Raw genomic sequence first — 144,179 nt, forward strand, 5'->3', positions numbered from 1 at the left:
ACATCGAGAGGAACTGCCGTAGGTTCCTCCGATCCTTACCTCTAACGGAAGCCGGAGCAGCAGAAGCCTTGGGGCAATCTACAGATTCGGGCAACTTAAGGGTTCAGCTGGTAGAAACCGTAGTGAAGAATAAGGTTTCAACCGGTACAGGCTCAGCAATCCCTTTAACATCTAATATACACAGCAGAATGCTCAGCGACAGGGATCAAATGACGCAAACCTCTCTGATTATGGTCTTAGATAGCGTCATTCACAAAGGTTGTACTCTTAAAGCCCCTCTGCGATTACATTTCCATCATTAATGGGGCTTCCTGCTCCTGGTAAGCAGGGGGCCTCTTTGCCACTTCAGAACAGGGGGGTTATGATATGATATGATATTATATTTTATTTCTATCGCGCTCGTACACAAGTGTTTCAGAGCGCGACAAGGCAACGGAGGGCAACAGGGGAGAACAAAACAACGATCTTACTAGGAAGGCCCAGTGACATTGAGAACGGCAAGAGCATGGAAGAGGGGGAGGGGAAAAGTGCATGGAAGGGGAAGGAGTGGAAAGTGCAGAGCAAAGGAGAAGGATAAATAGTAATAAATAATAGTAAATAAACAATAAAGGCAACAAACAATGGTAGTGCAGCCAGCAAGTGGCAAGTGCTGGGTTTAAGGCAACAGACAGGGTAGGCCTGAAAAGTGCAGGAAGAAAAAAGGGGGGTCTGTATGGGAACAGATGCAAACTCCAGTGCAAGGGGTGACCTGGAGGCAGTGCAGGAGGGTGGCAGGGTGAGCAGGTACTTGGGCCTGGAGGAACATAGGGTGGCCAGGTGCATGGTGCCAAGAGAGAACAGATCAGCAGGGGTGAAGGTGGGCAAATGCAGAAGCAAAGAGGAAGGTCTTGAGGTTCTTCCGGAACCAGAGATGGTTCTTCTCAAGTTTTAGAGTGGCAGGGAGGCTGTTCCAGAGGGAGGCCCCAGCTGAAGACAGAGATCTGTTGGCACAATATGGAAGAAACAAGAATAAGCCGGAATTTAGGAATCTGTGTGCTCCAAACCAAGTCTAATATATCAATCCAATGCTCCCAAGATTGAGAATCAGGGAATGGAGTTGGCTTACAGAGTTGTCCTGCTATACAATTGGTTGTTTCTCAGCAACAGACTAATTGTCCTTCCTCTGAGACCTCTGTACTTAATACACTGCAAGCCACAGTTTTAGCTGGTATCTCATCTAATTTAATTTGAGCATTTAAGTTGAGTGCAGACAACCAGCTCTTGTTAAATCGCTCAAACATTTTAGCATTGTTTAGCAAATGTCCACGACCAAGGCCAAGGCTCATTTCAACTCAGGACATTGAAGTTGTAGACAAAGTTGTAGACTTTGATGGATTTAGAACTGATATAAAGGTGCCATATAGAGCAGTAGGTGCTAAGAACTATGGGTTACGACCGGCGCCCTAGCCCTTTCCATTCTGGCCCACAACCCCTTGGTGGGAAACCAGCCCCTTTGTCATAGCCCTTATGTACGGATCCCTGAGCCGACTCATGGTCAGCGACATAATGCTTTCATGGACCCTGATGCAATGATGGAAATATCATGTACGGCTTCTGTGAGGTATTAAAGCCACATGCGGGAAGTGTAGAGGATTGGACTTGGTTGCTGCAGCTTGAACTGAAGGCGGAACAAATGCCCAATAAATAAATAAATAAATATGTGTGCCTTACCGCCCACCTCTATCATAGATCTACACAGTTGATATTTAGGGGCCATCCTTTCAGTGATCACTGCATGTTGGTGGCTACTGTTGGATTGTCTTTAGGATCTAATTGCTCTTAAGCCTGTAGAAATTTGGAGGTTAGCCAAAATGAGACTAGAATTACATGGATTCCCAGATGGGTTGATGTCTTCAATCCAAAAATGTGTAGATTTTGGGCTTCGTCTACGTTTAAGCAATAATCTACTGCTTTCCCCTCTGAGTTTCTTTCCACTTTTATCCTTCGTGCGGTGGTAAAATCCAATGGTCAAGGGCACCGTAATAGTGTAAGCTCTCGGGTGCATATACATGATGAGATTCTGCAGAGTCGAAAAAGGCAACTGAGACAGGAGTTAAGATAATTAAATAGTAGACATCTAGACCTTGGGTTGAAGAAGGGCCCTGCTAAGACATTGGGGGCCATTACGAGGTAAGGGGTAACCATGCCGCTATTAGCGGCATGGCTACCCCCTTACCGGGTACCGGGTCAGGGTTCCTCGAATGAGGAATTACCGTGCCATTCCAACCTTGGAGGACCCGGTAATTCCTCATTCAAGGAACCCAGACCCGGTACCTCCCCATTCCCATTCGAGCCCCCATAGGGCTCAACGGGAATGGGGAGCATGCTAACAACGGGCCCGTTAGTAACAGGCCCGTTGTTAGCATGGTGGAGTCCTCGCGGGACCTGCTACGGACGCCTGGTTTTACGCAAGGAGACCTCGTAATAGGGCGGTAAGGGGTTGATGGCATCAGCACCTTTACCGCCACCGTTAACCCCTTACCGCTTACCCCTTACCCTTACCTCACTCGTAATGACCCCCATTGAAACAGAGCTACACAAATTGGGTTAAGTCCCATAGATATCTCTTGATGCAGAAAGATGGAGAGTGTATGTTATAGGCAGTCTGAAATTGCAATGGGAAGAACTTCTGGACTTTTCTCAAGAATAAGAACAGGTTCCAAGCTGATTCGCAAACCAATCCGGTTGCACAGAAGCAATGGATAACGTTCTAAAGGGAGTATTCAATCCCAGCTGAAGGCCTTAATCAATGGGGATTGGATCTTGACTATGACAGAAGATTCGATCCTAAAACTAGTGCAGTCTGTCTCTAATTCACTGGCACTTGCCCCTAATGGGTTAAGTAATAGAGTGTTGAAGGCTGCCCCAGAATTCTGGGCATCAGCAATTATTTACGCTTCACAAATATCTTGGAGATCAAAGAAACCCCTAAAACAGCGAAAACCTCTAACATCTTTCCCATTTTTAAAAATGGAGACCGTACCAGTCCAGCAAGCTATCGTCCCATTGCCCTCTGAAATGTGGATGAACAATCTTTTCGTTGTCATACGTAAGGAAATTGAAGTTTGGCTGAGGGAGACGCACCACCTGTCAAAGTTCCCGACTGGCTTCAGGAGAGTCATGGGTACGGGAGTTAACGGTCTTATAACTAATGCGCTCATAGAAAATGCCTGTAAGAAGGGTGCTCCGCCTCTGTACCTAGCCTGTATAGACTTAAAGGATAGTTCCGGGACTTTTTTTTTATTGTCCCTAGGGGTCGGCCATGTGTTTGTAAGCATAAATCGGTAGATCGTAGAAAACTTTCCTATGGACCTTACCCGACTTTTCGCCCATTATCGCACTCGAAATCAGCCTCCATTTTGTGATAATCCTATCATTTCGCCCCATCGACCTGGCTCACCTGCCTTTTCGGCACTAAATCAAATCCCCTGCCCCTGAAACAGACTTCATCAAAACATTCATATTCCCCGCCTCTCCCCGTGACGTTACTGTGCTGCGTAGGCAAACGCGCCCAGGCGTCTTCTACGCGACTCCACACAGAACCCGGAAATCAACACAGATCAGCTCACAATACAGCGCGCCACAATTCGGAATATGAAACTGTACTTTGAAATCAAACCGCAAGATTGTAAATGTGGTAAAGTACATTTATTTGACATCAAATGTTTAGAGAATATTCAGCGATTTGCATTTTTATTTGCTCTCGATCCAAATTAGTTCGTCTTGAGGGAAGCAATGTCCGTGTGCAGTACACAGGGTCTTAGAGCATCTCACAATACAGCGCCACAATTCGGAATGTGAAACCGTGGTTTAAAAGCAAACGGCAAGATTGTACATTTGGCAAAGTACATTTATTGGACATCAAATGTTTAGAGAATATTCAGCGATTTGCATTTTTCTTTGCTCTCGATCCAAATTAGTTCGTCTTGAGGGAAGCAATGTCCGTGTGCAGTACACAGGGTGTTGGTTTACGATAACAATAAGCTCTTCGGTCGCACTGATAATCGCATGGCTGTTCCAACAACGAGGCACTAGGCCACCACAACGGTAGGTATGTTGCATCTAACCGTTAGTACCGCGTAAGGGCATACTTGTACTTGGCGATCGTCCCATAAAATGGTCAGGGTGGTAACGTTGTTCACGCGGAGAAGCAACTGGCGGCTAAAAAAGCCGTCCGCCGGTGTCTGGTATTCGTGGCATGGACAGTAGTGAATGACGTACCTAAAAACATAAAAAATGAAATTAGTCTCACCATCAGATCCTTATTAAAATTATTCATTTCATAGCTAGGACAGCGCTACTGGGTGTACACAAGTGTTTAAAGGCGTGGCGAGGCAGGGAGGGGGGGGAGGGGAGTACAAGGTAAGTAGCATAAAATAATAAATAAATAGGGCCAGCTGGTGGCAAGTGCAAGGTAAGTGCAGAACAAGTGCTGGGAAGGGGGGGGCTGTACGATACTGAGACAGTCCCCCAGTGCAGGGGTTGACAGGGAGGCAGTGCAGGTGGAGAGTGGAAGGGCCCAGGACCGAGGTCGCAGACAGTGGACCAGTTGTAGCAGAGGAGAGGGAGAGAGAAAGCAGAAGCAAAGTCGAAGGTTTTGAGGTGCTTCCGTAAAAGGAGATGGTTCTCAAGAAAGGGTAGAAAACAATATGCCACATAGAACGAACAAGTACAACTGAACCCGTCTATAAAGCCACTGTATAGTAATTAAATTGCGGTATAAACTCATCAAAAGTTACTTACATTATATTTGCATTTTCCATTTTGTCTCTGTGTAGGGCAGACCCGAAACACCACTCCTTCTTTGCCGACGTTACTTCTTCTAATGAACGTGGCTCATCGTTTCGTTTCTGAAATTTTATTCATTATCTTTTCTTAGTCTTTCGGGATGGTCCCGGCCTGTCAAGGTCAAATCACAATAGAACCTTATACTGGGTCGTGGGCCGTTCCGCCACCCGAGCAAAACATCAAAGCAGCTGACCTTCACTTTGAGCGAGCAGACATTTCTAGTTCGCTGCAGTTAGTGTAAGGGCATCTTGTCTGCGTGCCTTTTTTTTTTATTGTCCCTATGGGTCGGCCATGTGTTTGTAATACGGAAACATTCTATAATTTTTGTAAAAATGATTTATATTACTGTTTGGTTTAATTTAATGCGCAAATGAACAAGGTTCGAGAGACACATTGCATTTACACTGAGCAATCACTTTTATTTACACAATACATAGCTACACATATGCAATGGGCCTGCAACATGAGGAGACTCGAGAGCAAAGTCACAGGTGACACCCGGGTGGTTCGCACTACTGCACGGTGAAGGGAGGGGCAAGGGTGGAGAGACACATTGCATGTACACTGAGCAATCACTTTTATTTACACAATACATAGCTACACATATGCAATGGGCCTGCAACATGAGGAGACTCGAGAGAACAGACAATCAAATTACAATCATTTAAACCGTGATGTGTATTTCTCAATGAGCTCTGCTTTAGGTGGACATGGAACAGAGGCAATGTTGGGTGGCAATGCAGTTGTCCCCTGCATAGGTTCGTTCACCACTCCATGTATGTGCCTATCGAGGACATCTACGATAAGTCTCTCAATAAACTCATATTGCATATCCTCAAACACTGGTTTGATCACCCATTGTTTACTTCTTTTAGTGAAGGCCTTATTGTAGCGAAGCGTCCCTAAAGTCCTACTTTGTTGACGGCCAACATTATGGTTATGTGCCAAGACCGCTAGAAGAGTCCGATTTATCATGCCTTCCATGCCAAAATGCAATCTTTTGGGCCTGTACTTTAGGCACATATTGTGGAACACCTCCAAATCTCCTGTGTGGCAGAATTCCGTGAGTCCCCTCAAATCTCTTGTTATAGTTTTATCAAATACAATCTTTTCAATGGCCTTGTGAGTGGGTGATGAAGGAATCAACCACTTCTTCTTCCGTGCCTCCTCTGTGGACAAATGGCCATGTTCACATTTGTGGAAATGTTCATTTGTCGACCATCGATGTACGTTGCTGCAGTGCAACATTACTGACCGCCATTTTTCCAGTAGAATTTCCAACGACCCTTCACATGTTTTTGAGCTCCACCAAAGATGGTTGCTGATTGACTTGGACCACTGTGAAATACCTTGCATATCTTTTTTTTTTCCTGCAGCCGACAATTTTTTATTGATTGTTTTTGCAAGATGCCATACGTCAAATTGGTGATTTATATTTTTGTACTCTTCTCTCATTGGGCCTCATTACGAGTCCGGCGGTAACCGCAGCGGTAAAACCGCCTGGTTACCGCCGGACTCGTATTACCATTCCGCCTCCGTGATTCCCGGAATTACCGGGGCATTACAACCCCGGTTTTCCGGGAATCACGGAGGCGGAATGGTGTAAATCCCCATTCCCATTGAGTCCTATGGGACTCAATGGGAATCGGGATCATGGAAACACCGGCAGCATCTTGTAATGCTGCCGGTGTTTCCACGTCCGCCTGCATGCGGGAGGTGTTAAACCCGCCAGGTCAGACCTGGCGGGAACAGCACCTCCCGCCTGCAGGGGTCGGGATCAGGCGGTCCGGAAACAACGGTGGCGGCGGGTTTACCGCCACCGTTATTTCCGGACCGCCAGGGTCGTAATGAGGCCCATTGTCTTGGCAATTGAAACGTGTCTGTCCGTGGCTATCAGGTCGATCACCATTCCCCGCGATTGTAGTTCTTGCAATGATGCTACAAAGCCAACTTTCTCCATGGCCACTGAGGATGTACTTTGTGACACCTGCACGACCACCGAACTCACAATTTTCTTACTTTCCATGCCCTGAAAGTGGTAGGTGCAGTACTTGGCTGAAAATCCTGGGCTGTCGCACTGTCCATCACCGGCTAGCCTGAAGCGTTTGCCCGCGAATGTACTTTCCATTGACATTTTTTCCATTCTCCAAGCTTCGCTGATGGCTGGAAATAGATAATCGGTTTGGTATTTGTAGAACTGAGTTTTCGCAATGAAATGGATTCCCACAAACTGAAAGAAATACTGTAACTTTTTAAAACTTGAACCACTAAAAAGTGCGGCCGCTGCACAAAGTAGATTGCCTGCTGGCAGTTGCCCCAGCATGGGTTGTGCAGACCATGCGAACGGATGATATTGTGTACAGGTGGCATGTATTTTAAGGTTAGTGCCTCGAATTGCACGAGTCACATTAATCAATGGCTTCCCACATACTTCCCCACCAACCCAATGCCCACATTTCATCATCATAATAATATCCATCAAACAGCTATCGAATACAATGAATTTGGCCTCTTTCCGTATACTGTCACTCTGCATCCCAGCTGGTTCGGCCTGTAACGTTGAGGACATGTCACTCGCATGAAAGGTACAATCTCTGATATCGTCTTCCGCTATGCTGAGTGATACTGATGGTGTTTCATTGTCGTCCATGTCACTCTCTTCCACTGCAACAACTGTTCCTTGTCCGGAGATGGGAGAAAAAAACAATGTCTTCAACTTTCTCGCGCTCTTATTTTTTGCGGGTGTGGATTCTGTGAATTGATCTCCGACTGCATCCAAACTACCAGGAGGACATTCACTATCAATGGCTGGTGGTGGTATAGCTCCGTTGTCAATCACTTCATATTCTTCCCATTGGCACGATGCATCTCCAGTCTCAAGTCCCTGCCAAAAGGTTTGACAAGCAACATCTCTCGTTCGCTTCACTGTCTGTGTAGATCTAGTTCTTACACCCACTCGCAACTAGAGGACAGAATAGAAAAGGGATGTTCAGTTTAAACACAACTTACAGTATTGAACTATTGACAGTGAAAGACAACATAATATAGTGAACAGGACACTAACCTTCTTTTGCTTTCTTTTCTTTGAAACTTTCTTGCCTCGAACTTCAACATCTGGACGCTGTTGCTCCGACTCGTGTGTGCATGTCTCCACTTCCTCTCGCGCTGCAACGACTATATTTTCATGATAAGCACATCCATCACTCACTGACACTCCATCGACTCCCTGAAACATAGAACTTTCATTAGTATGTATAATAATATTGAAAACACAAAATGTACTTGGGGACCAATACCCATACGTACATCTCAATAGCAAAACACGAATGAACGCATTGTGTAGAACATTCAAACGACAATAGTTCACGCATTGTTGATCTAGTTAGATGGAACTGTCAAGATCCATACCTCGGGCTCCGCATAGACTTCCATTGATGATATTATTGAAGATGACGCTTCAGCAACTCCCTAAAACACAGTAATTGCATTAGTATGGTTTTCTATTTTGTTAAAAAGAACATAAACTTTGTGCAGGCGTCAACGGCTCATCTAAATAGACCTGCACAATCTTTGATGAGTTGTCTAAAATAAAGAATGGATATCTAAATATGATTCGATTTGCTCCATCGTTGGAAGTGTCACCACCCAGAGATCTGCATCAACTACTAGGGGTGATGTTCTTGTAGAAGAAGCTCTGTCAGCTCCCTGAAACATAGTACTTGCGTTAATAAATAAGGAAGTATAGCGGATGTAATCACGTCATTTGATCTCGCTTGATCGATCTGTCAGTATCCATACCTCGAAATGCATAAGAACATCAAGGGACGCTGTAACTGCGGTGCACACTTCTGCAAGCTGTTGCGCCGACCCGTAACTGCATGCTCCCCCTTCTTCTTGGACTAATGCTCCATCGACTCCCTGAAACATAGGACTTTCATTAGTAATGAACACAATATTGAAAAAAGAAGACACATAGGAGGGCGACGACAGAAGGACATACCAATGGCTAAAAACGAAAGAAACATTGGGCCTCATTACGACCCTGGCGGAAATGGAAAAACGATGGCGGAAATGCAATACCGCCATCGAATACCGCTCGTTGCGATTATGACCCGTCACCGTAAAGTACGATGCCATTAGCGACACCGCAGTGAACGGCAACGCTAACTGCACCAAGTACGCGCACGCGCGCCCTGCAAAACCGGAATGACCGCCATGGCGCAATGGTACGCGAATTCCGACCTTAGCGGACATGTACTGAACGCCATCAAGGACGGCGGAAAGTACCAATCCGCCATGGCGAGAAATACGGCATCGTGAACCAACCGTAAATGGCCCACTGAGTGCCTGTACTCCACTCCCTGGCCACATTGCACAACTCCTGGCAGGCGCAATGTACTCACACCATGCAACCAGTGAAAACTACAATTCACCCATGCATGCCAACGTAGAAATGCATGCAGGGGCTCAAAGCGCCCCGTGAGTGGCCATCCATGCACGGCATGCCACCATAGCCGTACTGAAGCAGCACAGGCATGTGAAGGTACAAGGACACCAAAATGAAAAGCAAGAATACATGACACACTACAACAGTAGTCCCCCATCGCTTGCCACCAGCGCAAGGCAACCCCCAAAGCAGTATCCTGACGGAGATTGCACCAGCCCTGTACTCTTGCCAGTTAAAAAACCAACCATCAGCAGAAGCACGTACCACACAAGTCGGCAGAGCAACTGAGCAGCCAGGCCATCACAAGAGGGTCCGACAGGAGCTGCAGGACACAGATGGCACGAATACAGATTCAATTCCAATGGACATGACCCCAGTCCCCTCCAACAAACGCACGCAAACACAGGCACCTGTGACCATCCATATACTGATAATCCCATCATCCCACCAATCCACCTGGCTGACAGGCACCAGTTGGCAAAAAGCTAATCCCCCTCCCATGAGCAGCACATCATGTAAACAGTCACAATCACGCCCAATCCGTCACCATACAGTGCTACGCAGGAAATCGCTGCCAGTACAGTACCACGCAACGCAACACAGAATGCGGAACACAATAAATGCAGATGAACCCACGAAACATAGCGCCACTAATAGGAAATAGATACATCACCTGCAATGAATTACGCAACACGTAGTAAAAGTGAAATGATATAATAAATGGACATCCAAATGACAAAGGCACAGCACAAAAATGCACAATAACACCAGAACATCCATCATCACCGAGGTCCGCATCCGCTACAATAGACCAGCTTCCACTTGTGTGACGCCCTGTCCCTTCATGTCACACAGGGCCTACATCGACGTCCCAAAAGGCAACATGGAAGGGCCAAGAACCGCAGGTCCGTCCCATGAGGCAGGCACTAGTCCAGCTGAAAGGCCGAAATGTCACACCTAGCCACCAGTACTGCGTAAGGGCATGTGGCCCATTGGCGATCGTCCCATAAGATCGTAATGGTGCTCCACTGATTCACCCGAAGCTGCAGGTGTCGAGGGTAAAATCCATCTGGAGGAGTGGCGTACAGATGGCATCTGCAAAAGGGCACCAGATACCTGACACCCAAAAGAAAGACAAATCAACCGAATGCATAACGGGACTCCTGATGCATCACACACCTCATGACACACACAGAATACACACCCATATGCATGCACGGCCACTCCAACGGAACATATACCCCCCTAAAGTAGCAGCGAAACATTATGTAGACAACAGGGGTAAATACACCATTGCCAACGTCTGTTTCCTTGCATCCATTCATCATTCCCTCATCCCGCCATGCAATCGCATGTATATTCACTCACATAATATTAGAAGCTTCCATTGCGTCTGTGCGTAATGCAGTCTGCAAAAATCACTGTGCACCTGGCAGGATCTTCAGTGTTGTGTGGCAACATGGATTATTAAACGTCCTGCCTTATCGGCCACTACGCTCTTGCGCATGCCATTCAATGAATATCATTCATTGCTTGCTCGTTATGGGCCCTGTCCCAAGGACATTCTACAATAGAACGTTACATTTCCAGCAAGACCTGTGGGCGTATCCCCGCCGCTACTACAAGACCACGAACGCTGACCTTCGAATTCCTAATTTGCAACATTACGCCCGAAAACGCGTCTGTGAATGCCTGCATCCACTAATATATCAATCTAGTGCGGCTGTGTGTGATAATGCTAACTGGCTGCTATCACGATTGGGAGGCCACGCCCGTCGGTGAAGTCCGTAGTTGTGCTGCATGAGGGTCCTCCGTTGATCGAGCCCTACATACCACTGAGTCCCCACAAGTATGCCTGCGATAGTAAATACAGCATGTGTAAAAATGTGAGCATAGCAAAATGATCTTACAACGTACATCACACTGTCATCGGGATTTGATACATGACTGCAATCCCAAGATGCCATGCGGCCATATGCAGCCTTACGGGCGGGACGTGCTCGCCCAGAATGGATTGCATCTGCCACAGAGTTAATTCAATCAGCACAGGTGGAAGCCATACAGGCCGACAGCACATATATAGCAGACCCAAGCACCTCCCACGACCACTACCACTCCAAAATGCGACCGGCAGCACTAGCGATGTTGGCCCTGGGGGAGCAGATAGCACTGCAAGTACTTCAACTGGAAGAAGACGACGAACTACAACAGGTACAACAACCGGCCGCACAGGGGAGACGGAGGAGAAGGAGGAGGAGGAGGATGGCAAGGCAGGTGCAGCAAGGGCCACCAGCACAGCCACTACCACGCACGGCCCAGGAGATCACCAACGCGGAAGTTGGATTCCATGCACTTGGCGGCATCCCGGGTTGCATCGGTGCCATCGATTGCACCCATGTTGAATTGGTTGTCCCACTTGCCATGGAGGCCCAGTACCGCAACCGGAAACAGTTCCATTCCATGAATGTGCAAATGGTGTGTGACGCGAACAAGATCTTCACGCATTGTTGTGCCAGATTTCCAGGATCCACCCATGATTCTATGGTCCTAAGGAACTCAAGAATACCCCGCTACATGGAGCGACACGCTGGGCACAGATCCTGGCTACTCGGTGAGTCTCATTCAATGCATGACATCGTGGCCCATTTGATGCGTCATTTATCTTGCAGGAAGGGGTGGGGGGGCCAATTAGCACTATCATTCCACTGACACCCCTTATCTGTCTCATATAGGTGATGCCGGGTATCCGCTGAGGAGATTGTTCCTGACACCAATCCGGAACCCACAGGACCAGCATGAGGAGGACTACAACCATGCCCACTCACGTACCCGTGTGGTCATTGAACAGGCATTCGGCCTACTGAAGGCTCGTTTCCGCTGCCTCAGCAGGTCTGGCGGGGCACTCATGTACAGCCATGAGAAGGATTCTAAGATGGTCATGGCATGTGTCATGCTGCACAACATGTGCGTACGTAGGAATGTGCCCATGCCCCCTGACGCTGAACTGCGTGCACCTGAAGATGAAGGCTCTCACTACTTTTCTCTATTTGTGCCTTGTGTGTCTCAGTGGATGTTTCCATGGCTGCCCTAGAACCCCCGCATTCATTTGCATGGTCCTTGAGTAGCGTGGCCACTTCCTGCTGTTGCTCGATCAGCTGGTCGAGGGACTGTTGCCTCTGCTGGGCCATGGACATTTGCGGTGGTGTGACAGAGGGGCTGCTCAACACATGTTGCCTGGCACTGGACTTGTGGGGGTTGGCCAGTCGTCGTCTTCAGGGTGCCCCTGCGTGGTTTCGTCATGGTGTAGGGGATGGAACATGCAGGGGGATTGGGAAAGGTCATGGATGGTACCTACGTCGCCAGCACTGTTTTCCGTATCGGAGCATGCTGGCATGACAGCTGTGTCACCTATGGTGCTGCTACCACCAGAAGCAGTGCCATCAGATACGTCCTTTGGGGGGACCTCTGGTGCTGGTGTTGTGGACTTGCTGGCTGCTGGGGTGCCTGTTGCAGTCCCCTCCAGTGTGCTGCCACTTGATTCCTGCTGCTGCCGTGTCTTGAACCTTGCACCTGAGGTGGAGTCTCTTGGGACGTTGGTCCTGGCCCTCTTTGCAGGCGTGCTGGTAGGGGTGTCCTGCAGCTCGTCGTTGGTATCAGACCCTGTGGTGGAGTAAAGAGGGGCGAGCGTTAGTTATGGGTCTGTGGGAATTGGAATGGCAACGTATCACATGCATTGGGGTGGTACATGAGGGTGATTTGGGACTGGGCCTTGGAGGTGGTCTCATTTTCGTGTGGATTGAGGATGCATTCATTTGGCTGCCTGCAGTTAGGGGGTGCATGCTGCACATGTAGGGGGTGTTTTTGGCTTTTTGATTGATTTGTTTATTTATTCAGACTTTTAGAGTGCGCTGTCAGGGCACAGTATGTATTGCACTATGGGGTCACATGGTACTGCACATGTTCGTGCTTTGTGGATTTCGCATTGTTTCTCTTGGCCAACCTACCTGATTCTCCGGTTGTCGGCACTCCTTTCTCCATCCCTCCGACTCCCTCTATGCTCTCCATTCCTATGGTGGAGGCGCAGATTCCCTCCCAGGGGGTCAACTTGATGGGCGATTCTGATCCCCCCCGGTAGCTGTGCCGATGTTCCTGCTTGCAGAAAGTATGCTGCGTACGCGGATCCGCAAGTCGTCCCACCGCTTGCGACATTGCTGTGGCGTGCGGGGTGTTGTCCCCACCGCACTTGCGCGCTGTGCCACCAGGGCCCATATGGCCTTCATGTTGGCAAGGGCTGTCCTGGTCATTTGACTGGAGAAGACGACGGCGGCATTCTCCTGTAGGGTCTCGGTGTGCACGGTCAGTTCCTCTCGGGAGAAGTGGACCTGCCGCTTGCGATCACACGCTTTCTTGGCTACCTTTCCCATATTTATTTTTTTAACTGGGGTTGCTAACGGGTTGGGGTGTGTGTCAGGGTCGGATTTTTAATGGTTGTGTTGGGATTCTCATTTTATAGGTGTGCGGCGTGCTGTTTCCCGTTCCGGCTACATGCTTTTACTTCCGTTTCCGTACTTTTACGGTGGCCGGAATTTGCGTTGTTCGCTCATTACGGTGACCGCTCATTACGGTGACCGCAAAGATGGGTGGCGGTATTGCACCTGGTGCAGCGTACGGCGGCGGTAAGGGGCGTTTTGGGGTCATTTCCGCCATCGCGGACTTTCCGATTCCGCCATGGCGTGAGGCTCGTGCCCGATGGGTCGTGATTAGCCGCACTTTGCTCCCTCGTGCAATGGCGGAAACGCTATGTACGCCATCGCGGTCCGGTCTGTGGATTTCCGCCAGGGTCGTAATGAGGCCCATTGTGTGTAACAATCACGCTACAAGAATGCAAGATCTGATGATCTCAATCGATGGAACTGTCCGGAAACGTACCTCGAGCATCTGAGTGACATCTACGGTTGTCGTCAATGCGTTGGACTCCTCAGCATCTCCCTGAAAGACAGTACTTGCATTATTTTGGATAACAATAATTATAACTGAAAACAAAGACTAGAGGACGAGTACTGTGGTGTACCATTAGGTAAAATAATTACACGATAAATTAAAACTATTGATTTACATGCCTAAAACAAGTCAGTGGCAGAATAGCTAAGTAAGATTACCCGATAGGCGCTTGAAGTGGCTGATGACTGCAATAACGACACGGATGGAGAATCTTCCGCCTTCATATTGAGTGGAGACATAAATGGGGAAATTATGGTTAGCTAATGCTACTCACACTACCGCAAGGCCGAGAGCTAAATCCGTAAACTTGACTCACCAGTGGAGGGATGTGGACGAATAGAGTGGGGATAGCGGTTGAGAGCAATTTTCGCCTCGCTCGCGGTGTTTTCTTCTTTATTAGCAATGATGTGGAGTACATGTCTGAGCTAAAGTGCCTGCTGCAGATGCGGTATCGATCACCCCTCTTGTCCGCAAAGACTTCTAGGACTCTACTTTCTAGCTCAGACGGTGGATATCCGCAATATCGAACCCATTCTCTTATCTGATCTATTGTCTTAGGGAAAACATGCATTATAGTACCTTCAGATTTATTATGGGTCTTCGAAGGGCAACCGCCAATGGAACAGGCAGGCATTGTGGAAAGTTCTGAAAAGTAAAGATCAACAATTCTCTATGAATACCAATGTGTTAAAAAATTAAATGACACATAAAAGGTTCGATGCAAGGTTCGTTTTGGTTCTTGGAACTATACACGTTATTCACATGCGGATAAGTATTTCAATAACTTTAAAAAAATAGAAAAATATAATTTGACTAAACTCAGAACATGTGACTAGTTCCTTGCATGTACTGTCGTGAACGAAAAGAAAACATGGATGCAATTTGATGACTACTAGCAAATAGATATAAATTAAAAAATTGGACGCAAAATGATTATGGTACATGGCCTTACCTTGACGAACAAACAGTTAGATGCAGGGATCAGAGTAGTTTCTTGTCGTAGAACAGGGAGCAGTTCACAGGTTGCAAACTGACGAGTTTGCTCAAAGTGGTCACGGAAGTTCACAGAGACGAAGAGCAGATAACCAGCACCTTCACGGGTTGACTAGCAAAGCGCAAAGAAGTTCTCATTAGAAATATGAAGTGGGTTATAAAGAATTCGAAACAGGGGTGTGTTTGTGAATGAATGACGTGTATATGTCGTGGCATTATGTGGATTGCAGGGGGGCGTCCAGCGTGAGGGGGGATGCTTGGCAGGAGACACGGGGTCTGGAGGTAGACATGGGAACAACAACCCATGCTCTATAGACCACTTTGAAGTGTACATGGTCTTTGGCACCTCTTGGCCTTTATCGCTCCCTGACAGCTCCACTTGCCAGCACAAGTACCCTGGTGCGAACTGCCTTTGATAGGGCGGGGGGTGGATTGGGGCGGTGGTCGTGCAGACAAGACACAGGAAGACTCGTGAATGGAGACACACTTATGTGGATTGCAGGGGGGCGTCCAGCGAGAGGGGGGATGCTTGGCAGGAGACACGGGGTCTGGAGGTAGACATGGGAACAACAACCCATGCTCTATAGACCACTTTGAAGTGTACATGGTCTTTGGCACCTCTTGGCCTTTATCGCTCCCTGACAGCTCCACTTGCCAGCACAAGTACCCTGGTGCGAACTGCCTTTGATAGGGCGGGGGGTGGATTGGGGCGGTGGTCGTGCAGACAAGACACAGGAAGACTCGTGAATGGAGACACACTTATGTGGATTGCAGGGGGGCGTCCAGCGAGGGGGGGGATGCTTGGCAGGAGACACGGGGTCTGGAGGTAGACATGGGAACAACAACCCATGCTCTATAGACCACTTTGAAGTGTACATGGTCTTTGGCACCTCTTGGCCTTTATCGCTCCCTGACAGCTCCACTTGCCAGCACAAGTACCCTGGTGCGAACTGCCTTTGATAGGGTGGGGGGTGGATTGGGGCGGTGGTCGTGCAGACAAGACACAGGAAGACTCGTGAATGGAGACACACTTATGTGGATTGCAGGGGGGCGTCCAGCGAGAGGGGGGATGCTTGGCAGGAGACACGGGGTCTGGAGGTAGACATGGGAACAACAACCCATGCTCTATAGACCACTTTGAAGTGTACATGGTCTTTGGCACCTCTTGGCCTTTATCGCTCCCTGACAGCTCCACTTGCCAGCACAAGTACCCTGGTGCGAACTGCCTTTGATAGGGCGGGGGGGTGGATTGGGGCGGTGGTCGTGCAGACAAGACCCGTTTGCCGCAGGGCCTCACCAAGGAGAGGCCATCTAACTGAATGTAAGAGGATGGCTGCAGGATCTACTACATGGAAGGCAGGGGGGTGAGTTTATAAATACCTCACCCTCCCAGGAGAATATATGGGGGTCATCTCTGTACCCGGTGCCCAAAAAGAGGATTTATTATGATCAACCATATTTATTATTTACCTATAACCATGTTTTGTATCAATATAATCCAACGGCATTTTATTGCCAACGCTTGATGCCAACCCACAAAATAATATATGTATGACTGCTGCATATATGGGTTCAACGGTTATGTGGATTGAAGGTGTGCGGCCAGCGTGAGGGAGGATGCTGGCCGGAGACATGTGGTGTGACAAGACAAGGCACTGGAAGGCTATTCAACAGAGACACACTAGATTCATTTAAAAAATCAAAACAACCATTGTTGAAATATATGTTGGCCTTTATTTTAGATTTTAATTAAACATAAATAATAAACATTACACATTGTAAAGTTGAGGTTGCAGCACATCGAGGGAAAATCCGCGGTATTGTCCACTGTCACTGGGGAAATTTTGTCTAATGGCAAGTACCGCACAGGCAGGTATTACTCTCCGAACGCGGTGTCCGAGCCTCCCGTGAAGCCACCAAGTGAAGCAACGATAGGCCACCAGCCTGTACCACCTGTGAAAAAGAAAGATGCAAACTGTATTAAACTGACAAAACTTTCTTATCAATGTCGATTCAGGTAAAACATGTCATTTTGCTTTGAAAAAAATTATATCTAGAAAATGCACAATATGGAACCAATTTACATGCGTTCGAATGATATGTAGATGTAATTTTATATGTGGGAGACGACCATGAAATAGTAGTGGCATCACTGACATCACAACCAGAGTATACTTACTCGTTACTCGGATTACGCGGACGAACAGTGCCGCGAAGTTCGTGCATAAGCACCATCATCATCCTCAACACGGTCCGTGAGAGGCAGGCTTCCCTGAACTCTGGCAGCTCGGTGATGCATTGCAGACTTTGCTCGCCTTCCTGCAGACTTTGCTCGCTTTCCGAAATGTAGGCCAAGCACCCGGAATTTTCACGGCAGCAGCAGTTCTCCTCCTCAGTGGGCATTAGCTCGCACCGATTGCACGTGCACCAGGTGGAGACGCCGTCCATGCGACATGGTCCAGGCTCTTCATCCGTTGACTGGTCCTCCCAACTGCCGTCCGAATCCCCATCGTTTTCGCATGCTTGCCTTTTCAGTAGTTCCTCCTCGGTGTACTCGGGCTCGTACATATATGGCATTATTGTAGCCATTGTGTGGTAAAGAAAGTAAAATAATTTACAGAGATGGTACAGGTGTTCACAAGGCCTAGAAGCGGCGAAGGTAGCTGAACAGAGCACAGAAACGAGTCACAGAATACTCAAAGTAACACACAGAGAGGAATGGAATCGAAAATCTGCTGCTGTGTGTTGTGAAACGGTCTGTTTATACTTATTGGGGAAAGAGGCGTCCTGCCATTTCCATGGCAACACGTCAATAGCTGAGGCGCAGCGATTGTTGACACGAGACGTGCTTTGGCGTTGGGAAATGGGCAGTACGCGTCTGCTGATGTCAGGCTCAGGGGAGGGGGATTTGATTTAGTGCCGCAAAGGCAGGTGAGCCAGGTCGATGGGGCGAAATGATAGGATTATCACAAAATGGAGGCTGATTTCGAGTGCGATAATGTGCGAAAAGTCGGGTAAGGTCCATAGGAAAGTTTTCTACGATCTACCGATTTATGCTTACAAACACATGGCCGACCCCTAGGGACAATAAAAAAAAAAGTCCCGGAACTATCCTTTAACACAGACCTTTGCTATGGTGTATAGATCCCTCCTATGGGATAAACTGAAAGAATTTGATTTTCCGGTTTAGTTATTGGCCATCCTGATTCAACTGCACGCTAACACATCTTTGAGGGTATGCTTGGACATGAATGGCAGTATGTCAGAGGAGATTCCAACTAGCAGATGGCTCCCGCAAGGTTGTGTGTTGGCCCCTTGTCTGTTTAATGTATACCTCTCTGACTTGGGAGAATACGTAAAGCGTGTTGCTTTCGTTCCTCCAAAAATTGCTGGGGAGCAGATTGCATGGTTGAGCTGTTCAGATGACATATTGCTATTAGATCGGACACAAATAGGGTTGCAGGCGTATTACTTGTTTTAATAACTATACAGCTTTGAAAGCCCTAAAGATTAATGCTACCAAGACAAATGGCATGTGTTTTAAGGGCCCTAGGGCCAAGTTGGCTAACTTCTCTTGGAAGCCAGCTGAGGTTAAATTGTAAATTGTCCAGACTGTGAGATATTTAGGTTTCATTTTGACAAATGTCTCCTAGCGTGTGGTCTTAAATGATAAGATTTATGAGAAAGGCATTCAGTTTGGTGTTCGAATGCAATTGATTCTTTGCAAGTCCTGCAGATTTACTCTAGTCCCGCTTGAGAAATTCTGTAAATTTAAAGTAATCCCTGCTGTCCTTTATGGTCTAGGGGTTAGTTCACTTTCGGAAGGCTTTGACTTCGCCAAACTGGAGGGGAAGATCTGGCGGAAGGCACTAAATCTTCTAAATTGTGCACCGGTGGCTCTGATAAGATATGAATTTGGATTGCTCTCCGTGCATACAGTGGTGCGTTGGAAGGCATTAGCATGTATCGGAAGATACTCAGTGGGACGGAAGATAGCATATCGCACACCTTGCTACTGCAATTGAGCAGATTGGATTCAGGTTGTCTCACAAATGTTAAAGACAAGTGTCTTAAAGCTCTGTCTGTTATAAATATTAGCAGCTATGAAGGTATGACAAATCCAGAACTAGTCAACAAGAAATGTTATGAGCACGCCTGTATCCATACACGCGACAGCAGGCGTTGCTATAAGTTATTCCAGGATTTAGCCCTGGACGACAAGAGCTGCAGAACTATGTCCTCTTATGTTAATAGATGCCCAGTTAGTCGGTACCTTAGAACCTTAAGGGACTTAGGTTTAACTGGATATACACAAGGAAAATCCTGTCCCATGGAAACATTAGTGAGAACGGCATTTGTAGGTTTAGTAATCTGGGCACTGAAACCTTGAAGCACATATTTGTTCAATGTCGGCTTTGCAATCTTTACAGTTAATGTTTTCTAGATTTTTACATGATGTGGATTGGTTCAAAAAGGATGAATTTTGGTCAAGGATTTTGATTGTGACGGTGAATGTTTTAGATAAGTGGAAATTAATTGATTGTTTATAATAACAAGAAATGTTGCACATGTTCTTAATCTATGATATTTTACTGCCTTGTGGTGTTTTATCTTGAATGTTTTACTGGATCTATTGATGTTATACTTGTGCATGTGTGTATATTAGTGAATGTTTTGTATAAGGTTTGCAATAAAGCAATACAATAATGTTAAAAAGAAATTGCATGGTCCTTGCACTGTGGGCCCTTGAAATTCCCTTGAAGGAGGAAACCATTTCAGAATAGTCCAGAACCCCTCTATCTCAGACACCAGGCCCTTCTTCAATAGTATGGAACCACCAATACCACTATGGAGGGGATGTCCATTATTTTTCTATATTGGATGTGACTGGGATGGGAGGAAATTACTATACCAAACCCAGGGGCCATTCCAGTGACATTGCATCCACCCACCATGGTCAATGAATCGGATACCTCGAGCAGAACTTGGTCGCCTATTCTTTTTCTTGGGAGGCAAAAAATCAATTAGAAGAGTCCCAAACCAGTGACACAACTCTTGAAAAATGCTTTGATATAGTTACATCACCTGGAAACATGGAAATACCCGGCTCTAAATGTCTGCTCTCACATTCTACTAACCTAGTGAAGTTCTAGTCTCTCGCCAGGCCCTCCAGTAGTCATGGTATTGTTCCCCCTCCCTTGCTGGCTTCTGACGGCTGAGGCTGTTCTTACCAACACTGTCTCAGTCGCTGACATCTCTGAGAAGACCTTCAGTGCCCTGCTTATTCCTGGGACCCTTTCGTCCAGTGTGATATCAAGGCCCTCAGATGGAGTCTAACCCACAGCAGCATGAGCAAACCTAAAGCCTTGTGCCCTTGTACATTCAATAGCTCTCTGATGCCACCTTCTTCTGTACAATCTTGGACAACTGTTCCTGTAGATAGAGCTCCCTGTCTATTGGCAAGAACAGCGTCCCCACTCTCATGCAGAACTGTCTTACAATAAATGTCACTTCCTTAGATGGGACTAGCTGAGATTTCCCCCAGTTCATTAGGAATTCCCATTCTGCCAGACACTGAGAAGTCCTGAATAGATGAGATGCTGTTGTCTCCTAGAGAGCTGCTCTGACCAGCCAGTGACCTAAGCACAAGAATATTTGGATTCTCTCCAGGTGAAGAGATACCAGGGGTGCTAAAAGCTTTGCAAAGGCGCTAGGTGAAGGGTGGCACCAGGATCTGTAAGTGTGTCCCTTCCACTATGAATCTGAGGAACCTGTTATGGTAATACGCGCCCTGGAGATCAACCACTTCCCTTTCCTAATAAACAGCATTATTCTCTGTGAGGTCCATACTACATCTCATCTGCACCACAAATTGATTCAATGCCTTCTGATACAGTAGCAGCCTTTAAATGGTTGTCCCGTCTGTGCCTGAAGATCCCTCGTGCTTGCTTTCTTCTTGAGTAACCTGCACAAAGTCCTTCTAATGGCTTTTTCTTGGACATTTTCCTCGGAATGAGAGTCATGATCGTCCCTGATTAGGAAAGAGGAACCTTGAACACTATCTAGTACCCCTCCCCCCGTCACCATCCTCTTGACCGAGGCGTTTGAGGACCATTTTTCCCATGCTCCGAAAAAGTGCCTGTGCCCGCCGCCCACCAGGAAACCTTTCTCAGGACGTCTGTGATTTTGGTGGAGACCTCATTTTTCCTTGGCTGCATTGAAATCCTCTTGATCGCTGGCCAAATCTGGAACTGGGTGAGAATTATGTCTTAGCATGACTCTGAATCACTGATGACTTGTGGTTGATGGAAGAGCTGTTCTTTCTCAGCTTGTCTGGGTGCTTATCTGGCAAAAACTCTTTATGGACTTTCTCATCCAAGGTAACTCTGAACAGTTTACTCCAGTCTAATGGAAGCTACCATGGAGTTGAATTCTGAGATCCTCCCAATTCGCCAGTCCCATATGTGGCACAGATTCCCCCATCACGATGGCTGCTTCTAGTCTTACAACAGCTGCACTTGCTTCTGCTAGGATTGATGTGCAGTCTGACCCATCCACAGTGGCTTTAATCAGCTTCTTAAAGTGAACTAGAATGGTTTCTGCCTTGTAGGGCCCACATGTGTTAGCCTTTGCAGCCAGATAGTCCTCCTGCATGGGACCTCTTGGGCGCTGTGGTCAAATTCTGTTCCTCTGAGCCTTGGACCGCTGCTTCTTCTAATGCCATTCGTGACCTCCTTACAAAGCTTCAGACAATGGGGTCTATTTCTACCGGTTCTGGCAGTGTATCTCCTTCCTCTTTTATGGGCCTAATAAGGACACAAAGCACGGCATGCAGATATGCTCAGGGTCCCTTCACTCTTTCAATATGTTGTCCTTAATATCAGAGATCAGAGGGAGGCGTGACTTGGGAGAATCTTTATAGTGTCTACTCTTTGGCTCTAAAGATGGCGTGGGGTGCCATGAACCACAAATCCCATAGCCTCTGTCAATTGACCCAGGGCATTCTCCACTGCCACATGGTCTAGAAACTTGCCTCTGGGGTGACTTTCTTTTGAGGTGTAAGATGACAACGATGAAGAGAAGGAAGAATAATCTGAAGATGACAATGTTGAGGATGAGCCTGCATCAAAATATCTCTCCCTTCCTTCTTGACCTTCTGATATTAATGATGGTGAGAGCGCTTCTTATTAGGGGCTTCAGTAAGCATTCGGACGAATTCCAGCTGACAAAGAGTGTAATGACCTTCGACACTGCCAGATACGTTTTGTATATTGCTTATTTACTGTCAATTCTCCATAATTGTTCCCCACCAGCTTCTCGCTCACTCTCTCCACCGCTCCACCTTGACTGACACTCACACTCCCCACATCTCTTTCCCATTCCAGTTCCAGAACCCATCTGATATTACACATCTCCCTTTCATCCATACACAACATAATCCATCAAACTCTCTTGACCCTCTCAGCTGTTATCATAGAAAATCCTTTTACCTTTAGGCTTAGAGCTCATCCGTGGCTTGCCGGCGGTCTTGCTGTTGGTGTCGTGCAAGTAAGGACGGTCCTCTCTGGCTGCAAGTTCTCCCTAAGGGGATACAGGGTGGACCGGCCACCAGAGAGGCCCAAGGAGATAAACCCCCCGAAGGGGTAAAGACCTTTTTCCAGAAGTGTTTGTGTATCTGAAGATCTCGAGAGGCAATGTTAGAAGCTGGGTTCTTGCAGATAAACTAGGCAGAAGTGCCAAGGCAGATAAGGGGTAAAAGAAGGCAGTATCCAGGCGTGGCAAAAATGAGAGGAAGGCAGATTCCCGAGGTAAATGCCACCTTGTGGAGTCATCAAGCAACAAGAGCAGAATAGAGCGGAGGATAGCAAGCGGAGCATACCGGAGCGAAGGTGCTCCGAGGAAATCAGAGTGGGCAAGGTAAAAACAGCTGAACGCGCAGAGAAAAACTGATGTTAAGCAGCAACAAAGTTGCAACACGAAGGTTCAGTGTTTCCTTCCGTATTTCTGTATTTCTCCTTCCAATCCGTGCAACGTATGCTACATGGTAGACATGTTGGGATTGGCTGATGCAGTTCTTAGAGGAGTGTAGGAGGCCATTGAAGGATTGGCAATGGTAATGCGTTGCTGAGTGTTTGGCAAGTGCTTACTGTTATTCCCACAGCAAAAGAAGGACCAGATGGGACGCCGAGATGCAACATTTACTTACCATCCTCCAACTCCAACATCCCAGCTGTATGTTTGCATTCTTCCTTCCACTCTTTCTTTGTTACTCTAGTCACGATGCACACTCTTCCATCCTCCATCCGAACCAAACCATATAGGGTCTGAACAACCTTTTTTGGGTGCGACCGCTTCATCCGCCCCTCATTGTGCAACTGGAAGCTTTATCCTCGCATACTCTTCCACACTCACTTCTTTTTCCTTGAAAGCTTTGCTTACGTCATACTTCCATCTATTGTGCTACTGCTTTCCCTTTATTCTGCTCCTACACCTTTTTATGTTCTCCTGTCCAAACAGCCTTCTTCATCCACAGGGCACATAGCTTGCTATTTGCTTTTCCCCCTCTACCCATCTCAAAGGGTAACTACCCTATTGTATAATGCTGGGGAAAATCTACAGCTAACACTATCCAAAACAGTATTTTTCCAATGAAGATGTCCATCTGATGTTCTCTTGTATAACTTCATTGAACCTTTGTAATGCCCCATTTGTTTGGGTATAATAGATTGTACTGAATGTATCTATAATGCCACATTCAAGATACTTCCTTATTTGAATACTGCACTCCATTGTCTGTTAAAATGTCATCTGTATACCCTTCTCTTTTAAAAAAAACATTATCCATGAACTGTATGGCCACTTGTGTAGCGGGTATCCTGGTGATCAGAACTTCCACCCATTTGGACAATAGGTATAGCAAAACCAATGTACACAGGTCCCACTATATCTAATAATAGCCTCTCCCAAAGCATGTGGAGTATGGTCATCTATGTCATGGGAACTTCCCTAGCTACTAAACCCTTCTCACTAATACCACACATCACACAATTCCTAACAACTCTCTCTACCGACAGATATCAAACCGGCCACCAGAAATCCACTCTGACACACTATTTTGTCTCTGAGCTGGGGGGAAATCCGCAGCAAATTTGCTGATTTTCGGTGCTATTACTGCCGGTGGGAAATCCGCTGGCGGTAATATTGTGATTTGTCCCCATTGGGCCTAATGGGGAATGAGGAATTCCCAAATGGGCCCAATGGGGAATGGGCACTAACCGTTCCACCAAACCCGCGATCCAGCGCTAATAGCGCGGGGGGGTTGGCGGTAGGGCTATTACCGCTGCCGTTACCGCCCAACTCGTGATGAGGACCACACTCTCTTCCTCTGCTTTCTCATCTTGTCCACTCATAGGATCTATCACCAACTGCAACAGACAGTCTGCTGGAATGTTCCTCTTCCCAGGCACACACTCCATGGCAAACATGTACTCTTGGAGCCACACAACCCACCTTCCGATTCATGAAGAAACTTTCTTCAGTCCCTTCAACAGCAAAGTCTCTTTTAGCGGCTTATGGTCTAGCAATTTTAAACCCCTCAAGAATGTTCTAGAATTTCTCTATATACCATTGAACTAGCAATAATTCCTTACCTATTGTTAAATGTACTCTTTCTGCCCCTTTAAGGAGACTTGATGCAAATGAGATCACCAGCTCTTCTCCATTCTCCATTTGTGCCAACACAGCACCCAATCCATCATTGCTGGATGATTTGTAGCTAATACTGTTTTCGCCCCCACCCTGAAGTTCTTTAATGAGAATGTTTGCTCCAGTGGATGATTTATCCCCTCGAATTCCTTCTTGCAGTCCTCATTCGATTCAGACTTAGATTTGCATTTCAGCAGGTATCTCACATGTATCATTTTGTCTGTAAAATTCAGGATAAACTTAGAGTAATACTCTGCCATAGTGAGAAATTAGCTTTGTCTCCCGCTTCCTGTGTCATCTGAAAAACATTTACTAAGTCCTTCCTTGGTTCAATTCCATCCACTGAAATCACATATTCCAGATATTGTATAGCACCTTGGTTCAATTTTCATTTGTCTTTACTCAACATTGGTGTCATGGACTTAATGGTCCGGACCATACACCAATATGTCATCTTGAAAGCATACTACTCCAGGCTCTGCTTTAAACAGCTCATGCATAATTCTCTGAAAAACAGATGCTGCTGATATTAATACAAAGAGCATGGGCACAAATTGAAATAAACCTTCTGGAGTGATAAACGCTGTTCATTTTTTAACTGGAGTTACAATCTTTTCTGTCGATATGCCGATGTACGATCTGAGGACGTAACTACTCGGGCCTCAACCGTTGTGGATAGAATCTCTGAAATGTTTGGCAGCGGATTATGATCAGACACTACACCTTTCTTAAGTACTCTCAGATTGACACATAGGGCCTCATTACGACCCAGGCGCTAATGGGTTAACGGCGCCGTAAAAGGCTGCGGCGCCGTGAACCTATTAGCGCCTAATTACGAGGTCCCTTTGCGGGACCCGACCTTAACGGCTGGTTTTACCAGCCGTTAAAGTAGGAACCCGCAAAGGGACCTTGGTGCTAAGTACGGTGCCACAATTTGCAGCACCATACTTAGCGCCTTCCCCATTCCCATTGAGCCCTATGGGGCAAAATTGGGAATGGGGAAGGGCCATGGAGGAAGGGGGAATTACCGCCCCACCAACATTGTAATGGGGTGGTAATTCCCCCTTTCTCCATGGCAGAGTCGGTAACTTACCGGCATGGACCATGGTGCTAATAACACCATGGTCTTCCGCCAGGGTCGTAATGAGGCCCAGTCTTAGTTTACCATTTGCCTTTGCAAATCACTACTAGTGGCGATAAACACTCTGCTGCTTCTATTGTTTCTATTATTCCATCCATTTAAAATTTAGCAAGCTCCTCCTCCACTTGTTCCCTGATTGTCAGAGGAACATTCCTTACTTTATGCACCACTAGTATTGAGTTGGGTCATAATCTTATCTGATGATCAAATCCCTTCAGACAACCAACCCCTTGATTAAATATTGTCACCTAGCTCGCTTCCCCACAGTACAACACAGATTACTCAGCATTAGGATTTAATTTGATGCCCAGATTCCTTTGTTGTGTCCAACTTAATAAGGGAGTCCTGTCTTTGTATGTGACATACACTTTACCTGTTATTTTCCTACCTTTGAATTCAAAATTGGTCGAAAACCACGTATTGTTGTACCACCATATTCTTCTGGTCTGATCTCTACCTCTTGTAGTCATTCCTTGCGGAAATTCCATCCGCCAAACATCAGCCTCAACAGAAGCGCATATTCCATTCCTGAGTATATCATCATCTTAATACGCCTTCCATTTATATGCATGACATACTTTGGACCATCCAAATAATCTTCATCTTGCTACAATTGTCTCAATTGTATCTTTATACATTCAATTTTCTAAGTTGATGTACTGGGTTCTACAACATCTCACTAGATGTCCTTCTCTTGCACTTCCTGTATGTTACACTAAGTGAAGGGGCATCAGAGCTACAGCATCTTTGTGGTGTTGGATTACCACTCTGTGTATCACTCCGTCTGGAAACTGGATTGATTTGTCAGGAGTTGTTTTTATTAGTACTATGTCCACCGTTCTCCATACATCATTGGCATCGGCCGGTTTGCCCTCCCTTCTTCCTATTATCAGCATTTCAGAACATTTGTACTGAAGAGGTTTGATATATGCTCCACTTCCTTTGCTATGCGAAGTACTTCCTCTAATTTGGGATCTACCATTGACCACAATTGAATCCTTATCTTTCTATCTCTGCACTCCAGCATAAATTGATACCTCAACCTTTCCTCCATTTGAGGACCAAAATGGCAAAACCTCTTAGAGTAGTTATGAACTGTTCTGCCATTTCCTCTTCTTCTTGCATTCGCTTGCCAAATTTGTACCGTCCAATATTACACTTATCTTTGTCTGAAAGTATTTGTCCATCTTTGCAATGCACTTCTCGCATCAGTTCCCAAGACCCCCAAACCCTCCATCAGTATAGTTAGCAACAGACCACTCGCCTCCAACATGTCATCAGGGAAAGGCCTCCCTCACCTACCACACCGTAATCAGGGGAAGACCTACTCACCTGCCACAGCGACATCCATTACAAACCCCCGATCTGCCCACTGTGTAATCGGGGTTAGACCCATCACCTCCCACAATGAAATCCAGTACAGACCCCTCACTGCAATCAGGGACAGGGCCCTCACCTCAGACAATAACATCCAGTACAGACCCATTCAATTCCTTTGGGAATAAATCAGGAAGTTCGTCAAACTTTCCACACACAGCTTGGCATAGTGTTCAAAGGACTTCTTCCATCTTTTCCATGGAACAGGTGGATCACCTGGAGAGGGGAAAAAATGTCATTGGAGGAGTAACGCTCTGTAACAGTGTCCGTGTAAGTGAGACTCTGTCTCCTCTGTCTCGAGATGATTCCTGCTCTGCTTTGGTTCTTAGTTTGTTTTATTTATACCAATATAACCCTCCTTTTCTGACATATACATGCCCCTTATTTCATTTTCCAGATTAGCCTCCTTTGCTTGAATTTTGTTTCTTCTCCCCCTTTTATTTTTACACGTGTACAGCGCTATGACTTAGCACCTCCTCCAGCACACATTGTTTCTCACTGGCAATACTATTAAGCCCATTACCCAGCGAATGCTTGGAACAACCCAGCAGGCACACATAGGGTCCTTTCTTCAGGCACAGATACCAACCATAATTAGCATGCCACAGTGCTGCAGCCTTTAATTCCATCAGCCATGCTTTGCTCCTAAAAAAGGGCTTAAAGAGACGGGCCTCATTACGACCCTTGCGCTCCCGGAATGAAGGGTACGGGGCCGCCCCCTTCATTCCGGGAGCACGTATTGCGAGGTTCCCTTTGCGGGACCCGGACCAGACGTCTGGTAAAACCAGACGTCTTTTCCGGGTCCCGCGAGGGGAAGAGGGAGGTAACAACGGGACACTTGTAATGTGCCCGTTGTTACCTCCCTTCCCATTCCATTGAGCCCTATGGGGGCTCAAATGGGAATGGGGAATGGTTCCTGCAAGGAGGACTTACCGGGTCCTCCTATGTCGGAATGACCCGGTAAGTCCCATTGCAGGAACCCGGTAAAGGAGCCCGGTTTGGAGGCAGCCGTGGCACTAATAGCTCCATGGCTGCCTCCAAACTCGTAATGAGGCCCATAGTTTCACATAGCATTGGGAAAGGGGGAGAGAGGATCAGCAGGGTAGACAGAGAAGATCAGGGAGTATGCCCCTATTTTAATGTAAAACAAATGAAATGCATGACAACATAGTGGGGACCATGAATAAGAAGATATGGGGAACAGGGGATAACAGATGGAAATGCAATTTAATCATATCATTATCAATGAAAGGCCTCAAGAAGATACATATTTTCAAACTAACATTTCCTAATCTTGAAATGCAAAGTGTTTAAAAAGATGCATTTTGGACCTTTAATTTCCCCTCTTCAGTCCAGTGCACCCTCCTTCATCTCTCTTGCACGCCATCCTTCTCTCTCCCACATCCGCGACAGCGACAGTTCTGAGCTCTTTCCTTTTTCTACCATAAACCTGTTCAGGAGCTCCACCTGTTTTTCTTTCATGTCCTGTGCTAACTGCTTCTCTGACTACCACTCTCTGTCATGATCTTTTCCCTTTGCTCCCATTCTCGCCACCTGGCAGCCTCATTTGGGGTCTGTTCCTTATTGGACTTACCTTCCGTACCTTAGAACACAGCGTTGTGGTGATTTGGGATCTCCAATACCATATTTTCAATTTCACTTCCATTCCAGATCCATTCCAGGTGTTTTGGTAGCCAGTGTGCTTCTTTATTCAATAGATTAGGCCAGGCCAACAGAAGGCTTCTCAGAATGTCTGGCCCACTGATTCATCTCCACCCAAGCAGCAAAAGGTTGGGTGGCTGGCCGGTGCAGGCTAGCAGCCACCCGAGGCATGTGATCGTTGGCCAGCTTTAAAACTTTGTTTTGCTTCGGTCCAGCACTGGTAATAGTTGCAGTGTGCTACTTTGTGGCCAGTCCTTTGTTTTGGTTCTTTAGTATCAATTTCTGGTTCTTACTTCCCTGTTTCTTGTTCCTGGACCCCTGTATTTCAAATGTATTTTGCGTATTGGTATGTTCTGCTTCCTGGCTTCCTCTGTTTTGGAGTCAGCACTTTCCAGTGCTTTTCTTTTCCTGTGAAGCTCAGTTTGTCTGTTTTCTATATTTCTTTGTCATTGCACTATTTTACAGTGTAACCTTGATCCTTGAGACACCCCTTGTGGAGAGAGATCCTAATTTTGCAACCATTTACTCTCCTTCCTTGAGTGGGGAAGTGTTGGCGTTGTAATTGTTTTTCCCCTGCTCCTGTTCCTTGAGTTCCTCTTGGAGCCTGCTCCTGGTTTTCCCTTGCACGTCTCTCTTGGTTGCATGTTGATTGTTAGGCGTGGGGTGCTGTGTTGTTGTGTCCAGCTCCTGTGTGAACACCTACGTCATCCTCACTATGCTGTCAGCACTTATCCTACTTGTCCCTTGTCAGGAGTCTGATGCATTAAGTTATCCTCTCTTTACCATTCCTGGTCCTTTTTTAATCAACAGGGTCGATGGGCCTTGCTGACATTAGAGGCCTGTTTCTCGGTTTTGTGAGTATTGTCATTGCAAGGGTGTCAGTTCAAAAACCCTGTAATCGCTTGTCTGAAATATGGGCTTAGCACTGACACAATTGCTGTTTAACCAGAGGACGTATTGTGTGATCCTGTAGAATAAATGTTACTATTTATTTTTGTCCATATATGTTAAAATAATTACGATGGTCCATCCAACAGCCTAAAAGTTACTTAGTTAGCAGTGTGCACTATACAAACACGCACTGGCACTGCCAATAGTAGTACCTCTTTTCTAGGTACTGTATAGGCATGCCAGGCACGGTTATCTGCCATGTTCCAGGCAATTCCACTGTCAGACACGTTGATTTGCCAGGCGCTGCCATAGAATGTGCACCATAAATATGGAATAGCCTTCTAAGTTCTGCCATTACATTGCAAGTGAGAGCCTGAATTGTCAGTCCAATGCCATCACATGCCTGGTACAGTCACCATATGTAAGGTACGGCCCCACATGTCCAGGTGCTGCTATCAAGTGCATCCTCAAAGGCTTCATTAATGACTGGTCGACTTACCGTAGGTAAGGCATGCCCTCACATGCCTAGGTGTTTCTATCATATCCCTGGTGCATGCACTATTTTCTATGCCTGTTAAACTAAGGAATAGAGTCCTTTTCTGTATCATGTGTTCTGTTGTTAGGCAATTGAAACAACTTTTCTTTTTAAATAAAAATCTTAATACTTGGAAATATAGACAGAAACGGGGTGCAATCATCTATTTTTGCAGCATTGAAGATAGTAACAGGGGTCCTTTAGATGAATTGTGTATTATCATTTTGTATTCAAAGTTCTGCAATACAAAGGCATGCAATGCCCTTTAAAAATGGTAACATAAATATGTGTCCAACAGTTTGTGGGGGAACACCAACACGAGGCCCATGTGCATACAGTGCAAACCCCCCCCCCCCTCCCAAGAAATCCTGGCTACACCACGGCTGGCACTCATAACATCACATGTGTTATTCCATACAAAAGGCGAACAACCGTTGAAAGAAGATACTGACATTGTCACGGTGTGATAAGAACATTGATAATGCAGCACTCGCCAAACACTGATTTTCCGTCTTGGGGATAAAATGATGTTTTAATGAACTCAGTGGTACTCATTTTATGAAGCTTGAAATGACAGGAGAGGGTGTTTTATTCTCAAGTCTTTGAACCCAGATCATGAATTAGTATCCTACACAGATGTCTACAGCAGGCACTAGGTTTGCTGAGCTACCAGTTTCCTATGCCAACATGCGCCATTTTGAGAGAGAAAGGGCATAAAGGCGCACACGTGATACACATTTCCAGGCACCAAAAGCACACTTTGCAAACAAATACATTAGGAAAGAAACGACTTTATTTTCTGGAAAGGAAAGGATGCTTTGTATTTAACTCCAAAGTGTTCAGGCTAATTTTACAAAGTTATTTACAATACATGAAATCATGTGCGTTTAACGTGTCCCTCAGAGATCTTCACTTCCTAGCTCTGCACAGACAAACTATGTTTTGATCAGAATAGTGCTTGTTTTTTTGTTGTTGTTGAAAGAGTGCAGGCAGTCCCTGCTTCCCAGGGACTGCTATCTTGGGAAAAGGTCAATCAGAGGGAAAGGCTCATTACCTTCCAAGAATCTCCAGAGCTCATAAACCCCACAAGAGCCTTCAAAGTAGGAGCAAGTGGCCAATACATGCCTATGTCCATTTCCTGCTATAAAGTGTCTGCTGGGTCGGACACTTTGAGGCATAGTGATGGGGAAATTGAAACTACAAGTACCAGAATGCAAAGTGCTGTTTTGTGAAAGTTATTTTGAAAAGATTTTATACTGTGCCCATCACCATCATAGTGGTTTTACGGCAGCAAGGCTTCTCCAAGTAGTGGCATGTTTTGCCCACAGCACAGATAATTGAGACCATGGTCTGTGGGGGGACAGGAAGAGGGGGAAAAGTGAAAGGATATGAGAAGCAGGAGTAGGGATGAACAGACAAAACAGCTGGAAAAGTACAAAGGAGATGAGGGGGAGGGTGTACGATTGTGGTAAAAAGGGTCCGTGTGTAATTATTCACAGTGGATCAAACACATGTTGATCGGGAAAAGAGGGAAAAGCACTAATGAAAACCAACAATTCTCTGTGCGGTCAGAGTATGTTGATTGCTTGCCACTAGAATTAGCGCATGGTTGTGTGGCGCACTGAGGTGTCCTCAAGCTTGCCCTTGAAATGTGTAGGATTCTGCACCAGATACGTGTTTTTAAAACGGCCCTAAAGGAAGGCCGTGTGACCTTGTAACTTGTATGTAAGCTTAAAGTATTCTTGTGTTCGCGCCCTGATACCTTCGGGTCTGGTGTGCGCTACAAATCAATAAACAAACAAGCAAACAAAACAAACCCCATCCGTGGATAGCTGCGGTGGCTTTTAGGAAACACAGAGTCAACGTAGGCAATTCAGCAACATTTGGGAAGACTCCAACGTGGCAATTTAGAGCCCTGAAAGGAGAATATGCGAGTCATAAACCCCGAAGATGGGGTATTACACTCCGAAATGCATTGGCTTGTAGCTACTGTTTGACTTGGGAGTCAGTTTTGCCACTTAGCCATTTTGGCTTTAAAAACTCAGAATAAAATTTCTTTTATAAAAATTGAGGAGAATTGAATTCATAACAACACGAAACATATGGATGCAACACAGTGAAATGCAAACAAACATAGATGGATATGACTAGAAGCATTTAAAGGAACGGTATATTTGATAACAATAAGAACTTTTTCTGCTCAAGAATATTGAGCTCAGTGAGAGTATCAGGCATTTCCAAGTGGTTACACCAGGTTTAATGTTTGTTATACGCGAATATATCGCTCACCTCCCACAATGAAATCCAGTACAGAACTCTCATTGCAAAGAGTGCAATCAGGGACACATTTGTCACTTTCACAAAATAATAAGGGGCATAACCCCTATCCCCCAAAGTGCAATAAAGAGCAAACCCCGTCACCAAAAAAGTGTGATCCAAGACAGTAATCTCCCCACTGCCCCCCACAGTGTAATTGGGGTCCTTTCACGACCTCCTTGAGTGCACCCATGCACAGAGCCCTCACCAGTGTAATAACGTGCAGAATCCTCACTACTAACAATGTAATATGAACACACCCTTCTGCACCCACAGTGTAATAAGGAGACCCACCCACCCCCCACGCTGTGCTCAGGCTGCTGACCCCTTGCTACCAGAAGTGTAATTAGAAGCAGACTTATTCACCACCAGTGGTACAATAAAAGAAAGACCCTCTCTTCACACACAATGTTCTCCACACTCCAGGGGCTTGTGACCTCTGCAAGGCTTTTCAATGGTTTACATCTAGGGGTGCAGTAAAAAGCCCGGAATTTCACTGCTGATCGCCCCTAATAGCCCCCTGTATTGGACCACGAGCTGGGATCCCACCATGCTTGCAATACCCCTGAGTATTTGCACGATATAAGAAACATTGGTGTAAACATATCACCATTACAGGGCTTCAGTAAGTGGCAAGGGGTGTGGGTGGTAACAGATCCTCATAGCCCAGAACCTCATGGAAATAAACAAAGGGGTGGGCATCTGTCCTGCAAAGTCTAGTAAGAAGACCACAATGCTTCCTGGAACCAAGCAACCACATGAGCCAGTTCTTTGCTTTTCATTACAAATTCCACAAATGGTCCTCTGGGTTTGTCAGGTCAAGAGGTCATCCGCCTTCTGAGGTTTGGCCTGCCCCACTGTGGTGGCAGGTTTGTGCGGAGGCCTGTGCCACACCCGGCAGCACCGGCCAAAAGTGTTCCTCCACAGCTCCGTGTACTGCTTGTGGCTCAACCCCAGCATCACGGGGATGACGGCCGTGCTGCCGCTGCCCAGACAGGTCAGGATGGCCAGCGTCAGCCAGCTAATGTCGTACTGCTCCATGGCCAGCACAGAGACATGCAGGCAGGCTATGTAGGGCACCCAGCACACCAGGAACGTCAGCGAGACGCTGGCAATGCATTTGGCGTATCTCAGGTCCATCTGTTGCTCTAGCTCGGAGCGTCCACCTCGCTGCACCGACCGGTGGAGCTTCTTGATGTCCATCTGGGTCCGCCGCGCCACCACAAGCACCTTGACGGTGATGAAGGCGATCGCCAAAATGGCCGGGATGAGGAACCCATAGATCTCCAAGTAGAGGTAGGCCTTTGGAAAGGTATACCGCGGACAGCACGTTGCGTTCTCGTTCCAGTTGTTCCACCCAACCATCGGCAAGGAGGCAAAGAGCAAAGGCAAGGCCCACACCAAGAGCAGTGCAAGAGGTACACACCGGTGGACCCAGAGGGTCCTGTAGTGTAAGGGGTGCACAATACACAAGTACTTCTCATAATGGACCATCAGGAGATTGGCCAGAAAAGTGAGGAAGAAAAAGTTGGGCATGATGTAGACCAATAGGCATCCGTGGTAGCCCAGGTCCTTATCGAACCTCATCCGGGGGATGCAGGGCAGAGCCACCCCAGTGAAGAAGTCGGCGGACAGCAGGCTGAGGAAGAAGTAGTTGGCGGTGTTGTAGCATTTCCGGTTGAAGACAATTCCGACAATGATGAAGAGGTTGGCTAGGATGATGAAGGCCGCCAGAGGCCCCGTGAACCAGAAAATAAGGGTGCGCTGAAAGGTCTCATCCGTGGAGGCTTTCACGCCGAAACCTTCTTTGGTCCACTCGGAGCCATCCTGGACTGTCGGGGACACCAGAGTCATCTTGTCGAAGGCTTTGAGCACTGGAGACTACGGCTTCCGACACACCTCAGCGACCAGTAAGCTCTCACTGAAGACTTCAGCAACCCTAAAACAGAAAACAGTGGCATGTTATTCTCCAGATGTTAATTCATTTTGTTTTTCAAATTATTATATGATCATTGTGCAACAGATACAAAGGTCATTATGTCTGGCCAAACAATGTATCCAGGTGAGCTCTTGGGATACCTACAGGAACAAACAGCTCGAATCCTAGTATGTACAAGAATAGTTTTAGTTCTACTATTTATCTTGTAGTAGTTACAAGGACCCCAGAAATTCAAACAAACCAAAGGTTCATCTCAATGGTCACACTCGCCTGTGCGTTGACGGAATCCATCTCTAACGCTGTAATTTCATTTCAAGTAATCATCTAAACCCTAGAGGTTTCGAAGCTTGCGCCTCTTCATCAGGTGCAAATCAGTAAAATGTGCTTCTGCTATTACTGGTAACAGAATCCATACCCTCCTACTGCCGTCTCTCCTACTCGTGGTGAAGCGCATCAGCTCTGGCGGAAACCAGAACCCCAGTGTAGTTTCCATACTTGCTCTAGAGTAGTTTAATCAGAGTAGGTTTCTGGTTCCCATTGGATCGCGTGTAACGTAAGAAGGAGTTGAGGTTGGGGGTGAGATTAGAAAATGTACTTTCTTTTGCCAATGATTTCACCAGCCATTAAACATGTGCTCCTGACGAACAGGGGAACCCTCGAAAGACAAGCAAGTTGGAACACTGCAGAGCATTCCTAACATGTGCAGGTTCGTTTTCTAATTTAGAAGAGAGTTTGTATGCTGAATGTCTTAGATAATACAACCACTACTCGTTTAGCAGAAGACGCAAATAATAAATTAATATTAAGAAGCATAAAATCACTGTAATATGAACGTGTTTGGATCGAAGGTAAGTGGGCATCTGGAACTGCGGGAGGACGTCTCTTGTGGTCATTGATTGCTGAATTTCTAAATGTATGTCCTTTTAGCATTGGATATTAGACGGCGCTTGAGTGTCCCCTATAAGCCAAACTATTGCATTAGAGAACAGCTAGTAGGGAGATTAATTGTGAGGAGGGACACGCAGCTTGTGGGTGCTGTCTGGTTATTTACCCACCCTTTGGCTGCCCCTGGCCATGCTAATCACTATGGCCATTCCCACCCACTGCTTCCCACATTCTCCTGGGCTAGTTCTATCAAGCCATAAGATCAAACTTTGGCCTGCCACTGTTCATTCCAAGCAGCCTGATAAGGGGAAATGGCTTATTTGCAGCTTTAAATGTGCTATCTGTGTAATGAAAAAAGCTTACCAAAGTGTGCCTCCAGCAACTTGATTTATATCCCCTGATCCAGCCCCTACTTCTTCTTGCTCTGATTCAACCTCTAGGGCCTGGGTTTTTGATCGAACCCCCACTTATTCCAGTTTTAATCCAACACCCTCTTATTCTAGTTCTGATCCAGCTTCTATTCCTCAGGTGCTGATCCAACCCCCACTTCCTCCATTTCCGATCCAACCTCTGATACCTCTGGATCTGATCCAACCCCCAATATTTCCATTTCTGATCGATCCTCCATTCCCTCTGGACAGATCCACCCTACACATTGTACTATTAATGAAATTATGTATCCTTGCTGTAATTCATTTACAACAGTTTTGCTAATTGTGTAAGTGACTAATTTGTGACCAGTAAATAAATAAATAACGTCCATACGCTCATAACATCAAACCTTATGCTCCGACTCATAAATATAAGGCCTATCATCCAGGCCTGGATGGCAGCTAATGGCCTCTGTCTCAATGGGGACAAGACAGAGATCCTACTGGTTGGCCCTAAGGAAATCCTCAGAACATTAGACAGCAAATACTGCAACTTCAAAATAGAGAACTCTGTAATCACAGTCTCCTCTTCTGTAAAAACTCTTGGAGTTTACCTAGACTCAACCTTGTCCAGGGAAAGACAAGTGAGCTATATCTTCTCGGCAGCAGCACTCACAATTAAAATTATCAATGCTGTAAAACCCCACCTCTCCACTGAAAACTGCCTCAACATTGCCAGGGCCACCATAGGGGCAAAACTAGACTATTGCAATGTCCTCCTACTGGGCACCTCCTTCAAAAAAATCAACAGACTACAAATCACACAGAACAACGCGCTGAGAGCAGCTCTCAGTATCCCCATGAGGGAGCACATTTCCCAAGCAAGACAAAAGGCCCACTGGCTCACGGTCAAAGAGCGCATCTTGTTCAAGACTCTCACCATCACCCATAGATGCCTATCCAAATCTGCTCCCACCTACCTAATAGAGCTAATACACCAAGTACAGACACCCAGACCAAAATAGGACATGTACACACACCAACTTGCCATTCCTGCCTTCAACAGAACCAAAGCTGGCGGATCGAGTTTTGAAATACTAGCACCAAAATCCTGGAACTCACTGCCACCTAAATCGAGATCTGAAACCTCCCTCATGGCTTTTAGAAAAGCCCTGAAAACCACCTCATTCAAGAAAACCTGCACTTGCCCTACTGTTCCCCTGTAACCTTGGAAAACGAGCAATGTCTGTAAATCAATCTTTTTAACTGCACTCTCAATATTGTACTTATGTTAAGTGAGTATTCTGTATTGTACCTATGTAAAGTGAGTATTCTGTAACAGCGCCTCGATGCCCGAGGGCAGTTTGTGCGCTTTATAAATGCAAAATAAAATAAAAAAATAAAAAATAAGGGGCTCCTGTGCAGTTATGCTGGAGTTTTGCTGGTGTTTTCATTGGTCTTTGCCAGCCAGGGACCCAAGGGCCATGCATTGCGTGTCACGTCTACCTATTGCTTCATTAGCATACAGAATGCCCTCCTTTCATCGGTGTGTATGATGAGAAAGGAGCCTGTTAGCTTCCTGCTCTGCTGGGGCCTGCAACAACCAGGGGGACATTTCAGGAGGCACCACCCTTAGCAGTGGCACCTACCGCCGTCAGGAGGGTCCCACACTTCCTTTGGGGGAAGAGGCAGAGACATAGACAGGGCAGAGCCTGAGTAGGGAAGGCCCACCCACAATCTGCGAAAGCCCACTCAGCAGCGATGTTTGGGCATTTGCAGATATTTATGTCTCTGCAATGGCCCCCAAATACATTAGCTTCAGGCCCCACTTGTTAGACAATCCTGGCAACGCCTCTGGCAAGAGGGGAGGAATAGGGGAGGGGTAAGGGGTAAGGGCAGTATGCCAAGGCATTGTGGGGCTGCTAAGGGAAGAAGTGCATTTTAGGTCAGGGGATGGATGTGAAGAGGGGTGTTGGCCGAGAGGGCAGATAGCTAGGCTAGCACGGGAACTTTAAGGGCATTCCCTGCTTTTGCAATGACATTTTGGAGCCGTCCGCAGGACTCCAGAAACACAAGAACCAGAGTCGGCGTGTCTGTTGTCTTGCGTGTTTCTAATGCTGTTTTGTTTTATTGTCAGGTTCCCGAGGTGGAGTTACATGGAGCGGTGCCATAGACACTAAACTAAGTTGTATACAAAGTGCTGCCCCCTATAGCCAATTAGTGCCACTACACCCTGTACGAAATACAGTAAAATAGAAAAAAGTATCCCCGGCATACAGAGTCACATAAAGACTATTATTCATCCCATGACCCAATTAAAAGATTATGCACCTGTATTGGCAGCGAGTATCAGGACAAGAGTTGCTAACTAGAAGCTGTCTGGGACAAATGGGGCCCTGGCAGAGGGATGTTATTTGGGGGTCACCAGCGGTCGCAGCCGCAACCCTTTTGTTCTCCCTTGCTACACCTGTTAAATAATTATTTTTCTTTCTTTTTATTTTTACAGGGGTAGCAAGGGAGATTGCAGGGGGTCCGCCACACCAGTTCTGGGGATGCCCAGGTGCAGTTTTCACCCATCAGGGTGAAGGCTGTGCCGGGGCTTACTGCGTGAGAAGAAAGCGATCAGAAGGTGTTGGAGCTGTCTGTGACATGTGGCACATGTCACATGCAACTCCAACCTCTTCTCCTCCAGCTTCCTCGTGTCTCATATACAGGAACCAGGAGGCTCTCCCAGCTTCCTGGTTCCTGTTTGTGAGCAGCACAGAGGAGCCGAGGGTGGCCTGGAGTGACGGACTGAAACTGGAAAAACAGATAATACGTTTTTTTTAATGTGATGTGTATTTTGCATGTGTGAAGTGCGTGCCAGATGTATGTATGTGCTATGGGTCAGTGAGTGGTGAGTGAATGAGAAGAAATGTGATATTGTGTGTGTTTCAATGTTCTGGGTGGGTGTGTGCCTGTGTAGAGAATACAGTCAGAGTGGATGTAAGAGAATGAGTGAGCGACTAGTGGATGAATTAGTATGAATATGATGGTGTATTTCAATGTTCTGGATGAATATGTGTCTGTGTGAAGAATACAGTGTGAGTGGAAGCGAGAGAAGGTGTATGAGTCAGTGAGTAGTGGGTGAGTGAGTGGGAATGTGAGTGTGTGCATGCCTCTGTGGTGAATGCAGTGTGAATGAATGTGAGAGGAGATGCATGGCTGGGTGTGTGGGTGTGTGTGTGTGTGTGTGTGTGTGCGTGCGTGCGTGCGTGCGTGCGTGCACACGCAGGTTGCTGGCTGCTATATTTTGGGACCAGGCACCACCCCCTTCTTTCTACGCTAGGTGAAACATTTAAGCTTTGATTAAAAAATTGATTTACCTCTTTTACTTGGAGTATTGCATGCCCCTGCAGCGGCAAAATCATCGGGGACATTGCGCACACGTGGTGGACCGGGCAGGCCCGCGGTGTGGGGTGCCTGTACTTTGTTAAGGAGCTGGTGGGGTCCTCAGCAAGGCTTGCAGGAGAGCCCCCACATTTTATGCTACGTCACTGATTGGGCTCTACTCACCTTGAACGCATTTAAGCGTGATGTGAATGGTTGAGGGAGGCCGCAAACTCAACCTGGACCCTGCTGGTGGAAAACTGTTTAAGAAAATAAGCATTGCACACAGAGTCTCAGAAGTGAGAGAGCCATGGAGAGACCCAATCCTTCCCACTCAAACTCCTCCTTGGAAAGAGCTTTGTGGAAGCTTCATTCACATGCCAGTGTTGGGGGGGGGGGTAATTAAATAATGCACCTCGCACATAGTGCTCTGAAAATCATAGATGCATTGTGCCTCACTCTTGAGGGAAGCGCAGTCCTTCCCCCCCTCTCCACACCTCACTATGTTAAAAAAGATTGAAGAGGAGTAATGTATCAAAGCCTAGGACATTAAGGTGTTATGTTCAGCCGTAGGTTGTGGGGGACAGCATGTAGTTGCTTGCAACATAACTAAAGATAAATGCACACAGAAACAGATGGCCTCAGCTTACACCCGCATAATAGGTTTATTCTATAATAGTGGTAGCTGACTTATAGATACTTTTAAAGCCAGGGAATGTTGTTGGTACTAAATCCTGGTCAATGATTTAATTTGCAGGCTTTGCTTGTGCAACATTTTTCTCCTCTGTAAACAGACAGCGCCCGTCTCCCCAGGACAGTGCTTCTTTGGCTTAACACATCAATGCCACAGATAACGAGTACTTCTGTGTCCATTGATCTATAGATGTTTCATACATTAGCTGTAGCCTGCGTTAGAGATTTCGGTTACCCTGTTGCAAGGACTGCATTATGTATGTTTTACATGTAGGCTCCACGTTGGATCTGGAAAATGACATTCCCCAAATGTGTGATTGTGTTCAAATCTCATCTCCCTTTGTGCCTCGGTTCTTATATCTGGCTGAAATGAGAGCACCTGGAAACACGGGGGTTAGATGTATCTGAAGGTCGTCTGCCATCACGTTCCGTGATGTCACTTGGGGGTGGGGTCAAATGGCATCACTTCCTGTGATATCATCAGAGGTCAAGGGCCATGTGATGTCACTTGGGCTACCCCCTGTTTTTTACTTCCCTGGCCCAGCATAGAAATTAGATGGGAGTATCTTTTTGTTCTTGAAAGCGGGGGTTTCATCTCTCTATTACTGGTCAGTAAATCAAATAAATGGGACTGTCTAGGACAGTTGCAATATGCTGGGCCACCTTAAGAGGTACCATCCAAGAGCAGGGAAGTATTCTTATGACTGTCAGTATGCAGCATGCCAACCAACCAAATTGTGCAGTGATGATGTGATTGTAATGACAACAATACTTGGGGGGATGAACTTGAGTGGGGATGTTGATAACGGATTAGCCAATTGTATACTCCAATGTTTGGGATATATAGGGGTTTTGATTAGTGAAGCTAATTATTATGTTAGAAAATGTCACATGTATAATATTTTTGTAACTATGCAAACATTGCAGGTTTTTGCCTTATAATCCTCAGCCCGATGTGGGCTCATTTCTCTAATTTTGTATTTTGCTTGACTCCTGCCCGACAGTGAATAAAGCTGTTTTTTCTTTCACTTGGGGCACTTTCTTATTTCTGGATAATGGACGGATTTTGTGTGCATTAATACAGAATCTTGACACTGTGACATAATTTCACGGAGCACCGCTATGTTACCTCCTGCCTAATAAATGCCACTGTGGACGTTTTCATCTGACTCACACACATGTCTGAGTCTCTGTCTGCTATTTTGGGGTGGAGTGGGGTTGGGTTGGATGGGATGGGGTGGCAGTAGGGCGTGCCTGGGGTGGTGGAGTGCGATAGATGATGTGATCTTGAAGAATTGCAGCAGGTTGTTACTGGACTTCGCGGAAGCCTGGTGCGGGTGGCCGCTTCTATGCTGAAAATTGGTTCATTTCAAAATCGCAGCAGCAACTTGTTCAAAGTTGCCAGCTGTGTGAGTCAGATGTTGCTGCGGCTTCACTGGAGCTATTTTCCTCTTCCCGCTGGCATTTCCTATCCGTTCTGTGGGGCCTATGCAAAGTTATGCTCTACTGCTCCCTTACATATGCCCATGCAGTGCAGCGACATATTGAGTCCGTACTGTGGGGCCTATGCAAAGTTATGCTCTACTGCTCCCTTACATTAGCCCATGCAGTGCAGCGACATATTGAGTCCGTACTGTGGGGCCTATGCAAAGTTATGCTCTACTGCTCCCTTACATTAGCCCATGCAGTGCAGCGACATATTGAGTCCGTACTGTGGGGCCTATGCAAAGTTATGCTCTACTGCTCCCTTACATTAGCCCATGCAGTGCAGCGACATATTGAGTCTGTACGGTGGGGCCTATGCAAAGTTATGCTCTACTGCTCCCTTACATTAGCCCATGCAGTGCAGCGAGATATTGAGTCCGTACTGTGGGGCCTATGCAAAGTTATGCTCTACTGCTCCCTTACATTAGCCCATGCAGTGCAGCGAGATATTGGGTCCGTACTGTGGGGCCTATGCAAAGTTATGCTCTACTGCTTCCTTAGGGGCGTTGCTAGGGGGGGGGCTAAGGGGGCTATAGCCCCTGATCTTTTGGTTGTAGCCCCGGATAGAATCTCAGGAGCTACAGCCAAAAGACTAGCTAGCCCCCAGTCCCAACAGTTCCGACATCAGCGTAGCCCCGGGTCTTTTCCAGACCTAGCAACTCCCCTGCTTAGCCCATGCAGTGCAGCGACATATTGAGTCCGTACTGTTGGGCCTATGCAAAGTTATGCTCTACTGCTCCCTTACATTAGCCCATGCAGTGCAGCGACATATTGAGTCCGTACTGTGGGGCCTATGCAAAGTTATGCTCTACTGCTCCCTTACATTAGCCCATGCAGTGCAGCGACATATTGGGTCCGTACTGTGGGGCCTATGCAAAGTTATGCTCTACTGCTCCCTTACATTAGCCCATGCAGTGCAGCGACATATTGGGTCCGTACTGTGGGGCCTATGCAAAGTTATGCTCTACTGCTCCCTTACATTAGCCCATGCAGTGTAGCGACACATTGAGTCCGTACTGTGGGGCCCATGGAGGGAAGTGGCAGGAGACAGTGCTGGAGCTCCCATCTCTTCCTGCATGCATCAACGTAGGCACTGTCACCTTGCAAGAGCTCGTGGAGGTAGTGGGAAGCAGTGTGACAGACGGTGCTTGCAGTTAACTGGCACTCTGCGTACATGTCCTTATCTCCCTGTGTACTCCAAGCCCGAAGTCACTGTCATTTCATGTTTATTTTCCCTATCAGTCTTGATGCATGTCTGTCCTTCTTGTTCTGTTATTTGTGAGCCCGGAGGCCAATGGGCATGTAGCGCGTTACAAGAAATAAAGTAAATAAATAAATATCACCCCCCAACGGTTTCTCTACCGACATCACCCCTTCTACTTCCCACACCTGCCTTCTCTACTATCCTGCCTCCATCTTACTTTCCTCTCTCCTTATAGGACTTTACAAGTTCCTCAAGGCAGCTTTAAGGATTATACGAGAAATGTATATGGGGACCTGGTGCCTTCCTGGTTGTCGCTCTTTTCCCCCACATAAGGAGCCCTCCGGCCTCTTTTCCTTTGCAGATGGGGAGCAGGTGCAAATGGATCTAGGTCAACTGGCCTAAGCCCCACCCACCTGGTGCCTTCCTGGTTTCTGCCCTTTTACTCCACTTAAGGAGGCCCGACTCCGCCCACCTGGTGCCTTCCTGGTTGCTGCTATTTTTCCCCACTTAAGGAGCCCTCCAGCCTCTTTTCCTTTGCAGATGGGGAGCAGGTGTAAGTGGATCTAGGTCACCTGGCCAAAGCACCGCCTACCCGGTGCCTTCCTGGTTGCTGCTCTTTTTACCCACTTACGGAGGCCCAAGCCCCGCCCACCTGATGGCTTCCTGGTTGCCGTTCTTTTTCCCCACTTAAGGAGCCCTCCAGCCTCTTTTCTTTTGCAGATGGGGAGCAGGTGCAAGTGAATCTAGGTCACCTGGCCAAAGCACTGCCTACCCAGTGCCTTCCTGGTTGCTGCTCTTTTTCCCTACTTAAGGAGGCCTAAGCCCTGCCCACCTTGTGCCTTCATGGTTGCCGCTCTTTTTCCCCACTCACTTAAGGAGCCCTCCAACCTCTTTTCCCTTGCAGATGGGAACCAGGTGCAAGTGTATCTAGGTCTCCTGGCCTAAGCCCCACTCACCTGGTGCCGTCCTGGTTGCCGCTCTTTTTCCCCACTTAAGGAGCCCTCCAGCCTCTTTTCGTTTGCAGATTGGGAACAGGTGCAAGTGGATCTAGGTCACCTGGTCTAAGCACCGCCCACTATCTTAGCCCTGCCTCTTCCTTTCTGCTCTTAACTCTTAGATCAAGGGTGTTGCTCGCCCGGGCATCTGAAACGAAGGGCACACGAAGAAAAGGGCAATTCCTGTTTGGACTTGAAGGACCAGGAGGATCCAGGGCCTGAGACCCTGCTCAGACAGCAGGTAAGCATGCATCAACATGTGTTTACTCCCTCTGTCCAAACAGGCCATCCCCATCATCATCAGACAACATCAACTTCTCTGGTGCTGGGGTGACGACAAGTGCTCCGTGGCACAGTAAATTGTGCATTTGTAAAGATTTTATTGTAATGCTGCAGAGTGTGTGTGCAGTTCGCTCATAGCAGCGCCTCCCTGACTGCGTGGTCCATCGCAATCGTGTGTGCCTCACGTCCCCCCTTCTCCAGCCTCCTGCACCCACTCTCTTCCTCATTGACTGCCCTGTTTTGCATTGTATTGCTCTGTGTTCTGTTGTATTCTTCCCTCCTCTAGGTTTACATTTGTCGACTGCTCTGCTCCCTGTATATTGTTTTGTGTTTTTTCTTCACTGACGGCCCTGTTTTGCATTGTATTGCTTTGTGTTCTGTTGCATTCTTCCTTCTTCTAGGTTTACATTTATTCTGCTTTGTTCTTTTGTATATTGTTCTGTGTTCTGCTGTGCTCCACCCTCCTCTAGGTTCTCTTTTTAATGACTGCTCTGTTGCTGATGCCCTGGTAACCTGATTTGCTTACTGGACTTCCTTGTTTTCTGCCTGCTCTTTCATCTGAGCTCTTGTCTACTTAGTCAATTGTCCACTATTGTTTTGTCCCTTTCTGTCTCGTCTGCTTGCACCCCTCCTTGTGTCCTCCTCTAGTGTCTCCCCCACCACCTTTGCCCTCCACCCCTCTTCCCCCACCTACTCTATGGTGCTCTTTGTTTCTCCTATCTTTTCAAACTGCTTCTCTATCGGCTATCCTGCTCTCCTGACTAAGTCTGTTAGGAAGATGTTCAAAAAGGATATCCTGGTCTCCAACCCAAGCCTCCCTTTCGCTGACACCTATACAAGTGCTTCCTATAGACAGACCCTCACCAACATCCTCTTTGACTTTCCCTCGCCAGACCTATGGACTCTTCATATGGTCTCTGTGCTCTCTTCTTTCTCTTCTTCTCCCATTAATGGTGACACCCGGTGGGAGGCCCTCCTGGCCCCCTTCCACTCCTCTAAGGTCATCATTAATGTTTACCTGAATGGCACCGTCTTGGTCAAAGACCCCAGGCCAACCTTCTCCTCTTTGATAGACGCTTCCCGCACCTCATCTATTCCATTTCATCTCCTGCTGTCCCTTCTATCCCTTCTTTGGGTTCCTTGCCTCCCCCCTCAGTCTCCTCCTTGGCTACCTTGCCATCTCCTCATTCCTCTTCTGCCCCTCCTCAGGCTCCTTCTACACCTACGCAGGGCTTACCTCTGATTTGTACCCCTACCCGGAAGTCTTTCAAGATTGGCAACCTTCTCCATATTGCCACTCTCAACTCTTGCTCAGCTGTCAAACACTCTTCTGACATCTGCTGCCTCCTGGGAGAACTTGATCTCGATGTCCTCAGTCTCACCGAGACATGGTTCATGGCCAGCTCTGTCAAGAACTTTGACACTCTCCTCCCTGATGGCTACAAGATCCTCTCCGTGCCCAGATCATACTGTTCCAGAGGGGGTGTAGCATTGATCTTCCGGGATTGGATTCCTGCCTCTGTCATTCCTATGCAGGCCTACTCCTCTTTCGAATGCCTTGCCTGCAGGCTCTCTCTCTCTCTCCTGGCCACTCTCTTACTGTGGCTACTATCTATCGGGCACATGGTCAGATCACCTCCTTCCTCTCTGAGTGGGCGGACCTCTCCTACTCCCTCCTGGCCTCGACCACTCAACTCCTCCTTCTTGGAGACTTTAACATCCACCAGGATGCTTCCTGTCCCTCCTCTGGACTCTATCGACCTCTCCGACTCCCTCTCTCTTTCTGTTGTTCACTCTGGCATGACTCACTCTGCAGGGCACACTCTGGATGGTCTGATCTCCTCAAACCTTCCCCTCTCTATCCCCCTCACCACTCCTCTCTCCTGGAGTGATCACGTTCTCCTTTCCTCCCATCAGGCCAAGCCAACTCCAGCACTGCCACCTACCTTCTCGGTCATTCGACCCATGAAGCGAGTGTCAGTTGAGGCTTTCGCTGCCACTTTCTCTCCCGCTCTTCGTCCTCTTGCTGACTCACATCCTGACACAGCTCTTTCTATGCCCCACTTGTCTATCTCTGATACTCTTGATGTTCTTGCCCCTGTCATGAGGATCCGCTTGAAGTTCAAAGCCAAGTGTAACTCCTGGTATGACTCAGACCTTGTCACCCTTAAACGCAAGTGAAGGGTGGTTGAGAGGAAATGGATAGCTTCTTGCACATCCTCTGACAAACTGGCCAGCCGCCTGCTCCAAAGGCGATAACGGCTCTCTGTCTGCACTAAAAAGAGAGCCCACATCCAAGCCTGCATCTCTGCGGCATCTAACAACTTGGCCAAACTCTTTAAAACCTGCAAGGAGCTGGCCAATTCTGCTGCAGTCTCTACCTCTCCTGTCCCCTCCCAGGCCCCCTGCACGGCGCTGGCTTCTCATTTCATCTCTAAAACCCAGGACATCCTGTCCACCCTCTTGTCCTCTCCTCCTCTCCCTCTACTCTCACATCTACCTATGTCCCCCCTGTGGCCACCTCTCCTCCCTCTTTCTCTTCCTTTCTTCTGTTCTCCCCTGACAAGGTTTCTAGACAGGTCCGTTCTATGAAAGTCTTGTCAAAACTGGTTCTTTCCTTTTCTTCCAAAACCATTAAGAACCACATTGACACCCTTTCACCTGCCCTGGCTAACTTCTGCAACCACTCTTTTGCCACTGGAGCTTTCCCCTACCCCCTGAAGCATTCTCTTGTGCATCCTCTCCTCAAGAAAACCTCAGCCGACCCCTCCTGCCCTGTTAACTATCACCCGATCTCCATCACTCCTTTCCTGGGCAAACTCCTGGAAAAGCTGGCCATCTCCCAGCTTAATCTTCACGCTGAATCTGTTGGTTGTCTCGAACAGAGCAGCCAGAAGCACAGGCTGCTCTCCTGAACATCCGTGAAGACCTGCTCTCTAACCTTGTTTCTAACCTCCCCTCTGTACTCATCTTAATCTATCTCTATTCTGCCTTTGACACGGTCAACCATGCCACCCTGCTCAATCTTCTCTGTGATAACCTGGGTATCACCAATAAGGCCCTGACCTGGCTGACCTCGTTCCTCTCTGATTGACCCTCCCATGTCCAACTTGGGTCCTTCCTTTCCTCTATCTCACTCTCTACCTGTGGTGTTCCCCAGGAGTCTAACCTCTCTCCCTGGCTGTTCACCCAATACCTGCCACCTCACGCCCACTGCATTGCCGCTCTCTGCTCCAACTTTCAGTGCTATGCGGATGACACTCAGCTTGTTTGAGGATCCCCTCTGCCACCTCTTCTCCTTCCCTCATGTCTGACTGTCTGTCTGCTATCCAGGAGTGGTGTGCCACCAACTATCTCTGCCTTAATGCCAGTAAGACGGAGATTCTCCTCATTGGCACACCTGTACCCTCCTTTCCTGTCACTCTCTGGTGGGCCTCTCTTCGCCCTCTTCCTGCTCCCACCTGTGAGGCTAAGAGCCTCAGGGTCATCTTCGACTCCACACTCTCCTTTTCTCCTCACATATCTGACGTCTCTAAAAAGTCAAACTACCAGCTGCACCTCCTCAGAGGTGTTCTTCCTTTCCTCTCCTTCCCCCAGAATCTCACTGTCTCTAGAGCTCTGGTTCTCTCTGGGCTGGACTAATGCAACAGCCTCTTTCTAAATCTGCCTGCTTCTACTCTCCGCCCTCTGCAACTCATCTAGAGCAGGACTGCAAGACTTGTCCTCGACCTCAAGCCCAGGGATCGTATCTCTGCAGCACTGAAATCTCTGCATTGGCTCCCAGTGGCTGCAAGGATTAAGTTCAAGACCCTCTGCATTGTCCACAAGGCCTTCTGGGGCCTGTGTCCTCAATACCTCCAACTCTCTCTTCGTAAATACCTTCCTACTCAAGCTCTTTGCTCCTCCAACTCCCTCAGGGTCAGTCGCTTCTCCAAGCAACACATTGGTGGTAGATCTCTTTCTTCGGCTGGGGCTTCCCTCTGGAACAGCCTCCCTACCTCTCTGAAACTTGAGAACCATCTCCAGTTCTGGAAGCACCTGAAGACCTTCCTCTTTGCTTGTGCCTTCTCTCTTCCTCTCCCCTGCTGATTTCCTGTCTGATACTTCACTGGTCACCGGGCTACCCTCTGATTTCAGGCCCTGATCCCTGCCCACCCAGCTGCATACTCGCACTTGGGTCTGTATCTGCAACCCTACAGCCCCCTTACCTGCACTTATTGACACACGTTGTCTACGCTTAACTCTTGCACTTGCCACCTGCTGGCTGCACTTCCTGTTGTTGTTTTGATCACGTGTTCAGCACTTTCCACTCCTTCCCCTGCCCTTGCACTATCCGCCTTCCCTCTCCCCTGCACTTGCGCGTTCTCAATGTCACTGGGCCTAGTAAGATCCTTGTTTTTGTCCCCCCTTGTACCCCTTCCATGTCTTGTCACGCTTTGAAACACTTGTGGATAGCCGTGATATAGATAAAATATCACATATCATATCATATTGGATAGCACTACACAGGTATTGGGAGGAATTGCTTGTGTATGAGCGCAGCAAATGCACATGTAAGGATGCACCTTTAAAAGAAAAACCTTAAGTGTACATTCAGAAAAATAATTCAATTCAAATGTCAAATCCGAGGACTTCATCATGCTTATTTTTACCTCATTGATAGGTTCTTTTTGTAACCCTTGTAGCTGCTCCCATTTATCACCCCGTGGCTGAGACAGAACAGGTTCCTATGACCTTCTGCCTTCCTCCCTAAGTCACAATTGATGGTAAAATAAATAAACGCCAGAGGTTGGGCAGGTGCTAAGCTCTGGAGGCAGCCCTGTTATCAGCTCCATTTCATGGTTGCTGTCCCTGAGCCAGATCAGAGGTGACGTCAGGGGTCCACACCGAATGGAGAGCCGCAGGTGGCCCTGTGGCGGTATACTGAGCATCCATGTCTGGAAGAATGTGAGCTGCCTTGGACTTCACTGATGTTGGCAGTGTGTGTTTCATTGGAGAGGGAGCTGGAAGGACCCAGGAGGTTGGTGCAATTGCAATTTCACATTCAAGGCAGGTGGTCTAAACGAAACCAGACCGCTGTTGCATGTTGCCTTTGTTTGTTTATGAAAGGGGTGTGCGTTATCCGGTACAGTGTTTTAAAGGGTTGGGGGGGGGGGGGGGGGAGAACCTGAGAGAGGGACTGAGACTGGCTCTTGTTATACGTCTCTTGCCCCTTTAAGGGAGAGACAGGCGGCTGGAGGGCGGAGATAGAAGGTGGGAGGAAAGGGAGGAGTTTCGGAAGGAAAGTTAGTTCGTAGTTTGTATTTGAATAAAGCAAGATGTTGATCTATCTGGTCAGGTGACGCGTCTTTAATTTTCCGTACCCACTCCGGGTAACAACTGGCGATAAGACTGTTCCAGTGGACCGGCACCTCCATGATCCCACCGCAGCATCCACCCGTGTCCGATACGCTCTCCGCGTATCTTTCCACGTGCTCCACGAGATCTAGAGTGACTTAGGATAAGATTTGAAAATGAAACGACTTTCCAAACCAAATAGGACTTCCTAGCTAGACAATACAGAACCTAGCATGGGCTTCAGATGTTTCTATGTTACCATGTGACAAGGACTCAACAATGTGCTTTCTTCACTTAAAGCTTGGCATGGGCTCAAAATATACTTTTGACAGGCGCTCGTAGCTCAAAGCTGCATTTTCTGCTCATCAATGACTCTGGTAAAGGGGTGGAGGTATGCGCTTTTTTGTGGACTGCTTTGGGCATTGGCTAGAGTGTAATGGAGGTGGAGTAGGGGCTGTTTCCTCAGTCAAGGGAATACATTGCAGATAAACGCAAGAGAATACATTGCAGATTGTAGGGATAAACGCACACTACAGAAAAATGGAAGGGACAACATAAATGGCTGCCTGAACAATAGGTGAGGGGTGCTAAAGAGTGTGTTGGACAATGCAAAGGAATGAAAAGCTATTGAAGAAAGGAGAACATTTTACCAAAACCTTTGCCACTAAGAGGGGAAAGAAAGAAAGTTTGTATTCTGCACTTTTGAATCTACAAATCTGGAACAAACAGATCTAGGTCAGAATGTCTTTTTTGAAAATGTGACCTGGCCTGGCATTCTTTAAGATCCTGCTAGACCTGCAAGTCGAGTAACTTGGTGGGTCTAATAGAAATGCGGTGGCAACAGGGAACAACACTTTTACCAGCACTTTAAAAAGGTGCATGCCACCATAAGCTCACTTCATGTCTGGTGCACAGCTCCCATACAGAGGCTAACCATGCACAATGAGCCTTATTTGGCATGTATTGCTAACATATTGTGTTTGCAGTAAATGTCAAAAGTTTCAAACATCCTATAATTTCATTGTACTTGCCAGGAAGGTTGAGTACTATGCAAGTGGTACTCAACCTTCATAAAAACTACTCGATTATGCAAGTGGTCGAACAGATTTTGCGTGGCCTGGCAACATTGCAGAAGTCTGCCCATTAAAGGCCAGTGCCCTGCAAGGTCGCTCTTTCACTCCCCTCACTTCTCCAACTCCATTTTGGGGGGGCACACCCTGCCTCCTACTGCACTGCCCCACTTCCCACTATGCTCTGCCCTGGATTACCCTGCTTCCCGCAATTACCTCTCCAGTCCACGCTCCATCTTCAATCTGGTCTTCATTTCAATGCCCTGAAGGATGACTTACTGTGCGTCAGCTGACATGTCGTGGTCATCTGCACGTCGTTGTTTGGACGAAGCGGTTTGGAGACCGCAGAATAAACAGTTCATGTTGCATCCTACGCCTGTTTGAAAAGCAGTTTACTGTGTACAGGCTAACGTGAACCGCGGGTCTCATTTCAACCTAGTGCGATCAATTTAAATGTGGGATTGAGACCTTAAATTAATAATGTTTTGGAGTATATTTAGATATGCTTGGGAGCTATTAAGTGGTTCGTGTGATAGGGTGAGCAAGCACTCGGGTCCACATCTGCAGATTCCCCACTTTCCTTTACATGATATGATATGATAGGTTATTTATAACGCACTTAATACCCAGAGGTTTCTAAGCGCGGACCCGCCGATCGAACCTGTAGTGATCCGTGTCGTATTGCTTCCAAGGTGAACACGTTGACCGTGAGCTATCCTCCCATGGTACGCCGGCTGCTATGAGAGTGTGTGGCTGATCAGCGAGAGGCCTTCCCCTCGTGGTTCTCTCCTACCCAGGGCCCATGAGGGGCAGGTGCCACTGGTATGTATGGATGTGTCTGATCCACAGATGCCTCTCTCTGAGCTCTGTAAGTGGGGCAAACTATGGGGAAAGCTTGAAGGGGGGTGAGGCCTGTCCTCTCCCTCTTAAGTGGGGTTTTATGGAAAGGAGTTGAAGAAAGATAGATGGCCCTGCATGAGCACTATTTAAAACCCACAATAAAATAGAAGAATAATGCAGCAGCACAGATGTGAGCCCATTAGGAAGCATACATAGTAAAGGGCCACCTCTCCATTAGGCAGTCTAGATAAGAATGGCTCCCAGTGGACATTATAAGAATCAGACATGTAGGCAGAAAAGTTCTATAGATACCTTTTAGGCAGTATATCTAATAATGACTCTTCTGCTGCAGTGGAAAACCCCTTTGAGAGAAGGTGTTCTATGACTTTTTCGTGTAGACGCCACTCTTGTTCCTCTGGTAGGGGGATCTCTGCTCAATGAGTCTGCTAGAGCGTGAGCTCCCATGGAACATGTTGTGATGATAGGAACATTTTCTGTCTGAATGCCCATTTCCAGATTTTCTGTGCAAGTCTGGATAGATTTGGAGTGCGTGTACCCCAGATTTGGAGTGCGTGTACCCCAGTTTGTTGATATAAAACATTGCTATGATGCTGTCCGTTAGGACCTGCACCATCAGGTTTGTTAAATGGGATTTGAACACCTGGAAGGCTTTCAATACTGCCAGAAGTTCCAGCACATTGATGTGGTTCTGAGCTGCAGGGTGAGACCACAGACCCTCGGCTGTGTGTTGAAGGTAGTGAGCCTCACACCCTGCCAGTGAGGCGTCTGTTGTGACCACTGCCTGGATCTGTGGGTCGTAGAAGGGTTTCCCCTTAGTCAGGTTTTCGCTCGTCCACCAGCGAAGATTTTGTACCAGTGTTGGCAAAACGACCACTAGATGGTCTCCATTGACCGCTTGCCTGAGACCATTGTGTCGCCAACCACTCCTGTTTGGGACACATGTGCTTGGTAGATGTATGGTTTGCTGTCACTTTTCCATTGCCCATTCACACCCACCTTGCCCTATAACCCTATGACTACGTCACCAACAACTCAGACTAATGCGTGTTCTGATCTGGCTTAAATCTGCATGTCCATATCGCCATATCACCCATCCATATGTCCAGCTATTTAGTTTATGTGCATTTGAAACAGGCAGGTGGACTGGCTGCCTGTTGTGGGGTATGCTAGTGGTTTGGAGGTGGGGCAGTGGGCTGCATTTAAATGACTAGTCTGTGCTGCAGGCGGTGCGGGTTGTGCTCAGTGTATTTTTGCAGGGTTTTGGGACATTGGTGTGATGCATTCTGGTACCTGTAGTACATTTTATGTTCCAGTCCAGCTTTGATGTTATTATGCATGCAGGCATGGTCCACTCGGGTGTGTTAGGCACACCCTCAATTCCGCAGTGCACAGCAATGGGTGATAAGGTGGTGTGCATCACACACCATCTGCACATTGACGCAGTGGTAAAGTTTGCGGTTCCTGTAGACTGAATCAATTGCATGCCTGGCCACCAACTCCACATGTGTGCAGTCCAATGCAATAATCCCATTGGGCATGCCAGCCAGGGCATGGAATGCGACTTTGGTGGCATTGACCTGGTCAAGTGTTTTTGGTAGGGACATGTGATCATACACATGCCACAGGAGGGCATCCAGGACCTGGAAGAGCCCCCTCGAAAATCAGAGTTGGGATGGCCCATGCAGTTCACCCACAGTGTGTTGGTTGGTGCCGATGGCAAGGAAATGTAGCACAGTCACTACCTTGATCCAGGGAGGGTGGCAGTACGTATCTGGATGAGGCTGACAAGGTCATCGTGGATCAGGTCCACTATGGAGGTGATGGTGTCCCTATCTAGCTGGTACAGGGTGTGGATCTGTGTTTGGCTGAGGTTGAAGGGTGTGGCCCTTATGTGGGGTATGGATGGCTGCCTGCAGGGTGCTACCTGCTGGCAATTGTTATTTTGCATGGCCATGATGACGCTCCTTCTCCTCCGCTGCCTCCTCTGCCTCCTCTGCCTCTCTGCCTCTTCAAGTTTTATCCCTGCATGCAGGGCATCCAGCTCCATTACTGCTATTGCTGCTGCAAGCATGGTTGTGTTTTAAGGGGTGTGGTAGTGGTCCTTTTGTGCTTTTCCAGTGCTCATGGGGTGCACTTGGGCTGATTTTGGCCACCGGTGGGCTGTTCCTGCACACCTGACACAGTTTAATGCTTGGTCCGCGATGCCCTGTTTCTGGCGCCGTCATCACGGTGCCAATGCTACTTTAATGCTGGTGTTGCCGTGAAGTCGGAATGTGCCCATACTGCCGCCATGCTGGTTTTTCAGACACGGCCGACGCATCATTACGCAGATTCCGTTCACGGTAGGGCACTTCCGGTGACAGAGTTTGCGGCATCGCAACTCGGAGTGGGCCGTTCTCGAAAAAGGTGGCGGGATGTAGCAGCTGGATCTGCTATTTCTGGACCGGCATACTTGTAATGAGGCCTAAGGACTCCTAACAGATTTTTTGAGGATGTCTCTTATGAGCTATATGATTTAATTGTGCATTACTCAAAATGAATTTCCGAAAACTGGCAACAAAAATATAGTAAGTGAAAGATTCAAACGCCAATAATTCGTACATTCAACATCTTGAAATTTTGCATCACTATATCGATGACATTTTTGTCATCTTGAGAGGTAATGAAGTAGAATTCAACTCCTTTGATTGTTACATGTACAAATCACATTTACATTTTACCAAAACACAAAGCAAAACCACCATACAGTTCGTTGATTAGTGGATTACAACAAATCAAGGAAAGCTGGCAACCACGGTTTATCACAAACCTATGGACCAGAATTCACTATTGCAATACGATAGTTATCACCCTCGCAGTCTGAGGGAGAACCTACCATTTGGTCAGTTTCTCAGGTATCGACGTAACTGTTCTAAGCATAAAGACTATGTACAACAATCTCAAGAACTGAGTAAGAAACGTTTGCGAGAGAATGCCATAAAAAAGGGTCAGTCAGGCCTGTAAAAGGGCACGGAATATCCCGCGAGGGATTACCTTACAACAACACCCATGTAGGGATGAGGGGGAGACCAGTATTATAGCTATTTTAAGTAATCCTTCCCTGGTAAACAAATTAAAAAAAGAGATACATGGACTATGGCCTCGGCTTAATGTTGGCACCAATAACCTCAATCATCCCAGGTTTGCGATAAAGAGACGCAAGAATCTGAGTGACGTCCTGGTAAACAACTACCAGGCTGCACAGCCACAAAAGGAATGGAGACAAAGTGCACTATGGGTACTACCGCCGGTCTTAGGCCATGCACCCTGTGGTACCTGTTCAGTCTGCCCACAAACGACTTGCAGCCAGACAATAGGCATTGGTCTTAAGACACTGTGGTACCAAGGATCCTTTACTAATTGTAATACCCAGAAAGTGACCTACATTATCACCTGGCCCTGTAGGGATGACAGTGAGGAAGATCAAGCTGAGAATAGTTAAGCACAAGTCATGCATCAAAACTAGAAAAGGAACTGGCCCGATGGTCACACACTTCATGGAGAAATCACACTCCGAGAACGATCTATGATGGATGATTATAGAATAGATGAAAATCCCAGTGAGAGGAGGAAACATTGGCAGAATGCCTGTGCTCAGATAACAGACTTGGGTACTAAGACTGAAAACAGACACAAAGGGGATGAATGAGAACATCCTGTGGCAACAACTAGCAGTTCTGTAGCACTACATCCATGTTCAATTTAGAGAGACACATGTATGTCCCTCCTAATGAACAATGATATGGATAATTCACCATGTTCTAGCACAAAGAGTTGACCACATACCACATAGGGTCCACATCAACACTACAGGGTCCATTTACAGACCGTCAAGTGACTTGAATTGCACCAGGAGCTACAACTGATAGCTCGTCATCAGAGATGTGGATAGACTTCAGGTTATAGAACTAGTCTGGCTCATAACACAATCAATGGCCCCTACTGAGCAAGAAGGGCATTCACAGCACTTAGACTCTATTGTTTTGGGAACATATGATATAAGAAAAGCATTTACTATAAAGATAGACCCATTGAATATGCATACATGCCAACATTCCAATGCACCTAAGAGGGAGTTTTGGGAGAGAAAATCGGGAGACGTCGTTTTCCCCATAGGAATGTATTGGCTCTGGAATTATTTTAGGTGGGAGAACGTGAAAAAAAGCACTATTTCTCACTGAAAAGTCGGGAGTCTCCCACCTCAATCGGGAGGGTTGGCATGTATGCATATGAGTCCAGAATACCATTGATAACAGTAACAGACTCGAGATCAGATAACAATTATCAACAAACAACATGAGCGAGATTGGACATATCGTTTTCAATAAACTGAAGAGATGGTATATGTAGACGCTAACAAGATCAGGATAACATTGCTAGTACCCAGACATATGATATAGCCAAATACGATGAGAAACTATCTGAAGGTGGCCGCCGGAATGGCCCGCATCAGCCCTGCACTGTCCGTTGCCATGGCCACGGGCACGCATGCATTGAATATGCTGATGATAATGCGACTCAGCGAATAGCCAGTCCTACCGTACACACACGGTTACTGACACGAAGACAACAACAAAGAAAACCTTGAGGTAAGCGCACACAGGGTTAATGCAGTGGCTTTAGTAGGAACCGCCGGTTTAATAAGCCCGGTGATATGGATATGGATATGGTTTATGTGTTTTTATTCAGGAATCATGATTTAATAGTGATAGTTACCAACCAGATTTGTACATTTGGGTAACTTTTATATTTAGCAGTATTTTGCTCCTTTGGAGCATTTAGTTCAACCGTGTTATGAGTTTATGTTTTTTCGATGCCATTTTTGATTTATAATTGTTCCAGTCATTATTGATTGGGTCATACTTTACCTTAGTGCTGGTTTGGTATGGTTAAGCAGAGTGTATGGTGATTGTATGAGAGTGTTTCTGAGGTGTGTGCAGTTCTTTTTATATGTTCTTCAATATTTTTTGGACTTTGTTAATCACTGAGTTTTGGTGATTATATATTTTTGTTTTATTTTCTATACCACATTTATGTTTGCTATATTATGCTCAAAATTAAAAGTTTTTAAGCTCCCATCAGGGATTTTTATAAAGATGAAATACATTTCTATATTATGTTTGTAGGATATTAATTGAATTATTTCATGTTCCAATAGAGAAATGTGCTGTCATTTGACCAGACATATGAGCATACGTTATTGATTGTGCGTTGTGCTACCTTGCATTTCATACTACAGAGACATACAAACTCCTGCCTCTTTTTTTTTCTTTATTTATTGGTGCTGACCAGGTACGACTGGAGTTCTGACATACCTGGTGTTCCCGTTCTTTTGTTTTTTATGGAAATGGTGCGATACACGTCACTACCGCAGGTAAATGCATTGATCCTTGTGCCTAAGGAAAATGCAATGATATTTGTTCATAAGTATAAACACAGGAACACCCAGTCGAACTTTCCTCGCAGACTCATGATGCTGGAGAGATAGGTTATCCACTGAAGTGCAATGCAGTTTCGTTTGAATGGACCGCTGGTCTTATAAGATCCGCGATAACCGTGTGTCATTGCACACTTTAATAACGACGGAGAACGGGGGAAACGCAATGATATTTCCGTTTTGGAACATGCACGTTTCACACGCAGGAGAACGGGGAACACGATATGATGCTTGTTTGTAAGTAGAAAGGTATTACCCAAATTGACCTTTTACAATTGACCTTTTGCACAATTGACCTAATTATAGTGGTCCTAATTGACCTTCTGCACAATTGACCTTTAAATTATTTTAGTTATTTTATATATGTATTGGGTTGGTTGTGGATTGTAAATAATATAAGGGGATTGGGTGGGGGGTTGCAGGGGGTTTTGGATTGGGTGGGGGGTTGCGGGGGGTTTCCCCCCGCATATATGTCCTAATTGACCTTCTAAATTAGGTCAATTCTCCCGAGGTCAATTCTCCCGAGGTCAATTGTGAAAAGGTCAATTAGTATACAACCAGTAGAAATACTAGAAAAACTACTGATACCTATTTGTGATTCACTTAAAAGAAGTGGTAAATCGTGGCAGGCATGATCAATGCACATCCGCACAGATAATCCAGATTGAACGATAAAGAGAGATACACAAGGCAGTTTACCTTGGATTATCTATGAACAGAGGTATATCAAGCAGTCTACCATGGACTAAGGCTAAATGAAGGATCCAGCTATATGTATGGGAGAAATATGACACCATATACAATTACTAAAAAAGTATCCTTTGATTTCCCAATAAAAACGAAGGCAAGCAACAAAAGAACAAGACACAAATATTGACCATACTCTGTGTTTTTTTTAAGCCTATTTTCCAGCCGAACAAGCCACTAGCACCACACTTGAGGTGCTTTTACCGGTGAGTGTACACGAAATTGATGACCTAGAGAAAACAGTAGCACTATGTACTTCAATAAGATCTCGATATCTGTATGACCTCAAAAAGGTGAGTTTACCAGAGCATTTCGAAGTGTCTCTTTTTTATGTCCCTACAGATAGTGGGCTGAGAACAGCATGACGCTATCATAGCTGTTAATCGTTCTGGCAACAGAATGAGAAACCAGGAGGTTCGCAACTATCCTAGACCATTCGCCCTGAAGAAGGTGGCACAAGCAGATACGTTCCACTGAAACCGGTCGACTAGTGAGGATGTGCCCAAGGTAAGGGCACATCCCCAAGCAGAATGAAGATATACATTGATTGAAAGCGAAAATAATCTTTCACTTACTCTATTTTTCTTCGCCAGTTTTTGGAAATTCATTTTTATAAACGCACAAATAAAGCATATAGTTCATAAGAGACATCATCATGGGGTACATCTGTAAGGAGTCCTTATATCTAGCAAGTTATGCAATTGCTCTCCATGACTAAAGTTTTTTAACCAGGATGCCTGAACAGCAAATAATACATTTTGAACTGTATATTAGTCCAGACACAGACCTTTTAAGCATTTCAGTGCTTAATGTCATACAAATCATGATGTAAAGCCAAGATAGGGCCAGTTTTCTCTTTTTACCCCTCTCCTAGATAGGCGGCCCACACACGGAAACTAGGATAAGGCATCCACTCCAAGGGACAGTAAGAGTCTTTTGCAAGGACAGGTACCTACGTCCTCAGGTTAAATGAAACAGGTTTTTCGCCTCCCTCTTTTTGTGTGTTCACATTACGTATTGGGCTCCAGAGAAGACATACGTTTGCCTAATAGGCCTTAAGAGCCAAAGCTGTCCTCAGATGTCCAGTCGCTGCTATTATCTATCAAACGCAAACTCAAAGATGATATTATGTGCGGTAGTTTATATAGTACTCTATAGCCAGTGACACCCATGGGTCCAGTGACAGAGAAGGCTGGAAGCATCGAAATAGGACTCAAAACGATGTGTCTTCAGTTTTAAAGATTAGGCACTGAGATTTTTCTCTCAAAAGCTGAAGTAGCACCACCCTATGGCAGCTAATGCCCCATAATTACGGTTTGGCACAATTTCCTATAAAATAGATGATATTCATTTAAATTCCCATATCTTTCTGAAGTCCGCCAACTCTTGTATTTTCTTTTGTAATCCTTTTATGTTTGTCCGTAGTAGAGGCCCAGAGCGCTTTAAATGCATATTATAGCAAGGTTTTAGCACACACCATACAGGCATGGGAGAGTATATAGTGCCGGCATTATTGCCTTCGAATGCTGCCACCAGTAAATACCGCTGTAGTACAAGGTGGAATAGTGCCTTGGATTACCACCGACATTCCCCTCACCCAATAGGAAGCATTCTCCCATGATACATTTAAAATGTGTTCTATCTATACAGAAGAGAAGCACGCTCGTATCAGGTTTAAGGCGTTATGTATCGTGCATCGGGCACTGCACGACCGGGGCGCGGAAATGCTCAGAGCCAACTTTACTCGCTACTGCCTTGGGCGCTGTTTGCGCTCAGCCTGGGCTGGTCAGCTCTGTGTACCTTCCTTCCGGCGTGTGCGGATTGGCGGTCGAGCCTTTTCCGTAGCAGCTGCTCGTCTTTGGAACGAGCTCCCGCTGGGTATAAAGAAATTGTACAATCATTTGGCCTTTAGGAAGGCCGTCAAGGCCAATTTGTTTTAGCTGGCGTAATTATGGTTCGTGCCTTGCCCTCTAGCGACAAGATACCTTTGGGTGACCGTGCGCTGAAGAAGTTTCCTTAACATAACGCTGCTTGCCTTCAATACAGGGAAACACTTTTTCTATCAGGACATTGCGAGTGGGTGAAAAATGTGGCATCTCCAGTGCACACCTTCACATTGTAATGCATGAAAGGGTCAGATTTAATGTACAGTAATGGTATGATCCGCTAGTGTACGCAAACCATTTCCATCCTCAGCAAGAGAATGGAAATATTAAAAAAGAGGCTAGGTAACCTTTTAGAGGATGGGCGCAGATTAACTAAAATACCAGTGGTATTTCTGTGAAACCCCTTGCCATTATCACATTCATTTTTAATTTAATTTTTTATGTTAAAGGCTATTTGTACCGTGCACTATCACCACCGGAGTGGTCCCCTGGCGCTCTGGTGGCTCTGTAAGAGGGGAAAAAGGGAGGGTGAGTTAGTGGGAGGAAGCTGGAAAAGTGCAAGAGAGCAGTAATGTTCCGTTGCAAGCCTCAACACAGTTAACGCTGCTCGCTGGGCTTGGGGTGTTTTGTTTCGGTCGGCAGCCTTTGTGTGTTGTTGGGCGAGTCTATATGTGGTTTGTTTTGTTGTGGTGTAGTGAAGTTTGTCTGGTTTGTTGTACTATAGGGTTGTGGTTGTGTTTGGTTAGAGTTTGAGAGGTGTATGCAGTGGGGTGAGGTTGTTAGTGGGTTGGTTATTGATATCGCTGTCTGGAAGCAATGTGCTAAATTTCCACGTTCATTCCAGGTGTGGCGTGGGAACATTTCTGCATTTCTGTCTAGATCCGGCATCCGGCGATATTCACAATCCCTTCCTTATCTGAAGCCCACCAGTATTCATAACTGTGTTTAAATTCAGCCACTGCCCACCTTTTTGAAGCCTGTCTGTATGTGAGGCGAGCAAGAGCTACAGTCAAAAACAGAAAAATATGGCTTTTCACATATATTATAAATATTCATATAAATTCATTTAAATTATTAAAGCAAAAAATTACATATTCTCTACAGACATTCTTCCAGATAAAATGATTATCATTTTAAAAGACCAACATGAGTCAGCATTCTCAAAGCTTCCATGACCCGATCGTTCCCAGAATTCTTCCATGCTCAAGAGCCTACTGTTGCTTACGAAGTGAGTGAAGTGTGAGTCTCGTTGTTCTTGCAGCCCAGGGCATGGGATTAAGATATGTTTCAGGGTTTGCTTGAGTGCTCCTTTACAAAACGAACACTCGCCTTCAAGATTATGCCTCTTTGCACGAGCTTCCATAACCTCACCGGTTGGTAGCAAATTTAAGCGAAATCGCTGATAGGGGTTTGGGAATGGACGTAGATATGTGGGTAAAAGCAGCACGAGGTTTTTCAAGACTGGATAATGTGTCTGTGGCATAGCTACGAATCGTATTTATCGTGTTTATCCAGTCTATCCTCATGTTGGTCAATTTCACATCCGATGGATTTTGGATCAAATCAGTTAGGGTACAAGAGCATTTTTCCAAGATGGACAAACCACACTCTTTCATTTATTTAGACTTAGGTTTTTCTTCTCCATTAACGGAAATTATCACATTTGCGGTCTACATACTGCAACTATGGAAGGCTGAGGCACAAAAGCTGTGTATAAAAATGTGACGTGCTGTGCATCGGGCTTCGGGGATCGCGGTGGGGACCAGACCACCAAAAGGAAGCAGCGGAGGCTGGAGCCCATAGAAGGTGAGTTATGGGGCAGCGGGGGGGAGCGAGCAGAGGGGTACTGCAGGACTCCCTCCCCCCAAAAGGGAACAGGAAAGGGCTGTGAACAAAAGGCTGAGCTTGCGGGGGCAGCCTTCTCGGCCTGGAATCCACAAGGTTGGACTTTTGTTCATGGCCTTTGGACTCTGATCCCATTGCCACCATGGTGACGGCAAACCTGTAATGAGGGGGGGGGCATCAGATTACCAAATGTGGGGCGAGGCACAGGAAGTAAATGTTTATAAGTAGCCCTGCTCTGGGAATTGACACTCATTTGAAATCTCCATAATGTTCTGACCAAAACAAAACTCAAAACATGTCACGTAAGTGATCACGAAATTCACCAGGAGGAAAAGTCAGCCTATCAATAGCTCCAGCAATGCAGGTTTGTCTAGTGGGGGACAAGACGTATTTAATCTGCATGCCATGGCAGTGCACATACTCAACAGCATGTCCCCCATGAGAAAACCTAGAGTTCTCCCTCACTTAATCACATGCAAGACCAGTCCTACAATGATGGTGGTCCCTGGGTTGCACTCTTGCCACCGGCTCCGCAGGCTGCCATTCATACCCATAGTCATTATTTATTTATTTAGTTTTCCATTTGTATAAGCGCGCAAAGCCCTTGGGCATCCAGGTACTGGTTACAGTTATAACCAGTACTGCATGTACTGCCTAAAGTTGCTGTGACTTCTCTGCATGACAGGGGTCCCGCATGCTGACTTTTAAGGTTTGTTTTTTTGCGCCTGTGGTTTGGCCTAGAGGGCAATAGGGGAAGGCCCAGAGGGCCAGACTGACAGGCCAGTCTGTACCGATTTTGTAACTTATCACACTGTTTTTATTGTTTTCATTTGAGTGCATATGGTTAATCAACCTTTCACATTAAAATATATACAAAAGAAAAAGGAAAAGAACGTTAAACACAAACATAAAAGAAATACTTAAAATACAGAGTTCATCATTATACATGGCATCATTAAACATCATTTAAAATACCGATTAGGAGACCTTAGGGACTGCCAGTCTAACTTTAGCAATTTGCCAAATAAGGTAAGCAGCTGATAACACAACAAAAGGTTTTGCTCGATAGAGCGTTCTCCAGAATTGGTCTGCATTCACATTCCGGAAATTGACCTATCGTTTCGCCGACTGGGATTGCAAATTCGGGCATTGTGCAAGGATGTGGGGAGCTGTTTCCACACTTCCTCCACAAATCCTGCAGAGTCTCTTCTCCATAGGAATGCCTTCCCATGCTCCTGTGTACCCATAGACCGGCAGGATGTCAAATCGTAAATGAAGGGCAAATTGAACCAAGCCAGGCATGCGCAGTTTAGCTAGGTAGCTACGAGGAATATCGTTGAACATACCTTGTTGGGAATGCTGCATGTACCTAGAGCGTGACGCCAGGTAAACCAGAGATGTTATGCGGTCAAGGATCCTGGGTTTTTTTCTCAATCCCGGCCAAATGAAATTCGACATCGGTCTTGGGTACCTCAGTCAGGCCAATATCAAGGAAGTGTCCCAGCACCATTAGTTCAACGTCTAGAAACCAGACACTCCTCGTGCACCTACGAGAATGTCCTAATGTGAGGTTCAAGTGAGTTGGTTTATTAAGATCCCCGTAACTAATCCTGGCCCACAACATACAAACCGCAACCCTCCAGAGAGAGCTTAATGACTAAAGGCCCAGTTAATGGCCTGGACGGAAACCCTGCTGGGTATACCTAGTAGAGAGCACAGGATTTTGGCCTCCAAACGAGAAAGCCAGGCCATAGCATTTTCGGGCAGCACTTCTAGGGCATACAGTCTCCCCGGAGTAATGGAGTACTTGTACACCCTGATCTTAGCCTCAACAGATCTGCCCCCAAGTCTATGGATGATCCTCCTGAGTGTGAACCATTTAGTCCATGCCTTAGGGGTGACTTCCTCCCCCACATGTGTGATATTCTTAGAGACACTAACGCTCATTCCCAGGTAATTGTACTCCTTGACCTGTTCCACCGGTATACCTCCCCTTTTCCAAGTGAAAGACGGCGCCCCATTGGCTCGTCTCCCAATAGTCAAAAGTTTAGTTTTCGTAACGTTGACCTAAAGACCGTTTTCCGTCACATATAGAAGTAATAAATCAAAAGACCGTTGTAGGCCAATGGCCGTGCGATCGAGGATCACTGTATCATCGGCCTAAGTGAGACAATGCATATCCTCGTTACTATAGCGTGGTGGACGATTATTCACGGAATTCAGACATGGTCCGAAGACCAACAAATATAAGCTATATAAAAGTGGAGCGAGGACAGAGCCCTGCCTCGGGCCTCTATTTGTGGGGAAAATCTGCTTAGCTTTCCCTCTTGCGAGAGACATCTTGACCTGAGAGTCGTTGTGCAGTTGTTTAAGAAAATACTAGACCGACACTGTGCAGCATATAGCTGTGTCCAGGGTTACGGTTTCCGAGATCTTTTTAAATACACCACATTTGCCACAAGCGCGCTCTCATCTTCTACTCAACAGGCAGTCGTGAATTGGGTAAGACCTACTGCCTTGTCAATGCTGGTTTTCCATTGCTCGGACATCACATGCACAGCAGCCAGTTCCTGTTTACTGCAAATCGACCTTGGCGACTGCATTCTCAAGAGCACCGAGTTCACTGTCACACGAGTTCATGCAAAGGCCAGCAGTGCGTCCCGATAGAAGGGCGTGCCTTCATGAGGCTGGTTTCCCTGCGGCAGGCAGATGCCATCCAGCCCTGTGCGTTGCCAGTCACTGCTGGGAAATTGGCAAAGAGATGGAGTATGAAAGGCACTCGAGCCCCAGCCCCCAGAGGAAAGCATGTGGATGGTACACCGCTCCCCCCGCCCCCGACACACACACACTTTTTTGAAAACATGGGTCACAATGGTATTTTACACCTCTTTATTTTGGGTGAAATTAGATTTAAAAATAAACCACACGATTTAAAAGCAGCTCCGCAAGGGAGCATATGTGAACTGGTCCAGTACTTCAGATGTCACATGATGTACCCATGCACTTGTATTGCAACCTGTTTGCAACTTGCACTCCGAATCCACAGAGCTGCTCTACCCATCCTCGCTTTCTCCGTGTCACTCTCTTTGCCCCATGGCTGTCCCCTTCCTGCTGACTTGTCAACACGTTCCTCTCTTTGCCTCCACTCTAGACCACTGTTCATCTCACTGATCCCAGAGCTGCCCCATTGCCTTCTGATTTCCCCCCAATATAACCTCTCATTGCCAACAGTTTCTCCCGTGTCACTGTCATTGCCCCAGAACTGCCCATTGGACCCTGAGTTGCTGTCAGTACATGTAATTCTCATTGTACCAGGTTTCCCATTTTCACTCTCCTGGACACCTGGCCATTGCCTGCTGATTTCACCCCATGCCTCAGAACTGCCTCGTTGTTCCCATGTTCCTGCTTCTCCCTCTAATTTACCACAGGTTTGCCTTAAGTCACTTTCTTTGCCCCATAACTTCCCATGGTCCCATGATTTGTGCTGTGTCACTCATATAGCCGCCAACATTGCCCAGTTTCATACTCATTTCCCCCACAAGAGCCCACAGCCTATTGATTTCACCAGTGTGACTTTCATGGCCCTCATTTCTGAACCATGGAACACTCAGTGTCCAAGAACTGCCCCATGGCCCACTACTACAACTCCTCATTCCACATCCTTTGATGCGCGTGCGTGCGCGCGCGCACACACACACACACACACACACAGAGTTCAGAAAGCTATTCAGACATCTCCCTTTATACCACCGTCCCTACAAGCAATAGAAGATGTACTTTTCACTTATAGAAGCTATACATATTTCAGCTGATGGAAGACTTTCACCAAAACAACAGTATGCATCAACAGCATGTGGATATTGAAATGAAGATTAGAGGAGTTACATTTAAGTATTTCACCGTCAGAAAATGGAGCCAACTATCACATAGGGTACAATTATGGTAAACGTGTTGGAGGTTTTACTTCTGTAAAGCACTGCAAGTCAATTAATCATTTCTGGGATTAACCAGGGCAAAGAATATTCTACACATAATATTACTAGGGGCTTTGGCTATATTCCAAAAGATTAACGGGATTATCTGGTGGATATTGCCACCGGATTCTGGACTCTTTGTTGTTGGTCTGTGTTGATGATGCAAGCATGACATCCTCAAATAATGAGGGATTCTAGAATCCTTAAGGTTCGTGATGATTGTTGATGATACAGGCATGTCATAGTCAATTAAAAGGTTATTCTGGAATTCCTATTGATTGTGACTGTTGACGAGTCACATATGACATCATCAAATAAAGGGGCATTCTGGAATCCCTATTGTTGGTGAATATTCACATTGCAAGTATGACATCATTAAAAGGGCATTCTGAAACTTGTATTGTTGGTGTGTTTTGATGATGTAGCTATAGCACCATTCTTTGAAGAGGGAATCTTCAATCCTCGTGTTTGCTATTGTTGATGAATATGGTATGACGTCATCAAATATAGGGGGCTTATAGAATCCTTATTGTTTGATGTTTCCTGATGATGCAGTGGTCACATCACCAAATACAGGGGCAGTTTTGGTGATTGCTGGAGGAGCAGGTATGACATCAAACCATATTCTGGAATACTTATTGTTGGTGATTTTTGATGAGTCAAGTATGACATCATCAAATAAAGGAGCAGTCTTATTGTTGTGTTTGTTAGAAGTCAGGTATGACATCATCAAATAAAGGGGTATTCTGAAATACTTATGGTTGGTGTGTGTTGATGATACAGGTATGACACCATCTTTTAAAGGGGGCATCCTTATTGTTGCCCATTATTGAGGAGTAAGGTATGACATCATCAAATAAAGGGAGATTCTGGAATCCCTATTGTTTGATGTTTGCTGATGATGCAGCTAACTCACATCATCAAACACGGGGACACACTGGAATCATTGGTATTTGTTCATGTTATAGGATTAACATCGAATAACAATGTATATACACTGAACCATGCTTGCTGTTACACACACACGTCTTTCAATAATTTCACAAGTTTGTAAAGTCAATCAGTGATTATATTTAAGTGCAACCTATATCAAATATACATTCTTACATATGTGCAAACAGAATTACAAAACGAATTCCAAGTAATATGTTATGTTGTTATGTTTTATTATTTATAATGCGCAATTATACCCAAGGGTATCAGGGCGCAGCATTTACAAGAATATGCGAAGCTTGGTTACAAGTGTACAAAGTCCAAATAGCATAGGGGAATGTACAGAGCAACAGAGGAGAGCACACAATATATACAGTATATACAAATTAAAAAGGTGGCACACGAGGTTACACAGTGTGCAGATCGATAGAAATTGTTTAGACAACATCTCACACTAACCAATGTTTATTTAAACAATACATTAAAAAAGACATTAAAAAAGGATTTTGCAAAATATTTTGCAAGCTAAGACCAAAAAAGCCATTCCTTTTATTCTAGATATTTGGAACTGTGTTCTGAACATTAAATACATATCACCTGATCACTCTTGTGTATTCCATAATCAATGGAATGTATTTATATTTCTTCCCTCTGCTGCTTGTCGGTCCCTTGTTACCAATTGCCCACCCTCTCTCTCACCTGCTGTTAGCTCCCTGATCCCTGTTTCTCTGCTTCCTTCATTATGTTCTTGCCCCCCTATGATGGTAAAGTGTTCAGTTGCTTCCCGAAGCTAGGTTCACGCTCAATAAATATCTTAATAATATTAATAATATTCATCCTATCTCACACTCAAGCAGCTTCACGATGCTTGGGTACTCCATAGCCTGGGCCGTGTACGCCAGAAGTGGCCAGGCCTATGCTAAGCCCGGGCTGCATGCCTGGTGAAGCCGGGAATGGCCGGGAGGCAAAAAGGCCAACCCTGGGGCCTGTAGGAGCAGGTTCAGAAAATCTGTACATCCCGGGACGCAGTGAGCGGCGAAGCCTGAGACAGAAAAAGAAGAAGTGGCCTGAGAGGTGAGCCAACCTGCCCTGGGGCCAATCGGGGAGGGCCCAGAAGGTGCTGCAACTTGAGCCGCATGAGCCAGGTGGTACTGGCAGAGGATGCCAGTTTAAAGAGAGTCTTCGTGCCCTGTGGTTGGCTGAAGCTGCGGAGATCCCAGAATGCATGTGCCCCTTTCCAAACTCTCCACCTGGGGTCTGTAATGGTCCTTCTCTTCTGTTCAAAGCAGCCTGGTATGTTTGGAAGTGGGGACGTTCATCGCAAACCCCCAAGCTCTTTGGAATGCGGCAGAGGCCTGGAAGTGTGCAGTAGGGCTTTGGGAAGGTTATAGGGGCAAGGTGGGTATTTCCAGGGGTTATAGTGCAGAGATGGTGGTGTATGCTTTAGCTTTAAAATACATTGGGACATATATAAATCGACACCTAGATTCGCACTGCAACCTGAGCCACACACATGGAAATAAGTGTATGCATGCGGGAATAGGTTGTAAGATGGGCACCAGTGAGAAAGGCCACAGCTGCAGAGATTCACAGACCTTTCATTGTCTCATGTTGCCAGCATTCCTATCCCAGAAGGAATGCACCCTGCAAGGCCACAAAGGGGTTGAGAGCTCTCTGCGAAAAGCCGTTGCACGAGAAGGAGGGCACGAGCCTCCGACCTTCCCTGTCCCAGCTCTAAGAAATAGCACCCAGATGCCCACATCCCAAGAACCCCAGCATTGCAAGGTACCCATCAGTTCCAGACCACCGATCACAAAACTGTTGGACCCCCCCCTATCGATCTAGAAAGATCAGAAATCAGGGGCCAGTTGCCTTCACCATAGGGCACATGATTTGGGCTGTGAGGTGCCGGGAGGGGTAAAACAACATAGCCAAAATGAGGGTGGGGAGCTTTGGACGGGCGCCGACATGTCTGGAATCGAGCTGTAGGCTGTTAGATGCAATGACCTCGAAGCATCATCTTAACCCTTGCCTGCAGTTCCAGATGCACATCAAGTTAGAGATAGAGCCTGCATTGTTTTTCTTCACATAATCACTAAGTTATTGTAGCTTCACGTCTGATGACACGCATGGAGGAGCCCACGTGGAAGAAGATGGACGGAAGGGGCTGGGACCAATGGCTTTGGCATCCCTCATGACACAGGTAGCCTAGGTATAGGGTCTCAACCAACCAGCCATTTCGATTTGTACATTATGTAATTTATGTCCCCAATGACGATGTGTGCCTTTATAAAGTGTTGCTCATACTGATTTAGCCAGAACGTTCCGTGGAAGCAGAGTTCTTTGCTGGCGCACTTCTATTTTGTTGAGGAGTTTCTCTATAGCCGTTTGTGTCAGGAGCATGAGTCTTTCTGATGACAACTGTTCTATCATTGGTGCTTGTTTACTCCACTGTGCCTCATATTGGAAATGCACTTCTAAATTTTTTAACTTATTTATTGCGTATTTATAGGGCGCCTATACACAAGTGTTTCCAGGCGCCACAAGACAAAAAAGGGGTTAAGGGGGCATAAGGAGATAAACAAAATAACGGTCCTATTAGGCCTTGTGACATTCGGATCATGCAAGTGCAGCAGCAAGAAGTGCAGGGGAGGGAGGGAGGGGAGTGGAGTGTGGGGGGGGCATTGAAATGCCGGTACCAGGGATGGGCAAGTGCTAAGGGGAGCCCAGGAGGGCAAGTGATGGGGGACGGCATACAGCGTCAGGTTCGGGGAGGGCGTAGACCAGACTTGGGAGGAATGCCAACCCTCAGGCTGGTCAGAGAGGGGGCCCGGAAGGGCAGTGCTTGTTGCTAGGTTGGGTGAGTGCTGGGGTAGACTGGATGGGAGGGGCTGGGGCCCTGTACGACTCATAAGAGCCTCAGCCGCCAGTCTCAGCAGACAGAGGGGGCATTAGCAAGGGAGGGTGACAGGGAAGGAAGAAGAAAAGAGCAGGGTCTTGAGCTGCTTCCGAAACTTAAGGAGATCCGGCTCAAGTCTGAGGGTGGCAGGGAGGCCATTCCAGAGGGAAGTTACAGCCGAAGATAGAGATCTAACCCCCACTCTCTGGTTGGAGAAAGGTTAAATCTGCAGAGAGTTGGAACTACAGGACCGAAGTGATCTGGTCGGGCAGTATTTAGGGAGAGGGAGTTGGATTTAGCGGGGTCCCAGGCCCACAAAGCTTTGTGGATGATGCAATTTATAATCAGGAACCACTAATCTCTCTTTCTCGTACCATCTCTTTGGGTTTCTGGGGGCTCCTTTGACCCTACTGGTTTATCATAGTAGTCTAGTCAGCAGCTGAACCAGTCCAATGAATTACAGGATCATTGTAAAAAAGTAGAGTAATGTAGGCAAGGCAATCATAGAACGGATAGCCATACAGCGTATCAGAAAGAAGGATGGTTGGTTCCAAAATCCGATCATTCCTATTGTATCTAGGGCTCTCCATATGTTAAATATGAATTTCTCTTATTTCTAGAAGCTTCTGAACAAGTTCATCGCCCATCATAGTGCCAACCTCGGCAGATCCTCCACTTGCGCCCTCTCAAGGGCCGCCAGTGGCAATACATGCACAACTTGCGCCAGCTGAACCAGAGTCTGGTCACTTCCCTGGAGCCACAATGTGCTCCAGGATATAGGCGATATCAGCCCTGAGTAGTGTGCATAAAGGAAGTAGGTCATCTGCATATATTACTGCATAAGTTACATGAGCTTCTACCAGGGATCTACCCTTTATATTATCTACCCTTTATATTAGAGTATGAAGTTTACAAGGGACAACAACCCGAATTAGGGGTATTTGAAGGATTTGGTAAGGCTGCACCCCATTGAATTGGTGCTTTTTTGGGTTACTGCCTTATCTTGCCTGAAGAAGGTCTTTTGGAGGTAATCGTAGAATTACTTTATGAAGCTATCCAGGATGCTATATACGGGACAAATTGATTTTGATTCAAATTAAGACGGACTTAAAATAAGACTAATGTTTTGTTCAATTCAGGCATGATTTTATATTGAATTTGCCTTAATAAAGCCCTTAGTGGGGTGAAACTGATGGCCATGAGATGTCCATTTTCATTTCAGCATACCTGATGGTTTCCATTTTGTTCTGGCATATCTTGTACTTTTAACTCTTTCAGGCAATTTCCATTTCGGCAAGAATTGTTCTTCGCGCTCCTAGCGCGGTGTTTGTTGCCTGCTCCTGTTCCCCCCTCCCACTTCCTGGTCTTCCTCTCCCTCCCCGCCTCCCTGCCCGCCCACCCCCCCCCTCTGATTGGTTGTGTGCCTGCCTCCCCTCTGGCCTACTCGACGGCCGTTCCCCACGCTCGCTTCTTTTCCCCAGCTGAGCGTGGAGAGCGGTCGCCGGTGGCCTGAGGGGATCAGCAGGCCTGGGAAGGCCTTCCTGGGCCTCCGTGAGTGTTTTGTTTGGTTTTTTATAAAAAAAAAAAAAAGTAGAATTGTTCTTCGCGCTCCTAGCGCAGTGTTTGTTGCCAGCTCCTGTTCCCCCCTCCCACTTCCTGGTCTTCCTCTCCCTCCCCGCCTCCCTGCCCGCCCACCCCCCCCTCTGATTGGTTGTGTGCCTGCCTCCCCTCTGGCCTACTCGACGGCCGTTCCCCACGCTCGCTTCTTTTCCCCAGCTGAGCGTGGAGAGCGGTCGCCGGTGGCCTGAGGGGATCAGCAGGCCTGGGAAGCCCTGCCTGGGCCTCCGTGAGTGTTTTGTTTTGTTTTTTATAAAAAAAAAAAAAGTAGAATTGTTCTTCGCGCTCCTAGCGCGGTGTTTGTTGCCTGCTCCCCCCTCCCACTTCCTGGTCTTCCTCTCCCTCCCCGCCTCCCTGCCCGCCCAACCCCCCCCCCTCCTCTCCCTCTGCCTATAACCTCCCCCCTCCTGGGCAGCCCTCTGCCCGGCAGCCCCTGCGGCTAAGGGCCCCAGGCCAAGGGCGACTCCTACATTGCGGCTCCCTGTGTGTCTGCAGGTGTCCGCAGGGGACGCCAGGCGCCAGTTCCACCTGTTCTACGTTCCCCGGCCCACCCCTCCTTCTCCTGGTTACATCCACATGGGGCCTTGCCTCACTGTATTCACAGTTTTGGTATACTATGGTGCTTTTTCTCCCCTCGCAGGATTCTCAAACTTAGGTGGCCCGGTACCTAATACGCATTACTGTTTGCTCTGACTTGTGGTATACTAGGGTGCTTTTTCTCCCCTCGCAGGATTCTCAAACTTAGGTGGCCCGGTACCTAATACGCATTACTATTTGCTTGCTCTAATTGTGGTAACTTGTGCTTGCCGCTCACTTCCTGTCCGCGTGCTCTCGTTTCGTCTGTCTCCTCCCCCCCCCACCTCCCTCCCTCCTTACTCCATGGTGCTCTCCGTCTCGACTATCTTCTCTAACTGCTTCTCCATTGACTATCCTGCTCTCCTCACTAAATCTGGTAGGAAAAAGTTTAAAAAGGACATCCTGGTCTCCAACCCAGGCCTCCCTATCGCTGACACCTACACTAATGCCTGCTCTAAGGAAACTCTCACTGACATCCTCTTTTTCGTGCCTTCGCCTGACCTATGGACCCTTCATATGGTCTCTGTGCTCTCTCCTTTCTCCTCCTCTCCCATTAATGGTGGCACCCGTTGGGATGTCCTCTTGGCCCCCTTCCGCTCCTCTAAGGCCATCATTAATGTCTACGCTAACGGGACCGTCTTGGTCCAAGGCCCTCAGGCCAACCTTCACCTCTTCGATAGATGCTTCCCACACCTCATCAACTTCCTCTCCTCTCCTGCTGTCCCCCCTCCTCTATCCTTGGCTACCTTGCCTCTACCCTCCCTCCCTGCCCCCTCTCGTGCTCCTTCTTCACCTCGTGCTCGTGCTCCTTCTTCTTCACCTCCTTCTTCAATACCTCCGCAGGGCGTACCTCTGATCTGTACCCCTCCCCGGAAGTTCTTCAAGGATGGCAGCCTTCTCCACATTGCCACACTAAACACTCGCTCTGCCATCAAGCACTCCTCCAATATCTGTCACCTTCTCGAGGAACTGGACCTCGACGTCCTTTGTCTCACTGAGACATGGTTCACAGCCAGCTCTGCCACCAGCTTTGACACACTCCTACCTGACGGTTACAAGATCCTCTCCGTGCCCAGGCCCAACCGTGCAGGCGGTGGTGTTGCCCTTATCTTCCCTGAGTGGATTCCTGCCACTGTCACTCCTACGCAGACCTACTCCTCTTTTGAATGCCTTGTCTGCCGACTCTCTCTCTCTCCTAGCCATTCCCTTACCGTGGCTACTATCTATCGGCCACCTGGTCAAATTTCCTCCTTCCTCTCTGAGTGGGCTGACCTCTCCTCCGCACTCCTGTCCTCAACCACTCAACTCCTCTTTCTTGGCGACTTTAACATCCACCTTGATGCCTCCAGTCCCCCCACTGGTCTCTTTCGTGACCTCTGCGACTCTCTCTCACTCTCTATTCTCCCATCTGGGCCTACTCACTCTGCTGGGCACACTCTTGATGCTCTGATCTCTTCTGACCTTCCCCTCTCCGTCCCTCTCTCCACTCCTCTCTCCTGGAGTGATCACTTTCTCCTATCCTCCCACCTCACCCTGCCTACCCCTCAGGTAAAGCCACCCTCATCACTGCCACCCACCTTCTCGGTCATCCGACCCATGAAGCGTGTGTCAGTTGAGGCTTTCGCTGCTACCTTCTCGCCCCCCCCTGCCCCTTCGGCTGACTCCCACCCTGACACAGCCCTCTCCATGCTCCACTCTGCTATATCTGTTACTCTTGATATCCTTGCCCCCGTCATGAGAATCCGCCTGAAGCCCAAAGCCAAATGTAACTCCTGGTATGACTCGGATCTCGCCACCCTAAAACGCAAGTGCAGGGTTGCAGAAAGGAAATGGCGTGCTTCATGTTCATCCTCTGACAAACTGGCCTGCCGCCTGCTCCAAAGGCAGTACCGGCTCTCCGTTCTCACCAAGAAGAGAGCCCTTATCCAAGCCCGCATCTCTGCGGCATCAAACAACTCCGCCGAACTCTTTAAAATCTGCAAGGAGCTGGCCAACCCTGTTGCAGTCTCTACCTCTCCTGTCCCCTCCCAGGCCCTCTGCACTGCACTGGCCTCTCACTTCATCTCTAAAACTCAGGACATCCTGTCCTCGCTCTCCTCCTTTCACCTCCCTCCCTCCCTACCCGGCCCTTCCTCTGGCCCTTCTGCGGTCACCCCTCCTCCCTCTTTCTCTGCCTTTCCACCTTTCTCTGCTGACGAGGTTTCCAGACAAGTCCGATCTATGAAAGTCTCGTCTAAACAGGTTCACCCCTGTTCCTCCAAAACTATCAAGGACCACATCGACTCCCTGGCTCATGCCCTGGCTGACTTTTGCAACCACTCCTTCGCCTCTGGAGTCTTCCCTTCCCCCCTCAAGCACTCCCTTGTGCACCCTCTTCTAAAGAAACCCACGTCCGACCCCTCCTGCCCGGCTAACTATCGCCCTATCTCCATCACTCCCTTCCTGGGCAAGCTCCTGGAGAAACTGCCCATCTCCCAGCTTAACCTCCATGCTGAATCTGTTGGTAGTCTTCATGACCATCAATCTGGCTTCAGAGCTGCCAGAAGCACGGAAACTGCTCTCCTGAACATCCGTGAAGACCTGCTCTTGAACCTTGATTCCAACACTCCGTGTGTTCTCATTCTGCTCGATCTCTCCTCTGCCTTTGACACTGTCAACCATGCCATCCTACTCAACCGTCTCCGGGAAAACCTGGGTATCACTGGTCAGGCTCTGGCGTGGTTGACCTCTTTCCTTTCAAATCGACCCTCCCAGGTCCAACTGGGGTCCTTCCTCTCCGACATCTTTTTCTCCACCTGTGGTGTCCCCCAGGGATCTAATCTCTCTCCCTGGCTGTTCAACCAGTATCTGGCACTCCTTGCCCACCGCATCGCCGCTCTCTGCCCTAATTTCCAGTGCTATGCGGACGATACCCAGCTCATTTTCAGGCTACCCTCAGCCTCCCCCTCTCCTTCCCTCATCTCTGACTGTCTGTCTGCTATCCAAGAATGGTGTGCCGCCAATGACCTCTGCCTTAATGCCAGTAAGACTGAGATTCTACTCATCGGTACTCCCACTCCCTCCTTCCCTGTAGCTCTCTGGCCTGCCTCCCTTGGCCCCCTCCCTGCTCCTACCTGCAAGGCAAAAAACCTTGGGGTCATCTTCGACTCCACACTCTCCTTCTCTCCTCATATTTCTGACGTCGCCAAGAGGTCACACTACCAGCTGCACCTCCTCAGAGGTATTCTTCCCTTCCTCTCCTTCCCCCAGAAGCTCACTGTCTCCCGAGCCCTGGTTCTCTCAAAGCTGGACTACTGTAACAGCCTCTATCTTAATCTGCCTGCCTCCACTCTCCGCCCTCTGCAACTCATCCAGAACAGAACTGCGAGACTTGTCCTTGGCCTCAAGCCCAGGGACCGTATCTCTCCAGGACTGAAATCTCTACAATGGCTCCCAGTGGCTGCGAGGATAACGTTCAAAACCCTCTGCATTGTCCACAAGGCCTTCTGGGGCCTGGGTCCTAAATACCTTCAACTCTCTCTTCCCAAATATCTTCCTTCCCGAGCCCTTCGCTCATCCGCCTCCAATTCCCTCAGGGTTAGCCGCTTCTCGAAGCAACGAGCTGGGGGTAGATCTCTCTCCGCGGCAGGGGCCTCCCTCTGGAACAGCCTTCCTGCCTCCCTGAAACTTGAGGAGAACCATCTCCGGTTCCGGAAGCACCTCAAAACCTTCCTCTTTGCTTCTGCTTTCTCTCTCCCTCTCCCCTGCTGAACAGCTAATTAATTTTCACTGAAACTGCACTGATCCTGCAACTGGACCACTCTAAACGGCCTCGGTCCTGGGCCCTGCCACTCTCCACTTGCACTGATGCCCTGGAACCCCTTTGCACTGAGGGACTGTCTCTGAATCCCTACAGCCCCCCCCTCCCCCAGCACTTGTTCTGCACTTACCTCACACTTGCCACCAGCTGGCCCTATTTATTTATTTATTACGTACGCCACTTACCTTGTTCTGCACTTCCCCCCCTCCCCTTCCCCTTGCACTTTTCCCCCTCCCCTACCCCTGCACTTGCGCGATCTGAATGACATCTGGCCTAGTAGGATCGTTGGCTGTCTCCCCTTGTCCCCCCCTCCCTGCCTCGTCGCGCCTTGAAACACTTGTGTATAGGCGCGTTACAAATACCATATCATATCATATCATATCATATCATACCTTATGCTAAAACATATTTCAAATGTCAAATCTCAGAATGTCACCGTACTAACATATGCACAAGATTGGCATCTCGTGAAGTAGTGTGAATTAATTTATGTTTATTTAAATGTGCCTTTTTGTCATTTCTAATTCTTGATTAAACCTGTATATATCAACTACTGTACAGGCCTGTGCACATGGGCCAAAGTGCAGGGTTTTCATTAACACAGTAGGACCACTATAGATTCTAAACCTACAGCTCCCTCTAGCAGTGCCAACAGGCAAAGCTATGCAAATTGGACCACTGTATATCCTAAGGCAACAGCTCCCTCTGGTGGAGCATTCTGTGCATTCAGGCAGCCTCTACTGCGCATGACGGCATCGGACAAACATACATCTGGCCTTTTATTATTAGCGATATTAAGCTGTATGTTTTATTTACGAATAAGGAGCACTTCCTGCGAGATTTCATTAATCGTTTGCATATATCACTGGTTCACATGTGTGGCCCCATCTACTCTTCTGAGCATACATTCAAGGGGTTCCATGTCAAAGGCACAACAAAACCAGGAATAGCATATGCATTAGACGTATGTAACCGCACATACATGTTGGGGTCACTAATGGCCTCAGTATGTTGTTGGTCCAATTATGTAATGTCCAGCACTTAGTCATACTGAAAGGAAATAAATCACACAAACGCACCAGTATAAAGTAAAAATGCTTAATTGTGTAAAAGTAATTGGAAATATGTGAAACATGTAAATTAGTGCAATGTGTAAAATGGTGTGGTTTACAGTGTTTTGTATACGTAATTATATTGAGGAAAACACTGGACACCATTTTAGGAAATGTACAACTTCCTTGATTGATCATTTGGCATCAATCGGCCTCCTTTGAGAATGTCCTAGCTGGGGGACACTGATCCTTGCCTGAGGGGAATTGACTAAATGTCCTGTCCTCTTGTGGCAGCTTGGATAGTGTGGACGAGATGTCCGCCAATGCTTAAGGAGAGGATATTATTGAAAGGCGCAATGCTGTACCAGGCGGTCCCCTCATTCTCTCAGAGATCTAACCTAGGTCTGATCCACTTCACCAAGTAAGGGTGGTCCGCCGTGATCAGCAAGTCGTGGGATCGGAGGTCCACAGCTCTAGCCTGTGCATACTCAGGGCTCCCAGCACTGCATTGACATTAGAGGAGACTGCCACCATGTGTGTCTTTCTGACATAGTTCACAACCAAGCCGTGGACCCATCTGTCCCAAGAATCAATTCCCTGCCACTCTCCCAGTGCGATCGAGTGTAACCTAGAGGGCCTCTCTTTGGTCCTAGAGGCTCAGGTACCTCTGGGTATCATTTCAGACTCCTGCATTCTGCCTCATACAACCCGTAAAATAGCATGTGTATTTGTAGAGCACACATTCACCCCCAGAGGAGCATCGTGGCGCTGTTGGCAGATAACAGATGTTTATTTTTACCCAACTTAATGGTACTCATATTATCGACCTCGGAAGGGGAAAACAACGCAGAGTCAGCTGAGTGCTGGTCTTGAAAGCAAGACCACGCGGAGCAACAGAAGTTTGAATCTCGGATCCGCGCTTAGAAACCGACCTGAGGTATTAAGCGCATTATAAAAAAACAATTAAATTAAAGGGCTGAGCGAACCTGCTGGGATTTGAACCTGTAACCATGAAATCAAACACAGGCCCTTCTAGTGGATGCATTAGAGCCTCAGAACACAACCCATCTGCCTGCAGCTGCTCCCGGGTGCAGGAGGGAGCAGTGTAAGTGAATGGAGAGAGACGTATGCCCCAGTTTACCACAAAGTGCTTGGTGCACTCAAATTCAGCAACTGCTCCTAGCGCCTACTCCTAGCACTTAGAAAAAAGTAGCCCACTGCCATCAATCATCAAAGCCAGAAAGAGCACGCCGCCTGCTGTTCCCCCATAGACGCGCAGGGTTCTGTTCGATCTGTAAGGAACTATACTACACATAAGGGCAAGTGCTCTATTTCACTTGAAAGTTGGTCAGAAATTGCCCATTCTGCATAGACATAGGAGTGAGTACCAAATCTGGGCCTGCAGACATTTCTCTTTATAGGTGTTGTCCTAATTTCATGCACACTGTCATGTTTATTGATATGATAGGTTATTTAAAACAGGCTTAATACCCAGAGGTTTCTAAGCACGGACCCGGGGATCAAACTTGTGTTGTACCGTGTCGACTTGCTTCCAAGGGAAACGTGTTGCCCCTGAGCTATCCTCCCGAAACAATGAGTAAACTATGTTTTCTGCATTTCGGTGTTTTACATAGTTCCAACAAAGACTATTTAGGTGGTTTCCTATCTGGTTCTATGTTGAAATACCGAATTTAAAATAACGAGGCCGAAAATGCTGTTTTTTTTAATTGAATTTTCAAAATGCCTTTTCTTTTTTTTTGCACTTTTTTAATGCGGGAGGAGGGGAGACACCCCTCAGCCCAGCCCGCCCCCCACTTTCAGCCCGCAAATCTCCATCTGTCAAACAGGGATTTGCGGGCAGAATGGCACGCAAATCCCCGTTTTCACGCAAATAAGTCCACTAATCACAGTCTCCACTCCTGCAGGCGGAGCAGATCGTCCATTCTATTTCCTGCAGGTTCCACCCCGACCGCGAAACTGGATTGGCAACACATTAGAGTACCATTACACTAGATCCCTATCTGGTATGTAGTAGAAAGCACAAAGGGCAGGGCTGTCACAAGATGTGGTGAGGCCCGGGGCAAAACATTTGGTGAGGCCCCCTTTTGATGTTATGCACTGGGCCAGTGGCGGCAACTTCGCAAACAGGGGACTCGAGAAATCGCCCCTTCAGTTTGTGTGGAGGAACCCAAATATGGTTTATTACTATAACTGCAAATCAACTACAGCAAAGTTAGATTTCTCTACTGAAGAAAGGTTTATGTCAGACTAACTTTTGCATCATAGGCATAAACATATTTAGGATGGCATGACGCCATGTGGTGCATGACGCCAGCATTAAGGAGCACCCTTGCCTTGTGTGCGCATTAAAACACACATCATACACAGTGACAGATGGATGATGTACAGTGGAGGCTGGTGAATTTCTGAACTGAAGAGGCTTAAAGGTTTGTGCCAATTATGCAGGATCGACAGAACACAGTAAGGGTGCCCAAACCAAACAAGGGTTATTTGAGGAGGTTTCTCACTCCCAAGAAAATGTTTGAAACACTGGGTTACAATTATGCATTTTACAGCTCTTTCATTGTAAAATTGGGTAGAAATCCATAGTTTGCAATTGGTTTTGTATGGAAGCACATGGAAAAACCCAATAGTTGCAAGTCGCCAACCATGCACAGGTACATTTTCCAATATATTTCATGCTGCCGTTGCACACAACATATGCTACTATAAAGTGATCAACCGACTCACACCCCACACCTCTACCCGACTGCAGACAGCCGCCCAAGCCCATTGCCTCTCCCTGCCTAGGTTCAAACTTCAAAAAGCTGGAGGGGTGAGTTTTCCAGTCCTAGCTACCAAATTGTGGATCACCTTGCCCAACCTTCTTAGAGCTGAACCCTCCTTTCAATCCTTCAAGAGCAAAGCCAAATTGTGGCTTGCTGCTCAAGACAATCACACTTCCTAAGATTCAACACCCTGATACTACCATTGCTTGACTTGCACTGTGAATGTCTTATTGTATATTGCCTGTGTGTAATTATGCAACCTTGACTTTTAGTCCATTGTTTCTTCTAGTTTATCACAGGCTAAGTATCTCACTACCCACTGTTATTGTACCTTGTACTCCACTGTAAATGTAACTGTAACCCTGACTGTACATTGACCACTTACTCATTTATTGTACCTCATGCTCCCTATTTCATCCTTTTGCACTCTCGTCACTGTTATCTTACCATGTACTCTTTCTGTATTGTATAATTGTAACCATGTACTCTTTCTGAATTGTATAATTGCAACCTAAGATATGCGCCAAGATGCCTTTGGCCCAGGTGCTCTGTACAAATAAACAAAATACAAAATATAAATACAAAGATATATTCATGCTGGTTGTTCCCATGTGATCCATGCAGGCTGCACCAATATATACCATTATTACCATGTACGCACTCCCAGCCAGTAAACATGCCATGCCACAGAAAGTATGTCCAGGCTGACTGTGCACCATAAGTGTTATTACTGGCTACATTGTCCTAAATTCAATGTGGGTCAATTTAGCCAAGTAATATGTTTGCTTTAACCTTGATGCATGGTCCTGTGCAACATAGGTAAAGCAAAATAAACATTGGCAATGTTAACAGTTTGGGCTTTAATGTAGGCATGGTAAAGGCACTGCTGTATCGGTATTAACTGGCCGTTGATGGTAGCAGGTGCAAACTGGTTTGAGTACCTGAGCATCTAATAGCAGTGCCTGGCAAATGCCTAATACTTATGCACATGCCAAAACCGTTGGCTTTGCCAATGTTTGTTCTTAACAGGACTTCAGTGAAAGACACGTAGGGTGCAACAACATTGAGTGGATCGGGCTCTAGCCCCCTCCGAAATGTTGTGTTTTGGTGACTCGACCTGGCTGCATGGGCGGAGTCAGCCCCTGGCTAAGGAGGGCTGAAGTCCTCCCACTTTGAGGCAGAAGGCCTCTTTCGATGTGTCGCCAGCCCGTAGCTCTCGTTATCGAGCGGCAGCAGCATCCAACATGCAGAGTGAAAATACCTATCCATGCGATAACAGACTAACTTTGATGAAGCGAAAGTCTTAACTTCTGGTCTCAGCTTTTAGATGGCACACCTCTCCAGAGATTAGCATAGCATTGAAATGGGGTGAAAGGTATGACTAGTAGCCAAAGGGAAGGTGAACTGAAGGTGAACTAGCTATTTAGCTTCCTGGCTGGGCTCAGGGTATTGAGAGGCAAGTGGGAGCAGGGCTGATTGAAGATGTGTCAGGGCTGGTTTGGGGTCCATTTGTTTGCGTTGTTTGTGGGGCACCCCAGGCCTTATAGATTGGAAATATAGGCCAAGGCACTTGTGGAGTGCTTAAATAAAAAATGAAGTCAAAATAATACAGTGAGGTGGTTAAAAACGGCAGATTATCAGTAGGTGTCTGTGTCATAAGACTGCCAACATGGGAGCAGCTCCTTGGGGGTCCATTTCAACTGCAAAAGCTGAAATACCCAGACGTCATCCCTGGGAGACTGACAGAGCAATGGGTTTATTGGCCCCACATTGGCCCCACTCACTATCCGCTTTCAAAACTGTCATCCAGCCCCTGCCGGCTGACCAACAGAGCCGTGGCCAGACGGAACAAGACACAGACATATAACGGGGCCTGAGCTTCCCTGTTAACAAGGTCCCTAACATAAAATATTTCACTGTTAGCACCTGCATTCATAAACATACATTTTTAGGTAATCGAACTTGTGACGTGAGGTTAGCACTTGCATGCCAGGGGAATGATTAGAAGGGAAGTGGTGAAATGAGAAATCTCATTCTCGCAGCAGTCCTTAAGTGTGACGTTTCAGAAATGAGGGCGAGAGTTAGCTGCTTGTAACATTGAAGCTTCATCAGAATGGTCTCATTCTAATGTGGAAAGATGTTAGATGTGCGCACACAAGAAAGTTTGCCCCTCCACCACAGGCTCTGACATTAGCACACCTCCCAACATTTGAAGTGTTAGTCCCACTCCGTCGCCCCCCGACATTTTAGCCTAGGTGCACCTCTGATGCCATGACCCCACCCCTTAATTAAGTGGCTCGCAGGTCTGCTAAATTTAGGGGTGGTGGCTGGCGCACACACTCACATACAACACTTTCACCCATGCATTCATCCACCAGTCACAATACATAAAACCAAACCTAGCACAACATAAACCCCAACATACAAGCACACATTCATGCACATATACATACTTATTTAATTTAAATACATATACATACTACATATACACATTTAAATAAAAAAAACACTTACCTTACCTCCATGCACCCTTGAAAAGCCCCTGCGCAGCCACAGGACATGTAGACACGCTGCCTGACAGGAGATACCTCCTCTCCTATCAGTCAGTGTGGTCATCCTGAGCAACGTGAACACACTGACTGACAGGAGAGGAGTCCTCTCTTGTCATTCAGCATGTCCACGCTGTCAGCTGAATAACGGGAGGCAGCAGAGCTCACTTCTGAGCCCTGCTGCCTCCCATTATTTTGCTGTTTGTTGCGGAGCCAAACGGCTTTGCAACAAACAGCAAAATCATTGCAGGGCAGAGAGCAGACAGCACAGTCCCCCGTGTGAATAAAGGACACAGGTGGACTGTGCTGCCTGTTAGTTAGGAGAGGGGGCCGCGAGGCCCCCTGCAAGCGCGAGGCCCGGGGCAGTTTGCCCCTCCTGCCCCCCCCTCGTGACGGCCCTGACAAAGGGTCGGAAAGAATAGCTCAGAAACAATGATTTGGTCTTGGAAGCAGCGCAACACAGGTTCGAATCCCAGCAGCAGAGCAACACAGGTTCGAATCCCAGCAGCAGAGCAACACAGGTTCGAATCCCAGTAGCAGAGCAATACAGGTTCGAAACCAATTCTGGCCCTTCTCTTGGAAGCTCGTCTCCAGCAAACAGTGATTTGGAATAAAAGAAAGACGTCTTGATCCAAACGTTTTTCTAAGGAAGGACTTGCGTTTTCCTGCAACCAAGTGGTGGCAGAAACGATATGGCGGCGGGGGAATCCAGCAGCAAGTAGGCAGGAAAAAGTCACTAAGCGGGCAATAAAAAAAATGTAAAATGTATTCAGCCCTTTCTTATGTAAATGGTTTGTACACAGAGAACGCAGTAATCTCAGAGGAGAATGGCGCGTGGCCATCCAGCATTTATTGTCCATTCCAATAAAACAGGATTCAATTATCGCATTACAGGCAGGTAATTGCACACAGGCAGAAATCTGCACCTGTTTATCTTCAGTGCAGGCGGGGCACCGTCGCCCGCAAGCCTAGGTATCCTTGATCATACATTGTTAAATGAAATCAACATGTGGGGCCAATATACAGTCTCTTATTCAGAAAAACAAAAAGGGGCACTATTCAAAAGCAAAACCAACACTCACCACCTATATCGAGGTCACATCTGAGATCATGAATGGTGATTAAAATGGCCGCAGGACAATACAATTGGGGGGGAGGGTGAGGGGGGCAGGGTGTACTGAGATTGAATGGGAGCATACTAGCAGGAAACGAGCCTTCATGGGGGGTCCAACATCATGTGGGGTAATTTCCTGTGTTGTCCCTGAGGTCAAAGTGTGTGTGGTGGTACTTCCTGTGTTGTCAGTGAGGTCAAGGTGTATGTGGTGGCACTTCCTGTGTTGTCACGGAGGTCAAAGTGTGTATGGTGACACTTCCTGTGTTGTCACTGAGGTTAAGGTGTGTGTGGTGGCACTTCCTGTGTTGTCACGGAGGTCAACGTGTGTAGGGTGGCACTTCCTGTGTTGTCACTGAGGTCAAGGTGGGTGTGGTGGGACTTCCTGTGTTGTCACTGAGGTCAAGGTGTGTGTGGTGGCACTTCCTGTGTTGTCACGGAGGTCAAAGTGTGTATGGTGGCACTTCCTGTGTTGTCACTGAAAATGATCAGAGGTCTTGTAATGTCACTTTCACCTCCCGTGATTTTGATGCAATGAAACCACGGAATGGAGTTCACGCACATTGCACTCCGCACAAAGTACCGCTATGACAAGATGCCTTTGCTTATGCACAATCTTGAAATTTGGAGGAATACATTCGTACAATCGACTAATTTATATTTGGAAATGTCTGTGAAAAGCTTCCACTGCTTATTTTCCAAGCGATTGGCAGGTTTGCAAGCTATGCGCATGCTCGCGAGCCTCTCACCTCTCCCAAGGTTCTAAATCCGCACAGATCAGGAGATAGGAAAGGTTCGTGTGCTGGGTGCCCAGGAGGATACACCCTCCCACCTTCCGGAGGAGGTGCCTCCGAAGAACCTCAGATGTTCCCGATCTAGAACTCGGGCAGTGGCCAGAGAAAATACCATTCCATGTACAGTGATGACGTCAGAAGACAGGATGCTGCAAAAGGCGGACGTAGACATATTGCAAAGACTGCACTATAGCCTTAGAGAGTGATGGAGGGGGCATTATTGCAGAATAATGACCCGCCACCACGTTATTGTGCGAGGTGAAGTTGGACAAGGGCCATTATCCCAAGTGATACAAGGCTATTACCACCTAGTGGTAGTAGAAATACATGTTTTGGAGATTTGGTGGTGAAGTAAAAAATTTTACTTTAAAAGTGAGTAGAGTAAGTAGACAAACTGAGTTAATACATTAAGGCCCTGATTCACAAACGCGTTTTCTAATAGTGCAATCCCATTAGAAAACGTTCTGTGAATCAGGCCCTAAATGTGTTTCTATTTTGTAGTGTTTAAATTACATGGCTTTCTTCATAATTAATCATTTCAATTGCAACTTGGTTGCACTGGAACTGCTCTAACATGTGAATTAATTCCAAAGCTGTAAATAGTATGTTGCAGCAAAACAAGGCCCTCATCCTGAGAAAGTGTCTTGTTGAAAAGATCTTGCCTAGAAATTGCATTGTTGTTTCTCTGTCTGCTTCTGAAGACAGAATGTTCAGAATACAGCCAATATCAGTAGATATTGACTGCATTTTAAACATTGAGATTGGATGAGAGGAGGTTAATCACAATCTTGCTTGTTTGGTGTTCAGGGCCCTTGTGCATCCTCAGGGCCATGACCTCCCACACCGAATTCCCCCAGCTTCTGTCTATCCTCAGCACTTGCCTCAGCTCACCCTCCACCTGTGGGGGCTCCCACTTACCGTACATTGCACTTGACCTGTTGCTCACCCATGAGCGCCCCAGCACCTTTCCCATTCCCTCTACCTTCTGCACTTGCACGTTCTGAACACTCACAAGGCATAGTAGGTTCGTCTCCCACACACACTGTATTTCATATTTTGTATGAATTTTAATTGTTTCTCATCCATTGTCCCCTCCCTGTTGCTCTGTGGGTGCTTTGAAACTGTATTTACTTCCTGTAGAGTATTTACTTGATACAAGCGAACAATAAATACAATACATAAATAAAATAAATCTCCATGTGTTGATAACATTTAGCAATCAATTTGCTTCTCCTAGTCTGGAGACAGTAACTTTTCCTTTCCTGTTGCTTCTTTCATAAAGGCGTGATGGAAGACATTGTTTTCAGCTCTTTCCTGAATCAGTGATACTCCTGTTGTACTAGGCCAGTTTGGTCCATGTCTCTGGGCTTAATGACCTCAAGCTTCTGCCCATGGTGTTCTTAGTAGAATTACATTGGTATCATGTTTTTTGAGGTTTGCTGCATATTAAAGGTTGTGGTAGCCCTGGCTTGCATAGTAAACCTGCGAGAACATACCCATTATAGTTTCTTCATTCACTAAGTCTTTATGGAAGAGTTTGTTTTCAGCTCTTTCTGAACATGCGATTACCTATTTGCAGATTGAGTTAGATTAGTTTGGTCCATGCATCTGGGAATAATAACCACAAGCCTCTCCCCATGATCTGATGATAATGATGCTGTGTTGCAATTTGCTGCGGATCAAAGGTTGTGGCAATCCGTACTAGTGTAGGGGTCCTAGGATAACATTTTACACATTATTCATTTATTAAGGCATGCTGGAAGGGTTTGTTTTCAGGTTCCTTCTGAAGCTCTGATTGTCCTATTGTAAGTGTAGCACTGCTACCAGTTTGCATGTCTCTGGTCCAGATGGTTCCAAATTTCTGCTTGCACCCCCCCCCTTGTGTTTTGGTTGAATGCCACTGGTATAGTTGTCAGTTTGCTGCAGATCAAAGGTTGTTCCAGTCCTTGCTTTCTTTGTACGCCTGGGCAAAATTATTAATCCAAAACAAGAATCAGTACAATTTCCATTGATTCAATTTTTGCCGAATCATTGAAATTTGCCTTGATTTGACTGAAAATGTTTGACCAAACGGACCCTGCAAGGTAGGCAGGCTGCCCTGCAGTGCCCTAAACAGGGCCTTGTGTTTTGGATTCCCTGAAAGGTCATTCTGCTAGATAAAAGTATTATTTTTTGTGTTTCTTGTGCATAACCTGCCTCAACTCAGGCTCGATTCAGAATAAATACTCTTACTAGCGAGGTTCACTACACTAGAAATAGTATATTTCCTATTTCTAGTGTGGGTTGGTCCATGCTTGATGTAGCTAATGGGGGGTGGGTAGTTTGAGTATGTTCCATTTATCCATGGCCCGTCATAGCCCAGTGGCCATGGACAGCTCTTGAAGACCCTCGTCTGTAGAACTTCATCAAAGCCCATGCTGGAAACATAATACATACACGGTTCACTAGAAATTGTATGTTTCCTATTTCTAGTGTGGGTTTGTCCATGCTAGATATAGGATTGATATATCTTTAGTGTGTGTGTGCGCTTTGCTGTAAATAATAGTGTTTCTTTTTTAATTTATTTTTAAAAATTTGATTAAAAAATGTGATCTTACACACAAATACAAAATTCATACAAAATCTGAACACATATCCGTCTAAAAATGTTAACATCCCTAAAATATGCTAAAGTAAATACCATACCCACTATCTAAGTAAGCCTAATTCATCTAGCATTTGTACAACTGCATATGTTAAAAAACGTTCGATCCTGCAGACATGCGGTTCCACAAATCATCCAAATGTACAAAACTATTTACAGTGCAAAAATAAATATAAATAAAAAAATAAATATAAAATCGACCCAGATATTTTGTTCTCACTGGTGCCCATGTTGGACATTCCACCAATATATGTTGGAGTGTTTCTAGTTTTCCTATGGAATTACACGATGGGCAAATGTTGGATCCCTCGTCCTTTTGGACTCTATGAGAATGTGATATTTCCCCAGTCAGTAAAAGGTTCACTCTAAATATGAAGAGCTGGGTTCTTGTAACAGGACACGGATATTGATAGAGGCAATTTGGTAAATGTCCAAGGGGTTTATCAAATATTCAAAAGGAGAATGCAGTTTATATCCTCTTGTACGAGTGATAGTGGCAATCCAGTCCTTTTCCTTCAGGGCCTTCTTTACACTCATTGGGTTGCCCACCAAATCTGAGCAATCTTTATCTGTATCACCCTAAAGTCTATCAGCTAAGGATAACATCTTGTTCAAAAATGGTGATGCATTTTCCTTCAAACAGTTTGAGAGATTCACGTATAAGGAGTTTTTTCGTAGGCAACAAAATGTTCCCAAACAAAGACAGTATCCGCCAGTTAAACCAATATTGAAATGATAACAGTCACAATTCAAATCTTAATGGGGCCATGGGAAGAGAGGATGGCATTCCCAAGGTCCTCTTCCATAGTCTGCCCTCCATTCTCTCCCACGGATGTTAAATGCAGCTAAATATATCTCGATACCATTCATTATCGTTGGTATAACATTACCTACATAGAAAAGAATTAGAGTTTTAATTGAAAATGTACACAGTTTTCTTTGTAACCGCCTCATCTGAAAGGCCAGTTGGTCAACTTCCTTTTCAATATTATTAATGATGAGTGATTTATTTGAGAGTTTGTGTAAATTGAACCCCAGATACGTTTCTCTCTCCTTGCTCTCAATCCTTGATTCATTAATGGATCAGTAAAACCTTCTAAATTTCTTTTTGGTGTTACCAAACATAATGATGTTACTTTTTTCTGGTTGATAAACAAATCATTACCTTTGCATATTTGCTTAAGTTTAAGTCTACCAACATCCTCTGTAGCCCTCTGGGTGAACCGTCCGTAAGTGCCACGTCATCCGCATATCACAGCCAGCTAATGGGAAATCCACCCACCCACCCATCAAGGCAGCATTTCCCAAAGCATCGTTCAGGTCTGCCAAGTATAGATTATATAGGCATGGGGCCAACACACAGCCCTTGCAGAGTCCTTTGGATGTGGAAAAGCTGCCTGCGAGGGATCCCCTGGCATCAATTTGCACCCTCACGGAGGTTCCCTCATGTATATGTTCCAAGGTAGCCAACATGGATGCCCCATTTTCTTAACTTTCCCCAAAGCAGATCACAATTCACAAGATCAAAAGCCTATTAGTGCTACATATATTTGATTTGGCAGTCCCTTCACCTCACTCCCAGTTCCATCTTTAATGACGGGCCAAAATAAGCCCATTGAGTGTCATTGATGCCCCCTTCCTGAAACCACATTGGTTTCAGGGTAAGATATCTTTTCCTTGATCCATAGCTTCAACTTTTCAAGAACTAGTGCTGAAAAGATTTTACTATCGCAATCCAAAAGGGCAATCGGCCGATAGTTATTAGGATCAGACCGATTGGCCTTCTTGAAAATTGGAACAGTTATGGATTCCTTCCAGGAACTGGGTGTAGAACATGATCTGAGAACATCCTTAAACAAATGCGTGAGGACCAGAGACCAAATTTCCACGGTTGACTTAAGTATGGTATTCTTAAGTCCTTTGGGCTCCGCTGCATTAGAGTTGGAAGGTTTTATAATGAACTGCCTAACATCTTCCTGATAAAAGTCTATCCTCCAGGAACAATAGTTACCCCCCATCCTAAGCGGTCTTAGTGCCATATCACACATTTCAGCCCAATGCAGCTGCCATTCACATTCCCCTACTGAGTTGCTTTGTAGTTCAATTTGATCAGTTGTATCTGTATTAATTATGAACCAAAAATTACTGCCGTGTCTTTGCGTGCGTGCAGACAGCATTTTTTCACTTTCATACTGGATCATTAGGAATTTCTGGTTTTGCATCCAATTTCTATGGCCTCCTATGAATTCCTTTTTCTTTTTACAATATGTTTCACTATTAAGTGACTGCTGCTATAACAGGGCTAGATCTGCCCTGTGCTTTTTATTACGATCCCATTCCACTAGGTTAAATACGTGGGCATGAGTAGTGTGCCGTTTTACAAGATTTTTTTGCTTTTCACTTTCCCAAATGAACTCATTAAAATCTTCACTGGTACACTTCTCAAGCATGAGTTCTTCACGTCCGTTATTAACAAAGGCCTCTAATTTCCTTGTTAAATTCGCCCCATTACGGCAAATTTTCTAGGTCTATTACCCCCACTGCTGACCACCATCCCTGAAGTTTCTCCTTAGGCTGGGGTTTGGCATACATATCAAATGTGACCACCACTATATTATGGTCGTTCAAATGCGTGGTATTGATCTCAAACCTAGTGCACCGCTTATACATCAGTTTCTCTTTATAAAAAATGGGCGGGGCGGGCTTCCAGTCTCCCGAATCCAAACACAGCATCGCAGCACTACTCAGAAACCTCCAATAATTGTGGGTTATCTGAATCATATACAGGAATGATATGTGATTATTCCCGGGTCAGTGTGAAGAAAGAGGGAGAACACAGACAGGTGCAAAGAGGGAGAACACTAAACATATGTATTTGTATCCATAATAAGATTTCAGCAATCAGGTGGGTAGTGATCCAGGGGCAGCAAGTGAGTTTAATTGATTTACCGCCAAATGGTTTCCTGGCAATATTTTTACCAGAGATTTTTTTTACCGATGTTTACCAATTCTTTTACCAATTTGCATTTGCAGGTAGTCACCTCTGGGCCCACTGCAGCTCCCTGTAAATTCCCAACCACCCCACCTCACTAAACTCATTATCCCCTTTCCTAAACTAACCACCTGTTTTTCCATTTTTATATGTTCAGTGAATTTCATAGCAATGATCATTCTGCACTGAACGCAATGTGCAAGTAAGATTCTGCAAAAAAGGATGTGACATACATGAGATTTAAGACACAACGTATCGGTTTCGATTAGAGGACCAGTGTAATGCAGAGGCCTGAAACCTTTGGCTCTCCAGATATTTTGGACTAGAGCTCCCATCTTCCATAACCAGCACATTCAATGGTGAGCCTTAGTCCAGAAGATGCAGAGATTTCGCTGCTAGAAGTGATGCAAAGATCAGTCTATGTGATGCAACTGTATGTTTATAGGGTGCAATAATTAATCTGTGGGCTGCAACACGAATCCCTGAGATGCAACAAACATTACATGGAATTCATACAACAGATGGTGCATTGCATCAATGGTTAGATCAACAATCAATGTTCAGGATGTACCAATCAGTAACTAATGTCATGAAAGGTGCTCTTATAGAGTATCTTCCAGTAAGTGTGAGTGGGGTGCGGCCATCAGTATATGGGAAGAAACACCGGGAGGATAGCTCAGGGGCAACACCTTTGACTTGGAAGTAAGACAACACAAAGCAACACAGCTTTGAAACCCGGTGCCATGCTTAGAGACTGGTCTCTGGTATTAAGCATGTAATAAAAGATTAATTAATTAAAACAACAACCAATATACATATTACAAAATATAATCTACTAGCGTACAGGCCCGTGTACACAGGTCAAAGTGCAGGCTTTCCTCAGCACAGTAGGACCAGCTCCCTCTAGCGGTGACAGCAGGTGAAGCTATGGCTGCATGGAATAAACATACATCCGGCCTGTTATCATTATGTTTAAAGATGGGGTGCAACAATACATATACTGAGATGTAAATAATCACATAGAGGACGCCATCATCAACATGGTATGCAACAATCCAAGGTGTGTATGGGATACAGCAATCAGGTTTATGATGGGGGAGGTGCACTCTGAAGGATCATCATTTGGGATATAACAAGAAGTCTGCGGAAGCAGCAATCAGTGGGATGGGATGCAAGGAGCAATACATGGGATGCAATAATTATAGATAAATCGTGCATGGGATGAAGCATTCGATCTATGGATACAGCACTCCTCCTGCTGTTAAAACTGTGCCTTCAATAGTGACTTGAGAAATGCGTTAAAACCCTGCTCTTCAATAGGGTCGATTAACCTATAATCTTCTGATCTGGCCTCCTCTGCTGCTCTGCTTTCCTCTTACTTGCTGCGCTCTGAGGCCTTAGGGCATGTAGCGCTCCACCTAAAAACTAAAATAAATAAACAAAAAAAATAAACAATGAAGAACTAGCATGTAAGATGCAGCAGATAATCTATGGGTGCAGCAGGACAGCTAGGGAATGTAATATTGAAGGAGCGGTGTACGAGAATTCATCCGCGCATAGATGCCAACATTATCCATTCGGAGGCTCGAATGAAGTCCTGCTTTCAAACTTTGCATTCTGGGGCTTGTAGTTCTGGGTCCCCCAATTATAAAGCCAGGACTACACGTCCCAGAATGAAAAATTAAAACCAGGACTGGATCAGTCTCCCAGATGGAATGGATTTTGTTGGCATGTATATCTATGGGATGCCACAATAAATATAGGGGAGTCAAGAATCCCTTAAGAGATTCATCCGCCAATATGTGGGATTCAAGTATCCCAGAAATGGTGCATGGGGTGTAACTATCCACTTGATATGGTTTAGCACTCGAAGAGTAGCGCATGGAATGAAACAGTCAACATATGAGATGCCGCAGTCAAGGAGCAGTATGTTGGGTGCAGCAGCCAGTGTGGGGTACAACAGTCCAAAAAGCTGGGTAAGCTATGAGAATTATGTTACGGCTATAAGGGGACGTCCGTTAAGTGCACTGATCTACACCATGTGGTAAGAACTGGTCAGGGCTCTTACATGATTGACAAATTCTTCTTGGGGGATATTACCCAGCAAAGATATGAGATTGATCGTGTAACTTATTCCTGGGAGACGGTTCGAGCTCTGCACTTAGATGCGAGTCTCCTGATGAAAGAGAGACCCCTAGCCTCATTGGCATCCCGCGTGTGTATCCCGCCGGAGTCGCGCATCTAAGTGCATCGCTCAAATCTTCACCTGTGCCGGGGAATATCGCCCAAGAAGCATGTGTCTAGGAAACAGGTGAGCAGCCAAGCCCAGCCTGGAGAAGGACCTGTTCAAGGTCAAAACATGTGTTGGCATTTAGGCAAATGGGAATGTATTAGCACTTGGGCAGTTGGAAATTGAAAACCCACCTGCGGGATGTGACATATTAAATCTACAGTGCACCATGAGATAAATCATGATAAAAAAATTGGATCATTGATTTCTATGATACTTATTTGATCAAACTCAGAAGTACTGGAATGACTAAATCAGACTAAGGGCCTCATTAGGAGTTTGCCGGTTCGGTAATAACGTGCCGGTAATTCCATTTACTGGCATGTTATCGCACTGGCAAAGTCCAAGTTTGCTGGTGGGGTGCCGGAATTACCTCCAGGCAAAAGCTGGAGGTAATTCCGCTACCCACCAGCAAAAATAGTTGGTAGTACCAGCACCGGTATTACATGTGCTGGTAATACCAGCAAATGCCACCCATGGAGTCCTATGGGACTCTATGGAATGGTGATTTTCCACCGTTGCCAGCATTCAGAATCCGGCAGTAGTTCTGCTGGCCCGAGTGCCGGTAAAGGTAATACAGATTGCCAGTAAGATACCGGCAACCTTGGAATGAGGCCCTAAGACTTTTTAAAGCAAGAAAGGACACACATTACTTACAATAGGACGAGCGCCAACAGGAGGTGCCATATCTTTGTGTTATCAAAAGCATGGCTCTATGACGCACCAAGCTGAGGAAAACACAGGCGAGAGGCAGGCTGGTTCACAAAGAACATACAGTGAGTAACTCAGACTTGCTCCTAGAGATTAACAAAGAAATTACTGTGAGTAACTCAGGCTTGCGCTTGACTTGCTCCTAGAGATTCACAAAGAAATTACTGTGAATAACTCAGACTTAACTCCCTGAGATTCACAAAGAAATTACTGTGAGTAACTCAGGCTTGCGCTTGACTTGCTCCTAGAGATTCACAAATAAATTACTGTGAGTAACTCAGGCTTGCACTTGACTTGCTCCTAGAGATTCACAAATAAATTACTGTGAGTAACTCAGGCTTACCTATATGCAGATTTGAGGTGTTCCCAATTAAGATCTCAAGGCCAGGTTTAATGCTAATGCTGGTCCTGTTGCAACACTGCCATAATCACACTGCCTGACCATGAGATGGCAAGAGCTGGGAAATGGTGTGATTACCAGGGCATGGGATAGCAGTGCCAGGCAAAGGCCTAATCCCTGAACACAAGGGGTTTTGCCAATATTTGTTTTCAACATGACTTCTATTCAAGGAACAGATAAAAAATCAAGTGTCTGAAGGCACACTTGGTTAAGACATTTGTATTAGAACAGTAGTGCATTTACAACTGCAATGAATCCATCAACGCCCAGCAGACTGCTTAGAAATCACACTGTCAGGCCAAGGCCAAAGTTTGATGTTACTGCTTGAGAGAGCTAGCTCAAAGAGATGCCTGAGGAATGCATGTTGGGGCGATGGGGCAGGTAGGGCGTAAGGCGGGCCTTAGGGATTAGTATGGCCATGGACAGTCAAGCTGAACAACAATGCAATCATTTCAGCAAACGGGTGGCACCTAAGTGGCACCTAGTAGCCAGCAATGAAAACACTTGGCAACCTTATTCTTTCTTCACCAGCTACGACTCACTGATGACACCTAATGAGGCCGAAACATGTCTGGAGTTGCTTGCGTGTTTGGAGTACTGTGTGTAACTATGTCCTCCGTAAAGCGCTTTGGATAAAGTGCTATAGAAATACACCATTATCACAATCCTCATTATCACTGTGGTCTCGTGCAGAAGGGATGCGATCAAGCAGTTCGTGCTGCACTGCCCCTCATGGTGTATAACCTGAATTGTGCATGGTAATGGCCTGGCAGGCTCAAGAAGGATGATCTGGACGCATGCGCAGAGCAATGCCAGAGATTTAGATTGTCAAAGCCTCCCAGCAATCGCGCCTTTTGATTTGCACGTGGCAAATGGGATCATGTGAGAACTCTAGTTTGAATCTCCCAGTCCTATTCTCTACCTTGATGCTTCTGTGTATGGTGGGCAGTAGGGAACACCAGCTGTTGCCCAGCAACCCTACCCTTGCCTAGCATCACAAATAAATATGCCAAGCAGATGATTCGGCCGAAACTACACTGCTCCTGGGCAGGAGGCCCACCTCAAGGCACCAGAAGCCCAAAAAGACAATGCCTGTAGTCACCTGACAGGGGTGGCAACTCAAAGCCAAGCTAGTGCCAGGTGTAAAACTTGGAAGCAAAAGTTCGAAAGAATGATGTTTGAAAAACAAATTTGAAAAGCAAAACTGAGAAAACGATCAAAAAAATCAACCAACCTTTAAATGTGATCAGGAATCAGAGGTTATGTGTTGGAGGGTGGGTTAGGGTGTGCCAACACATTTTAATACTAAAAGAAATCTCATTTAAAAAGAGAAAAGGGACACGGTTTGGGGAAAATAAGGCAGAATGGTCCACATGTAAATTGGGCGAAAATAGGGGTACTTTAAGCATAAACTAAAGAATTGAAATGCGGCACACATACTGAATACCTCTGCACAAAGAGGGGTGATGCAGACAAAAGCCTGGGAATCCCTGACAGCAACTCACAGCAGCTATGCTAGCCCCCCTCTGCTGCACCCTGGCCCCCTCTGCTGCACCCTGGCCCCTCTGCTGCACCCTGGCCCCTCTGCTGCACCCTGGCCCCTCTGCTGCACCCTAGCCCCTTTTACTGCACCCTGGCCCCTTCTGCTGCACCCTGGCCCCATCTGCTGCACCCTGGCCCCTCCGCTGCACCCTGGCCCCTCCGCTGCACCCTGGCCCCCTCTGCTGGCCTCCTCTGCTGCACCCAGGCCCCCTCTGCTGCACCCTGGCCCCTTCTTCTGCACCCTGGCCCCATCTGCTGCACCCTGGCCCCATCTGCTGCACCCCGGCCCCTTCTGCTGCACCCTGGCCCCTCTGCTGCACCCTGGCCCACTCTGCTGGCCCACACTGCTGCACCCAGGCCCCCTCTGCTGCACCCTGGCCCCATCTGCTGCATCCTGGCCCCCCTCTGCCTCACCCTGGACCCCTCTGCTGCACCCTGGCCCTTTCTTCTGCACCCTGGCCCCTTCTGCTGCACCCTGGCCCCTTCTGCTGCACCCTGGCCCCATCTGCTGCACCCTGGCCCCTCTGCTGCACCCTGGCCCCTCTGCTGCACCCTGGCCCCCTCTCCTGGCCCCCTCTGCTGCACCCAGGCCCCCTCTGCTGCACCCTGGCCCCTTCTTCTGCACCCTGGCCCCATCTGCTGCACCCTGGCCCCTTCTGCTGCACCCTGGCCCCATCTGCTGCACCCTGGCCCCTCTGCTGCACCCTGGCCCCCTCTGCTGCACACAGGCCCCCTCTGCTGCACCCTGGCCCCCTCTGCTGCACCCTGGCCACCTCTGCTGCACCCTGGCCCCCTCTGCTGCACCCGCCTTTTCTGATCTTAAATCGATCCACCGGATACCATTCTCCCCTCATCTAGCTTGCTCTATATGCCGCTGCACACCGGATGGAATTAGGCTATCTGAAGCCCACCTGAACCTCCTTAAATAAAATATATTATTTATTTATTTACTTTTTCACAGAATTTATTTTAAAGTGGAGTTCAGTTGAGTACATTTATCACAACAAAACCCTTGAACTTCTGCACACTGGGAATGTCATGACTGGCTTAACTTGGCGCGCTCATGTTGATTTCCTTTATAATTCTAAATCCCCCATAGTGCCATTCTGTATGTCATGGTGAATCCCTTCTCTTATAATGTGTATGTGCTTATCGGCTTCGCAACGGGAATGCGCCGAGATAAGCCGGTCATGACTTTCCCAGTGCGCTGACTTTTAACGGTTTTGTTGCAATACATTTACTCAACTTAACTCCATTTTAACTAAGGTTTTTTCAGGGAATTTAAAGGGTTTTGTTATATAATTTTTTGCTTTGGGCGACGCTGGCCTTGGCCTGTATGTTTTAAAACAGTAACGGGCCACTAGCCATGACCTTCGACCATGCCCACTGTACACTTTAAAACACTTATGGGTCACAAGCAATAGTCTTTGGCCATGCTCGCTGTATATTTTTAAACACTAACTGGACCCATGGGCAGTGGTCGAGGGCTTTGGCCATTCCCACTGTATATTTTAAAACAGTAGAAGGCCACTAGCCATGGCCTTTGGACGTGCCCTTTGTATACTTTAAAACACTAACAGGCCACAAGCCAAGGCCTTCGGCCATGCCCACTGTATATTTAAAAATAAATGTTTTAAAGCACTATCTGGCCACTAGCCATGGCTATATATTTTAAAAGACTTCCAGTCCACTGTCCATGGCCTTCGCCCATGGTCAGTGGCCCCGGCCTTTTCGGCCAAGTCCACTTTGCACCCCCCTACCTTACTGTATCTGTACAAATCATTTTTTTTTGCAGTCACCTTTTTTCAAAACGTTTTCCTAATAACCGCGGCTATAATAAAAATTAACTACAATTGGCTGTGATTATTTGTAAATGTCCGATACCCGTGGTTATCGGAAAAAACAGTGAGAAAATAAATATGTCCATGAACCCCCCAGTCACTCTCCAGGTGCCCCTCTCCTCCTATCATGTTCCCCCCACTCCAACAAAGTTATAGCACCCTCCCTAGCCCTCTCCCATGCCCCCTCAAACCCTTGTTGTTTCGAGTGATGCACTTCAATTCCCAATCTCGTCTTCACTGGTAGCCGTGGTTATCCAGCTGAATAATCGTGGCTAAGGGAAAACATTTGTGCAACAAATTCAGACCATAGCCCACTTACAACTCCCCAATTTAACATGGCGCCCTCTCCTCCCTGGCCCCCCTCACGCCTGTAGCCTGATGCCATTTCATAGATGTTCCTCCTCCAAATACCATTTTTCTGCTTTTTGTTTTCTGGTATTTGCGGTAAAGCTGCAGATGTCTCTAACACTGGGGGGAAAAAGATGGTAGCTTTTTCATTTCTGAAAAGCCTCTCTGCTGCAATGCACCATGGGAGAAGGGAGCACGCCCTTCCCTATCAAATATTTAAAAAACTGCTGGACAGAATAACCCCAATCCACAAAACAACCACAAGTCAATGCTTCATGCCCAGGTTGTTTCGGACCAGGTCCAAAACGGTGCAGCAGTTTTTGCTGTGCTGGTGACCATAGATTTATCTTTTTTGTCTATAGGAAAATGAATGGGGACTAGGCAGAATGTGTTTTTTTGTTTTCTTAATACGTTTTTTATTTTTTAATGGATCTTTCCCAAAATGTCCAGTCGGGGAGGCGTGGGGGGTGCATACAACATTCTGCAAAATGTAATCATCCAAGTCAAAATGGATTAGCAATACATTTATTCGATTTCCTATGGTACTCAGTACTCACCTTAACAATAGTGCAGCACCCGACGCACTATAATATATATATATATACACAAAACATTTGCAATAGCAAACTTTAAATATATATATTTAAAAACAAGGTAAAATCGAAACAGATCTCTTTGGAAAAACCGACAGGGTCAAACGCACCATTGCATGCTATGCTTCTAGTCCTAAAAACCTTATTTGGAGCATTCCTTATGGGGAGTTTCTTAGATTACGCAGACACTTCTCTACTTTACCATCATTTTAAAAAAGTAAAGTCACTGCTACTAGTTTTAGAGATCAAGCATATTCAAAACGAGTGATTGCACGTGCTTATATTAAAGCACGTAACACGAAAAGGGAATCTCTTCTTATGACAGAAAATCAAATTCCAGAATCTAAGAAAAAAAAAATGTGATTAATCCAGATAATAACCTTTGACACCCATTCGGAAAATATAGGAAAATGTGTCACTCGTTATTGCCATGTCTTGAAATAAGATAAGAATTTAGCAAATGTTCTGGCTAAATATCCTAGTATTACCTATTGCATATCTACTTCAGTGAAGGATATGCTTGTTTCTAGTTTTATGGAAAAAGAAAAGAATGATCTGGGGAGTGAGTGGATTAAGGATTCTGGTTTGGGTTGCAACAAATATACGAAATTTAAAGCTTGCAAGTATGCTCATAATTGTACAACTTTTGAACGTATGTTGCCTAAACAGACAGTAAAAATTGGGCCAGCTAGGATACAATTTTGGCACGGGGGGGGGATCTGGGGTTATTCTGTACAGTAGTTGGTAAAATATTTGACAGAAAAGGGGGGTGCCTCTTCTCCCAAAAAATATAGCTATATATCCCATGGTGCTTTGCAGTAGAGAGGCTGAGAGTCTTTTCAGAAATGAAAAAGCAGCCATTGTTTGCAAAAATTCTATTGCTAATAACCTTTGACTTGCTGGATGGATTTGGATAACATTTTCAAAACAAAAGGTCTGTCAAGGATCCCCCCTCACACCTGCAACTGAACATTTTGGCAACAACAAGTTATAAAACTTAAAGTTTATTGCAAAAGCAAAATACCACCGTTTACAGTTTTTAGCCCATTCATTTTCCCATTGCGAAAAAGTGCAGTATTTGAACAGCCCCAGCACAAAAACTGCTGGGCAGATTTGGACCAAATAAGAAACAACTTGGGCACAAAGCGTGGACTTAAATATCTTGACTGGCTTGGGGAAATCCATCCAGTATATTTGAAAATATTTGACAGAGAACGGGGGTGCCCCTGCCCCTTAAAACCTTTATATCGGCCATGGTGCGTTTTACATCAGAGACCTTGAGAGAGAGAAGCCAATAACTTTTGACATGTTGGATGGATTTGGATAACATTTTCAAAACCAATGTTTTGCTAAGGGCCCCCACAAACTGGACATTTTGGGAACAATTTGTTAATAAATAGAAAAGTTATTAAGAAAACATAAAAACTCTGTTTTCAGCCTACTCGCATTAATTTTCTCATAGAGAAAAGGTGCCGTTTGTGAACAGCCACAGCTCGAAAACTGCGATGCAGATTTGGGCCAAAAAAGAAACAATTTGGGCACAAAGCATTAACTTAATTTTTCTTGACTGGTTGAGCCAGTCGTTTTTAAATATGCGATAAAGACTTGGGGGTCCCCGATGTTCCTTAAAACCTTTATATATATTCACCTTGGTGCTTTGCAGCATAGAGGCTTTTCAGAAATGAAAAGTTGCTTTTTGCTCGATGCGAGTCATTCCTGCGATATGACTGGGAGAAGTCACAAATGAAAGAACTCAAAACGCTATTTGGAGGAGGAAAAGGGATGCCATCAAACTTTGGAATGAACTCCCCCATGACCTTACATAGTCTAATAACGTTCTCGACTTCAGAAAGAGACACTCCTTTGGGAACACTGATTGTTTTGAATGACAGCAATTAGATAGCCTGGCCGTAAGCGCTATGTAAATACCAATAGCAATAGAAATCATTTCAGGCTAGAGGTTGGGAGTGGGAAAGAAGACACCATGTGAAGTTGGGGATTTATGGGTGAGTTAAGGAGCCATTAACAAGTAGAAAATGATTTATCAGGGGAAGACCGCAAGGAAACTAAGTTAAAGCAAAACCCTTGAAATTGAGTGAAAACCATTTGTTAAGAGACTGTTAAGGGGATCAGATTAAATGCAACAAAACCCCGGAAATTCAGCAGTCGCATTTCAATCAAGTCCACCTTGGAAAACAGAAATGTGTCATATAAACCAAACAGTGATGAGGTAACGGCCAGGAGAGGGCCAGGGAGAACAAAAGCAATTGAGTGTAATGTAGAGACCGTGGAAAGAGGAGGGGGCACTTGGTGAGTGCCTGTGAGGACAGGGAACAGTTTGAGATTTAATAGCATTATCGGAGGAATACCGGGGAACTCATACGGGCATGGGTAGTTCAATGTCGCTGTATGTGTAGTTTGTTGCCATTATCGAGGGAAATGTAGCAATTATAGTGTGTACCATTTTTTATTAAAAGCACTGAAGTAACATACAACAACATTCAGGGGCAGCCTGAAATCCACACTAATTGTAACACCACTAACACTACATATATATATATATATATATATATATATATATATATATATATATATATATATATATATATATGATTTTGTGTCCATGCCAAAAACCTAGATTGCCATGACTACGCAAATGATCTCCACCAGGATTGGGAAACAGAGGTTGCGTATTAGAAATGGCACGATTGCAGCGCCTCTATTGCAGATTTTTTTGGCTAACCAAATATAGTGGATCTAGCTAGCAAGTCCTATAGTGGACAGTTTTTAGAAAGTTATTTGGGAGGAAATGTGATGCCCGAGTACCTTAGGTCTTATCATCACAGTTATACCATATGAAGATATATGGCCATCAAAATGTATTTAATGCTGACTATGGAAATTATGGGAGGTCGGATTGGCATTCAATGCAAAATAGATTTTGTCGTATTTGTGGCGAATTGAATATAGAAAACATAAGGCATCTTTTAATAGAGTGTAAGCGTTTAAAGAAGCTGGGGCAACAAAACCTCTGCAAATAAAATAATGAGATAGAAAGTTGTTGTATGCAAACGCTGTGGTATAAATTTCTTCAAGGTAATGATTTTGGGGGTCATTACGAGTTTGGAGGTAGCCATGGTGCTATTAGTGCATCATCCTGTTTGCAGGGCCCACCATACTCTGTGCTGTCCAACGTGGGGAGGAGAGCTGACTCAGCCACCTTGATCCTTTAGACCAGTCGGCACCCCAAAGCCCAACGCCCTCTCGAGCCTCCACCGGCAGTTATGTCCCCACCAAAAGGGAAAAACAAGACCACCATCATGGAGTCCTTTGCCACAGCTAAAACCAAGGGAACAAAGGTAGGTCGACAATGAGGTTGCCACTGACCGGGCATCCCCGGATGCAAGCAACAGAGACAGGCCAGTGCTGAAGGCCATTGCTGGGCTGTGCTCTTTTATAGACATGAAAATAGAGGAGGTAAAAACTGACATGCAGCTGATGCACCAAGACATATGCAATCTCACGGAGCACGTAAACATTACAGAGTCTGGGCAGTGAGAAAGCATGGAAACGTTGAAAGACATACAGGCCAGGGTCCAGGAACTGGAACAAAGAAATAAAGTCCTTGAGGAAAGGGCGGAAGAAGCTGAAGGCCGGTCCAGGTGCAACAAGTTGCACCTACTGGGTATTCCTGATGCAATGGAGGGCACCAACCCAACAAACTTTGTGGAAACCCTGCTACAACAAGAAATAGGTGCAGGCCACCTTTCCCAAGGGTTTGCGGATGAAAGAGCCCACAGGACCTTGCAGAAGAGGCCGCCGCCAGGGTCACACCCATGCCCGATAATAACAAGGATCTTGAACTTTCAAGATGGGGAAATCATACTGCGCTACTCACGGGAAGGGGGCGAAATAAGAAGGGACAATGCCAGAATTGCAATATACCCAATTTATACCCCAGCTGTACAAAGAGCAAGAAACTCCTTTGTTCCAATCAAAGCTAGACTGCAGCATCTAAACCTCAAGTACATGCTGATGTACCCTTCCAGGCTGAAGGTGATATACAAAGGGAGAGCGATATTCCTGGAGACGCTAGCGGCGCCAAACATTTGGTTGGAGCACAACAACATGGCGGAGGACAAAGTAACCACAAAGTAGGCTGAATCACCGGGATGAAGAGGGTGGCACACTGAAGAACATAGACGGACGCCCACAACTACGACAACTAAGCTGGGCTCACCCGATGGACGGGAGCACTGTCTAGCCATCTGGCATGAGCCAACGATACTTCCCCCTGTGAAAAACCTGGTGCCGGCCTGTTGCCGAAGCACCGTTACCCGCTGAAGATGCCCTGGATGGGACAAGACGGAGCGGGGGCACCCGAGCGTTGCCTACTCTGCGCAACTGCTGGGTGGAGTTGGTTAAGTTCATTTTGTTACTGTTCGACATGTTGTACAGTCTTCACAGCTGTAGAGACATTGAAGCAGATGGCGCTGGACAGGGTAAGCCAGGTTCCATTGATCAAGGATGGCAGCTGACATTAAGGTGCTGACATGGAACGTCAGGGGGATGGGCACCTATTTGCGCAGGAACATGATTAAGTCCTACCTGAGGAGAAAGAAAGTCTCCATAGCATTGCTGCAGGAAACCCACCTCACTGTTGAAAGCAACAGCAAAGTGGAGGAACACTGGGGAGGGCAAGGCTATGGAACAGCATACTCTAAATATGTGCGGGGTGTACACGTGGATAGACAATGCTGTGACTTTCCGGCTGTTCACAAAAGAGGTGGACACAGAGGGGAGGTACCTGATACTTAGGGGGAGCATCGAACAAACTGAAATCTGCATTGTTAACTCTTACCTCCCTAATTGCGGGACATCAGCGTACCTGACCAAGCTGGGTGCCAAATTAACCCCATACAGGGATTGCTTCTTCCTATGGGGGGGGACTTTAATTGTGTTCGAGACCCAGATCTGGATAGGTACAGCCTGCCAACACAAAGGGCAGGGCCAACTCACTCATCACTGAATGGAATGATAGGGAACATGGGCCTGTCAGAGGTGTGGAGAGAGTTGCACCCAGAGAGCAAATAATTCTCTTATTTTTCGTCCCCCCCATGAGCTCTATACCAGAATAGATCTACTGATAGATAGGATTCATCTGCCCCAAGTAGAATCAGCAGCATATCTGGGTAGAACAATATCTGACCACTCGCCATTGATCATGGAGTGGAGGACAAGGGGCCCAAGGTCACCCATACCACTATGGCGTATGCCGACGGATACGCTAACAGATTGCTCCCTCAGGGAGGAGCTCCGGAGCAAGATAACAGAGTACATGGACAACAACGTGGGGAGTGTAAAAGGCTGGGACACAGTCTGGGAAGCGCTGAAAGTAGTAGTCAGGGGGGGAAGTGCTAGCCAGCGCTGGGGGCATCAGAAAGTCATTAAAAATTGACCTAGAGGTGGGTGACGAGAAGATCAGGCAGCTGGAGGCTTGTGCCCTGAACACCAGGAAGGTGGAAAAAGAATTATCAGCAATCAGAGATGACTGTCAAAACACCTGGGCAAGGCTGGCTAAGTTTGACTATGTCACAAAGTCTGCTAGAGCACACTCGGAGGACGACAAACCAGGCAGACTATTATCATGGCTGGTTACGGAAATCAAAGATTAAGCGGGCTTGGTGCAGCCATCACAAGCCGCGATCAATGAAACATTTAAAAGCTTTCATTCCCAACTGTACCGCCACCAAACACTAATACCTCAGGGGGCATACAGGACCCACTGGAAGAAATAGGACTCCCATCATTGGATGATGCCTCGCGGGAACTGTTAAGTGGGGAGCTAACAATTGAAGATATAAGAGAGGCAATTAAGTCATTAGCTACCAGCAAGACACCTGGGAGTGACGGGTTTCCCCCCCAAGTTCTATAAGGCGTACAATACAGAGCTAGCCCCAGCCCGTCATGAAGTATTCAAGGAGGCCTATGAATCAGGAATTCTGCCGAAGAGCATGAGGGAGACGCTAGTGGTCCCGATACCCAAGCTGGGGAAGGCGGCAAATGAGTGTGGGTCATACAGGCTGCTAGCAATGTTAAATTATGACATCAAGATTCTGACAACCATATTGGCTAAGCGTCTATCGAAGGTCATAGGGGCCATAGTGCATGGGGTCCAGAATGGGTTTATACCAGGCCGAAGCATGGCAGCAAACCTGCGCAGGCTGCAACACATCATCGCACAAACAACGAACTCGAAAGAGTCATATGCAGTGATCTCCCTAGATGCCATAAAGGCATTTGACTCAATATATTGGGAATGGCTAATTTCTGTCCTGAGGCACAATGGACTGGGTGAGTACTTCATTAGGAGGATTAAGATTCTCTACGAGGCACCAGTTGCCAGGGTCAAGACTGGTAGAGTAGTATCAGCGCTGTGGGACATACAAAGAGGCACCAGACAAGGCTGCCCGCTGTCACCAATGCTCTACATCTTGGGGCTAGAGCTGATAGCCATATACATTAGGAAACAATTTTTCGATGCGGGCATCAGGGTGGGGAGAGCGTATCATGTCATCTCACTATATGCCGACGACGTGCTAGTGTACTTAAGGGACCCACACCTCAACACACCAGTGATCCTAGAGGTACTGGAGAACTTTGCAAAGGTATCAGGTATCTCCTTCAGCAAGGAGAAATTGTGCATATTTCCACTAGCGGGACTGGCAGGGAGAGGGAAGAGGACGTTACGAAGGTGGGGATGAAATGGAAATTACACAAATTACGGTACCTAGGGGTGAATATATGGCATACACCCGAACAGATGCATGGGGCAACACTCTATTAGCGGTGCAGGGCCTCAGGAAGTCCATGAAGTTTTGGTCCAAATTGCCACTATCGGTAATGGGTAGGGTTGCCATTGCTAAAATGATAGTCCTACCAAGGTTCCGATACTTTTCCCACAATGTGCACTACTACATACCAGCCTCCTTTTTCAGATTATTAGAAAAACTAATGAGAGAGCTGCTATGGGGTCGGAACAGACACAGGTTATCCCTCAACACACTAACACTCCCACACAGAATGGGAGGAGTTCAACTACCAGACCTGGAAAGATATTTCCTAGCGGCACAACTAAGCTTTGTGGCCAAATGGCTTGCGGACGGGACCAGCTCGAAAACGGGATTGTTAAGACAGCTAATAGCGCCGGTGCACCTAAAGGAAGCGCCGTCGGTACTGCTGAGGTGTTTAGGGGAGGCCCCAATGATAATAAAGTTGGGTAAGAGGGTTTGGAGCAGGGCACAAAAGCTATTGGGACATGAACATCCCTACTCCCCTGAGACCCTGATCACGGCCGATGTCTGTGCAGACACGACAGACCCGGCAGTGGTTAGACAATGGGATAAGGAACCGTATCTACACATGGGAGGACACATACGAGGAAGGGGTCTTCAGGGAATTTGAAACCATGGTAGAGACAGAGGGCTGCCCAATGGTCAATTCTTATGGTACCGCAAGATCAGAAAGGTGGCCAAACGGAAGTGGAGGGGGTGGCCAGAGGAACAAGAGGGGGACCCAATGCTAACACTGCTACATAACCTTGGGCACGGGTGGAAGCCAGTGTCTAGACTTTATAACCAGCTTGCAGATAGACCCAACCCTAAAAGTGACAGGCTGAAGCAGTGGTGGGAGACAGACTTGGGAACCAGCATATCGGAGAAGGAATGGGAAAGGATACTAGCATATCCCCGGGAAGTGTCCAGGAATGCTAGATACCGGTTGATCCATCTGAATGTCCTCTATAGAACCTATATGACTCCCAGCAGAATAGCCAAATTTAGCGGCACCACAAACCCATTATGTCCTTAGAGCGGGTCGGAGGGCGCGGGCATGATGCATATGTTCTGGGGGTGCCCGAAGATACAGCGCTTCTGGGCCAAGATAGAACAAGCTTGTAGGCAGGCAGGCAGGGGTGGTGCGATATGAATCGACACCAAAGGAATGTCTCCTGGGGGCCTACCCAAGAATAAACAAAGTCAGGCACGTAATTAAATTCATGGACATGGTGTGCATGCTGGCTAAGAGGACTATTGCAATGGCGTGGAAATCGGCAGGGGGCCCACAGTGTGCCAGATGGCACAGAGACCTAGAGCACTGGACAGGAGCAGAAACCGAGGTATGGGGTGATGGAGTAACCAAAGAAGAGGGGGCGCTAGCCCTGCTTATGAGGCCTAGAAAGCTTTAACTCGGGACATGTTTCACCCATCCGATGATAAACCCCCGTGAATAAGCAGAGAGGACGCCTCATGAGACACAGATTGTTATCAGCCGGGCCTCAAGATCCGCTAGACTACACTATCACGCCAAGGTCACAGGCCAACTAGGACACCCCTAGAACAGGAATGTTTCAGGAAATAAAGTAGGGCGCCAACACGAGGAGAAATAGAAGTGAAGACTGTTTGTTGTTTGTTGTTCGTTGTTATTACACAGTTGCTTGCATATGCTGATCTGTTCATATGTGCCTACACGTCAATGATAGAAAATTGAGCAGCGGAATGTTAAATGTACATTAAAAATGGCAATAAAGACATTTAAAAATAAATATTATGTTTGAAATGACTGAAATAGATCTACCATGTAGTTCCCAGGCAATTAAGTATTGTAATTGTTTACTAATACATGAAATTCAAACCATTTGTATAATGTTACATATTTTTATTTTAAACTTTACAAGTTGATTAGTGCTACAGATGAATGCTCCATGTGTAAACATATCATACTTCGGTATCAGTCTATTGTTCCATGTTATGTTATTATTATTGTTAAATTAAATTAAATAAAATAGGCATCAATGAGGTCAACAAAACTATTCTAACTTATTTAATCAGTAATGTCAAATTTGATGTAATTATTGATCTCATCAGTGATGTCATGTATGATGTAATTAGTGATTTCACCAGTGATGTCATCAGTGATGTTATCTTTCATGTCATCATTGTGGTCAGAGGCCGGGAGGACAGCTCATGTGCAACGTGTGGGTCTTGAAAGCAAGACAACGCATAGCAACGCAGGTTTGAACCCCAGGCTCGCACTTAGAAACTGGTCCCCAGTATTACGCTCATTATAAAAAAAATATATATAATTATATAATACACTTCTGCTGCGCAGCAGGGGGCGCATAGTTAAAGTGGACTTGCTCGAAATGTGATTGCTGAATTTCAGGGGTTTTGTTGTGTTAAATTTAATCACCTTAACATTCTCTTAACCAAGATTTTCTTTTGCTGAATATATATATTCACTGAAAAAAATGTAGTTAAAGTTTAGTTAAGTTGTCCATATTTATTGCAACAAAACCCTTGAAATTCAACGCATTTGGGAAGTCATGACCGTCTTAACTCGAGGTGCATTCCCATTGATGTTCCCCATAATGCCATGTCCCCCATAATACCATTTTGTACGTCATTGTAAATCCCTTATCTTAGAATATGTATGTGTTAATGGGCTTTGCAATGGGAACGTGCCGAGTTAAGCCAGTTATGAATTCTTAAATGCTCTGAATTTTAGGGGTTTTGTTGCAATAAATCTGTGCAACTTAACTAAACTTTAACTAACATTTTTCCAGTGAATTTCAAGTGTTTTGTTATACCATAATTTTACCACGCCACTAACAATGGCCTTCGGCTGTGCCCACTGTGTATTTTACAACACCACCAAGTCACTAGCCAAGGCATTTGGCCGGGCCTACTGTATATTTGACAAAACAATATGAATCCACTAGCGATGGCCTTTGGCCATGTCCACTGTACATTTTGCAACATTACCAGGCCACTAGCCATGCCTTTGGCCATGGCCAGTGGCAATGGCATTCGGCCACGCCCACTATATATTGTACAACATTACCAAGGCACTAGCCATGGCCAGTGGCCACAGCCTTCGGCTGTATCTACTGTATATTTTAGATCATTACCAGGCCACTAGCCCTGGCCAATGGCCACGACCTTTGGCTGTGACTTCAGTATATTTTACAACACTACCAACATTCACCCGTTCCCACTCTATTGTTCAAAACACTGCCAGACCACTGATTGTTCACCCCCTACCTCACTGTAGCTGTAAAAATAATTTTAGATGTTTTCCCCATAACCGTGAGTATATTCACAATGTACTACGGATAGCCGCAGTTATTTGTAGTTGTTAGATACCTGCAGTTATCAAGAATAACAAAAAATGCTTCACTGCCCTTCCAGGCACTCAGCCAGTGCCTTCCCCCATCTGTGCCTGCTCCCACACTGCCCTCAAGGCATCCTCGCCTCCCCAGCACTCTCCCATTCCCCCACTTGTTTCCATGTGACGTACTTTCATTTCCGCTCATGTTTTCTTATGTAGCTGTGGTTATCCTTCTGTCTACCTGCAGCTATGGGAAATCGTTCATGCTCTTAACTTGGTCACTAGCCCACCTCCAACTCCCAAATTTGACATGGTGCCCTCTTCCCTACCCACTTCTCCGCAACCTCTAGCCTGATACCATTTCACTGTTTTTCCACCTCCCAATGGCATTTTTCTGCCTTGTTTCCATTTACGGGTAACCGTGGGAATTCCGGCAGTTATCCCTTGCACCGGGAAAGAAAAATTGAGTCTTTTTAATTTCTGAAAAGCCTCTCTGCTGCAATGCACCATGGGAGAGATCTCTATAATTTTGGGAGAAGGGAGCACCATCTTCTCCGTCAAATATTTAAAAAGTATTGGTGCAATAACCCTAGACCCGCATAGGATCACGAGTCAACGCTTTGTGCCAAAGTTGTTTCCTACCTGGTCCAATTTCGTCCAGCGGTTTTCGCTGCGCATGTAAGCAGAACCTGACCTTTCTTGTCTATGGGAAAATTAATGGGGACTAGGCCGAAACAGTGTTTTTTGTTTTCTTAATAACTTTTTTTTTTTTTAACAGATCTTTCCCAAAATGTCCAGTCTTGGGAGGAGGATGGGGGGTGGGGGGCAGTGTGGGTGATGCGAGTACAATTTTGTCTGCAAAATTTCAGCCAAATTCATCATACTAGTCAAAAGTTATTAGCAATTCATTTTTTTAAATTTCCTATGGTACTCAACATGCAACTTAACTATAGTGCGGTGAGCGCACTATAATATATTGGACACAATGACAATGATAGCGGCGCTCCTAGTACATCAGCACGGTGATGGTGTTCTGTTATTCCACACGGTGCCTAGAAGTTATTCGAGGAGCGCTACACTGGTAATGCATTAAATGAGTCATCTCATGGCTGTCCGTGCTGACCATGTTTTTTTAACTAGTTCCTGTAATCTTATCTCCCGACTTCTCGATAGACAGAGGGCTTCCTTTTTTTCTTACACGTTGCTGCAATTTTGAAAACTGTATCTTTTTCACTTTTTATCATAACATCCTTTTCCGGTTTGCAAACTTGTTGGACTATTCTGTTGCATTATTCATTGCAACACAAATGGTCTTCCAACAATACGAAAGCCTCGTTTCCTGTCTTCTGGCCACAGACGCTCCAGGGAGACAAGAGAGCCTCACTGGTGCAAGTGGCGTGAGATCTAATCAAGGCAGATAACAGTCACTTTCCCAGGGTGTAAGTACATAAAACAAGGTTCAAACTAGGCATTGGCTGGAGTGCAGCGCCTAGAGTCAGCTCATTGTTCAATAAGCACTCTATAGATGCATACACTGAGCTCAGCTGGTCACGTTCTCGGGGCTGGGTGGCAGAAGAGCCGTTCTGATGCTTAAATTGCCATTCGTAGAACCAGGACAGCTGACATCGAATGACGCGGGGAGGGGAGGCGGCATCCTAGTACAGGCACATCCTGCACCACAGCAGGGGGCTCAACCTGGACACCTGGGGGAAGGGGGGTATGGTACACTAGTACTGGCATGGTCTGCACCACAGCGGGGGGGCTCAACCTGGACACCTAGGGGGACCATGGTACACTAGTACAGGTACGGACTGGACCACAGCCGGGGGCACAACGTGGACACCTGGGGGGGGGAGGGGCATGGTACACTAGTACTGGCATGGCCTGCACCACAGCAGCGGGCTCATCCTGGACACTTAGGGGGGACAGGGTACACAAGTACAGGCCTGGCCTGCACCAGGAGGGTACTGGCTAACTGTAGCACATGGATTCTCCGTCACCATCAAAAGGGGGTGGGGGGCGCAGAAACTTTACTGCAGCTATTGTTTTCCAGCATAAGAGGATTTTCACACATTCACAGGCATCTTTGAACATTAGTGCAGGGACGGCCCGCCTGCACCACAGCACGTGGATCAGCGTGATGGCTGGGGCAAGGGTCCTGCTTCATCAGCGCAGCGATGGATGGAGCAAGGGTCCCGCTGCTTTACTGCAGCAATGGCTGAGCAAGGATCTGATGCATCACCGCAGCGATGGCTGGAGCAAGGGTCCTGTTGCATCACTGCAGCGATAGCTGGAGCAAGGCTCCTGCTGCATCACTGCAGTGATGGCTGGAGCAAGGGTCCCACTGCATCACCACACTGATGGCTGGAGCAAGGGTCCCACTGCATCACTGGAGTGATGGCTGGAGCAAGCATCCCGCTGCATCACTGCAGCGATGGCTGGAGCAAGGTTCCTGCTGCATCACTGCAGTGATGGCTGGAGCAGGGATCTGCTGCATCACCGCAGCAATGGCTGGAGCAAGGGTCCTGCTGCATCACTACACTGATGGCTGGAGCAAGGGTCCTACTGCATCACCACACTGATGGCTGGAGCAAGGGTCCCACTGCATCACTGCAGTGATGGCTGGAGCAAGCATCCCGCTGCATCACTGCAGCGATGGCTGGAGCAAGGTTCCTGCTGCATCACTGCAGTGATGGCTGGAGCAGGGATCTGCTGAATCATCGCAGCAATGGCTGGAGCAAGGGTCCTGCTGCATCACTACACTGATGGCTGGAGCAAGGGTCCTGCTGCATCACTGCAGCGATGGCTAGAGCAAGGGTCCTGCTGCATCACTGCAGGGATGGCTGGAGCAAGGGTCCTGCTGCATCACTGCATCGATGTCTGCAGCATGGACCCTGCTGCAACACTGCAGTGATGGCTAGAGCAAGGGTCCCTCTGCATCACCGCAGCCAGGGCTGGAGCAAGGGTCCCCCCGGCTTCACCGCAACGATAGCTGGAGCAAGGTTTCTGCGGCATCACTGTAGCAATGGCTGGAGAAAGGGTCCTGCTGCATCACTGCATTGATAGCTAGAGCAGGGGTCCTGCTGCATTACCGCAGCAATGGCTAGAGCTATGGTCCCACTGCATCACTGTAGCGTTAACTGCAGCAAGGGTCCTGCTGCATCACCACAGCGATGACTGCAGCAAGGGTCCTGCTGCATCACTGCAGCAATGGCTCTAGCAAGAATCTGCTGCATCACTGGAGTGATGGCTGGAGCAAGGGTCCCGCTGCATCCCCGCAGTGATGGCTGAAGCAAGGGAGCCTCTACATCACTGCAGTGATGACTGGAGCAAGGGTCTCGCTGCATCACCACAGCGATGACTGCAGCAAGGGTCCCCCTGCATCACCGCAGCAATGGCTGCAGCAAGGGTCCCGCTGCATCACTGCAGTGATGACTGCAGCAAGTGTCCCACTGCATCACTGCATCGATGGCTGGAGCAAGGGTCCCGCTGCATCACCGCATTGATGGCTGGAGCAAGGGTCCCGCTGCATCACTGCATCAATGTCTGGAGCAAAGGTCCCTCTACATCACCCCATCAATGGCTGGAGCAAGGGTCCCGCTGCATCACCGCAGCGATGACTACAGCAAGTGTCCCGCTGCATCACTGCATCGATGGCTGGCGCAAGGGTCCTCCTGCATCACTGCATCGACTACGGCAAGTGTCCCGCTGCATCACCGCATCGATGGCTGGAGCAAGGGTCCCGCTGCATCACTGCAGCGATGGCTGGAGCAAGGGTCCCGCTGCATCACCGCATCGATGGCTCTTGAATCACCGCCTTGGGGGACACGAGTATAGTGATGACTCCTGAACTTCCATGGGGGGAGGGGAGAGGGTTCTAGTGAATTAGCAGTGACAGATCCTGCACCAGTGCTTTGGGCACAATGATCCAGGGGTCGTTTCACATCAATGTGTCATACGTGCCCCTGATCAGAGAATCCTGGGGTGGGTGTGAAATTTGACGATTCTACGAATGAACGGCTTAGTCTTAATTACCCATTAAGTGGCATAATTAATAATGCGCCAGCAGAGGGCAGGAGTGCGAGAAAGTGGTGGCAGAGTAAACGCACAACAGCAGTGGTCGAAGAGGGCGGGAGCGTTTGGGAGTGGTACTCCTCTACTTTTTTTTAATTAAGTTTTACTGTTCCTATACTTTTATTTTTTAAAAGAAACTGTCCCGCGATGGTTTCATTTTAAAATAAAAGCGTAGTAAGAAGTTGAAACTTGCACTTCAGTGCACTGCACTGAACGTTCCCTTAAACAGCAGGCGCATGTGTTTAGGGGTGTGTATGTCATGTGGGAGGGGCTGTGGTGGAGGAGTTTGTGGGGAACGGGGACAGGCCAGCAGGGAACATAGTTCTACGACTTCTTTTCGTGCACTTTGACCGCTGCACAAAGGATGGAGTGTAGTAAAGAAACCCACAAGTATGGTAGTGAGCTAGCGTACACCGCAAGTGCTCTTGGCGCTAAATAATTGCCCTTCTCCGAAAAACGCTTCCTTTCAATTCATTTTTGCACCAGGGCAATGTTTCCCCTTTGCCCTCATGCAAAAGTGCATTGGAAATACATGTTTTTTGCACTATGGCAATGTTTGCTCTAGTGCTTATTAGACTTGCACTCGTGCTTGGTTTCTGTAATACTGGTATGTGCCCACAGCACCAAAATAACGGGTAACCTTCACGGACGAGGGGGCCGAGTTCTGCCGGGTTTCACACCTGTGATCTGCAGGTTGCACAGCGAACGCTGCAGGAAGAGCTAAACCCGCCAAGCTACCTGAAAACCAAAATGTCTCTGGAGAAAGGACTGTGGAAAGGAGACATACAGCGGGGACTTGCTCAGGGAAGTGGGTGAGTTTGTTCGTGAGTGGGTGAGTGGCTGGGCGAGCAAGGAAACGAGTGAGTGATGTGATGAGTGGGAGAGTGAGCTAGTGAGTGGATGAGTGATTTGATCAGTAAGAAAGACTCAGTGAGTGAGTAACGTAGTGAGAGGATGAAGTAGTGAGAGTGTCACTAAACCAATGAAACGCCGGGCGTTGGAGTGATTTTAGAGGGGGGGGGGGCAAGGGTGTGTGTGCCCCCCTGACTCCCAACTCTCGTGGCTCACCATGCTGTCCCGTTCATTTGGCAGGGGCCCCTTTCCTTTACATGGCATATGGACCCCCCAACATTGTCGGCAAAGTGACTCCACCGGCGAATGCCTCGTATATAGCGCATAATGCCAGCACTTGGCGCTGGATAGCTCGTAAACTGAACAGAAGGGGGTAGAATATACTCACTCGCGGAGGACTGATGCTGCCATCCTGCGGTCCATGAGATAGGGTCTTCGGATTCTTGTGCAGAGATCGGGCCGGGGGTCCAGCTCACTGCATCTGACCTCCCTTGGTTCCGCACGGCGCGGCGGTCTGGAGGCGGTACACCCCGAGGGTCTGGGGGCTTTGAGTAGCACCCCTGGGCCGGTGCACAGGGCTGGGAGCTGCTGCCCGGAGACAGATGGTCAGGCAGGTGGTGGAAGTGGCGAGGGGCGGTGACCGTTCTGCCTCCTGGGTTTCTCCAGCGCCTCCTCCCCGGCCCAGCCTGCCGCCTCTCACGGGCTCCTGTCTGCGCGGCGCTGGGAGGATGCGCCCGGTCTGCGCGGCGCTGGGGAGGATGCGCCCGGTCTGCGCGGCGCTGGGGAGGATGAGCTTAGCACTTATCACCCCGGTCCTCTCTCCGCCCCACGGCCCCTCCCCACACACCATTACGCACTTCGCATCTCTCCCCTCCTCCGACGGAACTGAACTCCCTCTTGACTTTCAGCTGCCCGAGTCTGGCGCCCTCGCACTTGCTCCTTCCCTCCCTTAATGTCTCCCCATCTCTCTATCCCTCGCCCTCACGTTCTCCCTTTCTCCCTTTCTGAATGTCCATACCCCCACTCCATCGTCTTTACCCCTCATTCTCTGGTTACCCCCTCTCTTATCCCCCTCTCTTTCTCCTCTGCCCCTTCTCGCCACCCTCTCCATATCTTTATATCTCTCTCCCGCGCTCTCCTTTCCTCTCTGAATAGTTTCTTTCTCGCTTCATGTCTCCTTTGCTCTCTGAATAATGCCTCTCCCTCTTTCGCCCTCGTTCTCTCGCTTCCCCCCCCCCCTTTCCTCTCTAAATCATTTCTCGTTTCCTCTCTCTTCCTTTTTCTCTGGGAATCACTTCGCCCTCTCTTCCTCTCTGAAAAATGTCTCTCCCTCTTCCTTTTTCTCCCTCCTTTCCTCCCTGAACCATTTCTCCCTCTACCTCTCTATCTCGCCTTTTCTCTTTGAACCATGCTTTTCTCCCTCCCTCTCTCTCACCTTCTCTGAATCATTTCTCTTTCTCTCCCCTCTCTCCTTTCCCCTTTGAAACATGTTTCTCTCTTCCTCTCTTTCCTTTCCTCTACAAATCCTGCCTCTCGCACCCGCTCTACTTTTCTCTCTAAAACATTCTCCCTTCGTCGCGCACTCCTTTCCTATCTGAATCACTTCTCCCTCTTCCCCCTCTCTGTTTTCTCCCCTGAATCGTGTGCCTCTCTCCTCTCTCTTACCATCTTTCTCATTTCCTCTCTGAATCATGTATCTGTCTGGCTCCCTGTGTTCCTCTCTCTCTCCTTTCATCTGAATCATTTCTCTCCCTTCCCCTCGCCCTCCTTTTCTCTCTGATTCATTCTCTCCCCCTCTCTCTCTTTCTCTCTCCCTCGTTCTCCTTTCCTGTCTGTAGCATGCCTCTCTCCATACCTCTCTCTCCTTCGTTCTCTTGCTCGCTTCATCACTCTCTCTTATCCTCTCTGAATCACTGTTCCCTCTCTCCCCCCTCTCTCATTTCCTTTCTGAATCCTGGCTCTCGCACCCTCTTTACTTTTCTCTCTTAATCATTCGCTCTCTCTCTCTCTCTCTCTCTCTCTCTCTCTCTCTCTCTCTCTCTCTCTCTCTCTCTCTCTCTCTCTCTCCTTTCCTCTGAAGCCCTTCTCGCTTTCTTCCCCTCTCTCTCTGTTTCTCTTTGAATCACTTTTCTCTTTCCTCTCTGAATCACGTCCTTCTCTTTTCCTCGCTCTCCTTTTCTCTGAACATTTCTCTCTCTCTCTTCCCCTCTTTCTCCTTTCCTCTCTGAATCATGTATCTCTCTCTTGCGCTCTCTCTTCCTCCCTCTCTCCTTTCATCTGAATCATTACTCTCTCTCCCTCTCGCTCTCTTTTCCTCTCTAAATCATTTCTCGCTCTCTCTGTCTCCCTCGATCTCCTTTCCTATCTGCTCCATGTCTCTATCCCTCTCTCTCTGTCTCTCTTTCACTCTCTTTCTTTCTGAATCATTTCTCACTCCTTTCCTCTCTGTATCTTGCCTCTATAGCTATTATTGAACAACTGATGAAATACACTGAATCGAATAATCTCTTGGATAGTCACCAGCTGCGGCTCCAACCTTCCAGAGGAACTGAGTGCACCTTTTTATACACGAGGAGGGAATTCCTTTATGCTCTGAAAAAAACATCCCTGCTGGACTCTTCTTGCTGGACCTATCAGCTGCCTTCGACACTGCAAACCCCTCCATCCTACCCAACCCAGAACCATGTGCCTTTGGCATGGATAATACAGTAGCACAGTGCTCAGTTGGGTGACCTCATTCCTTCCCGACAGAGAGGCACGCATCCACCTGGGCCCTTTCATCTCTGATCCTTCTATTCTCAGCTGTGGAGGACCCCAAGGTTCCATCTAATCCCCCTGGCGTAACAACGTTGTTACATCACCAGTATATTTTTCGATGAGATATTTGCTCAACATGTTTCAATGAAAAAACTCAGAAAAAGATAGGGGAGGTGAGTAAGGGAATACAAGGGGTCGGGGCTTGGGGAATAGGGAGTACATAATAGGAGAGGGTGGAATTGAGGGGCCCCCCCAAATGTTAAAAAAACATTCAATGAGTTTAAATAAAAAATGCAGGCAAAAAAACGTATCGAAACAATGATTGCCGATGTAACAAGATAGAGCCACACTGCACATGATACACAGATCACATTCAAAGCTCACAGGCCAAACTTATGACTCCAGCAAATCATAATATCATAGATGGACTATACTTTACACACCCTGTTACTAGCACAACTATTTCTTAAAACATTTTGCAAGGATAGCTCAGCCACAATGTGCTCGCCTTGTAAGCAAGACGACGCGAAGCAACACAGGTTCGATCCCAGGTCCATGCTTAGAAACCTATGGGTATTAAGCATGTTATAAATGTTATGTTATGTTACTTTGCATTTATATAGCGCCTTATATACCATTGGTATGGCCTGAAGGCGCTGGTAGGTTGAACGCCCTTGGGAACCGAAGTTCAAGTCAGTAGAGAGAGTAGGGAGAGTCAAAGGTGCGTGTGAGCACCGGATATGTGTGCAGCTGGTGTGGCATTCGTGTAATAGCTGCTTCTTAGCGGTAGGTGTGGTGGTTGAGAGATCAGGAGTATGTGTTCGTTCTGGCAGGATTTGTCCAGACCGAAAGTGGCTGCCTTAGGCCTGAGGAGAACGCCTGGCTGGGGCGTGTGTACCCAGCGGTGTTTACTTAGAGTGATGGGGACTATGTGGCAGATGTTGGTATGAGAACAGTTATGCCGAATGGTGTCATAGTATCTCTGTGTTCTAGTTGAATGGTGGTGTAAAGAAGAGAGTAAGCGTGGTGATGTGATATGATGGGTTACATGCTCTTTCAAACGGTCCACGCGTACTCCAATCCGCTCCACGCGTGCTCCAATCCGCTCCACGTGTACTCCAATCCGCTCCACGCGTTCAAATCTGTTCTATTTACTCCGATCCATTCCGTGTATTCTGAGTTGTTTTATGCACTTCATCCACATATTTCACCCGTTCCATCCACATACGTCGTCCGTTCTGTTCACATACATCACTCGTTTAATCCATATACGTTACCCGTTCCATCCACATACTCCACACGTTCCAACCTCTCTATGCATTCAGCGGCTCTACGTACTCATCCGCTCTACACATTCTTTTGTTCTATGCACTCATCCGAACTATATGCTCTACACAACTCACCCGTTGTAGGCACTCGTGCACTCACACTCTAGGCACTCACGCACTCACGCTCTTGGCACTCAGGCTCTAGGCACTCGCGCACTCTCATGCTCTACGCACTCGCACGCTCTATGCGCTCACCCGCTCCACACGCTCACCCGCTCTTATGCATTCCTTCTTTCTTAGGCACTCATTCACTCATATGCACTCGTCTGTTCCGTACACTCGTCAGCTCTATGCACTTGTCTGTTCCCTACACTCATCGGCTCTACACACTAGTCTGTTCTACACACTCCTCTGCTCGGCCCATCCGCTCTATGCATTTGTTCTTTCCACGCATTTCTCTGATATATGCAGTCATCAGCTCTACTAAGTCGTTTGTACGCCGTCATCCGCTCTACACACTCATCCGCTCTACGCACTCATCCGATCTACGCACTCATCCGATCTATGCACTCATCTGCTCGGCGCACTCATCCACTCGGCGCACTCATCCGTTCCACACGCTTCATCCATACTAAAGATTTCATCCACTCCATTCACTTCGTTCATTCATCATGCATTACATCCATTTCATTAATTTAGATCTCCTTACTGTTTTCGTACAATTTATTCTTATTATCCACTTCATTGCTTTGTTCTACTTTACTCATTCTATTCGGTTTGTCTTTTTATTTTGGATTAGTGGTTGTTAGATGTCAATTTCTCGTATCTAGTAGTTTGCTGAATTGGTGTAATTGAGATGCTGTTATTCTGTTTTGCGTACAGGTTGTTTTTAGGGGAAGAGCCAGGTTTTCAATAGTTTGCAGAAAGACATTAGATCCTCAGTTAGGCAGATGTGGGGTGGGAGTGCGTTCCACAGTGTGGGGGCCATGGCTGAGAATGATGATCCGCCTAACCTGGCTGAGTTTGTCTTAGGTACGACTAGGAGGCCGGCTGAGCTTGATCTTAGAGTGCATGGCGGGTGATAGGGTTTTAGCCTGTCTCGAAGATATTGAGGTCCGGTTTTATGCAATGCTCAATGGGAGCTGCATAAGGTTTTGAAAGTCACCCTTCTGGCCACTGGAAGCCAGTGCAGAGTATTAAGGGCTGGGGAGATGTGGTCTCTTGGGCCAAGCGCAAGTAGCAGTTTTGCTGCGGCGTTTTGTGCCCTTTGAAGTTTATTCAGTTGGTAAGCGTGTACCCCGAGGTAGAGGGGGTTTGCGTAGTCCAGTCTTGATATAACAATTGATGGAACGCAGAGAGTCTGTTGGGAAAGGAGAGATATGGAAAGATGCGCCTAAGGGTTTTAAGGTGGTAGTGGCAGGACTTTGAGACGTTGTTGACTTGGCACGAGAGTGTTAGGTCAGAGTCAAGGATGCACCCAAGATTTTTCACTGACTTGCAGGGGTTCGGTGAGCTGCCCATGGTGGATGGCCAGGGTAGTGGTTGCGGGAGAAGCTCGGAGTTGCCACATACCATGATTTCAGTTTTGGAGAGGTTTAACAAGAGGTGGCTTTGGGTCATCCAGAGCTATGTCAAGGAGGCAGGAGGCAAGGTCAGGTCAGCAGTTGGGTTTTGAGTTCAGGAGTTTTAGAATTAGTTGAGTGTCATCAGCGTAGTTGTAACACAGGATGTTGTGTGAACGAATTATTGGTGGGAGGGTGATCAAGTAGAGGTTGAACAGGAGGGCAGATAGGCATGCTCCTTATGAGACTCCCATATCGACAGGTCGGGCTTGGGAGGAATGCGAGGAGAGTATCGCTATTTGGTACCTATCTTTGAGGAATGAGGCTATCCACTTAAGAGTGGTTCCACGAATTCCTAGGGAGTGGAGGCGGCCAAGGAAGATTGAGTGATTGATTGTGTCGAAGGCGGCGGATAGGTCAAGAAGGATTAATGTGGTGCATCCTGCAGAGTCTGCCGTCATTTTAAGGTCGTCCCAGATTGAAGTTAGGATGGTTTCAATTCTGTGACAGGCTCTGAAACCTGATTGTGCGGGGTCTAGGAGATTGTTGGCTTCGACGAAGACATTTAGTTGGGAGTAGGCAGTTCGGTCAATGAGTTTGGCAAGGAACCTGGTGTTTGAGATGGGGCGGTAGTTTTTGGGCACGAGAGGGTCGAGGGAGGATTTTTTTATTAGAGGTTTGACATGAACCATTTTGAATGCGTCAGGAAAGATACCTGAGGAAAGGGAGTCATTTATGTTGGATCTTGCATGTTCTCCTGCGCAGGTGGAAGCTAACATTTCTTTGAGGGTTGTTGCCGGGCAAGGGTCTAGCGGAGAGCCAGATGGTTTGCGGGCAGATAGATGTTTGAAAAATTGGCCTGGTGTTATTGGACTAAAGGATTCAAACGTTGGTTGTATAGTGGTTGCAGGCGGTGGGTTGGTCGCTATGGGGGGGGGGGTTGCCTGGTGGATGTAACATAACATTTGTTGAAAAAGGCATGAAATTGCTCCCGGTGATGTGGCATCTGTGAGTTCTACTGAACATGAACAGATTGTTAACAGTAGGGCTTCTCAGCCATTACTTTTTTTCTCCACAAAATGTAACCCATTCTTAATATCTTGCTGGGAAAACAGATGGGGAAGGGCCTTTTTTGTAGAGTGCCACTGGGCTTCTAAATCCAAATCCTGGTCACCACCTGCAGACAGACCAGAAACCCCACTTTTTCAATTGATGTCCCATTGGCTATTACTTACAACATAGACGGACCGGTTCTTAACAGCATTTTTGTATTCTTCTGTTACTTCAGGCAGAGGTTTAACTGGAGATCTTCGGACTTTTCTTTTGTCTTCACGCACTTCCAAGAGTCCAGTTTTTGATTTGCCAAGGGCTTCTGCTATTTTATCAAAGTCGGTAGTCAGACGACTTAATCTGTTGATTAACCTATTATAATAATAATACGACGCTTAAAGAGCTGTGATATACATTGCTTGAAATGTCCTTATGTTTAGTGTATACAGGTGAAACTACTGGACCTTTAAAGGAACATCTGAGTCAGCATTAATCAAGCATAGGACAAATACTACCCAATCTCCTGTTCCATGGCACTTTTTGGAAGCAAATCATAATATTTCCCAATGGTGCTGCCAAGTGTTGCAAAATGTGCCCAAGTTACCTATAGCGGGCGATAGACAGAAAAGTTCAGACCAGGGAGACATTTTCTGGAGACATTTCTGTAATTCTACTTTGCCCTTCAGGGATCACCGAACACTGGGGTGCTGTTCTTTTTTTGTGAGAGATAAGTGAAAGCGTGGACCAGTTTAAAAACACAGTGGAGAACTTCCTAATATTGATTGGAGTCTCCTGTCTGTGTTCATGCTATTATCCCAGTCTGTCGTTTATTTCTATATCTTTACCATAATGTAGACACTTCGCTGCCTAACTGTGACGAAATGACTACGGTTTAGTAGGAATACATGGATGAGTATTGTTTAAAAAAGCCTACTCAGACCCACACTGCTACTGATCCCAATCATACATGTGAAACCGACACAGGCCCCCTTTGCGTCTTCTGAGAAAATGTCTGGGCCGAGGGCAGACTATACTCTTAGGGAGGGGGTGGGGTATAGCTGGTACAGATGCAACATAAACAATAGTACACTGGTACCAAAATAAAAGAATGTCCAACCATGGTTCGAGAAGAATAGGAACGTTAATAAAAACTAAAACTGCACACAACTAATTGAACATTTTAATGACCCACCCTTGTCAAGGAAGCAGAGAGAATGCAGAATTTGGATTAAAAGGGCTCTCTGGGTGAAGACAGTGGTGCAGGCAACACATTTAAACAGCAAATGGCAACGTAAATAAAGATACCTTTAAAAATGTAGGATAGGAGGCTTAAAAGTCATTAGGGACCTTTAAGGTGGTTCCAGCGATCCCGTGCTGTTCAGCAGAGATGACGGCTTGCCAGTTATTAGAATGGATTTCCAAATTCTGCTCTGGTGAACAGATGTTTAGGAGGCCACCCTTGTTAGCGAAACAGGGGACACTTCTGGGAAGTTAGCAAGGATAATTCAAGGTAGCTCGGACAGCAGTCAAAGCCAAGTCTCAGGAGTAGTGGGGGTGATCTGAGGTCTTGGATGAGCACACACAGTAAAACGACAAGAATTACCCTTAGACAGTGGTATATCAAAAATATACATTTGATCAGGCCCAGAACAAACACAAGTGAAGAATGGAGAACTCAGTGATATCACTACTTAACCACACACTATGTAAAATATACGTACATTCACTTTTCAATCAATGCGTTAAAGTGCGGTTTCCGCCCAAAACCTGCTGGAAGGGAAAGCAGACAAACTTTAATACATTGGCTGCTCCAGAGATACATATATCCCTAACTTAAAAAGTGCAGTCCTATGAAGCCCTATGAAGATTGGAGCCTTGTGCTCAGTGTCAAGTTCAGGCGTAAAAGCGCTTGGTAATGCGTAAAGCTTACAAAGGACAATGTTCAATGGGGAGGAAAAGTTAGCAAGAGAATCTGGAGTGTGGAAATTCAGTTCCGAGAGTCAGAGGAGGATCTTCTGTGGAGAACAAAGCTGTTCCCAACTTTCGGATGGCTTTAGGAAGCAAGAGCCTCCCAAGCCAACGCAAGGACCACAAGGAATCTTTGGTGCGTAAAAATGGTTTGGATGAACCTGGAGGCACTGGTAAGTGGTATGATTACTCACCGCCCTTAGCTCACTCCGGTTCCAAACGTAGCAGGCTTGGAGATGGTCGCGTGGGGTATGAAATCCCCTCCTTGGTTAAGCTTCAACGGGCATAGGTGCTGCGGGTGTAGATGCAGGACCGGTTTACAACTGGAGCTGTATCTCTCATCACAAATGCAGGAAAAAGAAAGCATGGAGGCAGCTGGTCTCAGGACATTTGAAGAAAGGCGGGAAAGTTACCAGCAGTGACCGTCACTGTCGCACAGTGACGCAGAGGCACCCAAGTCTCGCAGTCTGACGCACGCTCCTCTCTCAATTCCTAAAGCAGCTGGGGCAACAACATTTGGCAAGGAGATGCTTTGCAGTGCAAACTAAGATTTCCCCAAAGCTTGATGCAAAACTCAATGTAGCAATGCTCCAATGCAGGTGCCAAGGTACAAGCTGGTCAATCCTCTGGAGGGTGCAGGGACACTCCTGAGAAGGCTTGTTTGCAGGGCAATAAGGAGGCATTAGGAGTGATTGGTCCCACCACTCCAAGGGGTTGATGTACCTTTGCAGGTTTGCAAAGATCGAGCGCAAAGCAGGGCGCTACCGGAACAGCAGCAGGCTCCGGGTGCCAAACCTTCTCTGCATGGTTCCGGATAGTCCTTCTCTGGAAACCTGGCTCTATGTATAGGACGATTCGTACATATGGGTGTTCTGCAGGGCTGAACTCAGGCCCCAGCCTCATATCCGAAAGTCCATGAGAGATCACGCCGAGCTGGCCAATGAGGAGCTCTGCCCCACTCATGCACGCCAGCAGTGGTTAATCAGGGCCCACTGCAGCTCCCATGCTGTCATGCACACCAGACGTCATGGCACCAGTAGTGTGGATTGGGACCAGACAGTTCCAGCTCACTTCCTGGGTAGCTATACACGTGACATGCATTGACCTGCGAAAAGCACCAGCTTTTGCGGGTGAAATCATGCCCAAATAAGGACTCCCCAGGCCACAAAGACCAGGAGGAAGGACAACAGACAAAATGTCCAAATGAGAAGACAAAAGACCTTGTGGCATAGCCATGACGGACACTAACCACAGTCAATAGGTAAACGCAGTAAGTGCGGTATGGCTCGGTTAAGAAATGTAAAATCATGTGAAAAAGCATATACTCCTAGGCACCTTGTCTAGTTACCAAAACATCCTTAAGGGATGTCTAGGGCCCAAAGTAATGTACTTTGCGCACTGAAATACAGTTGCCAAAAGTGGCAACAAGGTCATAAGAATAAGAGAAACAAAGTTTCTCAGTACTGTCTGGCGGACAAGTCAGTTTCCCCATAATGAGGAGCGAAAGCCCTGTGGAGTGCAGCTGAAGGCAATGGAAGATTAATGAGCCTCGGGTGCAGAGAACCGGAGACTGGCTCTCAGCAGCCAGAGGACTCGGCTGGCTCAACACAGCATTGGAGCACTGCAGTAGCAACGGGCTGGAGCTCGAAGAAGCTGGCAACCCGGTTAGCAGTTTGAAATTGGAGACACTATAAGACTCAGCGGGTCTTAGATGCAGGGTTGGTGGGGCGTCGGTTTCAGCATCGAGTGAAACTGGGAAATGGTCAAGCATTGAGGTCAGAGATGACTCGGGTAGTTCCCATGCAGCCGCTTGGATGGCGTCATAGGTGCTCAAACTGGAGCTGAAAATGTTTGGAGATGCAGGGAGAGTCAGGTATTGCTTCCATGATTCTGTCGTTGCTGGGAGGGCATGTCCTTTTCTGTGCTTCCCAGTCAGGGAGGGTTGAAGAGCACACTTGCAAGGTTCTTTCAACTCCATTAAGCCATTTCCTGGGTATCAATGTCGCAAATGAATAGGCCTTGCCCACAGCAGCGTCACACCAAATGTTGCTAGGGAGAAGAGCTTTCCTCTTCCTTGGAGCCTTCGGTCTTCTCTTCCATGGCAGAGGAATTTAGAATAGATATGATCTCTAAGAGAGCACCAGGTAAATCTTTCTAATCTTGAAGTGCAAAGATCAATCAACTAAGGACAGGGTCCCCCCTCCTATAAGGTCAAAACACTATAGTGATTGGTCCAAAGCAAGCTTGTCAGTGATCCAATCCAGGCTTCTTTAACAAGTGTCCTTGGCCTTCTGTCATACCCATAGTGCTTTGCAGGAAGTGGGGAGAGGGCAGTAAGTTCAGAGAGCCCTAGCAGAATCCAAGATGTTGGAACCCCTCCTGGGCTACTGTAACTCCACACCTTCCCTGCTCTGGCTACTTCAAAGGGACTGCAATGCTCAACAGTATGGTATGAAAAGACCATTGTCATGTCAGAACTGTATTCAAAGGACTGGACCTCCCGGGGAGCCTTCCTGTGTCCTGCAGAAAGGTGTCAGCCTTCTTTAGGGGGATCAAAGGGGCTGCTTCTTGGGCAGTATCCCATGTGGTTGTTGCATGTATGGCCAGGCAAGACGGCTAATACATACGCATCTCAGCCATGAGTGAATGACCTCACCAAGCTGACAATAATGACATCCAAATGATGTGGCTGTATAATTGCGCACCTTCAGCAGCCACCAATGCCATAACTAGTCATGGCTTATACTTACCATGTAGCTGGGGTACTCATTTATTATGTTTTTTAACCCGCAGTGCAGTCAATGGAAAAGCCACCTCTGCCTATTGGAACTTTATGCTCCAGCACGTGTTCAGGAATGTAATAAACCTCCACGGCTGCCACTGTAGGGCAGCGAGTTACGATGTCAGAAGACAGCTCCAACCACATTTCATGAGCACACTATGCTTTTGGCATGGAACATTATAAAAGCAAGATCAGAGTAGCAAATCTCACTTCCAACAACAGAATTACTTGCATCCTTTTATTAATTAAAATAAAAGTTAAGGTTAGAGGGAGGAGTGACTTATTCAAGGTGTTAAGGTTGTACACAAAGATAAGTCTTGCTCTGTGCTACATGTACTTGCACTGATCTATATGGAGGCGCATGGCAGATTCTACAATTTCATTGATCTCACCTAATGTGCACTGTTGTAAATCTTTTATCGTGCAATATAGGGTGCCTACATAACTTTCAGAATACCAGGAGGTACTAAAATATGCAAATAAACACCAAATCAACATGTCTTCAGGAGAAACAGCTATTTGGAAATAAAAAAAAAACGTTGCAAGGTCCTGGGGAGTTCCTAGATACTTCTCCACTTATTCCACCTATTGGGGGCGTGAGTCACGTCACAGATGACTTACAGAATACCCCAACACTCTGCAACGGTGTTACACACATTTCTGAAAGGACCAATGGCGATACCCCCCTCTCTTGTCTAAAAAGCACCGATCTCCGTAACCTAACCTAGGATTCCCTAAAGCTGATGTTAGTATATACAGCAGATTTCAGGGTGCTGTCTTGGTTCTTGCTTATGCTAGACGCAGAGACCTATAGGACATATGCATTCTCTAGCTGAACTCCCTCAGGGGGTTCTATGTCACAATTCCGCATTTTAAAGCCCGAACACAAAAAAGGCAGATTTATTTTGCCCATTTTTGTTTTGGCTTTAAAATGCCGAAATAATATACTAGCCCCTCCTGCCCCCTGCAAGGTTATCCCTTCCCCACCCTCTCGCGCCAATTGTCTTGATAATCTGGGGGGGGTTTAACCCCAAGAAAACCCTCATTCCATCACCCACCACCCCCTTCCCAGCCAAACACACACTCACTCCCCACACATACGTACACAGATATACACATAAACACGAGCAAAAAAAACATGCTTACCTCCCCGGAATTGCGTCTTTCTTCTCCCGCCCGCGCTCGCTCACGCTTCCTGCCTGTCAGCCCTTGCGCGCACTTGTGTTCGGCAGGGGTAGAACAGTTGGTCACAGAGCGGTCTCTCTAAATCGATCTTTTTTTGTTCGTTTTTTTTTAAAAAGGTCTTTTGACCTAATAGCCATCAGGGACTTACGAACTCCCCCTACACTATGAGTGGTTAGTGTTATACGCTGACAGACATTCTGCAGAGGCTGGGGGAACCAGAGCCGGCTCAAGCCTGGATGGACCCAAATGCCTGGCTCTGGCTTGGCTTCAGTGCCTTTGTGAACAAAAAGCCCAACTGGAGCCGGTCGGAGCATCACCATTCAAGAGTAAATTAAAGTGACACTGCCACACTGTGGCAGATACAAGAACTGCCTGCAATCATCTACTTACACAGATTAGTTTGTTTATCTGTTGCCTGGCAATGGATACATGTGCAATGTGAAACCTGCACAACTGCCAACTGTCCAGCTAGAAAACCTGGCGTCTACACTTGACCAATCTCTGTAATCCTGGGCAAATCGTACTAGTTAAATGGTTTATATTTTATTTGGCTGCCATAATTGTGATCACTTAGAAGTGATTCTGTTAAATATGCACTACACAAAAAGCCACACGTATGTGCACTGTATGTAACTACAGTGTTTGCTTCAAAGATAATACAAAGCTACAATCGCTCTTTTTGTTTAACATAAGGTTTTATTTATTTGCTGGGTTGGTTTATATTGTAGTTTGTGTACTTTTAAGTCACGTTTATGAAACAGAGCATTATTGTGGCTCCTTAAAACTGTAAATGAACACAGATTTATATCAGCTAGAGAAAAGATGACATGTGCTCAAGCACCTAAAGTACAGACTGGGATAAAATCCCCTTTACAGAAAGTGTGGGATCCTGGACAAATCATTTAATTTCACTGTGCCGTATCATCAAAAAATGGGATGCCAGTTATAGATTGCTTGTTATGGTGGCAGGATGCCCGGACATCAGGGATGGGTTTGTGTCGTGTAGGCCAGGTACTGGGTTTTTGTTGTAGGGGTTGAGGAGGCAGGATGGCAGATATGGGTTTGAGGGTGAGGAGGCAAACGGTAGGGTATGCATCTTTTGCTAGCTTGGCTCGTGTGTGGCTCCTAGAGCCAGGTCAGGCCGCAAGCCTTTGCTCTGCCTTGACTCCATCCATGCAATCTTTGGCTCCCCACCTCTAACACTCTGCCCGATTCTGTCTCCCTACCTTCACGCCCACTTACTCCTCTCTCCCTTTGTCTTCCCTAATGGTATTTCCTCACTACTCTCCACCTCCTGCTCCTCTAACTCCACCGTCCTTACTCTTTCTACTCCCTTTGTCTTCCTCTGCTGTGACTCCAATATCTCTCACTCCTTTAAACCTTGCCTCCACCCTTTGATGTTACCCATCCACACTCTAACTACCTCCTCCTTACTACAACTCCATCCTCCACACTACAACGACCTCCACCACACTACAACTCCCTTATTCCCACTGAACTCCCTGCTCTACACAACACAACAGGCCAGGAAGGATAGCTCAGGGGCAACACGCGGGTCTTGCAAGCTAGACAACTCGATTCAACACAGTTTCAAATTCCCATACTGTGCTTAGAAACCCTTTGCTGGTATTAATTGCATTATAAATTAGCAATAAAAAAATTACTACCTCCCATTCTTCCATGCACACTCACAGATCAGTACAATTTGCACCCACTAACCAATACCTCACTGTTTCAATAAATCACTGCTACTTCCTTCCTCCTGCTGGTCTCTTGGTCTGCCACCTTCTCCTCCTCCTCCTCCTCCTCCTCCTCTGACCTCACCCGAACAACCCACAACTTCCAGCTCCCGACTGTCCGTTTTATGCTCCCCATCTCCTCCCGCCATTGCATCACTGGCCGTAACCAACCTGGCCCTATCTTCCCTGCCCCGGAGGTGTTAGCAGCAGCAACGTTCATGCATAGCAGGTTAAGCCCTGCCCACTGTCTATGTGCAGTGCAGATCCACCGATGTGTGGGCATGTGGGCCTGGAAAGCTCAATTCAATTTTCAAGTTTGTGTTAGGGGGCCTTGGTCCCAGCTCCCCCTAGGGTAAGTACATTGTGTTCAGGGGATTGTGTAACCCTGTCCATTCCCTAATGGTCTAGGGGCTCGGTCTGTGGCTGCAGGGAGTCGCTGCTTCTGTGAAGCGCGCTGCGGCTTTACCATGCACCGATTCTACACAGCCTGGTCACGCTCTCCCCTGGTCTCCAGTGGAGGGTCATTATTGTGGGGTTTGGTCTCTACGGTGTTGGGCGTAGCGTGTGGCACTGGAAGGCTGCAGATTCCTTGTGTTGCTCCCACTTGTTATTCTTAGGCACTCAGACTGTGGAAGACCAGAGAAAGTCTGGGGAGCATTTGGCTTTGGAGGCATGGAGACAAAGAAGTACTGCACATGTAGAAATGTGCGCCTTTGTGACCATCCGCAGTGGTGGGACTTGCTCTGGAGTGCTCCCTTGGAGACCTCCCACCCACGGCTGAGAGGGGGTCCCATCCCCTCCTAACAAGGCCAGTGTACTGGCTTTTTCATAGGCAATATTAATAAACACATCCTTGAGATTTAAACATACGCACATGGTGATAGACACTAATGGGCGATATATGGCCATAATGGGTACTGGTAATAACTTGAATGTAGAAATACTAAGTGCATATGGTTCTACCGCACGTTTTTCTTAATCGCTGCAAATCTGATGTCTTGGAAATGGGGAGCTCCGTTTATCTGGCCCAGGGACTTCAATGCTGCGCTAGATTTGTCTTTGGATTGCTCCCAGGGGAAGCTGATATCAGTATCTGAATCCAGACATGCCATTACAAATGCTATACAGGTAACTTCCCAAGCAGACTTTACTCCCCAAACATCGGAGATTTAAGGTGCAAGAGCTGCCCAAACTTATTTTCAGATACTCCGTTGACAGAAACATTGAACTAAATGTTGAGTCAGTATCCACCAGTGTGACTCTCTCGGAGACCTTTAATGTGTTTGTCAGAGGGATTTGCATATCCTAGGAAGCTGAAATTGCTTAAAGATATCCATACTAGATTAAGCACACTAGGATATGAAATGAAGACCCTTCAGAGTGCCAATACTAAGGATAAATGCCCTGACCTGAAGCAACAACTCTATAACAACCCTCGACAATTCTCAGGCACAGCGGATTCAGAAATAAAGTATCTTAACAGACCAGAATTAGCTAAACGATATGGAGTAAAGGAGCCACTTAGCAGAACATTGGCCTAGTTGGCCAGAGGAGAAGGAGGTCATATGGTTGTCTCAGGTTTTGTAAAAGTTCCTTCAATACTATAAAACCAGGTCCATGGCAAAACTAAGACATCAGGGAGGAATCACAGATAACTACTTAGAATAGATGCTTCATACTCAGGAGCAAATTCAAGATGTCGAGGCCGTGGGTCCTCACGTTACATTGGAGGACATTTTAAACCACGATGAGAGACCTGCCCAACAACATGTCTCCCGGCAAAGATGGACTTTCAGATGTTTGTTTTAAAGTGTATGTTTATATAATCACCTGCTGAATTAGTAGTTGGAAAGCTGTGATTCTGGTCATCTACCGAAACACATTAATGAATGGTAATATAATTCGGTTATTGAAAGCCACTGGAGAGATGTGGATCACATCAGCTTTTATCAATGCTAAGCATATGTTATAATATTCTCGCTAAAATATTGTCAACTCACCTCCTAAGCATATGTTTAGCTTTGTACATTATGACCAGTCTGGATCTATCCAGAGGAGCTGATCTTAATTTACTCTGCATAGGTTCTTTGCCACCCCGACTACTTTGGAACCTGTACAGGGTGTGGTATCAGCCTTTCTGGACTCTGAAAAGACCTTTAACTCTTTAGAGTAAGACTTATATGGAAAGCACTGGCTAACGGTGGCCTAGGACGTGCTGTGATTAGCTGAGGATAAGCTGCTATCCTCTGTAATGAAGTGGCAAGAGCTGCAGCCCCCGTTGTTCCATTCTACCTGCTATGCAGGTACTGAGGCAGTCCAGTGCAGCATCGTTGACCTGGTTATCCAGTCTGCTCCTGCGAGCAAGAAGCACAGACAAATCTCCCCACATTCCTGTGCCAAGATTAGAAATGGCTCATCTGAAGTAAGTGGAAGGTCTCCCAACACCATGGCAGGAAGGACGACCCATGTATTATCATGGTGTTGAGACAGTGTAATTTGCTGAACGTGGGTTGTCAAGAGTATCAAACAGGGTATAAGAGAAAGTCAGAGAGAGAGAAGTGAGCTGCGTGATGCTGGAAATACATTGGAGGGACAGGGCCTCCCTGTCATTGTCCTGTAGTTCTTTTTCATTTGTGTTCTGTATTGGTTTCTGCCCAGAAGTATATGGTACTCCTGGCAGTGCAGCTCTTCCTGTTTTTGGTTTGATGTACAGACCCATGGGATACCCTTGTGGCACCCATGGGTGGGGGTGCAACCCTGTGACCCTAGGATATGTTTTTGGGCACCTCTGTGTGGCCCACAGAGCAGGGTATGGGCTGGTGGCAGCTCCATGCTGAATTTGACAGGTGCTTTGAGTATCCTCCATTTTGGGATACCCAGGCCCTGCCATTGGAATCAGTTAATTCCTGATAGGAAACAAGATGGCCCCTGGGGCCTCTTGCTTTCTATTGCCTGTTACCTTGTCTCCCCCAAAGTCCTGGGAAGCCCTGTCTCTGTCCCTTCCCCCTGACTGGCTGTTGGGTGGAAGTTCCATATATGGTGTTGTTGTGAAGTCCAGGCCAGATTGGCTGGAGCCTTCCCAGTGACTGTATGTTGCGGGTACACCCTGTGGGTGGGACCTGGGTGAATGGAGTGTGTGACGAATACGCATTCTGTGTTGTGAATGTTTAGTATCTGGTGTTTGACAGAATGACTGAGACAGCCCTGCCCGAAACTGGTATGAATGCAGTGTGGAGTGTTGAATGGCTCGGTACTTGTCCCAATACACATACATTGTTGTGAGTATCTGTAGAGAAGTGAATGACCTGAATGCACTATGCACCTGATCAGATGCCTGCCTGTATGAATGCCCTTCTGACCGATAAGTTGCCTGAGTGTGACCCAGAAGAATGAATGGGAGATCAACTAGTATATCTTGGTGCCTCTCACCGCTAGAATTCGTGTTCAGAAGCTGAAGAGAAACTGGAGTTGAAACTGAAGCTTAATCTTGAAGCCCTGCTGGAAGAGAAGTCATGATGCTCCTCTACTTCATCAATCTGAAAGCTGCTGTGTCTCCAAGGACTGACCCAGAGAGGACCTGGTAAGGCGCCCTCTTCCCGAGCTACGAGGGACCATTGTGCACCAGATGATCTTTGCCAAAGCTCCCTGGTAGACAGACCTACGACAGGCTGCCGACCGGAGACAGGGACCGCCGCGGAATCACAAGGAGAAGCGCCCCCAGACACTGTTGTCCATCATCGTCAACAACTGCCGTCGCTGATCGGAGCCACCATGCTCCCTTTGCCTAAGTAACATTTGATCCAAGGACGCTCTCGCCTGCACCGTCGACCGCTTTGTCCCGCCGGAGAAAGACGAGGCCGCCAACGCACAGAGGAGCATCCGCTGGTGGGTTTCCCGCCACCTGACGACCGTAGAGACGCCAGACGACTCGACGCCCTTGCTGGGCCACAGTTCTTCACAATCTCTTTGTGGTCCTGAACTATTGTCATCGAGGTGCACCGCACGCATCTTCCTTGCAGGATGCCAATACTCCGTCGTCGCCGAGCACTGGTAGGAACAAAGCTGCCGCCTCACCGTCATCATTCTCCCCTTTTTTCTCATGGGATCTCAACGATCCGTGGCTTCTGCCTTAAAGGGAGCCGCTCAAGAAGGATTTGTCGATGACCCGACGATTAACTCTGCTTTTCCAGGTACATTGGGGTTGTAGAACTATTACAGAAGGAAATAAGACTCTTTTGAACAATATATGGACTGGGCTTGTACAATATATCTTTATTTACAGGTTGCCCAGGTGGGGGGATCTCCACACAGAATTGTGCTTAGTTGGTAGGGGTCAATATTCTGCCAATTGTTCTAACCAACTGCTTTCCTCCTACATCTATTGTTAGTTACTTTTATTCCTTGACCTGTGTGACATATGACCAGAGTATAGTTAATGCAGTTTAATGAGATCTGATAATAATTGTGGTACCACTTTAGAACTGTATATATTTGACATTGTAGAATTTCTGAGCACAACGTGAGTTATTGTGATAGTGTACATAACCTTGAATATTAATTATATAAAGACTGTGTTTTAACTAATACAGTGTGTGGACATTTCTTTGTGGGGGCTTGGGGACTACACTGTACTTAGGATTGCTCTTCCATTGCTACCTTATAGAGAATCTTAGCTGGGGTCCTCTGTGCCTCTCCTCTACCATATAGAGAGCACAAGTTCAGACCCTTCCTCCAGTCTTTACAAGTGGGTGCTGTGATCTGCTAGTCATATCAAAGACCAGACAGAGCACCAGGTTCCCAAGGAAAACACAAGTAGAAATGATGGGCCAACTGGGAGGCATGAACGTTGGAGGCTGACTCCCAAGAGTGGTCACAAGAAGCATACATACCCCTTATAGGAAACCAAAATGTATAGATGCCCACGTCGGACACAGGAATAACAACTGTCTTCCACTTCACATTCAGAGACATCAGTAACCAAAAGAGAACCTGAACAAGGCATCAGGAAACCAAAACATCCCTGGAGACAGGGTTTCAGCAGGGAAACATGAATGACAAGACTGACACGCAAGTTAGACAAATACACTGCAAGATGCAGAATGTCCCAGTGAATTTTGAAGCCAACCTGGGTGGTATGTTATGCAGAGGCAGGCTGTTAATGGACAGCCATTGTAAGTGGACAGCTACACCTTGTCCCCTACATGATAGGTGGATTCTGAGGAACACTTCTTGTCAGCAGCAGCCTTGACAATATATTTGGAGGCAGCCAAGTGTTGCAGAACCTGGCAATGGCCAGCCTGAACATGAGAGACCGAGTCATTGCAAGCAATGAAAGTGCTAGAAGCAATAGGCTGTAATGGCAACAAAGTCGGGTGAAGGGCAAGGGCAGCAGAACAAAGGACAGACTCACATGGATGTGTACAGGAAATTATTATAGGCCACTTCCAGTATTGTGAGAGAGCTTCTCAAATCAGATTGTTGTTTTATGTAAAACAGCATAGGTGCTGATCCACTGTTTGGTTAGTATGTTTCATTTGGCCATTGGTTTGAGGGTGATAGCAGGAGCGGAACGCCGTATGAATACCAATCTGTTTACAGGAAGAAGTCCAGAACCAGGACGTGTGCTGTGATCCTCTGTCAGAAATTATCTTAATGAGCAGACCATGTAGCCTGTATACATGATAGAAAAAAGCAACTGCCATCTGTTGGACCAAAGGAAGGCCACATAGTGGAATGAAATGGGCCATTTTGGAGAAACAGGTAACCATGACCATGATATAAGTAAATCCACTAGAAAGGTCAAGTAAATGATAACATCCGTGGCAACAGTGTGCACTGGCCATGATATGATATGATTGGTTATTTATAACGTGCTTAATAACCAGAGGTTTCTAAGCGCGGACCCGGGGATTGAACCTGTGGTCCTCCATGCCATCTTGCGTCCAAGACCGTGGTGGAACCTTAAGCAGATGAAGAAGTTCTACTGGTCTTTTTCATCTGACTTTCACCTGGGCATGGACTGGACATGATCTCAGTTACTTTTGTACCCAAAGACTCATCTTGGACCACCAAAGCTGCTGCTAAATCAATTCAGTGGTCACTCAAATCCCTCAGTGGCCATCTTGCTAGGAATCATGCAGATTGGATAGAACTTGGCATTGTAAGTCAGCCGTGGGGATTTGTAAACAATCTTTATGGAATGCAACAATGTACCTGTTCCAGACGAGGTAACTATAATGAATCTGATGTGATTATGCCAAAGACTCTGGCCTGGGACCCTTCTTTTGTGACTAGGGAAAGGCAGACGCTTCCTGATCCTGACCCTTGGGGTGGAGTTCTGCGGGAGGGTCACATGGGAGGGGATTTGGGACAGGAGAATTGGGAGAATGCGCAAGCTAATTTTCCTGAGACCCCACAGTTTTGATGGCCCATTGTAAAACCGAGGATTTTAAAATAAAAAGAAGCCCAAACATTAGGGACTTCAGGTCCCATAATGCCCTAGGTACTGGAACGAGGAAGAGGGGGTTGGAGGCACAGAACTGCAATGTTCAGTGTAGTGTTTCTAATGGGCCACACCTGAGCGGGACCTTTGTTTTATTTTCTTATTTTTTTTATTAAGTGCACATGGAAGAAACATTGTCCTCCTTTTACGCATAAAAAGACATTACAATGTATACAATCATCCTCATTTAAAATCATGTAATCGTAAAACAATTCTTAATTCCAACCATAAAATTAAAAAAAGACAAATTTCTTACCTTACTATACATTAATTACATAAGATACCCCTTTGAACCAAGTTAAAACTTTGCAATATTCCATAAATCAGTGAACATGCAGAGTGCAGCTTCCTGGTTTCATTGATAGACAGTCCAACCCAACCTTTAAGTTTGGGTAGGATTATTCAATTTTCCAAGGCCTTAATCCAGATATGATAAGCAGCCGCGGCTGTTACAAGTGAATCTGCTACCAAAACCATAGACCAAAATTGACCAGAACCCACCAGCCAAATTTTTGATACCCCTTTGCATATTCCTCTTTCAAATATACACAAGAACATGCCTTTGGGTCTCCACCTGCATAGAACATAATCTACAAATGCTATTTTCCCAGGGGATCCCCAACCATGATCCTGTATTTTCCAAACTGGAAGAAAATTTTAACGCATGGCAAGAATGAAGATAGTGAGCGGGGGTGAAGATCATTTTGTGAGCTATGTCTTAGAGGAACCAATTGTAAACCCCTGATGTGAGTACTCTACATAGCGCCAAAGTTTTGTTAGATGATCAATTGCTTGAATCACATCCAGCTGTTTTATTGTATGCTCCAACTGTAGGAGGTAAACATCCTGCCATGACCTTGGAGGTGTATCAACTCCAAGTTCTTTAAAATAAAGCAAGACCAGTTGGAACAATTCATGATACCAACAGCTTTTTGTATGACGCTTAGCATGCAAGTTCATCAGGTTCAACAGGGTCACTTTCTGTGTTCCTCCAAACTTAATCGTGGCCTATAGTTTACATGCTGCCATCTTCCAGATAGACATCAGTGAAGGAAGCCAAAGTTCTAGGCGGATCGTCTCAACTAGAACCATTATTGGCAGACCCACCATAGAGTGTAGGATTTCCCCCTCTAGTTTAGGTAGCCAATCAATTGACTTAGAGGACAAACCTCCAATGCATACAAAATGCATGGCACTATCGTTGTCCTAAACACTCTAATCTTTGCCTCCAATGATCGACCTCCATCTGTGTCAATGATTTTTTTAAGTATCGTCCATTTCTTCCAGGCTTTATTGCCAATTGTCTCACCTAAGTGAGCCGAGGTCATTTTGGGTCTAAATCCCAGTCCTAGATATTTATACTAACGTGAGTCCGCGAGTCCGAGCAGTGCAGCTTGACGTGCTTTGAACCTTTCCTCTAGAATCTTGCATCTTGCCAGAGTGACGGTGGCAGCTTGGCAGCAGGAGCGGCTTGCAAAGCAATTGGAAAGCAATTTGTGAATTGAGTCCAGCTTCCAGTGTTTGGCGCCTAGAGTACAGCATTGTGCCGAGATAAGGTGACCTTTTGTGTGCTGCTACTGTGTCACGCTGTGTCCCACCGTGTCAAGACTCTGTGCGAAGTGCAGAGTGAGGACGTCGCTCATTCAGCTATTCCCGTGGATATTTTTCCTCTGACATTGTGAGTAGGGTGCGAGGGCTATTAATAAAGTACACCAGCAACGCCATACGTAAGCCAGTAGCTTCCCCTGCCCTTCTGCTGTGCTTCCTTGCTGGCTCGAAGCTGACTTTTGGTGCGAATAGTGGGGAGGAGGGCGGTTGTATCTTGTATTTTCTAGCACTTGAAAGCCCTGATCAAGTGTGTCCGTGGCAAGGAGTTTGTTACAGCTGCTCTCGTTCTCCTGATTTACGGAGTATTTGTTGATTGGTGACTGGTTACTGTGATCCCGCCCCCCAGGTATTTAAGAGTGCAACCATATGGTGTGATATTGTTTTCACATAGACTTACCAATACTGATAAACTGGGTGATTAAGGGGAGTCTGAGGTTGTCTACCGTGGGACGACGGTGACTGCAGGCTACGTGCCTTGGAGCCGTTCTTGTCACTGGTAGGCAATTCATTCCACACCAGAGGACTCCATATGTTACTACTCTCCAACTGGATATAAAGTGGTCTACGGAACTTGGAGACATGTTTCACTCATACCCCGATCTTTGGATATTGTTGGGCAAGTTGGGGAACCGGGGAAGTGATTTGTTTTTTATGCTTTCTCTTGCCCTCCATACGGGGCAAACTCAAGGGGCTTGAAATCGCCCTTTGAGTTTGAGTGGAGGAACCCAAATATGCTTTGTTACAACAACTGCAAATCAACTACAGCAAAGTCTAGCTTTTCTATCATACGCATAAATATATATAGGATGGCATGATTGCGTGTGGTGTGTGATGCCAGTGTTAAGGAGCGCCCTGCACAGGGTCGGACTGGGCCATAAAAATGTCTCGGGCACCAATGAAAAAGTGGGCCATAGTTGCAAATGGCCATTCATTCCTTTTGTGACTCTGTTTGCATAATGCCCAAGGGGGAGGTTTTTGATAAAATGTGATGTAAATTGTGCATTTTCAAGAATTTGTATTCAGCAACACTGGTCAAAACTACTATCCGCATAGTGAAGTAACTCATCAAACTGGCCCACATTGGCCAAAAAGAGACCCACTTTCACCAAACAAACTGGCACACACTAGCATTTTGCATTTTTGGTTCGGGTATTGCCCCGTTGCCCTATAGGCCAGTCTAAGCCTGACCTCAGTGATCAGACTGCAGGACATTTTGATTGTGTGATATCCAATGTTTCCCGGTGGTGTTTTGTGCCAGCCTTTCTTTCCGCGCATAGATCTTCATAGATTGCATATACAAATATTTTCTCTGGTTGTTTCTTACTAGAACGTCCATTAGCCGTATCTAGCATACCCAACGGTGATGTATCATGGGAAGTGTAGTCCAAAACAGGAGGGAATCTAACACTGACTGGAATATCACAGCTAGCATTGTCTTACTCCACCAACGCTCTGTTCCATGTTCGTTCAAGTACCTGTTCTAAGCAGGGGTAACCAGTGGCGTTGCTAGGGGAAGTATGGGGGGGGCAGGCCCCCCCTGTGAAACTGTGTGCCCCCCCCATCTACTCCCCTACCTAAGACGAGCAGTAACCATGTTCTCCCCCAACTTTTGTCTTTGGCCCCCTCTGTGCCCCTCCTAAATGTGATTCCTGACGACGCCACTGGGGGTAACCCAGTCTGCTCATTAATGACCGGGAGTGCCCAGGCCAGATTTCGCTTTCAATGTATTTCATATGCTCTTTCTGGTGCTAAACAACTCTCCCAGCTCGAAGTCACACCTGGAATCGCTTGAAAAAGTCTGGTCGGGACTAGGGGAAGGGCTGGGGGTCTCTTGCATGCTAATAGGGTGAGGGAAAGGAATCAATCATTTGCAAAAGCTGGAATAAAGGTCTAGCCAGCCGAGTGTTAAGCCTGACATGACGGAATGGGAAGTCCCAAACATGGAGAGGAATTTTCAAGGCTATAATATTGGAAAGCTTGAAAGATCAATAAATAAAAAAAGAGACCTTGGAATTATTGCACGTAAAGACATCTGCGTTTAAGCAGTTTGCCAAGGCCCTGTGGACAGTAGAAGAGTGATCCGCGCGTAGAGAGAAGTACAACCAGCAGGTGTAACTGGCAGTACAGGCCTGTATAAGTAACCGAGTATTAGACGCATTGAACATTGGTTTAACAAGGCACCGGCCAGAATCCATTCATGTCAGAATCGCGGATTGATAGCTGCAAAGGGGATAGACCACTAAGAGTACATACAGTTAACAAAGGTGGTCACAGGACTCAGGGGAGGGTGTCGCGAGGCCCCTCCCAAGTGCGAGGCCCGGGGGAGTTTGCCCCTCCTGCACCCCCCTCGTGACGCCCCTGCCCTGGTGCCGCTAGCCCAGTGCAGAACTCCCCATCGGTACGACTACCCGAGGAAACCACTAGGACGGCGTAAACAGAGAAAGAGAAAGTTCCGGTAATTGGAATAGACTCATCCTATGAGCTGAATGAATTGTCAGCCCTCTGGGAAGAAGTCCAAGGTGCCAAAAAAGAGTCGGTCGAAAATTTAAGCACCCAAGCAAACTTTTAACTAAACACAGTTCACCACTGCCAAAAAATGACCAGGGGTTGAGCTCCAACTCAATTGTAGCTCTTAATTTTGTACTGAGCTCCTTGGTGAAAGTTTTTGAAAGTATCAAATCAGAGGTCCAGCAACATTCTGGAATTCTTCTTGAAGTCACAAAGGAATTGGAAGTAAGTGAATCATCAATGGTTGCCCTAAAAACGGCAGTGAACGAATCTAAGCTTGAAACCTTGTCATTACTGTCCATTCAGCTGCAGTCCCAATTGGGAAAAATTGAATCTTTGGCCAAACAGCTGACCGCTCACCAAGGGGAAATGGAGACTCGGAACAATAAATTGGAGGAAGCATTTAAGCTGAATGCCCAGTCTAGATGTTCCATCTCTAATCCTGGTTTGGTTCCGCTCATTCCAACATCTGAGGTGGATGATACACCACTTTCCACCTCCATGATGGGAGAATTTATCCGGCTGGCTCAGGTAGCGGAGGGTGAATTATCCGCCGGTCATGACGTTGAAAGTGTAATAATGGTGGAACCTCAGTCTAATAATACAACTCTAAAGAAAAAGTCCAAGAAAACGAATGGAAAAACAAAGAAACGAAGGAAAAACAACATAAAGCTGTGATTGATGCTTCCAAGAAAACAGCGCAAGAAAGGAGTGACCCCTTTAAACAAAAAAATATCAGCCCTAGAACGACCCATCCTACTAAAGACCAGAAAGGAAACAACTCAACGCCCTCTAATAAGGGGCATATTAAAAGCTTGAAATCGACTGGGAGGAAAAATCAAAAGAAATTGGTACCCACAGAAGATCTAATACCTCTAGTGGGACACCACCTCATAAAAAGAGTGCCACAGTGGGAAGCCAAACAGACACTCTGGTCCCTCCTAGAAAAATTGCCCTGACTTTTTTCAAAATGAAAAAAAACAGAAAAGTTAAGAGCAGCGAAAAGTGAAAATTGCCCCGATTTTATTTAAACTATCACTGACTACAAAAGCTTGTCTTCCGTCCCAGGGACTCAATGCTTTACCTCAAACGGTGGAGCCACTTGGTCTTCAGTTACCCCAGATGGTTGTATCCATGGATCTGTTATCCAAGACAAATTCTAAGGGGGGATATCACAAGAGGGAGTAAAAATCCTTCTACTCTTCCTCAAACAGACTTGGCAACTGGAGGGGCCCCTACTCAACTGGTAAACAATAGACCTCTCCCCAACCACTCAGGGCTCACAATTTCTTTTTCAAATCTATCAAAGTCTTTGAATGATCTGCAGCCGGTAAATCAGTCAAGAGTATTGAAGGAAATGAATAATATACTGGCCCTGAGGTTCATTTCTACTGTGGATATGAAGCAACTGAGCTGTCCTTATTATCCAGATGTTAATATCGCCGAACTACAGATGAATTCCAAATTGGCTTTGAAACAATGCTGATTGGTCAACAAGTGGCACCGGAGATGGTTAGAGCAAAGGCAGTCCAGGGGCCTCGGAATCAGATCTCCACTGTACTGCCGAACTATGAAAACTCAACCTTGGTAGGCTCTAAAATCTGGGAATGTGTCAAAGAAATCATCTCCCAAGTCCTCTCTAAACTAGGCTTACCCCAATAGAAACTCTAACAATGGAGGTTGTTAGATGTTTATCATTGAATACGAGAGACAGCGGATCTTTTTTGGCAGAGGATAAAAAACATTATATTGTCCACAATTTCCATGTAATTGCTTTTCAGGAGACTTTATGTTCAGACATTCTGAATCTAGACATGTTTTATACCTATCAGCAAAAGGCCAGTAAGGGTTCAAAGGGGCGGCCGAAAGGTGGTCTGATTGTTCTATGTAGCAATGAGGTCTTCACTACATCTAGCCTTCTCTCCAATGAGGTATATGGTATTTTGGTTGTTCGAATGGAAAAAAAGGGATGAGGAATCGACTCCCAATTGGATTCTGTTTAATCTTTATTGGAATCCGATGTCCTCTAAGTTGGCAGCTTTTCTGGGAATTTTGCCGGATCTTCCGATAGATTTCTTCTTTCAGTTTCCTGACGATCATATCATTGTTATGGGTGATTTCAACTCCCAATGTGTTGGCATGCAAATTGATACCATACCCGTTAAAAAAAACTGCAATGGCCATGCTTGGCGTAATTTCATGTCATCTAGGGATTTGTTTATGTTGAATGGTAATATTAGGGGTGATATTCCGAGTAGACAGACTTGGCAGCGCGACTAAAGTCTCTACCATCAATTACATTTTTCTCTGCAAATCACTTTTTGATGCCTGCTCTGAATTTCAGATCACAGAAGGTAACTTTGATGACCACAATATTTTAGAAGCAACCATTAAGCTGCCGCAAAGATTACAGGGGCATGTCTATTCTGAAGGTCTGCCTGTAAATGATGCAGGGAATTGTGTGGTCAGGTTTCAGAGAGGTGGTCATACTCTGACAGATCAACTGTAGATAACCTATAATGACCTCTCGCCTGCACACCTGCGGAGGGCCTGTTAAGCTGTAAAGATTTGAGATTTCCTTTGGGAGATGCCCCCCCTTATCTGGACAGAGCAGTAATAAAAGGCCCCACAAATACTCCTTTGACAATAAAACTTATAAAAGGAAAACATTTATCAGGTGGCAAAGAGGTTTCTTAAAAACAAATATAGGGGATCCCGATCTCTTGGATCTTGAATTAAAAGCATTAAATAACTCGCAAAGAAATTGGTTACGCTCTGAGAAATTTATGAGAGATCAAAGAGAAGGGGAGGAAATTTTAAGTGCCCTCTGTGCCAAAAATTCTAGAAATTTCTGGTCGATTGTGGGTCCATTGAGGGGGTTCAATTTGGACCAGCAAGAAACGGTCATACAGGAGTCTACCTGGATTAATGATTTCTCTGATCTCTATGGCTCACTAGGTTTTCAGGCGACCAAGTCAGTTTGTACTGCTGAGTGGTCCTTAAACTATACCAGTGAGGACATTGAAACTTTAATAAAAAAATCTTCCTCCCTAAGGGCCGCCGGGCTTAATGGCTTGAGTAACGCAGTTTTAAAGATGAACCCTGTATTATGGTCAAAGGTTTTAAAGATCCTATTTGACAATGTTTTACTGACAAGACTCCCTCCTGACTCATGCAGAAGATCCAGTCTGATTCCCATCTATAAAAAGGGAGATAGATTAATCCCTTCCAATTACCAGCCATTTCCATTTTAGATGCCGATGGGAAGATTTTTTCAGGCCTCATACTGACGGAATTAGAGAAATGGGCAGAGGTGAAAGGCATCATACCGAATCAGCAGACTGGTTTTAGGAGGGGACTCTCCACTTCTTTGAACACATTAATTCTGGGTTGCTTGTATTCTGATTCTATTGAAAAGGGTGCCCCCGCCCTTATGTTTGGAGCCTGGGTGGATCTCTCGCAGGCTTTTAATTCCATTAATAGAAATAGACTGTGTGAAAAATTAAAGCTTTGGGGGATCCCGGATACACTGCTTTCCACCTTAGTAGAATTACATGAAGGATCCTCGTTAAGAGTGCGGCTGACTAAACTGGGGGTTCTTCTCCCAATCTATTCGGATAGAGAGGGGTGTTCTCCAAGGTTGCCAGTTAGCACCACTTCTCTTTATTCTTTATCTGTCAGACTTAGTGGATTGGCTGGGGATTTCTGGCTTGGCGGCTCACAGTCATGGTAATCGGAGGATTAATTGGTTGGTGTATGCCGACGACATTGTCGTCTTTGATCAGACGCAAGTCGGACTGCAGCATTTATTGAATGCATTGGTGGAGTATGCGAAAGTCAATGAATTAAAAGTTAACCCCGAAAAATCAAAGATTATTATCTTCAAACAACCATTAAGGAAGATTAAACCCTTTGTCTGGCAATTAGATAATCTGACAATTCCCCCTTCTAAGGAGGTGAGTTATCTGGGCTCTAAAATCAATGCTTTTCCAACTAGGTTTGATCTTCTATCTGCAATAGACCCAAAGGTAGTTAATCTGGTCTCTCAGATGAAGAAATTTTGCCTCCAGTACTGTACATTTTCACTTTTGCCACTCTTAAAATTTTATGTGGGGAAAGTCCTTGGGCCTCCCAGATTGTGTCCCGATCTCCTGTTTAAGATTTGAGCTTCGTCTTATCTCCCTGAAAAATTGGATGGAGTGGAAATGGATCTCATGATATCGATTGATCTTGGCCCCTCCCATATCATCACTTTATGAGGTTGTAGCTGTTGCCATGTTGAAATCCTCTAATTTATTGTTAAATGCCTTGAGGGCTAGATGTGTTGAATTGCTTACCCTTTCTGATTCAGATACTGATACACGTATTCACAATCCTTTAAAAACAAAGGAAAGTTTACATTGTATGGACTGGATGGGAACTACACTTAAAATGAGGAGAGCCAAACTGTCTGCATCCCCCTCGCTAATAGTTAAATCAAGGTCCTTCCTGCCGCAATATTTGAAAAAATCGGCGGATGCAAGAACACGGATGGATTTTCTAAGACTAAGGCTTAATTTACTGCCTACCATGGAAATCCTCCATATTCTATTCAGTGATCTCTATCCCACTAATCTGTGCGATAAGTGTAGTGCTAATGTAATCCAGACAATTCGTCATCTTTTCATTGAGTGTGCCGGGACTTGGCATGTGAAAGTTTCTAGATTCAAAGGTTTTGTGTACGACTCTGACTCTCTCCTCTCAGATATGTTTTGGGATAGATTAATGTCTGGCAATGAAATGTTTCTTAAGTTTCAGGTGGTTTTAGTTTTAAAAGAGCTTAACTTGTTAGGCATAGAAGGGATGGTGAATGCTTTGCCAAGAATTTGAGGTCTTGTGTCTTATTTTTATGAATCCATTCCCCTCCTTTTTTATTTCTTTTGTACTGTTTATCTATGTTAAATTGATGCATTTGTTTTTGATTTTCTTCTTTAAGCTGTGTTAAAAGACATATTTTTTTGGCTAATGTACAATAAAAAAAAATAAAAAAAATAATCATTTATAATCTGCAACCATTTTAGGGTATTTTCTCCTATGTTCCACCTGAAGGATGGCGCTCCATTGGCTCCCCTTCCCACAATCATCACCTTAGTTTTTGAGGGTTTTGGGGACAACACCAGCTTTGTTACATAAGTATGCAATGCTTCTAAGGGTCTTTGGAGACCTATAGCAGTGTGGTCCAGTGAGACAGCATCATCTGCATAGGTAATGCAGTACAGCCCTTCATTTGTGTAATGCGGGGGGAACTTATGCACCGCCGTTAATGCCAAATGTAGTTCTGGTGTATACAGATTGTAAAGCACTGGGGCCAAATGGCACCCCTGCTTAAGGGCTCTGTTTGTGACAAAAGGCTTTGTAAGGGCTCCATCCTGAGATATCTGAACCCTCACCGCAGTATTAGAGTGGAGTGCCTTGATGAAGTAAAGCGGAGTCGGGTCTATACCCCACCTTTCGGGCTTCTGCCACAGCCTTTACCTGATAACACTATCAAAGGATGAGGAGTAATCTACGAAGGTGGGGTAAAGATCCGTACCTGGGTAAGAGTATGTATCAGAAATAAGGGTAAGTAGAGCCCACAATGGATCTGTGGTTCTGCTCTCCTTTCTAAATCCTGTCTGATGCTAGGGTAGAAATCCTTCTCTTTTCACCCAATCCACCAGGAGTGAAAGAAGGATGGATGCAAAGAGCTTTGCACTGCCATCTAGCATTGCAAGATGTCTGAAATTTGCCAGAAGGTTGTGCGGACCTTTCTTATGGACTGGAATAAGTATAGAACTTTTCCATGTACTTGGAATCCTTCCCTTATCACAGATGTGTAGAAATAACAGGCGAAGCATGGTACTCCATAAGATAGGATCACTCTTTATGACCATAATAGATAAGGCATCTGGCCCCACAACCCTGTAGGCCTTCATCTTAAGTATCATGGCCACCAAATCTGTATCCCTAATGGTATCAGACACCAATGAGGACCGCATCGAAAGGATTTCCCCCTCTCCCCCTTTTTTCAGTATCTAACCAATAGGTCTCTTCAATATGTGTGCACCATTGATGCTCAGAGACACTACATATTTTTTTAGCTGAACCCCCCCACCTCATTAGATCAAATCACATACCAACATTTCTGGGAATTATTTGTCCTGATCGGGAAGTTAACAAATTTACAGTCAGCAGAGTTTACCCATGTCTATAGCTCCAGAGGCAGGTTTTATAGTTTGCTCGTGCCTTGGACAACATCTTTATCTTGTCCTCCAGTGGGCCAATGATATTTCTTTTGGTTTTTCATATCAGTGTATTTAATTCTCTTTTTCTTGGCTATGCCAATATCAAACCACTTGCCTGCTATCCCACAGCCTTTGCCATGGTAAGGTATCCAGGACTAGAAGACATAAACCAGGCAACCATCCTCTCCAGATCCCAATCATGTCTACTAAGGATTTCTGCCTCCCCCTAGCCCCACTCCTTAAGGGCTGACCCAAACCTAGCAATACGGTAGTTCGTCGAGCAAAGCCTATTCCCTTGTTCCCTTGTATATTTATTGACGAGTTTCCCTCACCTATAACGGTTGGCTTATTTATATGCAGCCGACAGCTCATGTTAAGCATATCATAATTTATTTATTCACATTTGTCAAGCACACAGCAGCCCTTAGGCATCGTGTCGCTGTTTCAGACAGTTGAGTTTAGTTACATAGTACAGGCATAGGGATATGTAGCAATACATCCTTAGTTACAGAACAGACTTAATGCAAGAGAGGAAGCAAAAGGTGTGAAGAGGTTAGTTGAAAAGGGTGGTTTTAGGTGTTTCCTGAATGCTGAGAGAGAAGGTTCTGCTCTTAGAGCGCTGGGTAGTGTGTTCCATAGTTTGGGTGCTAGATGGGGGAAGCCAATATCCCCGGCTTTGGCCCTTTTAATGGAGGGGATGCAAAGTTTGTTGGCATGGCAGGTTCTTTTTGGCGAGAGTGGAGATATCTTTAGTAATACATTAGTAATAATGTTGGAGAGGTAGGGTGGAGCATTGAGTGTAAGACACTTGTGTGTGAGGGTGAGGGTCGTAAACGTGATCCGGTCTTTCACCGGGAGCCAATGCGCGTCACGTCTTGCTTGGATGATATGGTCCCTTTTAGGTATATTGAGGGCGGCTCTAAGGGCAGTGTTCTGGATGACCTGGAGGCGATTTATATTTTTTGCAGAAGTCCCTGCTAGGAGGACATTACAGTAGACTAATTTCGCTCCAATGGTGGCTCTGGCGATAGCGAGGCAGTTTTGTTTGGAGAGATAAGGTTTAACCTCATTGATGAGCTTAGTAGTGTGGGCGAAAGCTG

At 46.5% G+C, this 144,179-nt stretch overlaps 1 protein-coding gene across 1 annotated transcript; it reads right to left on the reverse strand.

Moving 5' to 3' along the window:
* Positions 1-31,350: 31,350 nt before the first annotated feature.
* GPBAR1 (G protein-coupled bile acid receptor 1) lies at positions 31,351-112,882 on the reverse strand. Its single transcript, XM_069616826.1, has 2 exons — positions 112,276-112,882; positions 31,351-34,834 (listed from the first exon to the last, which is right to left on the reverse strand). Exon 2 carries the CDS (start codon positions 34,747-34,749, stop codon positions 33,709-33,711), a length of 1,041 nt encoding a protein of 346 aa, XP_069472927.1. The 5' UTR covers positions 34,750-34,834; positions 112,276-112,882; the 3' UTR covers positions 31,351-33,708.
* Positions 112,883-144,179: the final 31,297 nt, after the last annotated feature.

Source organism: Ambystoma mexicanum, chromosome 9 (assembly GCF_040938575.1).
Source record: "Ambystoma mexicanum isolate Mex_15411 chromosome 9, UKY_AmexF1_1, whole genome shotgun sequence".
Taxonomy (NCBI): Eukaryota; Metazoa; Chordata; class Amphibia; order Caudata; family Ambystomatidae; genus Ambystoma; species Ambystoma mexicanum.

What these genes read in the sequence shown, in the direction of transcription:
- GPBAR1 (XM_069616826.1), bottom strand. Translation starts at nt 34,749, where the DNA reads ATGACTCTGGTGTCCCCGACAGTCCAGGATGGCTCCGAGTGGACCAAA.